Raw genomic sequence first — 138,189 nt, 5'->3', positions numbered from 1 at the left:
AATCTTTTCCATCGTTGAGTTCAGATCGTTCTAAATCTTTTTCTGTCCAAACTCCCGATGTCCCGAAATCTTTCCCGGCGATCCACCGTTCCGACACCCGTACCAATCCCCATCCCATCTCTCTGTTTTCTTTCCCCGTTTTACGTGTGTGTCGCTTCCCGCCGAAGCCGCGCAGTGCACGCGTGGCCGACCGCCGCCGCGAATCGCGGTGGCAGCTCTCTCTCTTTCCCTCTCTCTTTTCTTTTCTTTTCTTTTCCTTTTTCCTTTTTCTCTTTTCTTTTTCTCCTCCTTCCCTTTCTTCCTTCTCCCTCCTCCTCCTTTCTCCCCCTCGCGCGGCACGAGCAGAGCAGCTCGGTGCCGGCCGTCGCCCCCACCAGCGGCCCCCTCCTGCCTACCCTCCCTGTGCAGCCATGCCCGTTGCCCTCCTCGACGCGCGCGCGCCCGAGCTCTCGTGCAGCATGCCACCGCGCGGCGCCTCGCCGTTGGCCGCCGCCCCTCCACTTGCGCCGCCCCCTCCCCACTTGCTGTCCTTCCCTGCACGCCCCATCGCCTCACCGTCGCCTCGCCGTCACGTCCGCGCCGCTCCGTGATGCCGAAGCCGCCCCCACGCCATTAATGGCCGCGTAGAGCTGCCAGCCGCCGGCCGCCGCTCCCCGCCCCTCCCCTACCTCGCTTGGCCTATAAATAGGCCTCTGCGCAGCTCTCCACCTCCACGAGCTCGCCCCACCACTGCACGCCCCTCCCGAGCTACGCAGCGCCGCCGCCACAGCCGCCTCCGCCCACCGCTGTGTAGCCCCCTCCTCGCTGTGCCCCAGCCCAAACCGAGGTGGGGAATAGGTCCCCCTCGTTCCCCTCTCCCTTTTCCCCCTCCCTACGCCCGCCGTCGTGCCCAGGAACCCCGGCGCCAGGGGCGCCGGTGAGTTGCCCCCCCTCCTCTGTTCCCCTGCGTGAGGAGGAAGAAGATGGCATTTTTGTCAAAACCCCCCTCCCTTCCCTTCCCTTCTATTCCTTTAAGAACCCCCCCTCTTATGTTCTTTTCCAAATAAACCTGCCATGTTTCCTCTATTTAAGAAATAACCCATCCACTATATAAACATAATTTCAAATAGGTCCCTGCCCCTTTCCGGAGTAACACAAATACTTTAAAAAATTATAATCAAGTCCTTCCACTCTAAAAAATAATTACAATGAAGCCCTTGAACCCCGTTTAACCCCTAACCACTCCTTCAACTCATTATTTCAGGCGCCAAAAATCCTCCGTTTGCCCCGAAACTTTACCACGCCGTTCTAACATAATTCCGCCCATGCCATTAAGAAATCTCCCAAAAATATTCTTTCTACCATCGTTTCTTAAGTTATTCCTGATTCGAGCTCAACGACAAAACATTTATTTCTTTTTTATTTATTGTGTGTTTGTTTGTATGCGCCGTAGATCACGGAGTGACCGAGGCAGAACCCGTCGATGAGCAGTACCATGAGCAGGTGTGCGAGGACCAGCACCGCGAGCCCGAACCCGAAGGACAATAATTCGATCAGGACTTCCCGGAAGGCTTTGTGAACGGCAAGTTCAATCTCATCCTTTAATTGCATATTTCGACCCAGTTTTATAAACACAACCTATTGGCTTGTTTTAGAAAATTGCATATATTTTTACTACTGAAACATGGTTGGATAGCCACCCCTTGATTTGTTATAATCATTCCTTGACCACCTAGATTAACGTCTATATATGATTTATTCTTTATGGATGTTAATCGCTGCTAAAGCGCCGCTTAGGACCCGGTACTCGTTTTATTACACTCAAAAATGGTTACAACATGCTTTATAAAAGGGAAAATGCGTGAGTATTGAGAAAAGGGAAATTGGGTTATAAAGAATAAAATGTTAATATGTGATGGATGAATGGCATTCCCTGTGTGGATTGTCATATGTTGGAGGCTCGTACCGATGTGGTTGAGCAAGAAGGTTGGGAGATATCCATCTTGTCGCAGTTAAGGACCGAGTTGATGTGCCATCTTGCCTAACTCAACTATCGTGCAAACCACTCGACCGTTGTGTGTGGCAACGGCTTAGCATAAACCCTAGTCTGATAGCCATCAGGAGAGCTGAGAGCAACGGGTGATCAAGGAGAAGGGATAAGGTCATAGTGACTTATGCCCTGGTTAAACCTCAGTGATAGGTCAATGGCCCCTTGGTGGAGTCCGTGTTGGCTAGTCAGGTCTAGCTAAGGTGGGTAATGGCCTTGTTGGGATCTGCACCGACACTAAGGTGATCGTGCTGTGGTACCCCACTTGTGGGTAAAGTTGTACACCTCTGTAGAGTTAAAACCTATTCGAATAGCCGTGCCCACGGTACTGGGTGAGTTACGGTTTGGTCACATAACTAGCTTCTGGGATGGATGGTTCCATGGTGTGAGTTGTTTTTGGAAGGTGTCCGGCAGATGTGCCGTGAGCTACTACGGATGAGGAGTCTGGTAGCATTTAAAATTTGGATCCTTTGTGTAGGATCAACCCCACTGATTACTTGGTTACTAAAGAATTGCTTTGGAAAAAAAACTCTTTTCAAAAATAAACCCTTGCATGTGTAAAATCTAAGTTTACTGCAAATAAACCTCAGCCTTATCCTTGGTTTATCCTATGCATATCTGTGTTACCCCCTCCGTGGATGGGGTTGGACTTGTTGAGTACTTTTGTACTCACCCGATATATATTTGTGGTTTTCTTCAAAGGAAGATCCGGACTTCGTTGTTGAAGACGTCGAGTAGAGGTTGCGTCCGAACCCCAACTTTGCCTGTGGTGTTGGCCCTCTGCAAGATGCTTCTGCTAGCGCGTTACTCTGAGCCCGAGCTGGATCCCATGTGGGTTGTGCTTTGGTGTATCACCGTAGCTGTTTTATTACTGATTATCGTTTGTATCGAGTGTCCGCCTCCTCAGAGGTTTGTACGGTGATGTACCATCTGATGTAATAAATGTGTATCAGCCTCCTGGGACTGATATTTGTATCACATTTAAGTCACCTCTTATGAGGGGAGGACGCTTCAGGAGGGCAGAAGTCAGGAGCAATGAGAGGTCATGTCCGTTTAAGTGGTAGCAGTGAGCGCTGTGGAGCGTGCGAGTACTGAAGGCACGAGCAGTGAGAGGTCCTGTCGTTGTTTAAAGTGGAAGGAGTGAGCGGTGCGGAGCGTGCGAGAGCAGAAGTCAGGATTAGTGAGAGGTCGTGTCCGTGTTTGAAGTGCGAGCAGTGAGCGCTGTGGAGCGTGCGAGTGCAAAAGTGTGGACGACTGTGGAGAAGTGAGAGGTAATATCTGTGTTTAAAGTGTTTGGATGATGCAGCCAGCCCTGCGTGTATAAAAGGCGACCATGTGGTTGCCGAGAGCACAGACTTGCAATTCAAGTTCCACATATTTTTAGTTAGCCCAAACAAACAGCTATGAGCTCCTCATTCTCTCGGGCATCTTTCCATTGGGAAATGGAGGCTAATTTAGGACCCTCTCTAACGATCCCAATAGATGTATTACAGATTGCAAGGTATGGCCGAAAGGTGTAGAGCCACCCGATTGCTATTGCTAGATGCGTTGTGTTCCGAACATATCTCGTGATTACGAGACTTTTGGCCAGAGGTATTGGTGTTGCAAGAATATCGAGGAAGTCCAAAAAAAGGTGCAACATCACATGTATAGATTAATTTGTAAATATGTTTTGTTATTTTAAATAATTTTGAATCATTTTTTTGTTTGCGAAAGTACGTTGGTGATGACACGCATACTCATTAGTGTCATTTCCATGAGTGGATTGACATGTGGATCACTCGTCGTGATCAGCAATATATAGAGTGGTTGAAGAAGGTGGATGAAGATGTATGCAAATGCGAGCGTGCGAAAGCAGACAGGGCGGGACGTGATAAGGGTACTGCCCGTGAATGATTGATGTTGTACTGATCCGTCTGAATAAATAATGTAGCTGCCCGGCCAATATGTTGCGTGTTTATTTTCGGCAGCCTCTTCCGCCTGCCTATGTAATGTTATTTGTTGGAATTACCTAAGGCATGTTAGGTTTAGTCTTGGACCTCGTTACCGTAGCTTGCAACAGGTCTTGACATGCCATGTCATGTGTTGTGTTTGTTGAATTATGTGGACCACTACTTTATTTGTGTTCAATGTATGAAGGGTGATTGTTTTGTTTGTTTTTATTGTGTGTAGTGGCCGACATACGCTCATGGAGTTGTCATCACGTCGGTTTGAAAAGTTTACTTGTAGACCAATACTACTGAGAAGTCTAGTTGTAGCTCATATTTTATGGAACGGGTACTTGTAGTACAAAGTACACAATGCAGATTAATTAGACATTGAAATTACAAAAACAATTACACTGGCATGTACATGGAACACGCTAACGTCGTGTTCCATCTAGACCTAACATGTCTTAGGGAATATGAAATTCGGACATTAAATGATAGTGATCTACTGAGTGCACGGAGGATACTTTTCCTTCCAAATAGCCTCGGGCCCCGCCTCCTTCGCACGGCGGGCCCTCTCTCGCTTCCTCTCCCTATCAGCTTCACGCTCCTCCGCCTGCTGACGTTCCACATCTGCGAACCTCTTCTGGATCTCTTCTTTATCTTTCTTGCGCTTCTCCTCTATTTTTTCCTCTTGCAGCATTCGCTGTCACCTTTCCGCAGCCCACCTTGCTTCGCGCTCAACGTGTTCCTTAGCTTCGGTCGATTGCTCCGTGTCCAGCCACTATATGAAATCACAAAGAGGTGGTGGACTCTATTTCCAAGCCGAGTTAGATTTAACTTACTGTACTCCGAATGCACAAACTAGATAGTGCGAGGTGATACCTTCGGTTTGTCCTTGCCGTAGCGCTTTGGCGGATCGTACTCGTAGTTGTCACACATGAAGAACCTCCTGCCGAAGTCATCACCCAAAACTTTGGACTCCATCAGCTTGCACAACGAACCGCAGAAGCACATTGGAACATGCACTCCTTGAGGCACAGGTTCTCTAATCTTGTTCCACGAAATGTAGGTAGAACCAGAGGAAGACATGGTGGTAGTGCGGGGATGTCTAGTGATTTCGTATGAGATGGGGTGATGTCCCTATTTATAGATGGAGGTATTTGGTCTATAGGCATGGTTCACGCAACCTGAAAAGCGCACAGCTGTCAATTGACGTACCATCACATCCACACACAGTGAACGAGTGGGGGTACAGAAGAATCCGATGTAAGGTGACAGGACATCGAAATCATAATTGGAACTCATGAAAATATCTCATGAAAATATATTTTCACATTCTATTAGAGTTAAATCTAATTTGTAGTAGTTTACAAAAAATATTTTCAGAAGCTCTGCTTGCTCTACTATTTTTTTGAAATATATCTAAGCGTACATCGTCCGGCAATGGAAACTTATCATACTAGTACTCTGAAAAATGCATTAAATTCGGTCAACTACCTGCACAATCGATCACCATAACCAATAAAATTTTTGGACAATTTTTAGTTATAGGATCCGACCATCCGCCTGTTAAGATGTTTGGACGTTGCAATCATAATTGGAGCTCATGACAATATCAAATCTAATTTGTATTAGCTTTCAAAAAAGTATTTCCATAACCTCTGCTATCTCTATTGCTTTTTAAAATATCTCTAAGCGTAAAGAAAATAATTATAGCACAGAGAGCCTATAAAATAATTAAAAAAATAATTACAGTCCAAAGAGCATACAAAATAATTTTAAAAAATGTGGGAGGACCTACCGCCTTTTGAAACGGCGATAGGTTACTGTATAGTACAGTACGTGTCTACAGTCCGGCTACAGCGCGGCTATAGCCGGCTGTAGCTCGACGGTAGCGCCTTCCGCCAGATCATCCAGCAGTAGGTAGCTACCGTCGGATGAACCGGCAGTATGTTAGATGGGCCGTGGGCCAACGAACTTACCGCCGGTTCATCCGGCGGTACCTACCTTCCACCGGATGAACTAGCGGTAGGATGACATTTTTGCAAAAAAAAAATCGGCATATATTTTTGAAAAATCGGAAAAACAATAATATATAAATAAAAAAATTCGAAAAAATCCGCCACTTTGAGACGGGTCGTTGGGTAAGTTGTTGCCCTTGCCGGTCTGCTAAGGGCCTGTTTTAGCAGGATTTATTCTGGCATCAGCTTCACCTGTTTCACGCAAATTGAGATAATATTGGATAAAATTATTTGAAACTGTGCTAAAATGAATTAGAAGCTAGATAAAGCTAGTTTTTTTTCTTCACCGACTTTGGCTTCATTAGTGAAGCTATTTTAAGAGGAGCCCTCCTAGCTATCGCTCGTCAACAAATCTCAAGATGATCGATTTCAAACTAGGTTATTTACAGCATGGTTCCGCTGCCCGTTCAACCTTTCTTTCCTTTTTCATCTTTCACCCCACGCGCATTCGGCCTTCCATTCCTTTTGAAATTTGTGGATACAAGTTTATATAACAAAAATTAGGGAGCAAATTTTAAGAATAACATATTTTGTTTCAAAATTTTGTATGGAAAAAAACAGAGCTGAAGAATTTGCAAATTTATGTGTTAAGTCTATTTTTAGAGTGTTAGACCAATGATTCTTCTAAATTTGTATGTAATTATTGATTGTTTTATTATTCTGCTAAATGATTTAACTTCTGCTATAGCTTTCGCTAGAGCTCTTTTAGCTTTTTGGAAGGGTTTCCGCTAAATATCTTAACCCGCTATTTCTTACATTGATAATATTTTTAGAAAAATTATGATCATATTTTTTTTATAATTTTATACATCTAAGAACATAAAATCCAAAAAAATCATGTATAGAAATTTGAAAACAAAGATTTAGTAAACTACCTTTCGCAACATACTATTTTAAGCTAAACCTGTAAATAAAAAATTAGAAAAAAAATCCTTCAAACATAAATTGTGCAACAAACTCGTATAAACCGAATTTGCGTAAGAAATAATTATACATCCAAAATTCAGAAAAATGAAAATAAAAATAATGTGATCTGTTGGGCCGCCGCGTTACACCACTGCTCGTCGTCGGGTCCTGCATGGGTCAGTCGGATCCCACCGACTGCGGTACGCCGTCGCACCCTGTCGGGCCGCCATGTACTGCAGGGATTCTGTGGGTGACCTCACTCTGCCTGGATCCACCAAACGGCCACCTACCACAAGCTGCCAGTATCGCCGCTCGTTGACACCTCCAGCGGAGTAATTCCAGAGTCATGGAATCGGCTCCAGTATTCGAATATTTACTCTATTGTAATATCTGTCGATCCGGAGGAACGGGGTTCTGCACGGAGTACTAGAGTATCATCAATTATTAATGTAGGCATGAATCTAGGTTAGTCAAGTATTGCTAGATACAGTTTTATCTCACAGTTTAGATAGAGGTAGGCAACAGATGTGTCAGCTCTACCCATCCTCTGTAATCCTTCACGTGAAGGATGGAGGTGTAAATTGCTCATGGGCCCGCCAAGGAGCAACTGAGTGTTGGAGTAATGGGCTTGGCCCATTCATTCTAAAACATTAAAAGAATTTAAAGCTCACTATTAATGCTAGGGAATCAATGCTTAATTCCGTACCGGGAATTGAGGAGGATCTCAACCGACTTAAAAGGTGGACTTCGTGTACACCACTTGTGAAGCCGGTAAGAGGAGGACGGTGAACCACACGCGCGCGCGCTCGCTCGCCTCGCCGAGGCCGGGCGGCGCAGCGCGCCGCGGCGCGATGTGATGGCTATTTTGCCGTTGTCAGTAATTAAACGTGCAATTAAATCTGTAATTAATGGCCATAACCGCATCACCTAAATGACTCTGATGGTGTCCAGGTTCAACGATCCTGAGCACCTGAGTCACTATATAAAGAGTGTCATTCCCCTCATCCATTCTGCACCAGAGCACTGAGGCAACTCGGCTCCTCTCTTCTCCCTCTCCAGTTGCAACAACTGAGCACAGAAATTAGCGTGAGCAGGCCTCCGAAACCTTGCTCGCCTTGAGATCCTGCACGGGATAGGCGGGCAATCAGGTTTTTGGGTAACGCTTTAGCGTGACTGCTCAAAAATACTAAGGCTTTGCCCGATTGTACGACTACTTCCTGGTGGACGAGCCGAACGACTACGTCGACTACATTCTGGTGGACGAACGACTACGTCGACTACATCTTGGTGACCGTTCGCGGGACTGCACTACGAACTTCTTCCTGCACCAATTTAGTTCGACTACTTCGACTGAGGCCAACTGAGTAGATGTCTACTCCAGTTGGTAACAGCGCAGCCAATGCCTCCGGCAACGGCCCCGCTTCAGGGTACTCCCTGAAACTTTGGTTATTTATATTGTTTATGCTTATATGTGTGATAAGTATAAACATGTTCACATGTTTTATTTTACTCCTTAAAGTCATAGAAATATTGTTAGTTTATACATTTAATTTTGGAATTAAAATATACCGAAAATTGCCTAGATATCTAACAATCCAAAAACCTGATTGCGCTTCAGGGCTTTCGGTATCTAGCTTTGCTGCATCAATCAAACCATCACCTTTTGATGGTTCAAATTACAAACGTTGCCAAGAGCGGCTTATACTGTGGTTAACACTATCGAGAGTGATCCATGTGAAAGAGGGTAAGCCTGAACAATTCTCTCCAGAGGAAGGGAGTGCGTTCGATGAGGCTGATATCCTCTTTCGAGGCTTGATCATTAGTGTTCTCAGTGATAACCTGGTGGATTCTTATATCCGGCTGCCAACTGGCAAAGCATTGTGGGATGCTTTTGAGGCTCAATATGGAGTATCTGACGCCGGGAGTGAGTTGTATATCATGGAGCAGTTCTTTGAGTACAGGATGGTCGAAGACCGTTCTGTAGTGGAACAGGCTCATGAAATACATACTCTGGCAAAAGATCTCAAAAATTGCAGCAAAGAGTCCCCATGTGTGTTACCCAATAAGTTTGTGGCTGGAGGTATAATCTCTAAGCTGCCACCTTCTTGGAGGGACTTTGCTACTTCTCTAAAACACAAGAGACAGGAGTTCATAATAGATGGACTCATAGGGACTCTTGATGTTGAAGAGAAGGCGAGAGCAAAGGACATACGTGGGAAAGGAGTTGTTGGTGCTTCAAGTGCCAATCTTGTTCAGAAGAACAACTCCCACAAGAACAAGAAAAAGCCACCGCAGAACCAACCAAAGACTAAGAAGACAACCACTTTTAAGAAGAAGAAGAAGACGGGAGCTTGCTATGTGTGCGCTAGTACGGATCACTTTGCTGCAAAGTGTCCGAACCGCAAAGGCAACGACTCCGCCAACATGGTTATTAGCGAGCCTGGAGGAACATCGGGGTACGGTAATTTATTACCTACTGTTCTTTCAGTCTTTGGTTCACCCGAGTGGTGGGTTGACACTGGTGCTAATATTCATGTTTGTGCTGATGCTTCTTTGTTCTCTTCTTACCAGACCGGCGGGACTTCCTCCTTGCTGATGGGGAACGGATCACATGCGCGTGTTCTTGGTGTTGGTACGGTAAATCTGAAGTTTACTTCGGGGAAGACCGTGCAGCTGAAGAACGTACAGCATGTCCCCACCATCAAGAAGAATTTAGTCAGCGGCTCTCTACTGTGTAGAGATGGTTTCAAATTAGTCTTTGAGTCCAATAAATGTATCTTGTCTAAGTTTGGTACTTTTGTTGGAAAAGGTTATGAAAGCGGAGGCTTGTTCCGTCTTTCTTTGTCAGATGTTTGTAATAAAATTGCATACAATGTTATTAACGTTGATGAAACAAATGTTTGGCATTCGAGGCTTTGTCACGTTAATTTTGGTTGTATGATGCGCTTAGCTAATTTGAGCTTAATTCCAAAGTTCACTTTTGTCAAAAATTCTAAGTGTCATGTATGTGTTGAATCAAAACAAACTCGTAAGCCTCATAAGACCGCGGAGGCAAGGAGCTTGGCACCCTTAGAATTAATTCATTCCGATTTGTGCGAAATGAATGGAGTGTTGACAAAAGGTGGTAAAAAATATTTCATGACTTTGATTGATGATAGTACTAGATTTTGTTACATCTATTTGTTGAAGTCAAAAGATGAAGCTTTATACTACTTTAAAATCTATAAAGCTGAAGTAGAAAACCAACTTGAGAGAAAGATCAAAAGAGTTAGGTCAGATCGTGGTGGCGAGTATTTCTCAAATTTATTTACTTTATTCTGCGAGGAACATGGTATTATTCATGAGAGGACGCCTCCCTATTCACCTCAGTCAAATGGGGTTGCCGAAAGAAAGAACCGCACTCTAACGGATTTGGTTAACGCCATGTTAGATACAGCGGGGCTTTCCAAGGAATGGTGGGGTGAGGCTATATTGACTGCATGTCATGTCCTAAATCGTGTTCCTACAAAGAATAAAGAGATAACTCCATTCGAGGAATGGAGGAAGAAAAGGCCAACACTGTCATACTTACGTACATAGGGTTGTTTGGCAAAAGTGAGTATGCCAATAACCAAGAAACGTAAGCTTGGACCTAAAACTGTGGATTGTATCTTTCTAGGTTATGCTATTCACAGCGTTGGATATAGATTTTTAATAGTGAAATCTGGAGTACCTGACATGCATGTTGGTACTATAATAGAGTCCAGAGATGCTACATTTTTTGAAAATATTTTTCCCATGAGAGATGAAACAAGTTCATCTAGACAAGAGTTCATCGAGGATGATGGCTCTGCTGAGCCGATAGAACACAATGAACATACACTTATAGAAAATCCTGAGGAGAATAACAATGATGCTCCGAGAAAGAGCAAGAGACAAAGGACTGTAAAGTCTTTTGGTGATGATTTCATTGTATACCTCATAGATGATACACCCAGAACCATTGAAGAGGCATATTCATCTCCTGATGCTGACTATTGGAAGGAAGCAGTAAGGAGTGAGATGGATTCTATTATGTCTAATGGAACCTGGGAGGTCGTTGAACGTCCTTATGGATGTAAACCGGTTGGATGCAAGTGGGTGTTCAAGAAAAAGCTTAGGCCAGATGGTACTATTGAAAAGTACAAGGCTAGGCTTGTGACCAAGGGTTATACCCAAAAAGAAGGAGAAGATTTCTTTGACACTTATTCACCAGTTGCCCGATTGACCACAATTCGGGTGTTACTTTCCCTGGCAGCCTCTTATGGTCTTCTCGTTCATCAGATGGACGTTAAGACGGCTTTCCTCAATGGAGAGTTAGAAGAGGAGATCTATATGGATCAGTCGGATGGGTTTGTATCAAAGGGTCAAGAAGGAATGGTTTGTAAGTTGTTAAAATCTTTATATGGTCTCAAGCAAGCGCCTAAGCAGTGGCATGAAAAGTTTGATAGAACTTTGACCTCTGCCGGCTTTGTTGTGAACGAAGCTGACAGATGTGTGTACTATCGCTATGGTGGGGCTGAAGGAGTGATTTTATGCTTGTATGTGGATGACATACTGATCTTTGGCACTAGCCTTAATGTGATTAAGGAAGTCAAAGAGTTTTTATCTCAAAATTTTGAGATGAAGGATCTGGGAGAAGCTGATGTTATCCTTAATATAAAACTGGTAAAAGAGATCAATGGTGGGGTGATTCTTACACAGTCTCACTATGTGGAGAAGGTGTTAAGTCGCTTTGGTTATAGCGACTATAAACCTGTCTCAACACCATATGATGCCAGTTTAATTCTTAGAAAGAACAAAAGGATAATGCGAGATCAGCTGAGATATTCTCAGATCATTGGTTCATTAATGTATTTAGCGAGCGCTACAAGACCTGACATCTCGTTTGCTGTAAGCAAACTGAGCCGGTTTGTTTCAAACCCGGGAGATGATCATTGGAAGGCTCTTGAAAGAGTAATGCGCTATCTGAAGGGGACAATGAACTATGGAATTTACTACACCGGGTACCCAAGGGTACTAGAAGGGTATAGTGATTCAAATTGGATTTCTGATGCTGATGAGATAAAGGCCACAAGTGGATATGTGTTTACACTTGGTGGTGGAGCTGTTTACTGGAAGTCTTGCAAGCAGACCATCTTAACGAGGTCAACTATGGAAGCAGAACTCACAGCATTAGATACCGCCACTGTTGAGGCTGAGTGGCTTCGTGAGCTCCTTATGGACTTGCCGATAGTTGAAAAACCGTTACCGGCAATCCTAATGAACTGTGACAATCAAACGGTAATTGTCAAGGTGAATAGTTCTAAGGATAACATGAAGTCATCTAGACATGTGAAAAGGCGGTTGAAATCTGTCAGAAAATTAAGAAACTCCGGAGTTATAGCCCTGGACTATGTTCAGACGGCTAAAAATCTGGCAGATCAGTTTACAAAGGGTCTTTCACGAAATGTGATAGACAATGCATCTATGGAATTGGGCTTGAGACCCACGTGAGTCATTCTATAGTGGAAACCTGTCCTATGTGATCGGAGATCCCGTGAATTAGGATGGTGAAACAAACTAAAGTCTGACTGTGAGAAGAGAACCTTTGTGAAAAGGGCTCATTCCGTGTATAAGGTGCATTTCTCTTCTAATCTGTATGGTAGGTTGGTCTATACCTTAATGTGTGCCAGGTGGTTTCTTTTAAACAAATGAGTTGTTTTCTTGAAACAAAGATGTTGTCCTACAGAACATCTGAAAGGAACACACCTATATGAGTTTGACCACTGGTCATGGTCTATGAGAATTGGGTATTCTCTAGAAACTCATGAAGGGCCTGGAGTATGACTTATAATCTCCAAACCGCGGGGATGCTTATGCAGCCTAGTACCAGTGTAGGGCTCTGGTCAAACTTGTTTGCACAAAACTGGCAATTCAAGGCATAGTCCATTGCACAGTTGTGAATAAGTGTAGCCTTTGTCCTAGATGGAAGTTCAACTTAACAGTCTCTGTCGAATACTGGTATATCAATGAGGGAATGAGGGTATTTCTAGTGTGGCTTGAATTTCTTGGTGGGGATTGTTGGAGTAATGGGCTTGGCCCATTCATTCTAAAACATTAAAAGAATTTAAAGCCCACTATTAATGCTAGGGAATCAATGCTTAATTCCGTACCGGGAATTGAGGAGGATCTCAACCGACTTAAAAGGTGGACTTCGTGTACACCACTTGTGAAGCCGGTAAGAGGAGGACGGTGAACCACACGCGCGCGCGCGCTCGCTCGCCTCGCCGAGCCGGGCCGTGGCCGTGGCCGAGGCCGAGGCCGAGGCGAGGCGAGGCGCGGCGCGGCGCGGCGCGGCCGGCCGGCCGGGCGGGCGGTGCGGTGCGCGTGCGCGTGCGCGTGCGCGTGCACGTGCGCGTGCGCGGCCGGACGTGACGTGCAGGTGCGGCGCGGCGCGGCGCGGAGCGGTGCGGTGCGATGTGATGGCTATTTTGCCGTTGACAGCAATTAATCGTGCGATTAAACATGCAATTAAATCTGTAATTAATGGCCATAACCGCATCACCTAAATGACTCTGATGGTGTCCAGGTTCAACGATCCTGAGCACCTGAGTCACTATATAAGGAGTGTCATTCCCATCATCCATTCTGCACCAGAGCACTGAGGCAACTCGGCTCCTCTCTTCTCCCTCTCCAGTTGCAACAACTGAGTTCCCCAACGCTAATTTCTGCGCGCACAGAATTAGCGTGAGCAGGCCTCCGAAACCTTGCTCGCCTTGAGATTCTGCACGGGATAGGCGGGCAATCAGGTTTTTGGGTAACGCTTTAGCGTGACTGCTCAAAAATACTAAGGCTTTGCCCGATTGTACGACTACTTCCTGGTGGACGAGCCGAACGACTACGTCGACTACATTCTGGTGGACGAACGACTACGTCGACTACATCTTGGTGACCGTTCGCGGGACTGCACTACGAACTTCTTCCTGCACCAATTTAGTTCGACTACTTCGACTGAGGCCAACCGAATAGATGTCTACTCCAGTTGGTAACAGCGCAGCCAATGCCTCCGGCAACGGCCCCGCTTCAGGGTACTCCCTGAAACTTTGGTTATTTATATTGTTTATGCTTATATGTGTGATAAGTATAAACATGTTCACATGTTTTATTTTACTCCTTAAAGTCATAGAAATATTATTAGTTTATACATTTAATTTTGGAATTAAAATATACCGAAAATTGCCTAGATATCTAACACCGAGATCCATGGTTGATTTCATTGCTAGCGAGCAAACTAGAATTAGCTTCGCGTTGCCCTTGGGCCTTGGCGGTAGCTGTCGAAACTTTTCTCATTTTGCTGGGCAGGGCACGGCTGCGGATGAGCTTGGTCGTCGTCGTAGTCGTCGTCGGTGCGTCACCCCCGGTGGCTCGGGGCCCGCCCCGGCCCGGCGGTTGCAAATTGCCACGCCGCTGCAGGGAGAGACCGGACAGGGCAACCATCTATCGTTGACGCGGCGCCGCCCTGTCGCTTAGTCGAGCTCGCTTAGCGGATTAACCCTTGTGCCGCCGGCAGCTGATGAGCTTGCTCTGTCTGTTTGTCTGCCTGCCTGTCGGCGCTACATGTGTCTAACTACCCTGGAAGGGGGTGCGGCCATCAGTCGGTCGCGCGCCCATGTACGCCCGCACCTGGATTCCCGTGATAGATGCCCATTAATCGACTTGATCGTGACGGCTGGATGTTGCCACAATGCAAGCACGCATTTGTTAACCTATGTCTACAAATATATACATATATAGACAGTCTCTTGACAGATTCACGCGGAGAACGTTTAATTTGCTGGCATGTCCAACTCGTCGATGAGAGAGATGGAGGGTCGGAAGTAGGGATGGCAATGGGTATATACCCGTTGGGTAGTTCCATCACATACCCGTACCCGTGAAAAAAAATTATACCCGCTTTAATACCCATACCCGCATGCGGGTAAGAAATGTTCTCATACCCGTACCCGTCGGGTAAAATAAACCCGATGGGTAACCCGTACCCGATTAGATACCCGCTATGCAAATATTAAATAACACAAAACTAATAAATATATGATATAAATACAATCACAAATCATCAAATATAAGTAAATAAGAGGAAGACAATAATTAATAACATAACAACAAACAAATTGATCAATTTTTTTGAATATATATACCTATATGGATCTAATTTATTACGTTCTATGCATAATTTTTGCGGGTATAAATTATCCACGGGTACGCGGGTATGGGTAGTTCACACCCGTACCCGCACCCGCCTACCCGACGGGTAGAGGATTGTTCCTATTAACATACCCACGGGTGAAGAATTCATTCCATACCCGTTTTTATATCGGGTAAAACCCGTGGGATATCCGGGTATTGGGTACCCATTGCCATCTTTAGTCGAAAGCAGGTAATAAGGTAAGCTTGGATTTGGTTGTTGCACTCGCCGGCTGTACGTTTCCCCTGCTGGCTTGTCTCTGAAAAATATCCTACCCTACCGATAGCATCTCTCCTGTCCTGCGCATATACAGGCATGGCCAGTTTGGCCACCGGTTCTGCATGCATCATCAGCGCCGGCCGTATCCAGCTCGATCGTCGCGTGTGGAGACGGATGATGAAGCTAGCTCCACGTGATGTAGACTATAGCTACTGCTGATTCCTTTTTTTTTTTGAGGAGGACTACTGCTGATCGATCATCTCCTGCATACGACCACGGATGTGCCGACAAGGGAAGCGGTAGCCATCAGCTTGATCGATGGGTTTTGTCACGGGTGACTGCGTCTCGGGTTCGAATGATAGCTAGATCGAACACCGGCCGTGCGTGTCAATCTGATCCACCACCTCAACAATAGATTACGCCATGTGAATATGATACACACGCATGGCCTTGTCACCGAATGCAGGTCCTTCTTACTTACTCGGTCAAGTATATATATATATACATATATATATACATATATATGTAGCAAATCTCTGAAGCTTGCTTTAATTTCTTAGAACAAAGAAAACGATGAGCTTGACATTTGGAGGCAGGAATGAGCGCGACGTACGGCTTCGCCATGTCAATCGCGCGCGGCCAAAGTGAACCGGCCTTTTCTCAAACTTTCAGGCTGCACCTAGGTTTACCAGAGAATATCCGTCGCTGGCTTAATTGCTACTCCCCTGAGATGTTAGGCATTTTGATTTGTCCTAAGTTTGACCAAGTTTTATAGGAAAGAGCGATAATATTTTGAATGTCAAATGTGAATAATTAGATCAATTATGAAATAAGATTTTTTATAATTTACTTATTAGATGCTTATATTATTATAAATTTGATCAATCTTAGACTATTTTGACTTACAACAACATAAAATGTCTTGCTCCAGGACGGAACCGAAGGAGTACAAGCATGTACCAGCTACCATTGACACTTTTGTTTTTGTTAGGGCACACAGCGCGCCACTCTGTGTTATAAATATGGACGGTGTATGTTAGTTGAAGAAAAATACATAATAAAATTAAAAATAAAATTAGGACAGTCAGCTTTGTGTACACTCTGCTTCTTACATGGGATCTGATGTCATTAATTAGTCTCCATCCTTCTCATCAGCTACAGCAAATAAATTTGTTTCTTCTTCCAGACTTTGCTCTTACGCGGAAACCCGGTGTGGTACAATATCTAGCTAGCTGGTCCAGGTGTTTCTGGAAGAGCCCAGAATCGTCATGAAACACCACACATTAGATAATAGTAGTAAACCATGATTTTGTTTCGTTAACAAAAAGCAACTTACTTTGGTAGGATCATCATGTATGTCACTAATCCCTATTACTTTGTCATTAGCCACAAGACCGGCGTGTACTTTGCAAAACTTTGTGCATTAGCCTTTTTTAACTGCAAGACATTAGCACTCTAGAACGAAGCAGTACCCAATCATCTCGGCTTATTATTTTTAATGCTGTCTCTCCTTGTGGGATCCTAGGACTCCTAATGGCTCGGTTTCGATTTTCTCTGTGTGCCCACATTGAGATGTACATCACAAGCGTGAAATATAGTTTCATCTCTCTAGGAATTAACGAAGAAAGAGGAAGCCTGTCATTATAGATTAAGAAATTTGCATATCGTAACGATGGCATGATCGTCATGACTTCCTAGTTTCAAGTGTCATTGTCAGAAGTTTTACTGCACTGTTTATGTGCGTGGTAACTTCTATTGCTCTTTAGGAGTACGTGCAGACAGATCATACCCTTAACTAGAAACGAATAAAAAAATGAAACTAAATTATTTCTCTGAATTTCCGGAACATTCCAGACCCCACACATACCCAATGGAGCAAGCTGTAGCTTAAATCTGCAGTGAGATTTTTTTTGGGGGGGGGGGATCTGCAGAGAGATTAGAAGCTAACGAATTACCCAAGCTGAACTACTAGCCCCCAGATAAACACACTGGTTAAACCAAGCAGACAGCAGATGAAAGTGCCGGCCAAGCCTACAGGCCAATCTGAATGCAGCTCCAAGAATCACCAGGCCGATGTTTCGCAGATTCCTGCCGTGTGACTTGTTCTGAAACTGCCACTAGCTTCCAGGTTTGACCTAGTAATACCCCAGGACATGGACATTATATGGTCCACTGTCATGGCTCTCTTTGCTCCCCTTCTCTCTGCAACTTTGCAAAAGCAAAAGTTGCAAAACCCTAGCTGATCGAGCATCGATCATCTTATGAGTACAGGAAGGGGCGGCTCATCAGACATGCAGGATTCTCTAAGCTTGATGCAGTTCCATGATCCGTACCTCTACAGCGGCAGCGCTGTCAGCGCCAACCTGCCACTGTCGTCGTCGCACTCTTTCTTGCCTCATCGCCAAGATTTTGTTCATACCGGTGACCGCTGCTCTGGCAAGGACGTGCCGGAGTTCGTCGACCAGGCCGCGGCCGAGGTAAGCGGCGAGCAGGAGTTGGCAGTAAGCAAGGAGGTTCACGAGGGAGGAGGTGATGCCGCGGTGGAGGAGCAGGACGGGGCGGCGACGGCCAGGGGCGAGGAGGAGGCCCACGGCGTGCGGATGATCGCGCTGCTCATGGAGTGCGCGGTGGCCGTGTCCGTGGGCAACCTCGCCGACGCCAACGGGATGCTCCTGGAGCTTGCGCAGATGGCGTCCCCGTACGCGTCGTCGTGCGGGGAGCGGCTCGTGGCCTACTTCACCAAGGCCATGGCGGCGCGGCTGATGAGCTCGTGGGTCGGCATCTGCGCGCCGCTGGCGCCACCGTGCGCCGCCGTCCACGCCGCGTTCAGGGCCTTCTACAACGTGTCGCCGCTGGCGAGGTTCGCCTACCTGGCGTGCAACCAGGCCATCCTGGAGGCGTTCCACAGCAAGCGCCTCGTCCACATTGTGGACCTCGACGTCGTGCCCGGCGGCGCGCTCCAGTGGCTCTCGCTCCTCCCGGCCCTGGCGGCGCGGCCCGGCGGCCCGCCTTTGCTCCGCGTGACCGGGTTCGGCATGTCGGCGTCGGCGCTCCACGACACCGGCAACCAGCTCGCCGGCCTGGCGAGCAAGCTGAGCATCCCGTTCGAGTTCTACGCCGTCGCGAAGCGGCCCGGGGACGTCGACGCGGTGGCGGCCGTGCCCAGCAGGAGGCCGGGGGAGGCCCTGGCCGTGCACTGGCTGCGGCACGCCATGTACGACGCGGCCGGGGACGACGGCGCCACCATGCGGCTGGTGCGGTGGCTGGAGCCCAAGATGCTGACGCTGGTGGAGCAGGAGCGGGGCGGGGCGCCCGGGGACGGCGGCGGCGGCGGCGCGGGCCACGAGCACGGCCACTTCCTGGGCCGGTTCGTCTCCGCGCTGCACCACTACTCGGCGCTGTTCGACTCGCTGGGCGCGTCGCGGCCGGCCGACGAGGACGCGAGCAGGCACCTGGTGGAGCACGGCGTGCTCGGCAGGGAGATCGGGAACGTGCTGGCAGTGGGCGGGCCGTCGCGGAGCGGGCGGGACAAGCTGGGCTGCTGGCAGGCGGAGCTCGCCCGGCACGGGTTCCTGCGCGCCGGAGGAGCCGGGCGGGCGCAGCTGGTGGCCGGGGCGTGCCCGGCGGGGCTGGGCTCCACGGTGGCGGACGACCACGACGGCACGGTGCGGCTGGGGTGGAAGGGCACGCCGCTGTACGCGGTCTCCACGTGGACGTGGTGCCCCTCGCCCCACGCGCAGCGTTAACCGGATCAGGCCAATCGCTGCTTTGTTTAGTACCAAAATACCAGGACAGTGTGTGATACGCTAGAGTGGTCTCTTACAAGTGGGCCCATATAGGCACAGCCTGTGTCTCCGGGGCCGACTTGTCAGTGACCAATTCTAGTTAGCGGTTGCTTTTATATGGAGTATGTTTGTTTGGCTCTAATTTGGTTCTCTCAATCATAAGGATACAGAACTAGGAGAATGGACCAGATGATTGCACCTGAAATTTGCAGGTCGCAGAAATGAGGAGCTGGTGCCTTCCTTGAAGACTTGCACAATTTGGTACAAACCGGCAGAGGTGAAAAATACACTAATCATGGTTATAAAAGGTTCCACATGTAAATAAGACAACCAGATAAACCTAGGAAAAACGACAGCAGAGTTCACATGTCAATTGTATCAATGCACGTGCACCAATTGCCATTAAATCAAAAACTAACGAGACAGTATATTACAATAAGGCAGGCACAATTTATATTCTGGAAAATTGTGATTAACAATCCAAGAACCTAATCTACTGAATCTACATTCTACCACCCAAAACTCACCTAACTACAACACATCCTCAACCAAATGGTGATGTTGCGCTACAATTCAGCAACCTTGTCCAATCTAACTGTACATAAATCAGAAAATGGTAGGCAACCTATCCGCAAAAAGTCGCAGCAACTTTCCATCGCATCTCAGCAACATCTTGAGCAATCAGGATTTCTGCAGTGGAGTTCCCCTCAGGTATAAAATGGAAACTTTCCTTGCATATAAATGCATGCTCTTGCCACTTTTGCATGAATTGTCCCTTGCAAACAAGAGTTTGTGAATCCCAAAACTCAACATGTGCCATATCATGGGTTTACATTGCAATCCATCATAAATACATCATCCCTTGGCAGGTACCTCTTCCAGTATTTTCTGTACCGGTGTATCCCAAGCTCTAACCAGGGTTTCATGTTACCATTGTAGTGCAATATGGCAGCTTTCTTTATAGCACCATGAGCGAGTCCATAGTCATGGCCAAGCCCGAATTGAACCCACTGGCCTTCAATAGGATGGATCAGATTTTGAAAAGCAAGCAGGCCTGCAGGGAGTGCTGCAGATCTCCAGGAAGCTTCTGTGTCAGGTCGCAGCTAGTAAAGGCAAGACAAGCAGAGCTCTATCAGGTCAGAGTTTACAAATCCTAGTTTAACAAGCTAAGAAATGTGCGCTAAGGGAGGGAGGCAGGGAGGTGGGCAATTTATACTTCTAACGTTTAACCAAGGAAACAGGTTACCAATATAGTCACAGCATTACTTGAAAAAACATATATTTGAAACATACAGGAAAAGATAGGATATTAAATGTCATTATCAAACTAACCTTCTCTAGAATTTGGTGGTGAATTCCAGTGACATCATGTTCCCTCCATTCATCGAGATCAATAATGCTCACTCCAGACATCCATATGCATGAACTAGAATTATAGGGTAAGTCAGGGAAGTATGCTCTGAGTTGACCAAATCTAACTCGACAAAACTGGACAGCACCAATCACTTTTCCCTTTAAGTCCAGGTTCCACAGGAGCGACAACTCTCTCTGGACTATAGTATCATCTTCCAAGACAATGACCCTTTTAAGATTGGTAAATAATTCAGGAAGCAAGAAAAGGGAGTGCCCAAACATTGAAATATACTCAGTCCTCGTAAGTGTGTTTAACATTAGAGCATTGCTATTGGAGGTGATTCGGAACTCTTCAGATGGTGATAATTGATCAACTATCCCATTACCCAAATTCTTCACTTGGAAATCTTCAAAATTAAGGACTCTTATGGTAGCTCCCTTGTAAGAATTTCTGATGAACTAGTTCTTAAATGCATAAAAGTTTTGACCATCGGTCATCACATGGAAAACAATATTTGCTGATTCCTGAGACACTATCAAAAGAACTGGTAAGAGAACTGAAGCAGAAGTTCAAAATAATAACTCCAGCGCCATATAGAATGTCATACCTCAGAATTTATCACACTTGAGTTGATAGTCATGGATGATGCAAGAAGGTTGGTGGAGAAAATGACATAGTGCTGGAATGCTGGATTTCCAAACTTGTCAGGATCCGAATGCTCCATGTCAGATGATGCATTGAAGTAGTCAACAGTCAATCTCATTGAAAGGCAGTGGAGGCTCTTGGGTAATGACTGAACTCCAAGCCTGTAAAGATAAGCGCTCTGTCTTGCATGAAAAAGAGCTTCATCTTCAGTCATATCAAGCAATTGTGTCAGCTTTTTCTCAACACTAGTGCATTCTACGTCACATGATTTTGCTGCAGTGATTGTCTGATCCATCTTGGCCATATTGACTCTATGACTACAAAGATAGCAAACAAGATTCATTCTAATGACCTATTCAGCAAATGCAAAGTCAGGTTGGATAAGATCATAACAAGCAAGACCAGGGATCCCACAAAATCATTAAACCTGGCGGCTGCTCGCTCTTTGATCCTCATGCAAACACTACTGACCACTGCTTTTTTTCTCCGATGAGTACAGTTGCATTTTTGTTGAAATAGAAAGAGAATGGATGCCAACCGATAGAAACTTTAATACAACCTTTTTTGATCCAGCAGGAGGGGGAGACCCTTGGGAATGCGTACTTTTACTTTAAGCCATCAGCTGATTAGCCCATTCATTACTTTCCAACCCACAATTTAATGCCAATTTTAAGTGACAACCTATCATTCCCAAGATTGCACTTCTAGCTTATTCAACCAGACTGAGGTCCACAAAGAGCAAAGCACAGAAAACATCATAAAGTAATGTCAACTCAAAAACACAATCTCAGGTGGGCAAATAGACTATTCCAATATCAATATGACCCTCTTTTTTCTAGTTAACGCAAATGGACCAAGCTGCTAAATGTATACTCCCTCCGTTCCAGAAAGTTTGATAAACAAAATTCGATTAAATATCGGCTTTAATATTAATCTGCTTAGATATGAAGGCTGGAATAAGATATGGCTTCTACTATCTGCATATGTGCATATCACACTACTGGGGCACCACATGTCCATGAAGTTTAACTAAGCAACAACTAGGAAGACTGAAATATGACTTGCTACACATAACTAATATAACATTTTTGCAGTCAGTGCACAAGGCATGAATTCGAACACTTCTATGTGGACAAACATCTGATCTGTGAAGTTAGTTGTATTTTAGATCACGAAGGTAGTTATAATGAAAAGTGAAACTGAAGAAAGTAATATTGTAATACCAGACTTACAGTTCAGGAAGATCAGCATCAGATATGGCTTCACTAAGCATATGCCCATGTTCTTGGATATTTTGTTTCACTTCATGTGAAAGCTTTTCCATACCATCAAGTTTCACAATGCTTGGATAGTACGCTCTCGCAACAAACAGCTGATCTTTAAGTCGCTTCACTATAAAATCTTTCATGACTTCCTCATGTTCTACAGACCAAAGACAATAGCTTCCAAACTGAAGCTGACAGGATTTTCCATTCTCATCACCAGGTAAACCATGCTCAAAACTGTCCTTCAGATAAGTGCCAATAATCTGCAAAAGCTGGCTTAGAAAGATGAAATGACATGATTTTATCATTCAGAACAGTAATCTATGAAAACCTTGTATCTCCATTGTCTACTGGTAAGCTTTTATGATAATCCAACTATACTTAAAAAATGGACGGTAGCATAGTATCAGAAATCAAAACCTCTTAAGTATTGTCTCTTACATTGAGGAACGAAGAATTTTCCAATACTGTAGCTTGCTGGATAGGAGGAGCTGCATGTTAAATAAGAATTAGAGAAATGCAGTCATAGGTTATGAAAGTGACAAAAAACATAAACCCTAATTTACCTGGATGGATTGAGATATTGCCAATAACCTTATCGGATTGACTGTCATTTGTATTGGTCCACTCCTGTTAGATGAATAGTAAACTTAGCAAGAGAATAAATATAAGTGTTGGTAGGGGTGCAAGTGAATAACCCTTAGGTGCACCTCCAACCCTCTTTAGTTCAAAATATTGTACTAGTTTTCCAAAGTGATATTACATTTTGGAAAACTAGTACAATATTTTGAACTAAAGAGGGTTGGAGATGCCCCTAAGGGTCACTCACTGGCACCCCTAAGTGTTGGTATATAAACAAGATGTATGAGACCACACAGTCAACACTTTATTCAGAAAAAAAAAATCACTCTAAGTATGTAGTTTATGTGCTAAAAAAAGCTTTCTTTTCAAAAATAAATAAATGAAACAGATTCCCTTGATGGATCATCAAAATACTACTCCCTCCATTAAGCAATGTGTGTCCATAGAACACCATGCGCACTGACCAAGGAAGCATTAGTCCCAAGTGAAAGTCAATGTGAAATGAACATTCATACCCCTATTAAATACCACTTCTCTTCTTTCAATGCATTTAAATAGGGTAATAAGCAGAAACATTGCAATAGCTAAACTCTTGCTATCCTCAATGAACAAACATTGTTAGATGTTTTCTCCCGTAGCCATGGACAAGTGGAATGGAGCAAGTGTATTTAGATATATTCATGCGACTAGTTACAGGAAGTTGTCACCCAACATATAAGTTAAATTTAGGGGCATTTGTGTTTTTGCACCTACTTTGCATTGCAACTTTGATTTTGCCCTCATTTTTTTCCCAAGGTTCAAAAAACTTCGTTTAATCGATATTAAACGCTAAACGGAGGCCTAACGTCTACATTTAACATACGTTTAGTCAATAGGCTAGTGCCTGCCTATCGTCTAGCATTTTCTTATTGTTTTTTCCAACTTTGTGATTTCGCCCCTAGGAATGTCAAAAACCAAAGCTGAAAAAAACAGGGAGGGCGGGGGGGGGGGGGGGGGGGGGGGGGGTGCAAGATCACAATTGCATTGCAAAGTAGGGGCAAGAGCACCAATTTCTCTTAAATTTAACACTGTTGCCCCAGCCAGAACAAGCTATATATTCTCCATTTCAAGTTAAATGTAAGCCAACCACTGAAATTTTCCCTCTCCCTTCCTAGACTTGTGCATAAGGACTGACACCCCAACAATCCCAAAATAAAGCAGAATACTCGTTGATATCAAATACCAAATGGGAATGGGATTATAGTTCCCACTTAATCCCCACAGAAGTTGTAGCTTATATTTTCTTTCAACGAGTTCATTGGTTCATAGCACAATAAAGCCACAATAAATGACAGTACAAGCTCCAATTCAGGAAACATAATGCAGTTCAGTCATTATACATGGGCAAAAGCTTTTTCAAATAGTAGTATAGTACTATAGCAATGACTATAACATGAGTAGCTCGCTACCGCCCATAATTGGCTAAAATAGATCATCACTAAACAATAATTTACCACCCAAGATGAAGGATTTAAAAGCTCCCACAATCATCATGCCTGATTTGTCACAAAGAAAAAGAACTCAATCTTCACAGTATCTCATAATATACATGGATTCACTAAACACATGCATTTGAAAAATGAGAACCAAAATGATATGGCGTCGGAGACGGCGAGGAGAGCGCAAGGGCGATTTTAGGAGCAGGGAAGATTGTGGAAGGGAACGGAGGGGATATCGGGGACGGTGCGAGGTCAGCTCGTCGCCGGCGAGGTCAGGTTCCTCGGTGGCGACCGAAGCCAGCTCGCACCCTGAACGGGAGAGCTTTATCCTTCGATGAATCCGATTACAAGCTAGGCGGTGACCTTTATAGACCAGGTCCCGATCAAGTTAGCTGCTAACAACCTTGCCTAACAATCTGAAACAAATCCTAACCGTCTCCCGTGAAAGAAGCACCCGAAGCCGGCTCTAGCCATCTTGTTGTTGCGGCTGTTGCCGACCCCTGCGCCGTCGGTAGTGCCTGCCAACAAACGCGTCCACAACACTACCTCCCTCCCCGAGGAACAGCTCGTCCTCGAGCTGCCACTGAGGGTAGAGCTTGACGAACTCCTCCAGTGCCTCCCAAGTTGCGTCCGCAGCGAAACGCCCCACCCAGCGCACCAACAGCTGCCACACGCCACGGTTCAGCCTGGCGCAGACAACCTTCTCGGGCGAGGGCAGAACGCGGCCATGCACCAATGGTGGCAACGGCGGAACGGCCGACGGCGGCGCGCCCTCGAACTTCTTGAGAAGGCCGACGTGGAAGACATCATGTATCTTGGCGTTGTCTGGTAGCTGCAACCGATAGGCCACACTCCCCACGCGCTCCACCACCTGGAACGGCCCGTAGTAAAGCGGAGCGAGCTTCGTTGAGCGACCTGCCGTAATGCCAGACGCCGCCCTGTGGTGGAGGCGCAGCCACGCCCACTCACCCACAGCGAACTCGACGTCGCGTCGGTGCCTGTCATGCTGCGCCTTCATGACGTCCTGGGCGAGGAGAAGACGTTCCTGTATCTCCTAGAGGAACTCGTCGCGGTCCCGGAGCTGGCGGTCGACGGCCGCCACCCGGGCCGATCCCGACGAGTAGTGGACGAGGGCCGGCGGAGGACGGCTGTAGACGACTTGGAACGGCGTGGCACGCAAGGCCGTCTGGTACGACGAGTTGAAGCAGAACTCGGCCCAAGGAAGCCACCGCAGCCACGAACGCGGACGATCACCTGCCAAACACCGCAAGTACATTGCAATCGTGCGGTTAGCCACCTCGGATTGCCCATCCATTTGTGGGTGGAACGCCGAGCTCATCAGCAGCTTGACGCCGGCGAGGCAGAACAACTCGGCCCAAAAGTTGCTGGTGAAGATGGGGTCGTGGTCGCTGACGATGGACGTCAGAAAGCCGTGAAGGCGCACGATGTCAGCGAAGAATGCCCGAGCGACGGATGCGGCGGTGTAGGGGTGGCCGAGCGCGACGAAGTGAGCGAACTTGGAGAAGCGGTCCACCACCGTGAGGACCACGGACTTGCCACCCACCTTCGGAAAGCCCTCGATGAAATCCATGGAGATGTCGCTCCAGACTTCCCGTGGCACCAGCAAGGGCTGGAGAAGGCCAGCCGGGTGCAAGTGCTCGGACTTGTTCCGCTGGCACACCGCGCAGCCCCGCAAGAACTCGCGCACACGCCGAGCGAGGTGTGCGTTGTAGAAGGAGCCCCGCAGCCGAAGCGTCGTCTTCTGGACGCCCTCGTGACCCATCTCGTGTGCCTCAGCCAGGAGACGCGGCCACAAAGATGAGTCCGTCAGGAACGAAGATCTTGCCCCAGAATAGCAAGAGGCCATCGGCCACGGACCAGCCGTCAGGCGCCGAACCATCCGCAACCTTCGCAAGAAGCTCCTGGGTGGCCGCGTTGCCGCCCACTTCAGCCTGCAACTCCTCGTACGCTGAGAACGCTGACAAGGACACGGCACGGACGGCCAGGCCCTCCTCATCGCGGCGGGACAGCGCGTCTGCCGCCCCATTTTGACGGCCCGGCCTGAACTCTACAGTGATGTCGTAGCCGAACAGCTTGGACACCCAGGTGTGCTGAGGGATGGTGGTGAGGCGCTGGTCGAGGATGTACTTGAGGCTCCAATGGTCAGTGCGGACGGTGAACGGGCGGCCCCAAAGGTACGGCCTCCAGTTCCTGACAGCCTTGACCAAACCGATGAGCTCGCGCTCGTACGCCGGCAGCTTGCATGCTGCGGCGCCACAGCGCGACTGAAGAACGCAAGCGCCCCATCACCTTGGTGCAGCACCGCACCAAATCCCGCTCCGGATGCATCACAGTCGACGACGAACCGCTTGGAGAAGTCGGGTAGTTGGAGGAGCGGCGCCGACGTGAGCGCCTTCTTGAGGTCGAGGAAGGCATGCTCGGCGTCGTCGGACCAGCGGAACGCCTCACGCTTGAGGAGAGCCGTGAGCGGTTCCGCCACCGCGCCGTAGTTCGCAATGAACTTGCGGTAGTAGCCGGTCAGCCCGAGGAAGCCCGCAGCGCCCTCACGGTCCGTGGGCGCGGCCATGCCTCGACCGCCTCGACCTTGCTGGGGTCCATGGCCACACCCTAACCGTGACAATGTGGCCCAGGTAGGCCACCGACTCGGCACCGAAGGAGCACTTGGACTGCTTCGCGAACAGCTGGTGTGCTTGGAGCTGTTGGAGCACTGCCTTGACATGCTGCAAATGTTCTGCCCATGATGCACTATAAATCAATATGTCATCAAAAAACACAAGTACAAAACGGCGGAGAACAGGCTTGAGGACGTCATTCATCAGCGCTTGGAAGGTGGACGGCGCATTCGTCAGGTCGAATGCCATGACCAAGAACTCAAAGTGGCCATGGTGGGTGCGGAAGACCGTCTTCTCGACGTCGGCGGGGTGCATGCGCACTTGGTGGTAGCCACTGCGCAAGTCGATCTTGCTGAAAAACTTGGCCCCCTTGAGCTCGTCGAAGAGTTCGTCGCTGACCGGGATGGGGAACTTGTCTTTCACCGTGCGCTCGTTGAGAGCCCGGTAATCGACACAGAAACGCCATGTCGCGTCCGGCTTCTTGACAGGAGCACCGGGGAGGAGAACGGCGATGTGGACTCCCGGATGATCCCCTGGGCGAGCATGTCCTCGCACTGGCGTTCTAGCTCATCCTTGAGGAGCTGGGGGTAACGATGCGGCCTGACGGCGATCGGTGTTGTGTCCGGCAGGAGATGTATCCGGTGATCTTGGCGGCGCTGCGGTGGAAGGCCCCGTGGCGCGGCGAAGACGTCGGCGTACTGGGCGAGCAAGCTGTCGAGGACGTCGCGCGGGTTCGCCAGGGCGTCAACGCAGGGTCCCGGGCTTCCCACGCCACGCCAAACGATGCTGCGGCCATCACGCCAGATAGCCATGGTGAGCTTGTTGAGATCCCACGTGATCGGGCCGAGGGTGCGCAACCACTGAACGCCCAAGATGACGTCGAAGCCATCGAGGGAGAGTGTGTAGCAGTCGATGTCGAAGGGGATGCCGTCAATGGCCACCTGCGTCGCCCGACAGACGCCGTGGCTTGGCACACGATCGCCGTTGGCGACCATGACCGTCAATCCCGGGCGCCGAGTCACGGCGAGACCCAGGCGGCGGGCCACCTCGTCGTGGACGAAGGTGTGCGTGGAGCCGGTGTCGACGAGAGCGATCAGATCGGCGCCGTGGACGCGAACCCGGAGCTTCATGGTGAACTAGGCGTCGGACGGCGTTGCGATCCCCGTGAGAGCAGCGAGCGAGACGCCCAGGTCATCATCAGCGCTAGTAGGCGCCTCCTCGTCAGAGATCTCCAGGAGGAACACCCCTTTGGCAGCGCACTTGTGATCCTTGGAGAACTTCTCTGGGCAGAAGTAGCACTGCCCGCTCGCGCGCTTCTCGGCGATCTCCTCCGGTGAGAGGTGGCGAAACCGCGGACGTGGTTGGTCGTCGACTTTGGCCGCGCCCCCGGGCGCCGAAAGCGCCAGCTGCTGGTGGCCGGGGCCAGACGGCGCCCGCGCCCTGCTTGGCGCGCGAGCGACCCCGGTCGTTGCCGCCTCGTGAGCACGGCGCTCGTATGCGCGCGCCAGGCTCATGGCCATCTGGAGGTTGTTGGGGCGCTGCAACTCAACGTCGGAGGATAGTGGTTGACCGAGGCCTGCAGTAAACAGATCGATCTGGTGTTGCATGGTTAGATCAGTGCAGCGGCACGGGAGGGCGAGGAAACGGCGCTGGTATTCCTCGACCGAGCCGGTGCGGCGGAGGTTCGTCAGTTCGCCGAGGGAGTTGGAGCGGATGGGTGGGCCAAACTGGAGGTTGACGTACTCCACGAACCGTGCCCAGGACGGAACGCCGACATCGCGCTCCAGCTGGAAGTACCACTCGGCCGCCACGCCGTCGAGGTGCAGCGTCGCGGTCCTGACCTTCTCCTCCATGGTCCGGTAGCCCTGGAAGAAGTGCTCGCACTTGTTGATCCACGGCAGTGGTCCGACTCGCCGTCGAAGTAAGGAAAGTTGAGCTTGGGGTGGCGCGGGCGCCGCCAATCGTCATCACGGCGACCGTGACGTCCCCGGCGAAAGCCACCGCCGGCGTCCGAGTCGTTGCCGCTGCTATCACCGCCGTCGCCCCCCCCCCCCCCACCAGGACGCCGACCGCTAGGGCGTTTGGGTGAGGGAAGGCCGTCATCTTGTGCCTTCTCGTCATCTTGGCCGCCGCGCTGGAACTTCTCGGTGCGGGCGATCGCGTGTTGATGGTGGTGAGCTGCGCCGGGATCTGATCCAACTTCTCGCTGTCGTTCGCCGGGGTCGGGCCGGAGCCGGTCATGGCTGACGATGCTCCCGGTCTGGTCTCTGATACCGGATTGATACGGCGTTGGAGACGACGAAGAGAGCGCAAGGGCGATTTTAGGAGCAGGGAAGATTGTGGAAGGGAACGGAGGGGATATCGGGGATGGTGCGAGGCCAGCTCGTCGCCGGCGAGGTCAGGTTCCTCGGCGGCGGCCGAAGCCAGCTCGCACCCTGAACGGGAGAGCTTTATTCTTCGATGAATCCGATTACAAGCTAGGCAGTGACCTTTATAGACCAGGTCCCGATCAAGCTAGCTGCTAACAGCCTTGCCTAACAATCCGAAACAAATCCTAACTGTCTCCCGTGAAAGAAGCACCCGAAGCCGGCTCTAGCCATCTTGTTGTTGCGGCTGTTGCCGACCCCTGCGCCGTCGGTAGTGCCTGCCAACAAACGCGTCCACAACACTAAACTCCTGACATAATATTACTAAGAGTCTAGAATACTGTGTGTTCTTGAATACCAAACAGAAAGAAAAATTTTACTTGCAGACTGCAGTAGAATTGCAAGAGTAAATAGCAATAGGTAAAGATCGCTACAGCAGTGAAACTGAAAATTCATACCCTGAAAACACTTCTATTTCAACACTGCCATAAGATTAGAGCTGAAGCAACACAGATAGCACAGAATGATAGCAAAGCACAACAAGCATGCTGCTCTGAAAAAAGTCGTTCACTAATAAACCCACAAACAAATGGAATTGCACTTGCAAACCTTCGGAGTAGGCGGCACAAACTCGTTCATGGTGTTGTTGACCTGCAATGTGTCATTTTCCTGGGAAAAAAAGCAGCCATCAGTGTTTTTTATATTCTTCCAACAATGGTCCATCATTGACCAAATCTAATCTAACAAAGATAAAGACAGAGCTAACAACACCCCGACGTGATTGGGACATCTGTAGAATTGGAACAAAAGATAAGATAACCCAGAAATGCCAATTATTAGGAGTTGAGGACCCCTACCTCCGTCGGAATTGGCTCCCAACTACCACCTTCGCTGCCGTCATAAACCTATACATTAGGAATGCAGGGCGACATTAACAACCACCGAATTAGACCGAGGCGGACGACGAAAACACAGCTAATCAGATTCAATTGACACTTACCGACACAGCGCTCTCGTCGACCAAGTACACTGCAGAGACCAAAGAGATCAACAGAATTCGAGTCAAAATAAATGTTGGAAGCGGGGGTGCAATCTACTCAGGCACTCAGATCGTGCTCGAGCCGGAACCGGCGGGACGCCCGGATCTGGGAAGGGAGCGGCGCCGCGAGGGAGTAAGAAGAAGGTAGGGTTTTGGGGGCGGGGTGTGAGGCACGCACTTGAGGGGAAGCGCGCGTGGAGGCCGAGGAGCACGGCGAGGGGCACGACGACGGAGAAGAAGGCCAGCGCCACCGCGGCGCCCGCCGCCGCCTCTTCCCCGCCGGGGCCGCGGAGCCGGCCGCCGCTCCCGGGCCCTTCATCCCGCGCCCCCACGCCCCGCGCCGCTCCGCTTCGTCTGGCCGGCGGGCGGCGGGCGCTTCCGATAACCCGGGCTAGAAGAGCGGGGAGGCCGCGGCGGCGGTGGCCTCTAGAAGGCAGCCATGGCGGCGTCCTGGAGCAGGCGGCGGCGGCGGGGGGGCCGTCCGTACATTTGCTCCTGCGCGTCCCCTGGCCTCGGTACTCGTGCGGCGAGTCCCGGCAGGACGGAGATCGCCTGCAGTCGCAGTAGACAGCGACTGCACGCGATCTGAGCCATCCATTCCCCCCTGAACGGATCAGATGGATCGCTACAGTGATGCTACAGTGGTAAAAAGTAACGACGAACAGTGATTTTACAGTGTTCCACAGTAGTAAATAGTGATCCCCTCTGTTCCGGCGACTGCTTAAGTTGCAGTCGCTATAGCGCCATTTGGCCAGATACCCATGGGGCCCGAAGCCCGGCCCATATTAGCCCGACTCGAGCACGGCACAGGCCTGAATATTATTGGGCTCGGGCCGGCACGGGCACGGTAGACGGACCGTGCCTGGGCCTCAGTCCCGGCCCATGGCCACATCCAAACACGGCCCGAAAAAGTCGGCCCGATGGGCCGCACGGCGGCCCAGGCACGGCCCACGGCCCGCTCCCATGCCAGGCCAGAAAAAGAGCCGTTGGAGGCCTGCTGCCGGCCCAGCCCAGCGAAGCGGGTATATAAGGGGCGCCAGCCACTGCCCCCGGCCACCCCCGGCCTCCATTCGCTCGCCCCGCCTCCGACCCCTCTCCGCTCCCCTCGCCTAACCCTAACCCTAGATCGAGCCTCGACCCCTCTACAGCTCCGCTCCCCTCCCGTCTCCGTCTCGATCTGATCGTCTTCTCCAACTCCGATCGCCGGCTCGCCGCCGTTGGCCATCCACTCTACCCTCTTCTCTTTGTTTTCCTCCCTACTTTTGCATCTTCACCAGTCGACTCGTTTCCTCAACTCAAATCCGTCCCCAAACCCGGTCATCCCTCTATAAATCTCGTAGATCCGGCCGTCCTCGATCTCGCCGGCGTCCTTGGTGCTACGGATCTGTTAAGCCCCTAAACCCTAACGTGTTTTTTCAGTTTTTTTATTTCTTTCTCTTGTTCTGATCTTTTTGATCTCTCTGCGCAGTTGCTCGGACGATGCAAAGCCGTTGGGGTACCCGAGGGGGCTGGATCTGGGATCTTTGGACCCTAACCGACAGCTCGGTTCCCTCGGTTTTGCCGGCCGACGCGAAGCCGTGACGCGCCGAAGGCCTGGCCTGCCCTCCAGGCCATGGACGACGACGAGGGCCACACCATCAACGATGAGTTGCGGATGATGGGCCTGGAGGGGGACGACGAGGACGGTATGGAGGAGGAACGGGAGGAGCTTTTTGGTCGGCGTGGTAATGTGGAAGTAATCATGCTCCCTCCCCCTCCCGTTGGTGGTGCCGGTGTGGGTGCTGATGCTGGTGTAGGTGCCGGTGCTGATACTAGCGCTGGTGGTGCAGCTGACGGTGCCGCGCCGGACTCTATCAGCCACGCCGGCAAGAAGCGGGGACGGCCCTGCACCTCCAAGGTGTGGGACGAGTACGAGAAGCTCTTCAAGCAGATCAATGGTAAGACCGTCGGGTATGGAGCCAAGTGCCTTCACTGCAAATCCGTCCTTTCTGGCTTTTCTAGTAGCGGCACTGGCCATCTTAGTTGGCATCTTCTAACTTGCCGTAATAAGAAAAAGAAGTCTGGTGCTCAGTCAATCCTTAGTTTTGATGCTGACGGTAGTGTGGTTTCCTGGGAGTACAGTCCTGATGTGGCTCGTACTCAATTGTGCCGTTTGATTGCAAAATTTGATCTGGCTCTAGGGTTTGGTGAAACAAATGAGTTTAAAGAGTACATTCATATTGCTCATAACCCTAGATTTACTCATGTTAGTAGGCAGACCACTACTAGAGATATTGCCAAGTACTTTAGTGAACGCCGTGATGATCTTGTGAAGTACTTAAGCTCTAATTCTGTTAGCTCTGTTGGTCTTACCTCTGATATATGGTCTGGTAATGCTAAGGAAGATCACCTTAGTGTGGTTTGTCATTATGTTAATTCTGATTGGCAACTAGAGAAGAGAGTGTTGGGTCTCAGACTTATTGATGTCAGTCACAGTGGTGACAACATTGCTGAGTGTGTGCTGGTGGCTCTTTTACTTCTCCTGGGTCTGGTCTTGCAGTGTTGGTACTGGTGGATCTTTTACTGTTCCTCTTAGTAGAAGGACATATGCAAGTGCTTTGCTGCAAGCAGCAAGCACTAGTGGTGCATATGATATTTCTTCTGAACTTACTGCTTACCTAGATAGTGACACTATCAACCAGTTTGATGATGATTTCAACATCTTGACCTGGTGACATGAGCACAAACAGTCTTATCAGTACTTTCTATCTTAGCTAAGGATGTTTTAACTGTGCCTGTTTCTACCATCTCTTCAGAATCTACCTTTAGTCTAACTGGCAGGATCATAGAGGAGAGGAGGCGTCAGTTGAAGCTAGAGATGGTAGAAATGCTCACATGCATCAAAGACTGGGAGGCTGCAGCTGAAAGAGCTCAGCACATGGTGGATGATGGAGACCTAGAGGCAGTTTATGAAGATCAGTACATTGATGAAACTCCAGCACAAACTGTTGTGTAATAGGATAGTTTATTTGCACTGTATGACTATGAGGTGAACTTAAGACTGGAACTTGAACTTAATGAGCTGGGCTGTACTCTTTTTTCTATCTAGGGTTTTCTCACGAGGTGTGAGTTTTTACCTAGATAGGTTTTTAATGAGGCAGCCATTGCAGAAAACACATCATCCTTTGATAATCTGTTGCTTATCTCTTGCTGTGTGTGTGGATTGTGTATGTGTGTCTGTGTTGTGATCCTAAGACTTGATATTTTATTGATTTCTGTCATTTTTTGTTACTCAAGATGAATCGATCCGTTGAATGAGCCATGTTGGGATTTTAGTACTTAGCCTCATGCTTGGACACTTGGGCGGCACGAGCACGGCGGGCGGCACGACACGGTCCGAAAAGGTTTAGTGCCGTGCCTGGGCCTCAAGTCCGGCACGTTGGGTGGCACGGCACGGCACGAAAATATTTTCGTGCCTAGGCGTGTCGTGCCTAATCGTGTCGTGCCTAGTTGTGTCTGGATTGGGTCGTGCCGTGCCACCCATTTGACCATCTATACTACATCGACTTCACAGGAACTCGGTCCATCGCGGCAGTCGCCCCCGCCGCTTGCTATTGGAATTTTTTTTTGCTTCTTTGTTTATTCCCTTCTGTGCTGCGATGCGAGCGGGCAGCTTGCTGACTAGACGACACCACACGAGTGGGCCGAGGAACATGTGATGCGGCTGCGGCCCGGCATGCGTGGCGCCAGGACATTTTCCCGTCGGTCCCCATCCGGATTCCGGCCATTCCCACCAATCGAAAACAAAACAGATCCCCTTCAAAAAAAAATTAAAAACACATCCATAAAACATGGGTGCTACGAGCATTTGAATTTTATTTATTTATACAACAAGATGACATGCGCTACTATGCATATGTTTCTTACGGCGGATTCTAGATATCCATATTCGAATACTCAAATCAGTACAGGCTCATAGTTTTCGAATTCTCGACACAAGATTGAACGTATGTTGACATGTTTTCAACTATTTTTCTAGATTTTAACAAGCGGTGTTAATTTACCCGTGTGTCTAGAGACCTGTTTCCAAGCAAAAAAAAAAATAGAAAAGGAGCATAAAGAATGCAGAACTTTACAATGAGCCTCCAATTTACTTATTTTTTATGAGGGAAATATATCTAGTGCAAACCATAACTTCATGAAAACCCATGCAAACCATGCCAAAAAAGTCGTATGAATTCAAAAAAAAATCACACATCTAAATGATATGATGGTACACAACCTTGTAAAATATCATGTCCAAACTCGACTTCGTCTGTTAGATATAAAAAGAACAAATTTCAAGCCAGGAAGTTGTCCAGATGATTTGTTAGAAATTTGTTATTTTTATATCTCACAAACGAAGTCGAGTTTAGACAAGATATTTTACAAGGTTGTTTATCATCATATCATCTACATATGCGATTTTTTTAGTGAATTTAGACGACTTTTTTTGCGTGGTTTGCACGGATTTTCACGAAGTTGTGGTTTGCACTAGATATATCCCCTTTTATGAGTGCTTATATAAGTCTATAGTAGTGACCAATCACACACGCTTGGTATGTCTTAGGCTCTTGGCAAAACATTTGGTTAATATGGCTTTTAGGATTTTTATTTGAATGGTGGCTTTTAGGATTAGGAATATGGATCACCTAAATTCGGACCTTAGAGCACGTTCAGGAGCGGCAGCGAGATGTAAATCAAGAACATCAAATTGATTGGTGAGGAGACACTAAAGATAGGGAAGCGTCCGCGACTTGTAAGCTGGGTGTATAACAATGCTCTAGTGGCATTGAAATTTGTATTGGGTGAGACACTAAAGAGGCCGTTGTTGGCATGATGGCGAGCTCTAAGCATAAGAATTTGTTGACCTAGCTAATTGCTCGAAACGGGTAATAAACACCCAATCTCAAGATTAAGGATAAACACAAGAAGGAACTTAGTACAAGATGTAATCAAAGCACACGAAAATACATATAAGCAGTAGGACCCTTTTTTGTGTAGGTATAAACGGTGATATATATATATATATATAGTTTCATAACTCCCATTACAATATATATATGATTTGAGAGGGCATCTCAAGATTACAACATACTCCATTGCATGATCCCCCAGCCGGCGTTCCTTGTTCTCCCTTCCCTACGCTTCTTTTAATTAGTTTCGTCTTTAAATTTTGCTCTCTGAGTTTGGTTTTTGATGCCCCGGCTGATTCAGCCGAGGCAGGAGATCAATTTCCCTCGAGAACAACGTGCACACAGGACAGGAATGGCGATCGGTCACAAGCAAGCTAGTAGTCAAGGGGCCGGGAAAACGGGGGCGCGGGGGGGCCTTTGCTCGGTCGTCGATCGGCCGGTCTCCTAGCGCGCGGGGGCGTAGGACGGCGGCAGCGGCAGGCCGACGACCTTGCCGCAGCGGAGGGCGTTGTCGGGCATGTTGTACTCGTCGCGCAGCGACCTCGCAGGCGACATGACGCTCATGTAGAGCTGCTCCCCGAGGTAGTGGCGGTCCCAGAGGTTGGACCGGATGTTCCACATGCCCGCGTTGTCGAACGTCAGCATGATCGCCGACCACGACCGCGGGTACACCTGGATCGTGTGCCGGCTCACCGCGTCCAGCAGGTTGTACGTCTTCCTCAGCTCCGGCGACCACTTGCCCGGCCCCATCCTGCAGGCAACCATGGATGATTAATTGAATTTCTTGCTGATCTTGCCTTGCAATTTAACACGAATGTATAATTGATGATGAAGAATGCGCACCCGACGGCGAAGAAGGCGTAGCCGTCGAGGTGGAACGAGTCCATGCTCTTCTCGGGGTTCTCGAAGACGATCTCGATGAAGGTCCGGAACTCGGCGGTGATCACGTTGGGCACGACGTGGAGCGGCCCGTTCACGGCGGGCGGCGCGTCGCCCATCTGGTTGTAGCTGAACACCCCGTCGGTGGCGTTGAAGTACTCGGCGAGCTTCAGCGGCGTGTCGGCGTCCCGGTGGGAGACGCCGTTGAAGCCGTACCGGAGCTTGCCGTCGACGTAGCCGCGGGAGACCATGAGCTTGATGGTGCGGGTGATGTTGATCTGCCCGTAGTGGTAGGAGCCCTGCGGGTTGGGCCGCGCCGCGCTGGCCGTCAGGTTCCACCGGAACGACCGCCACTGGTTGAGCGACCAGGCCCACCCGGCGGGCGGCTCGGGCACGTCCGGCGACGGCGGGGCGCTGGAGCCGGCGTAGCGGATGACGGCGGAGGCGGACCGGGCGTCGTGGATGAAGCGGGTGGAGGCGACGAGGTAGTAGTCGCCGGGCTTCTGGTCGGCGTCGACGAGCACGGAGAAGCAGTGGCCGACGTGGACGTCGAGCGAGTCGTACATGTCCTGCACCGTGTGGGAGCCGTCCATCTCCACGAGCTTCATGTCGTGGCCCTGGATGCGGAAGTTGAGGGACGCCTTGATGCCGGTGTTGCAGACGCGGAAGCGGTAGGTCTTGCCGGCCTCGAAGGTGAACATGGGCGGCGCGGCCGCCAGCTGGTCCTTGCTGCCGCCGCGGCCGTTGATGAGCACGCCGTCGGGGCGGCCGATGCTGCGGCCGGCGTCCAGGTGGCGGGCCAGGACCTCGTGGTCCTTGGTGTACCAGTCGCCGGCGAGCACCACGTGGTCGCTCTCCGGCGGCGGCTGGTCGAAGGGCACCGGGATGAGGAGGCGGCTGACGACGGTGATGGCCCCGTAGCCGCCCACCGCGCGCTGCATGCCCACGGATGGGAAGTAGAAGAAGCTGCCGATCTGGTCCTTGGGCTGCCACTTGTAGGTGAAGTTGGTGTTGGGCGCAATGGGGCACTGCGTGCCCGGCAGCCCGTCCATCCACGAGTTCTTCCTGTGCTGCATCCCGTTCCTGCACAACAAAAATGCCATGCCATGTCATGCAAGCCTGAATCGATCGATCGATCGATCGAAATGCGCGCTCGATTCGGGCTACCGACCAGGTGAAGAGCAGCGGCTGGTCGAGCTGGTTGAAGACGTTGATGACGATGTTGTTGTTGGAGGAGCAGTTGATCCTGGGCCCGGGGAACTCGCCGTTGATGAGGATCACCTTCTGGGGCGCGCCCAGCAGGGTCTTGGTCCCGTACGTCACCTTCCACTCGAAGAACAGGTAGGGGTCCTCGCCCCGCGCCTGCAGGGCCAGCGCCGCCAGCGCCAGCACCACGCCGGCGGCCACGCGCGCCGTCGTCGCCATGCTCATTCTATTCCCCACTCGGCTCCCGCTCACCCGATCGATCGCGCGGTGGCGCGCCGCAGGCAGGCAGGCCGGAGACGGGGGCGCGGCAGGCAGGCACGGTGGTGGTCTCTCTCCTAGTGTATGTGTAGTGTGTGGGCGGGTACGGTGCTCTCTTGAAGGATGGTGTAATGAGGAGTTGGGGTGGAGATAGGGCCGGCGGGTAGGTCTACGAGGAGGCCATGGAAGACGTCCCGGGTTGTACTAGTGCTTAAAAGGGGGTCAGGTGGAGGGGCCGGCGGGGAACCGGGAGGCTTCGGGCTGACGAGGGGACGCCGGGGCGGGGGCTTTATAGCGCGCGCCACGCGCAGCGGCGGGCGGTTGGGGACGGGACGCGCGCTGCCGGCGGCCGGAAGTGGCAGGTCGCGCGCGCGGGGCGGGCGGGTTGCCCGCGCAGCCGCCCGTTCGCGCTCGCGGCCGCGTGCGCGCGCCCCGGTGATCTGTCCGTGGGCACGCACGCGTGCTCCCCGGCGTTGGCGGCCGAGATCCCAGCCGGGGCTGGCTTGACCTGTTCCTGATTTCCCGGCCGGACGCGTTAAGACAAAGCCCCTGCAGGATTCTGCCTCATTCCAAGCGTATGCAAATCTGATTGCATGCCCCTGCAGAACTGTACGCGATCATGGCCATTGTTTGATCTAGAACCGCGAGCAAGTTTTAACGGTGACAACAATTGTGACTTCACTAGAGGGAAAAAAAAGGGGCAAATTATCTTGCAAATGCGCATTTCTAGGCATGTACTTCAAAACAATTGTGACTCCACTAAAGAAAAAAAAAGTAAAATAAATTATCTTGCAAATGCATATTTCTAGGCATGTACAATTCGTGTCGTCTCACGGTGAGTAGCATGGTAAAAAAGAAAGAAAGAACCTGGACAAACCAATGGATATACACATCATCACGTAATTAAAAAACTACAATTTCATCCACAAGCTGCAGCAAAAAGAATGGCCGGGGGTTGCTGGGCACGAAAGAAGAAGAAGAAGCAAGAACGACACCCCTGAATGTTTATTTCTACTTGGGCTTGACCTCGAAGTAGGGCATGTAGTCGGACCCGTTGTCCCCGTACGACCCTCTCGTGATCTCGGCGTCGCCGTAGGGGTGCGCGCGCGCGCCGCCGCCCGCGCCGTCGAACTCGTTGGCGGACGAGCCCGCGGAGCTGGCCCCGTCGGCCCCGGACGCCTCGTTCTGCAGCATGGCCTCGATCTCCTTCACCACCTCGCCCATGCCCGGCCGCGCCGCCGCCGACTCGTCCACGCACCGCATCGCCAGCTGCACGAACCGCCGGAACCCGGCCGTGCGTGCCGAGTCCCGGATCGCCGGGTCCAGGAGCCGCCGCAGGCCGTAGTGGTCGCGGTCGGTGGGGTCGATGGCCAGCCGGACCTCGCGCACGATGTACTTGCCGCTCTCGATCGGCTGCCGCCCGCTCACCAGCTCCAGCATCACCACCCCAAAGCTGTACACGTCGCTCTTCTCCGACAGCTGCTGCGTCATGTAGTACTCCGGGTCCAAGTAACCCTATTCATCAAGAAGCACCAAACAATTTTATTACATGCTTTAGTTAAACGCCAAACAGTTTTATTTATTACATGCTTTAGTTAATAATAAGTTTTTTTACGATCAGAAAACTAAACATTTTAATTAGGTTTCTATATTCGATGTTTCCACTATGATCATGATCATGGTTGCTCACCAGTGTTCCTTTCACTTGAGTGGAGACGTGGCCCTTCTGCGTGTCTGCGACGAGCTTGGAGAGGCCGAAGTCGGCGACCTTGGCCTTGAGGTGGTCGTCGAGGAGGATGTTGGTGGACTTGACGTCCCGGTGGATGATCGGCGGGTCGGCGAGCTCGTGAAGGTAAGCGAGCCCCCTCGCCGACCCGAGCGCGATCCTGAGCCTTTTCTTCCAGTCCAGGTACGTCCCTCTCACTGCACACGTCCGTGAACATACGCAGGTTGAATCGACTGATGATGATTGCTTTTATAGCACAAGAGATGGCAAAACGCTGACAGTGTTGTGTGGGGGGTATATTTTTGTCGAATCTCGAATTACCTAGCAAGTTCTCTCTGAGTGTTCCGTTGGAAACGTACTCGTACACCAGCATCTGCTCCCCTTGTTCGTAGCAGAAGCCGATCAGGCTCACCAGGTTCCGGTGATGAACCCTGGAGAGCAGCTCGATCTCGTTCTTGAACTCCACCACGCCTTGCATCGATCCGCGCTCCGCTCGCTTTATCGCCACTCGCGTTCCATCCACAAGTGTTCCTTTGTACACCTTTTGAATTCACCAAATTTTTGATATTTTGTTAGTTGCCTATTTACCAATGGTATAACTGTTTGTGCAGGTCCTCTTTAAGAGACCTGAATAGTGAGTTGTTTTTGTTTGATACCTTGCCATAGCCTCCTGAGCCTATCTCATGGGTGTCTGCGAAATTGTTGGTGCAGTTCCTCAGTTCAGTAAAAGAGAAGTTCCTTGCTCCTTTCAGCTGTGGAGCCCCTCCACTGTCTTTCTGAGAGACTCCCCAGGAAGCTGCAATTTTAAAACACAATTCAGTTCAGCCTTCAGGTTTAGTACTGTTACTCTTTAGCAAGTAGTGGCGTGCACTAAGAGAAACTCAAACCACGGCAATCTTCTATGCTCATCAATTCTCCACAGGATTATTTAAATGTTTTGGTAACATAATAAGAATTGAAATGCAAATAACTTTTCAAAACCCTTACCGAAAGGGTCAGTTCGTCCTGTCACTGCTTCATTAGCCCTTCTTTTCTGTCGTAAAGCAAATAATACCATGGCAATGAGGGCAATCACGAGTAGTCCACCGGCTACCGCAATTCCAGCAATGGCACCTGTGCTGATCTTTGATTTCTTACCACCAGGAGAAGAAGCACCTGACACAGAACATCGCAGTGAATTCATAGCTCCATAGAACTTATTCTTCATCGTTTTTCCAAAAGAAAATACAGATGGGAGTTCTGGACGGTGAAACTAAAGTACCTGCCAAAGGGGCGTACGGGTCTGCGATGAAGAAATAAGGTCCAAAATTTTTTGGTGGTTTGTAAGTCTGGTTGCTCAGATCAAAGCCTATCCGTATCAGATCCGACACATTGAAGGACAGCCCTGACGATGGGAACAGCTTCACCTGAGCCTGAAGGTAGTTGTCACTGTCGAAGTGGATATTGGATAGGAACACTGAGCCATCACGCAGAGACAGCTGCGTCGTGAGGCTTGTCTCCAGCTGCTGAAAGGTGTCGCTGTTCGTCAGGTCTGTGAAGAAGGGCGCTCTGAAAACCATCTTCCCGGTGTAGGGGTAGGCGCATCCACAGTTTGCCGGGTTCAAACTCTGATCATTCGAACATGAAGCTTGCGAGGAACATTTGCTCAGGCTGGTGGTGTATGCTATCATGTTCTCCTGCTGCATGCTGCAGAAGGATTTTCTGGGGAAATCTGGGTCCACGCACACCGGGTTCCCAAATAGACTGTATGAAGGTTTGAAAACAAGAAATGAGGTGTTTCTGAATTGGTTGGATAGGAAAAAAAAAAGAAGAAGCACTTGTGGTGGCACTTAGGCTGAGTGTGCAGGTTCTTACACCAGAGTCTTGTTGTAGCTTGTGGTAATATTGCCAGCGATGATACGGTTATTCATGAGATTAATAGCCTGCAGTTGTTTGCTGATGCTGCCTGTGATCTCAAGCGTTCCGCTGAATGCGTTGTTGCTCAGCACACTGTTTGATCAGCGACAAAAAAATGGTCAACTTAAAAAGTTTTTCTTTTCCTTTTGGTTAATTAACTCATTTTTTCAGTATAAGTTGCCAGAAAAATTACACTTGCTGCAGCTGGGGCAATCTGAAGAGATCCTTAGGGACCTCACCAGTAAGTTGTCCACCAGTTATTGACCTAAAACATCAGAAGACAAAAGGATGAGTGCAAAATGTCACAACAAGGATTGTTTGAAGAGTGAATAGTCTATGATAACTCACATAGAGGTGAGGGATGTTAAAGTCGTGAACCAATCCGGGGCTACTGAAGCATTAAACGTGTTGTTGCTTAAATCTCTGGTCATGAATGAACGAATTCATCAGGAACTTGCTAGTAATTATCCAGGCAATTTATATGAACCAACAAAGTGGCAGGGTATTATAATAATAAGTTTCTTACACGACATTTAATTTGGTCATGCTGCTGAGATCTGGTAGTGATCCAGTAAGCCGGTTGCTTGCCAAGTTCCTGCAAAAGATTTTTTTTAAAAAAAAGGTACCGGGTACCACCATCTTATATAGCAGATTGTTTAAGGTCATGGCCCACTTACAGCTCATTTAGATTTACCAAACTGCTCAGGCTGGGAGGAACTGCGCCCGCAAAACCGTTCCTATCTAGTCGGCTGTCAAAGATACAAAGCAGGTCAAAGAGACAAAAAAAATGCTAAAAAGGGAAAATATGATAAAACAATGTTTGTGAAAAAAATGAATTCCACTGATTCTAAGATACTTACAGAACCTGAAGTGTTGTAATGCCCCCTAGCTCCGCTGGGATTGGACCAGTAAATTGATTACTATCAAACAATCTGACATATATGACAAGACGAGTTAGCAGGATTCACTACACGATATGATATAAACTACAAAACGAAACTCTTGTGACCCCTTACATGTGAATCAGAGTCATGTTGGAGTTGAAGAGGCCTGTAAGCGTTCCAGATAACTGGTTCTTGTTGAAATGGCTGTTTATCGATTAGAATTTATAAACATGAATAGACGGAAAGGAGGTGCAGATATTACAAGTGAAGAAAATAAGATCGGCATCACTTACAAGTGCTGTGTTTTGGTAAGAAGGTCAAGCCCTGGCGTGGTTGCTGTTGAGATCGGGATTGATCCAGTGAGCTGGTTATCAGCCAGATCGAACCAGTTGAGGTTCGTGAGTAAACCCAGTGAAGCCGGAATTTTGCCCGTAAACTTGTTCGAGTTCAGCGCTCTAAAGTGAATGCGTGACAAAAACAGTTAAATTTGTATGTCGAGTGCAAGGACCGAGAAATAAAATGGATGTTTCATCCGAATATACAAGCTAGTAGTACTCACAGGAACGTGAGTTGTTTTAGGTTGCCTAGTTCTTGTGGAATGCTTCCTGTGAAGCTGCAGCCAGCCAGGATCCTGACAAGTAAAGTCACAATTACGCATGTCAGCCTGTTTGGGGAATGCTTTACAAGGAAAGATAGGATGGAGAACAAGAGTCGGTGCAGCTCATACAGTATGCTAAGCTCAGACAGGCTCCCAATCGAAGCGGGCATCGGACCGCCTAGACCAATGTTGAAGGAAACATCCCTGCAAATGCGTGTCTTGTGAGCCAGAATGCACTTTCGCTAATGCAGATAAAACAGTTTTATTTAAGAAATTGACAGACCATTTTTGCTACAATAAACATTCATATGTATTTTTTATTAATTTTTCGATAACCTGTCCTTGCTAACAAAAGTATCCTAATCCATGCTGATTTGATTTAGAAGATTGGTCAGAGCCTACAACTCGGTATACTTGAACTGGTCAAGCCTGAAGAAAGCAGAGTTTATAAGCTAGCTAGAAGCCCGGAAGAAAATTTCATCCAACAGTTCTGACCGATTCAAAAATCAAAACCACCCTATCCTGAATCCTCTGAAACGCTGGAGCATCATCCTGGCTCAAATGTCGTAAAATGATGGTGTTTAGCAGCTAATCATGCCCAGAACTCACGGGAGGTGACTTACAGATACATGAGCTGGCTGAGCTGGCCGATGCTGTCGCTGAGCGTGCCCTGAATGTTGACACTTGACAGCCTCCTGCAAAGCAAAGAAAACAAAGGACGCATGTGGATGATGAGGACTCGTTCATTCAGAGAGGTGGTCGCGTGGCGACAGCGCGTGATCGATCATCGATGGACACAGGTAGCTAGGCGAGAGCGCGCGGGCACTCACAGCGACGTGACCCTGCCGTTGCTGCACATGACGCCGTCCCACCCCCCGTTGCAGGGGTCGCTCGCCGAGGACCAGCTCGACGGGGAGTTCGTCCATTTGCTCTTCAGCGAGTTGAGCGCAGAAGCTGCAGAACAAGGTTTTCAAAAACAGGGGGCAAGCTTGTAAGAGAAGCTAGCAAGTCTGGATCAAAATCTCCTGGGCTGGCAGTGAAAACGGGAATCAAAGGAAGGGTGAACAAGCCACAAGCCGCGCCGCGAGATGCAGGGTTGACCGGCGTACACTAACCATCCTGAGGATTGATGGCGCCCAAGCCTGACGGAACGCCCGCCGCCAGCAGCAGCAGCGACAGCAGCATCACGAGCGGCGGCGTGGCCGTGGCCGTGGCCCGCCGCCGCGTCGCCGCCTCCATCCCGCGCCCGGAGCGCCGGCGATCGGAGCACACGGCAGCACGCGACGCCTCTTCCGCCTCCCTCCCCTCTCGTCGCGAGGCCAGCAGCCAGCTAAGAAGAATCGGAGAAGAGGTGGCCGCGAGGTCGTGGATGGCAGCTTGTGAAGCCGAGGCGAGGCGAGCGCCCTCTCAAGTCCACGCGACCGAGCCGCGCTGTATCGTTTATACGCGCGTTGAATGCGGAGCCGGCGGCGGGCACCACCCGCCTTTCCTCTTCTTCTACCTCCCCCCTCCCCGGGTCCCCAGCTGCGTCCCGGGCGCACGCGGAGCGGAGGGAGAGGGAAGAGGTCAACCCAAGCAAATGGCGGACGCGAGCCCGTGCGTTCAGAGCTACTACCACTAGCTACACACGAGAAAAAAAAAACATCCGTGTCGCGCTGCGCCGCCGGTCAAAGGGGACGCAGGAAAATGTGCCGACTACTAGCGCTGATCCCAGCACGTTTCCCGCTTTTTTTTTTTTTGCCATTGGCTTAATTGTGATTAAGCGCGTCTGCATCGTCCGCTCGCTTTTTAAGCAATGATAATCCTTTGTGTCGTTGGGGCGCTCTGATGGTGCCGTCAGCTAAGCTGCAGTCCAACCAACCAGCGTCCGGTTGCGTCTTGTTTAGAGTACGCTACTAATCTAAGCGAAGGATCGGGGGTAATGCGCGGCAGCCCGGTGCGTATTATATTATGTCCTGCGGTTGAAATGGGTTTGCTGTCTGCCGGGCGGCGGAGATGAAGGCCGCGATCGGGAGGGTCAGGGTCGACGACCAGTCGGCCGGGCTGCCCTGATCGGATGATGCAAGTTCAGGTTTTGATTGGGGAGTTGTAATACTCGCAACGGCGACGACTCCCCTGATCGGACGGGGGAACTGTTCCTGTTCCTCTTAGCTTTGGGCACAGGGTTTTCTGATCGGGAAAAATGGCACTGATTGTCCGTAGGGCCGGGTGAGGTGAGGGACGCGACAGGACAGCGTAGAGGTTGAGCCCTTGCCCTCCTTCCTTGGTCAATCGGGCTGGCCATCCTATCATGGTCGCCGTCGATCCTAGGCTTCTTTCTACTCTTGCGATCAGCCAGATCTGACCGAAACATCCAAAGTCCAATCACCGGAGCATGATGCAGCTTTATTACGTACAAAAACGGCCATGGACAACACGACCGACCGACGTCTCGATCGTTAGCCCAAAAGGCCTCGGCCCTCCCCGGTTTCTCCTCGCCGACCGGATTCCCGGCCGTTTCGTGCCCGCGTGACGTGAGCTCGTTCATTCCCCAACGCATCCGCTGAAACGGCCGCAAGGCCACGGGGCTGCACGGCCGGGAAGCGGTCGCCGCAGGCGTTTTACGTTTTACCCGGCAGCGCCAGCCCCAACCCCGGGCACGAAAACTTCCCGGGGTTAGGTATTGACGCCGTCACGGCGCACTGCTTTTTTCACCACCCCCAAACAAAGAAAATCCCCGGCGGGCGTGGACGAAAAGCTCAACGACAAAACAAAACCCAATGCGCGCGCAGCATCTCGACTAGTAGGCGCGATCAAGCGCAACGCACGGCGAGTTCGTCAAAAAGGAAAGTGATATCCGGCAAAATGGTGTGGCAGTACATATTACCCGCAACGCACGGCGAGTTCGTCAAAAAGGAAAGTGATATCCGGCAAAATGGTGTGGCAGTACATATTACCTAGTCAACAGATCAGACAAACATCAGAATGCGACCTCGGCGCGAGCGCACCAGTAATCCAGGATTCTCAGCTGAATGGGTTCGAGGTCCGGTGGGAGGGGCGCGGAGATTTCGGTTCGATCTACAGACGAGTCATCGTACATGAATGATATCTTCTGATCTATATCCTGTGCTCAGTGCCGCCTCACTTTAGACTCGCTCCTCGCGAGGATCATGCCGGAGAGCTTGTCAACCTCGTAAAGGAGCCCGGCGGAGAACAAGAAGCTGCAGCAGAGTGGACGAGAAGAGTTAGTTTGCACGCTGGGTTTGTAGCATGAGGTTGCAGAAAAACCGCAGAATTGTGATTAAGGGGGAGGATTAGCACCAAAGAAAAAGGAAAATAACCAGACATTAGTGTCTATCCACTGCCCGATCGGCCGATCTTTCAGAGTAAATAACCACAGACATTACAATATAGATTCCACCAACAAACTTTTACTAGGCATTGCCAGTGCCATTCGTGCTACATGAATATAATAGAAAATGCTGATTCCTCAAATACAGAGAAATGTGAGTACTGTTGAAACTATCAAAATCACAATGCTATGTCAAAACCATGGTGGACAGAGTAAACCCTACCACAAGCCCTAAAATATAATTTGTCGATGTCAAATAGCTAGCATTCTCATAGAAGTCATGGTTGTTAGGTGATTAAGTTCTGCCAAATATTTGGTAAACCTCTGAGGGGGACTACAGAATGATCACTTATATAACATTTTGTATAAATGGATTTTACCCAGCTACTAGCCCAGTAGCCATCCATCTTAGAAATGTAAACATAGCGCTGGCCACATGAGGCGTCTATTAGGATCATGAAACTCATGAATAGCAGTGTACTGAGGCTGTAGCATTCTCAGTAGTTTTTGCAACATGCAAAAATAATACCGGTAGCATTCATAACAATATCAGACAGTTGACAACAGCAACCAAAAGGCTAGATATTGCATATAGCTCCACCGGTATGTTATGGTACAGCACTTGATTATCTGGCGGATAATCAGAGATTGTTTCTGACCAATTCACAATAGATGGGTTGTCTACGTGGAATTCAGGTCGTTTTATGATTGAACATGCAAGCCATACATTTACACTAAAACACTCCAAGGCTTAATGAAAAGTGCATTAAATAAATTTGCTGTATGCTTTAGTAACAACAGATTCTACTGTGCAAACGATTTAACTTAAACTTAAATTCCTTTACTCAGAAACCAGTGAATTGTTTTCTTTCATCAGAAATGTTATGTCTATTTCTCTCCAATGGATTTTTTAAAAAGAAAAACTCATAAGCAAACATTCCATTAGAATGTTGAGACTAGCCCCATTGACAATCTCAACACAATAAATGCTGATGGCTGGTTGGATAAAAGCAGTGAAGTGTTTTCGAGGTAACGTACCATGTTGTGATACAGACGCGGTGGACAGTGCCAGCTACAATGAGGGCAACAAGCTGTGCTACAACAACTGCACAAGAAAAGGGACATAGATGAGTTGAAGTCAAATAAAGACTACGCATATGAGAAGGAGATCATATGCCACACATACCTGCACCCCACCCAGTTCTATCTCCACTAGCTTCTTGGTAGTTCCCAATAAACTGCAACGGTTGATCCAATAATTAATTCATCATAACGCAAAATTCCAGGCAGCAAAACACACTTGTTGATGAAGAGTTGATGAGCGCAGAACTAGATAATCCTACAACATGACATAAAGCCACAAAATGGTGGCAACCAATGTATGGACCAACTAAGACCCTGTTTGGTTCATGAGACTTTTGTATAAGTCCCTAGGACTTATGGGGCTAAAGAACCAAACATGAGAGACTTTTTGGAGCTAAAAGTAGGTTAGGGGCTAAAGAATGAGAAGTCCCTCTTGAGGAGCTTTTTGGGACTTTTAGCCTACAATTCCACCCTACCCCCGTGGTCCCCCCTCCTCTAGCTCCACCATGGCTGGCTGCATGCATGCAGAATAGGGGTAGTAGGGTACTTTGTTCACTTCATTTAATGACCTTTAGTCCCTCTAATCCATGGAACCAAACAGATAGGGACTAAACGTTTTAGCCCAGGGACTAAAAGTAGCCTAGAAACTTTTTGTAACCAAACAGGGCCTAAGTGTTTCGCAAATTGCAGTAGCTTCACTATATTGTACATTGTACAAGTTTATAACACTTCAATTTGTCAAATCAGCAAGAGGAACAACGACGAGCGTCACTTGGAACGAGAAACAAAGGTAAAAAGGACAGGGACCAGGAGGGGGGAACGCACAGTGAGGAGTAGCAGGAAGAGGAGGGAGCAGACGAATCCGCCGGCGATGGTCATGAGCTCCGACGAGGCGAACTTGGCCCTGTACATCTCGAGCAGCGACAGCGTCACCGCGAAGAGCAGCAGCGAGAGCAGCATCGACCGCCCCGTGCTCGCCATCTGACAACAGGACAGCAAAATCAACAGCAGATCTCTTGAGTTTCTAGAAATCGGCAACAGATCTCTGAGAACCAAAACAATGACCCCCCGAAAGAATTTTTCAATAAACCTCGCATGAAACGCGAAAAATCAGGCTCGCGGAGGACCGTGAGAGACTGCCGCTCACCTCTCCTGGACCGGATCGCAGATCTGGGGCGACACGCACCGGCAGGACGGCAGCAGTAGGGTTTGGCGCTGCTTCGTCTTCCTCCCCTCTTCCTCACCGATCTCGCGAGATGGGTGAGATTCCCGAGTCGAGTCGTGTGAGATCCCGAGTCGAGTCGCTGGATGGGGAGGATACGCAGTCAATGGCGGCGGGCCGCGGGCCGCGGGCCGGTTGTAATTTGAGATTATGGCCATATAGGTTTTAGTTGGGCCCAAACAGTCGATCTGACAATTCAACAAACACAGTCCATACCCCTCAAAAAAAAGAAGAAGACCATCTTCGGAGTACAACCGATCGAGCTGAAAGGGAGTCGGATTACAACACGCACTCCGCCGCCTCCATAAATACAGGATCATTGCCACAACGGAGCACATTGCAGCTAGAGCAAAGGTTGAGAGCGAGCGAGGAAACGCGCGCCTACCAGGAAGCGGAAGCGAGCGAGCCAACAAGGAGTAGATGAGCCAGCACAGCACGAGTGACGACGAGAGCTGCGTTGCGGCTGCTCCCCGACGATGTCCTCGCGGACGTGCTCCGCCGCGTCGCGCCGCGTCTGCACAGCGTGGCGCGCGCTCATCGACGGTCGCGGCCTGCTGCGCGGGGACCTCCTCCCGCGCTCGCTGGCGGGTCTCTTACAACTAGAACATTAGGCGTGCGATGCGCGCCCTACCATTTAAACTATCAAATATAAGTAAATTAAAGATAATAAAATGTACAATTAAACATAAGTAAACCAAAAGTAATGAAATGACAAATGATATGCATGGTATATGATAAATTCAACACAAAATCATAGCACATAGTAATACATACATCATTAAGATGCTAACATTTGAACAATGTGGGTACACTATCTCATCATAGGTGTCTCATATCCAGTGTGTTGGCTGGAGCTCGAGCTCGACCAGGAGCATGTTGCCAACGCCGCCCTCTGGCCACCAGCCAGGACCAACCCAACGTATTGTGCCCCTGTTGCCTTGCCTGCCTGCGGCTCCAGGCTACAAGTCATAAAAAGAGAGCCAAAGAAACTCAATCTTCCAATTGAATAAAATTATAATCCTCTCCAATTTTTATTCAAGTTGCCTCTTCCTTTTCGCTAAAATTACTTCTTAATAAACTATTACATGGTACTTGTACTTTGACAACTAAAATCACATCCTTATGTGTAAGGTACGAATGTATAAATACATTTGCCTGCTACTATTAAGATTTTTTATAGGTAAATAAATAGCAGAGTTACATAGACTAAGCTGTGCAAATCCATGATTTGTACATGTCAAAGTGTTTAAATAGGAAATAAGCCAAGCAGTGAAGTGGGCAAATGCACAATATGCCCCCACTACCATGTTTTTCTATTATGTATGGCACTTTTTATTTCACCAATGTTACATACAGGAGAGCATAGCACGTTATACTATAACAAGTCAAGATATAGTGTATCAGCCAAAGACTGAATTTAAGGAAAGACGTACTCCTACATCACAACACAGTGCAAAAAAAAAAAGAGTGCACCCTCACCACATCTCAAGGAAAGCTTCCTGCTACTTTGTTCAAAAGAAGGGGCAAAAGGAGCTAGAAAAGAGGGGAGAAAAGAAAAGAAAAGATTGGTGAAAAATTAGTCTACCTTGTTGGCGTTAGGGACCAACTCCTGCAACACCTTCATCCTGTCAGCTATCCTCTCCCTCTAGAGCTGCAAGATTGGTGAAAAATTAGTCTACCTTGTTGGCGTTAGGGACCAACTCCTGCAACACCTTCATCCTGTCAGCTATCCTCTCCCTCTAGAGCTGCAACAAACGCATACCTTCATCCTCTCAGCTATCCTCTCCCTCCGGAGCTGCAACAAACACATGGCGAGAGTGAGCAAAAAGACACGCAGGAGATGCACAGCTGAAGTATGAAAGTGATCAGCAAAGACTCATACAATTCGTCCTACAGTTCATCTCTAATTCTCTGCTGTATCTCAGTATCTGACTCAAATGGGTCAGTATCAGATGAACCTGACAGGATATCCAATTTTTTTCAAAGCCAATAGAGAGATTCAAGAACCATAACAAAACAAGAATGCCAGATTGAGTCTGCATATTTTAGTCCTACCACATATGTAAAGAGATTATCCTCATAATATAGAGATTCTATAACCTAAATGGATAAGCATGTGAGCACGTGGTTGCCAGCTATATATTTTGGAGAACAGTATTTTCCAGATAAAAGTCATCCTAGAACTTATGACAGACTCTTCCATGGCATTTCAGGAAGTGGCAAAATACAATTTCAGAAAGTAGCATTCATCTACAAGTTAAAATGCATACCGACCCAACCAACAGGCTTTGCAAGCTCCACAGTTTTAATTTCCTGGAATCATTAGAAAATATATTGCAAATTATTTGTATCATGGCAATATTTTTCAGCCAGTTAGCTCATTATTCTGAGCACCATTACTTGCAATGCAGCAACTTTCTCCTGAATTGTCAGGTCATGTATCTGTATCTAACCTATAAACAAGGCATGTACACATACAGCCAAGTTACAATTACAGTTTTACCATAATTTCAGTTTTTTTAACCAAGCTAAATAACAAGACAAAGTAAGAAAAAAATATTAGTCTTTCACATGCTTTAAAACTCAAGAATGTATGTCCACACTCAGCTCTCTGCACATAAGTCGGACCAATCAATCAACATGTATAATCTTGCCTAAAATCTACTGTAACTGATAAGCTTCTGAACATTGTTAAACGATGTCGTGGCCAAAAGGAGTACCTCGAGGTTGTGGAAGCCATCCCCAGGCCAGATGGAGATCTTGCTCAGCGTGTAGCTCTAGCCGAGCTTGAAATCCAAGTAGAGCGCAACAGGCTGCCATGGAACACAAAACAAATTAACCGCGAATCCCGTGAATCAAACAAGCCAAAAGGAATAGCATGCCTACTGAAGCAAGCACCTCCAACTGCACCTTCTTCTGGAACTCGATGTTCACCAGATGCGGCTGCGCACCGTCTTTTGGAACTGGATGTTCACTAGATGCGGCTACGCACCGTCCGACCTGCGGCGGTGCTCGCGCTCAAGCGCCGCCCGCGCATCGAAGCCAGCGTCAGCCCATTGAGGAGGTGTGTGGGGGCGGCGTGGTGTAGCCGGAGGGGGTGGCGGGTGCTGTGGTGGTAGCGGCGGCACGGAGGCGGTCTTGGAGCTCGTCGTGGTCGGAGGAGCGGGACAAGTAGGGAATCGCTGACGTCGTGTGCCCAGGATGCTGCCCATGCCCCCTCCCTCCGAGCGGCGCCCTGTGCCAGATCTGGATCCCGCGGGAGCAGGCGGCGGTGGAGACCGGAGAGCAGAGGAGCGCCATCGGGGAGAGGCGACGGAGGTACGGCCGGCCGAGAGCGGCGAGCCCACCAGCTCAGCTCGGCTTCTTGTCCTTTGCCGACGGTGGAGGGCAGAGGGGAGGCCGCGCGGTGTAGGTTAGGAGGTGAGCGTGGCGCGGCCGACCGCGCCTCTGTCTCCCGCGCGCTGCCGCTACCGGCCGCGCTGCGAGCTGGTCGGCCGGTTCCACGCCGGCCCGTGGCGCGCGGAGGGGTGAGGGGCGAGGAGAGATGCCACCGGGAAAAAGGCGCCGGGAGAGAGAAAAGAGAGGAGGCGCCGCCAGAGTAGAGAGAGAGAGGAGGGTTGGGGAGATGGGCGGCGTGGATCCTGCGGGTGCGGGTGGCGGCGGAGGAGAGCAGGAGGAGCGCCGGCAGAGAGGAAGAAGGGGAGTTGGCGGCGGCGGCAACAGCGGGGAGGGAGAGAGCAGAGATGGAGAGAGAACGGAAGGGAAGAGAGAGGGGGTTAGGGTTTGTGACTTGGGGAGGGGTTTACTGCAAAAGCGCTCTGCGGGGTTTTTTTTACAAAAATGATAGGATTTTGGAATGTTTTTCTTCTTTTTGTTGAAATAAAGATTAGTTGGAGGGTCTACTTTGTAAAGATATTAACGTGGGTAGGGATGTTCTGGGCTTTTTTTGCAATTTCTAGATAATAGAAGGTCTTTTTTGCAAAATGTCCAAAACAAGGGCTGCTTGACACGCGTCACCTTTTCTCCGTGGGATGCGGCGGTGGGAGCAAACGGCAGTGGGTTTTAACCATTCTGATGAGTTGCCTTTCGCGGAGCTCTTCCGCCGCCCCTCCACGGATCTCACGGACTACTACATGCCCTGTGTTCGCGTTCGAGACCACTGCAACGGTGTCCTCCTCCTCTACAACGGCCTGCTCAACCCCGTGGCGCAATAATAGTGGGCGCCCCTGCCGGAATCCCCGCCTCCCTGCTCGGGGCTGGAGCGCCACTGTTTCAACCAAGAAATGTACCTCGTCTTTGATCCTGCCGAGTCATCGCACTGTCAGGTGCTCTTGATCCCCCGTGTTCCCCACAGACGTGTAGAGAGCGCGGCAATATTGGAATCGGAGTGGCCACCACCACCATGCGCAATGAATGTCTTCTCCACAACGACCGGACAATGGGCAGAGAGATTGTTCAGGCGTGAAGGCGAGGCTGTAGGGACGTGTAACACACGCGAATCAGGATAGGATTTCGGATACCAGATTATTGCCTGATATCAGGACGAGGACCCTTAAGGGCTCCTTGGCCGGCGATCGCCGCCGCCGCCGCCAACAAGTCCCAGTCCAATTGTTCTGTGTTCTCACGTTTTCCTTTTAAGTCATCGTTACATGCCATCGGCGACCCATTACATGGGCTAGAGAATAATTTACTTGGCCCATTCTGGCCCACTAAAACGTACACTGGGCTTCTTGGCTCGGAACACCCTCTTTGGTGAATTTGGCTTCGTGACATCCCTCCCTCCTTTAATTGCGGCTTGCCCACAAGCCGTGTCTTCAGGAAGAAGAGCACGCACCTCATCTTCATCTTCCTAGGTTGCAAGCTCCGGGGACCAGCCATGCCATTTGATCAACAACTGGACCACCACTCTATTGTTCTTCCGTTGGAGATGACGGTCCAAAACGAGTTCAGGAACCTGCACAGACATGTTGTCTGAAGGTAATGGAGTAGAGATGGTAGGCAAATTACCTCTGAACAGCTTCAACAAGGAGACATGGAAAACTGGGTGGATGGTACTAGTAGCAGGAAGCTTTAACTTGTAAGCAACAGTACCCACTTTGCTTTCAATTTCAAAGGGGCCGAAGTATCTGAATGAAAGCTTGTGGCTGGCCCTAGAAGCAACAGATGTTTGAACATAAGGTTGAAGCTTGAGCCAGACATAGTCCCCAACAGCAAATGTTCTTTCAGTTCCGTGCTTATCAGCCTGATGTTTCATTCTCTTCTGAGTCCTCAACAATTGATGATGAATCAAGTGGGTCATGTCTTGCCTTTCAGTTAACCAAGTTTGCAGATCAGGAATAGCACAATGCTCAATCCCTTCAATACCAAAATGTCTTGGTTCATGACCATACAGAACTTCAAATGGGGATTTGTGTAAAGCTGAATGGTAGTTAGTATTGTACCAATATTCAGCAAGAGAACCATTCAGACCACTTGGAAGGACAAGCCTGTATAAAGCATCTGAGAAATGCTTCAACACACTGATTAACTCTCTCAGTTTGACCATCACTTTGAGGGTGATAGGCAGAGCTCATTCTCAACTCAGTACTAGATAGGTTAAATAGTTCTTGCCACAATTGACTAGTAAAAATCTTATCACGATCTGATACTATGGCCTGAGGCATTCCATGCAACTTATAAACATGTTCCATAAACAGTTTGGCTACTTTAATTGCAGAGAATGGATGGGACAGTTTGATAAAGTGGGAATATTTAGAGAACTTATCAACTATCACCAAAATGCAGTTGTAAGAAGATGAGTATGGCAAACCTTCAATGAAATCCATTGTTGTAACACCCCGGTGTTAATTTTGACACTAATATCGCGCTTAATCACTAAAAGAGGCTAATCACCGTCATTAGCGCTAATCGAGTTCGCATAGTAATTTTCGACTTAGCTACGTTCGATCTCGTTTTTCTCCCTAATCCGAGCTTCGAATCAACTTTCGCCCAAAAGCAAAGTTGTAGGTCTTTTCTTTCTATACAACTTTTATTTTGGCCAAATTTCAAGTTGCTTTATGAAATTTTGAGTTTCAATCGGTCAAACGTGAGTCAAAATCGGTCAAACGCGTTACTGTGCTATCCTGTGCTTTCACTGTGACGCCCCGACGCCCATGCCGGCGACTGTGGCCGTCGGCGAGCTCCTCCATGCGTCGCACACACCGGCGATCCTCGCCCTCCGCACTGCGCGTCCTTATCCGCTCACAAGGCTCATCCATTTCTCCCCTCCCCTTCTCCTTCCTCGCGTTCACGTCGAGCCGAACTCGATTAAGCCGGCGGCGGCGTCCGTACTGGCCAAACCCCGCCGCCCCCTTTCGTTTTCCTCGCGCCAAAACCTTCCTCACCTCGCCCCGCACCCATGCCGCACCGCCCCGACCTCGATTAGGCCGTTCCCTGGCCGGAATCGGGCCGCCACCGCCGGCCGCCATTGACGTCCCCGTCGAAGCTCCGCCCCTCACGCCGACGACCCCTCTACGGCTGTTCTCCGCCCGATTGAACCCCTCGGTGAGCTCCCCCTAACCCCCTCATCCTCCTCGAACCCTTCCCCTTCCGATTCCGGTGCCGCCGCCGCCGCACCGCCGTGTGCGCCCTGCTCGCCGCCGGCGCACGCCGCGGGGCCGCCCTGCGCGAGCTCGCGCAACGCCGTCGCACGTCCCGAGGCTGCCTGGCTTCCTTGAGCGCCGCGCCACCCCGCCCCATGGCCGCCCTGCTCTGCCGTCACCGGAACGCCGCGTGCCGCCGCCACCCAGCCGCCGCCGCCGGGCTCCGCCCTCGCGCTGCCCCTGCGCGAGCCGCCGCTACCCTGCCCGCCGCTGCCCTGCTGGCCGGCCGGCCCCATGGCCGCCGCGCTCGCGCCGGGACGCCGCCGACGTGCGTGGCTGGGGCAGAGCAGGGGAGGCCCCTGCTCTCTCTGTTCCACTACCAAGTGGGGCCCGCAGGTCAGGGCGATTAAGTGTGGTTTTTGTTCTTTTGTTATTTTCAGCTGAAATTTCATAAATGCATAACAAATCACAGAAAATGCAAAAAATGCAAACTAAATTTTGTTAGTTTACTTAAATCAATATATTCAGAGGAAAAATACTCATGCATGTGAAATGTCACTTTTGCCCCTGCTAAAATTTTGGATTGTATTTAAGCTAGTTTATTTTATACCAGTTGTTATGTTGCTCTAAAAATTATGAAATTTATGCAGTGGCTTACACTTTGCATGTGTAGTTCACTGGAAAATTTCCATGCGTAGAAGCTTTGTGTGGGTTGCAAATCTTTTTATGCTTGACTTATTGTAGCTAGGGGCACAATAAATGTTTTCTTTTCTCAATAATGGTTAATAAAAATTTTCTTGCATGTGTGTTAATGTATTTTCATGCTGGTAAAAGTTTGTTGCTATGTTAAGTTTGCACACTATGTTTTTGCATTTATTCGTTCCTAGCTACAACTTTTTCCTTTTGTTGTTAGGTAATTCTTTTATACGGTTATGCTTTTCAGTATTTTGTGATCAGTGGTATTTGAGGCTAGTCATGTCTTTATTTTTAGTTACCTCGTCTTGCATCGTGAGTACCTTGTATTATTTTTCCTTGCACCATTTTAATTGTTGCATGGCATCTTTCCTTACATGTAGGCGTCACGAGCGAAGCCGTCTACGAGATAGTTGCCGGGCCGATCCAGGAGCCACCAGCAGGAGAGCAGCAGACCGAGGAGGCCGTTGAGCAAGCTTCGGAAGACGTCGTTAACCCAGCTGACTTGCAAGGCATGCCTCGGAGCATAACCCTTACTTTAAATTTACAAAGTGTTATTAAATTATGTACTTGTGCATTAAGTTTCTAGGAGTTGTATGGAACCCTAGATGCATAATCCCTAGATTACTCCAGTGTCTCTACTAGTATGTGCAGGACGATAGCACTGCTACGCGTAAATAAGATTCGGTAGAAGACGGGTGATTTCCTGTCACCCACGAGATATAAGGTTGTTATTTCAGAAGGTTATGGGAAAAGAGTACTGTATGATTGATAGTGGAGACCGGGTGGAGGAAAGTTGGGCATGACTATGGAATAAAGGAAAAACCGAGACTCCACCTGTGTCGATTGAGGACCGTACCGTTGTTGGCACTATTTATCGAGGATTGAACAGTACTAACCACATGCCGGGAGTAGGAGGTAGTCAAAACCGGTAAGCTAATTACCTAAATTGCGTCGAACTCTGATTCTCGACCTGCGGTGCTGGGTAGGGATGACGGATGGTGAAGTCGTCCACGGGTTCACCGGGTGTTCGCACGTGTGGGGTTCATCATCCGGGTGTTGGCGGGCTTGATTCAGGCTTCGGGGTAATCGTGGGAACGGTTGCTCGGTGTGACTCGACGGGGTCGCACTTGGCGTGTGAGTTAGGTCCACCTTGCAAGGTTAATTCGAATCGATTCGCCGTGACTCGCGGATATGAGAACCTTGATCTCTCTGTCACAGCATAGTAAAGAAGTGGAATGAGATTGGAATAGAAATGTTGAGTTGTATGTTACTAAAAGATAATATGATCAATCATGTATGCTCTAGAGAAATAGGCAAACCTAGTTTGTAGCTGTCAAATCAATTGGAGCTAAAATATTGAAAGTAAGGATTCAGTATTAGTAGCTTTTCCGCAAAACAACTCCAGAGCTAAAGAGCTTTGCATGTCTAGGTAATGGGCTAAGTATACCCATAGATGGGTAAGTCTTGCTGAGTATTAGAGTACTCAGGGTTTTAGTTGTACTCCTTCTGAGCAGGCTGTGTTCCGGAAGTCTTCGAGGAGATCTGCGCGTGTTGGATTGGTCAGCCTCTTCCTTCGGGTTGGACTGTCGAGTGGGTTCTGTCTTCTCCGTGAAGTACGGGCAGATCGGCCTCACATCAGTGGGCAAGATGTGAAGCTCGTCATTTGTCATCGATGGCAGTTATCGTATTGTATTTTGGGTCTCTATTTTAAACTCTGTTTTATTTCCGCTGTGTTTGAACTCTGATGTTTGAAATGTAACCCTGGATTGTAAAACTTTATTGTGAATTATTTCGGAAGTCTGTGTTAACCTCTGTTGTAAATTATTTTGAACTCTGCTTTTGCTTGTAATCACATGTGCTCATCTTTTGGCGAGAGTTCCCGTGTAATCGATCCTGGTTACAGCAGGCAGTCTGGGTGTACTAGTTGAGTGCAATAACTGAGGATTAAGCTTAAATGGTTGATTAGTGCACTTGATCGGTATTATTTGGACTGTTCTGTGACAGCTGGCATCAGAGCTAATTGCACTAGGGGGTGATTACTTGAGTGCTTAACTGCAAAACTTTTGGGTTTTTCGAAAAGTTGACGCTAGATGCGCTAAGGAATAGGATAGATAGTTCATATGCCCTAATTATGAGTTATAAGTTCGAAGGCATCTAAGTATCTATTTCATTCCAGCACTTCCAGCATTTACTTCTCGTTAAACCTTACTTTTGTGCACAACTCTTATTCTGTAACGACGCACCTACGCTGAGGTAAGCAAGGTGAGTATTCTGATAGTCCTTAGAATAGCCCACGTATTTCATACGTGCGCGGGTCCCGTATGTTGAGCATACGATAAGGTGATAAGGCTCAATTCAAACGAGCCTGTCGCTATCTGCCGCCTGATATGGAGTGCGGATTTCTTACCGTGTGATTGTGATCACGGCCATCTCGTAAGGCAATGTTACGAGGTAAAGACTCGTTATGCAGTTGGTCATAACCGTGTACCTTGGGTCACGTGTACCCTTGGGTGTCCCGTAAGGCGATTTGTACGGGAAGTGAATACGTTGCTTCTGTAACGTATGCAGCGCTGCCCATTCAGCGTCGAACGTTTGGGTGCCGTCTCTATAGTGGACGGTAATGTATGGGTGAATATGTGAGAAACAGCATATGCGTTACCCGTGTGGCGTAGGACACATGGGGGCCGTCTGTGTGTGCTAGCACGAAGGGTCCAGAAATGGATATTTATATCTCTTGTCCTGGTTTGTCTGCAGGAACACTAACTACGTTAAGCGCGTTATGAATCCTTGACCGTAGGAACGACTAATATATATATTTATATATATATTTATATATATAGGGAGAGTACGTAATTGTTGCCACTAGCCGTTTTCGTATATCATATTTGGTACTTGCTTGGGAGAGAAATGATAGAACGTGCATGCATCTGGCATATTTGAGTCGGTTGATCGCCTTGTTGTTAATTGGTGCGCTTCATAAAAATTTATTTGTGTTGTGTTACTAAAAATTTATTCTGTTTCTAGTCAAAACTAGAGACTTACGTCAGCGCTATGTTTTCTTACAGATGGCTAACTTCACGCACGTGATCATGGATACCGAGGGTTGGGCGCACTCCAATGCCCTCCACACCAGCCACTTTCCTCGTCTGCTGTGGTAGATGCTCAGAGCGTTTGACGACACTGAGCCCCCACAGTACTCAGGACACGAGTCTAGCTTACTGGGCACCGAGCGCTGTTAGATGATAGTGAAGATTCCTGCTTGCCCCGCTCGCTTGGAATGGGACTCGTGGCAACTCACTGTCTACGGTAGGAAGCTGGCAGACTCCTGGGAGATCGCTGCTAGGAAGGCCATTGAGGAGTTCTCTGAGAAGCATAATGCCGAGGTTATGGATACTCCCTACAGTGTGATTCCTTTGAAGGATGAGACCACTTAGGCTTATGCCGATCGAGTGAACCGCAACCTGAACTACATGATGCCCGACTACAACGTCAGGACAGCCCTCTCTTTCAGCTACTCCTCTGCGTTGATCAACATGTATGAGCAACTTCGTGAGGAGAATGTGATATGTAGGAGCAAGGCTCGAGTGGCCCATATTCATGAGCAAAACATGATGGGCGCTCAGGACAAGGTCAAGACCCTGAAGGCCAAGTCCAGAGCTAGAAAGATAAGGATTCAGGAGTTGCATGGGGAGCTGGAGAACAGGACTCAGATGGTGCGGCACCTGGAGGGGCAGCTTCAGCAGGCCCATGAGTTGATTGAGGATGTCCAGGCTCAGGTGCAGGCAGTGGCAGATATGGAGGCGATGGAGGCCGAGGAAGACGAGGAGGAGGATGCAGAAGAAGAAGAAGAAGACCCGGAGGAGATTGAGGGAGTGTCTGGAGTCGAGTCGGGACCTGGGACTCCGTGAAGACGTAGCTGGATAGCGTCGATTCTCCCCTTGTAGTGTAGCCTAACTGTAGGATAGTTGGGTAGAATGACCAACATAGCTAACCTTGGGTTGAGAATTCTTTTGTGGCTCGGTAGTTCGAGTCATGTAGGATAACCCTTCGCTAGTGTCGCGTGTAGCCGGGTCGTGTAAGACCCCTTTTTTCATAGTGGTGTGTTGTTCGGGTCGTTTATGAACCCTTCTATAATATTAGTTTGTTGTTCGCAACAGGGCTTTGGTAATGTAACGAACTGTTTCAGCTCAAGCAGCGTGGCTGCTTCATGTAAAGTTACTCTTGTAATGATCTTCCTGTTAATGGGTAGAACTTTGGTTATGAGCGAGGCTTTGGATGTCTGTGAACCTGCACTTCTGTTAAGCCATGTTCGGTATCACCTACTTTAGAGCTACTTCGGACCGGGTCTGAAAAAAATTTATAACCTCAAGGTTGTAGCCAGCGGAGTGCTCAATTTACTATTTAAATTGAATATATGTGGTTGCAATGGAAACTAGTCATTTTATTCTCTTGGTGAACCATATCGTGAGGGGAATAGTTCATGCTGTGTGTTCATAATTGTTATGCACATTCTTTATTTTGCATGGATTAATCCTAATAGCAAAATGGCTAACCAAGGGATGCTGCTTTTACAGATGGGCGATAATAACACTGATAATTGAATCGGGGGTCAAGGAGTACAGCCACCGCCACCTCCCTCCTTGGCTCAGGCTATTGCGGCCCTTATCGCTGACCGCAATGAGCAGACCGAGTTGATGAGGCAATTGGTGCAAAACAATGCCGACAGAGGTCGACAAGCACCACCAGCAGAAACTGACTATGTCAGTTTTCTGGCCACGCAACCACCTCTGTTCCACAAGGCAGATGATCCCCTTGAGGCAGATGCTTGGATTCGCACCATTGAGGACAAGTTCAGTATCCTCAACTGCATAGAAGTAAACAAGGCTGCCTTTGCATCGCAACAGCTAAGAGGCCCAGCGAAGATATGGTGGGTTAATCATAAAGCATTGCTCCCTCCCAGTACACAAATCACTTGGAATGAGTTTGTGGCAGCATTCAAGGCCCATCATATTCCTACTAGTCTGATGAGAAGGAAGATGGCAGAGTTCCTAGCATTGAAGCAAGGAAACAATACTGTTCTGCAGTATGCTCGAACCTTTAATCAGTTGTCTCAGTATGGCGGTTTTCATGTGGATAGTGATGAAAAGAGGCAGGATTGCTTCAGGAGGGGACTTAACACCAAACTGCAGGACAAACTGGCTCTAACTACTTGTGCCAATTTTACCGATGTAGTTAATAAGGCCATCACTCAAGAAGATGCTACATTAGCTCACAAGGCCGACAAAAAGAGGAAGGCACCTGTTGGATCTACCAGTAGTGCACCCCAGAGGTATAGGCTGGTACAGACATGGGCTCAACAAGCTCCACGACGCCCTATGCAGCCAGGCCGTTGGGTCGCTAGGCCGCCACAGCAGTAGCCTTGGGTACCACGTCTCCCAGCACCACAGCAAGGTCAGAGACCTCCAATGCAGCAAGTGACCCGCACTAATAACTATCCCTGTTTCAACTATGGACTTCCTGGGAATTTGGCTCGTGATTGTCGTCTACCACGCAAGCAGTTTAACTACAAGCCTCTCGCACCTGTTCCAACTGCCAGTACACAAGATCACAAGAAGAAAGCTGCACCTATCAAAACTGGTCATGTGAACTACACTACACTGGAAGATGTTACTGACGGTACTCAAGTGATGACGGGTATGTTTTCCGTTAACCAGCGCCTTGTTGTTGTGTTATTTGATTCCGGAGCATCTCATACATTTATCAACGAAGCATGTGTAGCACGGCTCAACTTACAAGTAACATACATGAAAAGACCCTATATTATTCATGCACCGGGTGCACAGTTAAACGCTAGCCAATGTGTTTCGGGCGTATCCCTTGACCTAGGTGGAAATTTTTTTCGAACCACTCCTATTATTCTTCCAAACCAAGGAATAGATATCATTCTCGGAATGAATTGGATGGAAGAACATCATGTTACCCTTGATACTTCATCTCGCATTGTCCGAATCAATTCTTCCACATATGGTATTTTGGATATTCATCTCTCTAAGCATGAACTACCCATCAATGCAATCTATCACCTTAAAGGAAAAACTTAGCGGAAATTCCGGTGGTCAGTGAGTATCCTGATGTGTTTCCAGAAGAATTACCAGGTATGCCTCCCGATTGAGATGTGGAGTTCGTGATTGAACTACAGCCTGGTACATCACCTATATCTCGACGACCATATAGAATGACTCCTAGTGAGTTGGCTGAATTGAAAATCCAGTTGCAAGAATTACTAGATAAGGGTTTCATCCGACCAAGTACTTCACCGTGGGGTTGTCCAGCCTTGTTCGTGAAAAAGAAAGATCATGCATTAAGATTATGTGTAGACTATCGACCCTTGAATGCGGTCACCATTAAAAACAAGTATCCTCTCCCTCGCATTGATTTTCTTTTTGATCAATTATCCGGTTCCAAGTTCTTCTCAAAAATAGATCTTCGATCTGGTTATCATCAAATCAAAATCCGGCCATCAGATATACCAAAAACAACATTTTCCACTCGTTATGTTTTTTATGAGTACTTGGTTATGTCCTTTGGATTAACTAATGCTCCGGCTTACTTCATGTATCTCATGAATTCAGTATTCATTCCAGAGTTGGATAAATTCGTCGTGGTATTCATTTATGATATCCTAATCTATTCCAAGACGGAGGAAGAACATGCTCAGCATCTTCATATAGTACTCCAGCGTCTCAGGGAACATCAGCTATATGCTAAACTCAGCAAGTGTGAATTTAGGCTAAAGGAAGTTCCATTTCTAGGTCATGTTATCACTACTGAGGGTATCTCTGTTGACCCTAGTAAAGTACAGGATGTATTGAACTGGAAAGCTCCAACCTCAGTGACTGAAATCCGGAGTTTATTAGGTTTAGCAGGTTATTATCATCGATTCATACTAGAATTCTCTCGGATTGCTAAACCTATGACTGAACTTCTCAAGAAAGGTACCAAATTTCATTGGAGTGACCAATGTGAGGAAGCTTTCCGGAAGTTAAGGACTCTACTTACTTCAGCACCAATCCTAGCCCAACCAGATACAACAAAACCATTCGATGTCTATTATGATGCTTCAGGCACTGGACCTGGTTGTGTTCTGATGCAAGAGAATCGAGTGATAGCTTATGCTTCTCGATCACTCAAGCGTCATGAAGAGAACTATCCTACACATGATCTTGAACTAGCAGCCGTAGTCCATGCCTTAAAGATCTGGCGACATTATCTTATGGGTACAAGGTGTAACATCTATACAGATCATAAGAGTCTCAAGTATCTCTTCACTCAAGCTGATATGAATATGCGTCAAAGATGATGGCTCGAGTTGATTAAAGATTATGAACTCGAAGTACACTACCACCCAGGAAAAGCAAATGTGGTTGCTGATGCGTTAAGTCGCAAGGCTCACTGTCATTGCCTCTCTGCTATACCCTTAAGTGAGTCTCTTTGCTTTGAGATGGAAAAATTGAACTTGAGCATTGTACCACATGACACATTGGCCCATATAGAACTCACTCCTACTCTTCGTGAGTTAATCATTGAAGCACAAAAGAAAGACAAAGGAGTAAAAGAAATTCAGAGAAGATTATCAGAAGGATATCCACAAGTAAGTTGTTTCCACCAAGATAATCAGAATGTGTTATGGTTTAATAATCGAATAGTGGTACCTAAGGATTTTGAGCTCCAAAAGTAAATTCTTGATGAAGCTCATACTTCCCGACTATCCCTCCATCCTGGTAGCAACAAGATGTACCAAGACCTGAAACAACGATTTTGGTGGACTAGGATGAAAAGAGAGATTGCCAAGTATGTGTCTGAATGTGACATCTATCGAAGGGTTAAAGCTAGTCATCTCAGACCGGTGGGAACTATTCAGCCCTTGAGTATTCCTGAATGAAAATGGGAAGACATCAGCATGGATTTCATTGTCGGTTTACCTCGAACTAAAAAGGGTTATGATTCTATCTGGGTTATTGTAGACCGCCTTACCAAATCAGCACATTTTCTTCCAGTTAAAACTATCTATCGGGCAAAGAAGTATGCCAAGTTGTACATAGATCGCATGCTGTGTTTGCATGGGGAGCCAAAGACCATCATATCCGATCGTGGGACCCAATTCGTTGCTCACTTTTGGGAACAATTACATGCTTGTTTGGGGACCCATCTTATTCGCAGCTCTGCATATCATCCTCAAACAGATGGCCAAATGGAGAGAGTAAATCAGATTGTAGAGGATATGCTCTGTGCCTGTGTCTTAGCTTATCCACAAAAAATGGGATGAATGTTTGCCATTAGCAGAATTTTCTTATAACAATAGCTACCAAGAAAGCATCAGAATGGCACCATTCGAAGCATTATACGGTCCTCGATGTTGAACACCTCTGAATTGGTCAGAGGCAGGGGAAAGAACTATATTTGGACCCGATATGGTTCAAGAAGCTGAAGAGCAAGTCCGTCTTAGTCAAGAAAATTTGAGAATTGCGCAGTCTCGGCAGAAGAGTTACGCTGATAAAAGAAGTAGTCCACTTGCCTTTGAAGTCGGCGATCACGTCTATCTGAAAGTATCACCTTAGAAAGGCGTGCAAAGATTTGGGGTAAAAGGAAAGTTAGCTCCCCGATACATTGGTCCATACCCAATTGTGGAGAGATGTGGTCCTGTAGCTTACCGGTTGAATCTTGCAGCAAAATTTTCGGCAATTCATAACATTTTCCATGTATCGCAACTGAAGAAATGTTTGAGAATTCCAACTGAAGCTATTGATAGTGACTCAATTCAATTAGAGTCTGATCTCACTTATCCTGAGCATCCTATCAAGATTATTTATCGCAAGGATCGAGTTACTCGTCGCACAACCAACCGATTCTACAAAGTTCAATGGAGTAATCACTCCGAAGATGAAGCTACTTGGGAGCAAGGGGAATTTCTAAGATCCAAGTATCCGGACTTTTTAAACGCTCATCCAGGTACTTCACCTTTCAACCTTCTCGCCTTATACATTCTATCGTGCGTGAATCTCGGGACGAGATTCCTTTAAGGGGGGAAGGCTGTAACACCCCGGTGTTAATTTTGACACTAATATCATGCTTAATCACTAATCGAGGCTAATCACCATCATCAGCGCTAATCGAGTTCGCATAGTAACTTTCGACTTAGCTACGTTCGATCTCATTTTTCTCCCTAATCCGAGCTTCGAATCAACTTTCTCCCAAAAGCAAAGTTGTAGGTCTTTTCTTCCTCTACAACTTTTATTTTGGCAAAATTTCAAGTTGCTTTATGAAATTTTGAGTTTCAATCGGTCAAACATGAGTCAAAATCGGTCAAACGCGTTACTGTGCTATCCTGTGCTTTCACTGTGACGCCCCGACGCCCATGCCGGCGACTGTGGCCGTCGGCGAGCTCCTCCACGCATCGCACACGTCGGCAATCCTCGCCCTCCATGCTGCGCGTCCTTATCCACTCGCAAGGCTCATCCATTTCTCCCTTCCCCTTCTCCTTCCTCGCATTCACGTCGAGCCGAACTCGAGCAAACCACAGCCGGCGTCCGTGCTGGCCAAACCCCGCCACCCCCTTTCGTTTTCCTCACACCAAAACCTTCCTCGCCTCGCCCCGCACCCACGCCGCACCACCCCGACCTCGATTAGGCCTTTCCCCGGCCGAAATCGGGCCGCCACCGCAGGCCGCCATTGTCGTCCCCGTCGAAGCACCGCCCCTCACGCCAACGACCCCTCTCCAGCCATTCTTCGCCCGATTGAACCCCTCGGTGAGCTCCCCCACAACCCCCTCATCCTTCTCGAACCCTTCCCCTTCCGATTCTGGCGCCACCGCCGCCGTGTGCGCCCTACTCGCCGCCGGCGCACGCCGCGGGGTGCAGCGCCGCCACACGTCCCGAGGCCGCCTGGCTTCCTTGAGCGCCGCGCCGCCCCACCCCGTGGCCGCCCTGCTCTGCCATCGCAGTAATGCCGTGTGCCGCCACCGCCAGACTCCGCCCGCGCGCTGCCCCTGCGCGGGCCGCAGGCGCACCGACCTCCCTACGCGCGGGCCGCCGCTGCCTTGTTGGCCGGCCGGCCCCATGGCCGCCGCGCTAGGGCCGGGGCGCCGCTGACGTGTGTGGCCGGGACAGAGCAGGGGGAGGCCCCTGCTCTCTCTGTTCCACTGCCAAGTGGGGCCCACGGGTCAGGGGGATTAAGGGTGGTTTTGTTCTTTTGTTATTTTCAGCTGAAATTTCATAAATGCATAACAAATCACAGAAAAATGCAAAAAATTCAAACTAAATTTTGTTAGTTTATTTAAATCAAGATCTTCAGAGGAAAAATAACCATGCATGTGAAATGTCACGTTTACCCCTGCTAAAATTTTGGTTTGTATTTAAGCTAGTTTATTTTATACCGGTTGTTATGTTGCTCTAAAAATTATGAAATTTACGCAGTGGCTTACTCTTTGCATGTGTAGTTCACTGAAAAATTTCCATGTGCAGAAGCTTTGTGTGGGTTGCAAATCTTTTTATGCTTGATTTATTGTAGCTAGGGGCAAAATAAATGTTTTCTTTTCTCAATAATGGTTAATAAAATTTTTCTTGCATGTGTTAATGTATTTTCATGCTGGTAAAAGTTTGTTGCTATGTTAAGTCTGCACGCTATGTTTTTGTATTTATTCATTCCTAGCTACAACTTTTTTTCTTTTGTTGTTAGGTAATTCTTTTATACGGTTATGCTTTTCAGTATTTTGTGATCAATGGTATTTGAGGCTAGTCATGTCTTTATTTTTAGTTACCTCGCCTTGCATCGTGAGTACCTTGTATTATTTTTCCTTGCACTATTTTAATTGTTGCATGGCATCTTTCCTTACGTGTAGACGTCACGAGCGAAGCCGTCTACGAGATAGTTGCCGGGCCGATCCAGGAGCCACCAGCAGGAGAGCAGCAGACCGAGGAGGCCATTGAGCAAGCTCCGGAAGACGTCGTTAACCCAGCTGACTTGCAAGGCAAGCCCCGAAGCATAACCCTTACTTTAAATTTACAAAGTGTTATTAAATTATGTACTTGTGCATTAAGTTTCTAGGAGTTGTATGGAACCCTAGATGCATAATCCCTAGATTACTCCAGTGTCTCTACTAGTATGTGCAGGACGATAGCACTGCTACGCGTAAATAAGATTCGGTAGAAGACGGGTGATTTCCTGTCACCCGCGAGATATAGGGTTGTTATTTCAAAAGGTTATGGGAAAAGAGTACTGTATGATTGATAGTGGAGACCGGGTGGAGGAAAGTTGGACATGGTTTCTTCAGATTTTCGCCAATCCCTGCTGGGTTGGCCCAACAGCACCTCTTCCTGCAAAATGGCCAGAGAAGCAGCAGTATCCAAATCTTTGGGTCTATGAACTAGGACTACTGCTTTAATTTTTTATTGTAAGCCATCAACAAACTTGCTAGTAATAGCAACAGGAGAGAAATAAGGGTCATGAGCCAAAAGCTGGTGAACTAGTTCATCAAATTGTTCGACATACTCAGCTACTATACTAGTTTGCTTAAGATGGAAAAATTGCCTAACAACATGATTATACTGATCCCTCTCAAATCTATCAACTACTGCCTGACAAAGATCTTCCCAACTCAGAGTTTTAACATCCATTTCGATTGACTGAATCCAAAAGGCAGCAGAATTGGTGAAGTTCATAATAGCCAGCTTCACACGATAGTAGTCAGGGACTTCATAAATGTCAAAGTAAGTTTCACAGCGTTTAACCCATATCTTAGGGTTAGTGCCATCGAATTTGGGAAAGTCTAGCGGTGGTACAACATGACCAAAAGCAGCATGAAAAGGAACAACTGGTGTGTAAGCGGGACTGAATCCAGAAAAAGAAACAGGGGTAGGATTTTGGGAAAACCGCGCACCTGTGACCGGAGGTAGCACCAGGGTCGTCACGACCCCGGCACCAACACTCCGGTGTTGAGGATCTTCACCGTGGCCAAATTGCCCAGATGTCCCTGCATCGGCAGTAGCTCCCAGATGGACAGGAGCGGACATCTCATGCGCGTGCTTCCCATCCCCGGACGATGATGTCTTGGGGAGTTGATGGATGAAGAGATCCACCTTCTGCTTCAGATCGTAGACCGAGTTCTGAAGATCCAGGACTCTGTTCTCAACCGTAGGTCGCCACACCTTCACCTCGCTCTGTTCTTCGGAAAGAAGCTGGATGGAGGTCTGCATATCCTCGATCTTGCGGTGTGTATCGTCGGTCTTCGAAATCATCTCATCCGCCTTCTTGCCCAACACCGTCGACAAATCGGCTGGCGGAGCCATGGCGCCGATCCGCACCTGAAAGCGAGTAAGATGCGAGTGCGTGGAATCCAGAGTAAAATCGAATACGGAACCACGTGATCCCGATCTCTAGACCTAAGCGGTGTATGAGCGGTTGGCCGACGGCGCCGGAAGGCTAACCGTCGCGTGGCAGGGGACGCCGGAATCGGAAGGATCTCCGGCGGAGCAGATCGTAGTTCGACCAGAACGGGATCAAGGCACAGAAATGCGAAGGAAATGCCGAGGATCGTGAATCTGATACCAAATGTAACACACGCGAACCAGGATAGGATTTCGAATACCAGATTATCGCCCTTTCAAAAAAAAGATACCAGATTATCGCCTGATACCAGGACGAGGACCCTTGAGGGCTCCTTGGCCGGCGATCGCCGCCGGTGCGCCAACAAGTCCCAGTCCAAGTGTTCTGTGTTCTCACGTTTACCTTTTAAGTCATCATTACACGCCGGTGGCGCTTTTTTCTTTTTTATATTTTTAAAAAATAAAAATTTCAAAAATATATGTCTGTTTTGAAATATTTCAAAAATACTCCTGGTCGCCCCCCATAGGGCGACAGGCCCTAAGTGTTTTTTTCTTCAAATTCGCAACGAGGTCCCTGGCAAAAAAAAGGGGGCATGTCGCCCCCCCCAACGGGCGACAGGGGCCTATCGCCCCCAGGGGCGACAGGGGCCTGTCGCCCGTTGGGGGGGCGACAGGGTCCCCTCCCCCTATATAAGCCCTGGCCGCCATATGCCGCCATTCCCTTTGTCATTTGAGCCTAAAAATTCAGGAAAAAAGATAGGGGTGAGGAGAAAAAAAGCGGCGAAGCTCTACCGAATTGCGTACTTATGATCTACCGGTAACTTCCGTATGAATCCATTGATATTGTATAACAATTTAATTTAATTAGCGGATTAGCTGAATTAGATTTGGTGCTTTAGAACACTTGTTTAGTATTACAATTTCAGTACTATTACAGACTTGTTTTTAAATTAATTATGAATTAGAATAGAATTATGAAAGTACCTTATTGATATTGCAGCATAAGGCAATGACCGCCTTCAATTGTGGAGGATTTTCATGGACCGAAGAAAAATCTAGTATAATACTTGATATCATGACCCATCTTGTTATCAGTAAGAAGTTGGATCCGTTAGCGGATGGTACGATAGAGATGGTGTTGTCCAAAGTAGTAGAGTTTAAAGATTTCACATTATTTCGAGGTATTACGATGCAAGATGTAAAGGGACACCTGCTAGAACGTCGGAAGATATACATGAGAGTATGTGAACTAGCGAATCATCCTAATATCATTGGATTCTTACAAAGTTCTTGTAAGATATGGATGCGGCCAGAGGTGTATGAGATGCACATTAAGGTAACTCTCATTCAGTTGTAATCCCGTCCGTCATTTCGAATCCATATTTATGAAACAGTAACATTGTTTTTTAATCATATGCTAGGATTACCCCGAGGACACGGAGTTGATTAACAAAACGATACCAAATTTCCGTAAATTGGTATGTATCTTCGGTGGACTTATGCCGCAAACTAGACGAAGGAAGTGGATAAGATCTTCGGGTGATAGTACTTGGCCTGCGCAAGAACAGATGCCCGGAGGTTCGTCGAGTCATGCTTCAGCACCTCAACCACCAACTTGTGTTAACTGGGATGACGACATGGATGACTTCATGCCCCCCAAACCATGGCCTCCAACACATGATATTCCTCCCCCTTTACATGAACCTAGAATCAGAAAAGAGACAAAGAGAAAGGCAAGAGGTTCGTCAAGTCATGTTGCACCACCTGCAGCACAAATTTGTGTTAACTGGGATGACGACATGGATGACTTCATGCCCCCCAAACCATGGCCTCCAACACATGATGTTCCTCCCCCTGTACATGAACGTAGATCCAGAAAAGAGAGAAAGGGAAAGCCAAGAGGTTCGTCGAGCCATACTACACTACCTGCAGCACCACCATCTGTCAACTGGGATGACGACCTAGATGATTTCATGCCATGATCTATAACATATGATGTTCATCGGTTTAAGATGTATTCGCATTTAGTATTGTTAATGTTGTATTATGCCTGTATGTATGTCTCGTACCTAACTTGCATTCACTGGACATGTACATAATGTCGAGTTTGAATCGTACTTAGTCGTAATGGAGCATCGAAGTATAAACATACCATCTATTGTATGTAATGGAAAATACGAGAGTGATCAGAGGCAAACGTTGAAGTGTATAAATAAGCGGTCCACAGCTATCTCATTATAAATAAACATCAGAGATTCAAACATCAGATATATCTAACCACCCCTAGGGCGTCGGACCCTCTTAGCCCTCTGCTGGGCACGGACATGGCCCTCGGAGCTTTTCATGTCACTAGAATACTAAAAAGCACACATTTAATTAAGGGTCAGTTGGATCCATGCCACTCCAATTTCTTGAAATTGGATCTCATGTTGAAAATCATGCCATTGAGTGGCATGATTTTCAACATGACACCCAATTTCACGGAGTTGTGGTGGCATGAATCGAATTTTCCCTTTAATTAATATAACGATAAGAAATAAGAACTAAGAAATGCATTACATAATGTGAATCATCAAATTTTACATCATAATACAACAATAATGAAACACACATCACACATGCAGTGGCATGGCAGAACCCGTTGCAAACTACGGTAAACAGATTCCGGACTAACCTAACATGCCTTAGGTAATTTAAAAAAAACAGAACAAACACAACGATGCAGCATGTCACTAGCACTAGGGTAGTCCTAGTAGCCGTACCCCCACGTAGCAAACTGCGTTGAGCCTTCTCCGCAGTATCCACCCATTGTAGGTTGTGCAGGCGGTGGTGCCGGAGGCGCAGGGCCCTCCTTCATGTGACAAGGGCAGTTGCAGTAAGGAATAGTGCATGGTTCATCCTGTGATCCGGCAGCATTGCTGGTATCATCAACTTCGTCGTCTTTGTTACCCTCGCTCACTTCCTCATAATGGTTCACCTTGCATTCCAGATCAAAGATCTTTATCTAGAGGTACTCGATGAACTCCTGAATAGAATCAATTGGTGCAGGATCGACCCACCTAGTAAAACCACAGTTTTCTGGAGCATCGGAAGACTGCAAAACAAATTTCATGTAAGGTGTCTCATTGAAGATAAAGAAATGAAACAACCGAGTATTAATCATGCGTGTGGACATTTAAAGAAACGCCGACCGCCATCCATCCCGTCGGTGCACATCTGCACTAAGCAGTCCTCACCATGTCTGCATTTTGGCCACGGTTCTCTACGGTTATCGTATTATCGAAGAGGAGTTTCATTGGTAAATTCACTTTTGTGCTGTGGCGGAAACTCAAACACTGGTTCCGGAAAGGAATCAGGTCCAAGAGGCCCCTCCCATATTATGGGGTCTCCCTTTCTTCCCCCTTTTCCTTTCCCAAAACCGTAGTAATTCTTCCCGCTAGACCCACCTCCAGACATTGGGTATACAATGAGCTTTGGTGTTTAAGTGCTGCTGGGAGTTCACAAACTTCGGAGTATTTATAGGCGCACAAAGGTCTGATACCCGGAGTGTGGAGTGTAAATGCACCTAAAAAGTCTACATGACAACACAGTGAAGAGGCTAGCTGACCTAACACTGAAAAGGCTAGATTCGATTCTCGAAATGACTACTCGATGTATCTCTGTGCATGCAGACTCACAGCGATGCATTGCTGCCGCTCGGTCGATCGCGCCTAGATGCCGCCTTCCCCACTACACGCCACAGACCTGCGCTGTAGAATGACAGGTCCGTCGTCCTCGCCAGAGAGACTGCTTTGAAGGTGAGCTGGAGTGGTTGCCGTGTTGTCACATCTTTTTGAAATGGTGGAAGGGCACTGCTATTGGGTCACGTATGTCTGGGCAAAGAATGCGACATTTGGGAAACCCGTGATCGCCGTGCTGAGCAGTGGCAACCTGTGATCTCGTACTCGCAGCTAGATATACTATGGTTCCTATTTTGAGCTATTCGAGCGTGTAGTCGTCATCATCGTCGGCAGGATCTCGGCCGCTAACTCCTACCGCACCTAACTTGTCCTTCATTAAATCACGGAAAAAATTCGCAAGAACTTCCCTTATTTCACGAGCATTATGGAACCCACAAACATAACAAGTTCACATCAATAGTATCTATAGAAACAAATGACAAGTAAACTAGCACAATCATAAACATCAGATATAAATAAGCGGTCTACAGCTATCTCATTACAAATAAACATCAGATATATCTAACCACCCCTAGGGCGTCGGACCCTCTTAGCCCTCTGCTGGGCACGGACATGGCCCTCGGAGTAGGTGAGAACATCTGGAGACCTCACCTATCGCTCAGGACGCGCAAGGGGCTGCGGTGTCTGCTGCAGAGAGATCCCAAGTGGTGCTCCTCCTAGCTGTGAATACCCCAAGACATCGGGGTCACCTTGCGCGGCAGGCTCTTCTGGAGTCAAGCTGTCGAGGTCGTCTAAGGTGAAGGCCTCGTTATCTGGTCGAAAGGAGGAAGAAGAAGGTCCGGCGCCCGCATCGGGGGAGAATCCTACGCATAAAATGTGGATGTTAGCGTACGCTTATGTATTTCGTCATGACATGTAGAAACCGAAATACGAAACATAAACTAACCTGTGTAGACCGGTATCTGTGGCCCCGGTACCATCCCTGGATACGGTCCGCCAACTGGTGCTGTCCCTCTAAACATTCCAGTATGGCCGAACGCAGTAGCTGGATCGTATCCTGTATCTGATATTAGTAAATATGTAGGAACACTTGATCTAATTTTAAAGAGATATGTACGTTACCTGCACTTGGGAAGAACTGCGACGTCGGCCCGTGCACGGTCGACGGACACGGGAACGACGACGAGGCCTGGGACGAGCCGTGGCTGTCTTCGTACTGCACACGGCTTCCTAAGTTGTGCACTACCTGACGCAACTGATCACGCTGCCTCGACCATGCCTCTGTCTGCTCAAACTGCGTCATTGGGGATCCGGCACGTACCCTCGTCAGGTAAGTCGAGCAGTCCGTCTCCATCATGTTGCAAAGGCGAAACTGCATCCATTCAGTAAAGGTACAGTTAGAAACAAATGAATTATCTTATGAATATGAATATATATATATATGCAAATATGATCAAGAGACTCACCGCGCCAGCTAGTGCCTCCATGTGGTGCCGGGCATAGCCATCCTGAGGCCTCGCCTGGTGTGGCTGCGGGTGAGTGTCAACATAAACCAGACGAGCCCGAGTCCGGGGTAAGTACCAGGTGAGGTAAGCCCTAAAGGAGCCGTCTGTGTGTGATCCTGTTGGATGGACTAAGTGCTCGTCTGCCTGTTGCCATTGGTCCACCCACGGCTGCATCTTGGTGAGCCAATCATCAGAGCACGACAAGTCACTCCTTGACAACCTACAAAAGTGGACCACGAAGAATCATTAGATTCGACACGAATGTATGAGCCAAGTTCATTCATAATTACTTGGGGTCCTGGCGACTGACACGCTCCAACGCGGTGGGCACCGGAAACTCCTGGCGCTGCCCAAACTGTCTCCTGACTCTCCAGGGGCAATATGCCTCAACCGCGATGTCATAAACCAGGACGGCGGTAGTAAGCCACAGGCTCGCATTCGCGGAGCAGTGTGAAGACAGGCCTGCTGGTGCACGGGTAGCCACAGCCTCTGGGCTGTTAGGCTCCCAGACAACATCCTCGGGCGTCAGCATGTCGAGCTCCGAAACAAACTCAGGATATGCGCGTCTAACCTGCGCATGCGCCTAGGACCTCTGCATTCCGAATAAGTAAAATTAAAAGTGCGCTAATGCATCATGTAACAATGAATAACAAAATTAGATTTGTTGCGAATGTACCTGACGCCAGATCCAGTTAGTTCCCATAGTGGGCCTCTCGTCCTCCTCCTCGTCGTACATGCCCCCGTGGTAAGGCTCGTGGCTGACCATGGGCCGACCAATGGCTAGCCTCTCGTACGACCAAATCTGTAGCAGTAGTGGGCACCCTGCCAGGATAGCGTTCCCATGTGTCTTCATGCAGCCATCGCAGAGTCCACGGTAAGTGGCTGCAAGTACCGCCTCACCCCAGCTGTAGGGCGGTACGTCCTCGTCCCCATCCGCAATCTCCCGTGCATACGGAAGGAGAATCCTATCGACCGAGTTGCCATGAGTGTTGTTGAATATGATGTAACCAAACAACCAAAGTAGGTACGCCTCCAACGATCTGGTCACACTGTACTCGTCGGTATCCGCAGCCAACAGGGCAGGCTGCATAAACAATTAAGATTAATGGTTTCAACTCACAATGGAACATGTGAATTGTAACAATTAAATTTATATATGGAATGAATACGTACTGTAAACTGTAGGAACCAGGTCTTCGAAGGACCTGCTGCTCGCGGGTGCGGGTTGATCGGACCTGCTTCTTCCACGCGGTCAACCAGGGCAAAACGGGCCTCCAGGTCATCCTTCCACGAGGCCGCCACCACACACAGACCTACAGCCTCCCCGACGATAGGGAGGCCGAGGAGGTAGGCCACGTCCTGCAACGTAGGAATCATCTTCCCACACGGGAGGTGGAACGTGTGTGTCTCCGGCCTCCATCTGTCAACGAGCGCCGTCAGGAGGGATCGGTCGAGCTGAATAGGCCCAACCTCGACAAGACGGCTCAGAGTTAGTAGACCGGCCTCACGTAACCTGCAATAAACAAAATTGTCAAAACAAAGGAATACTGACAATACATAAGTGATAAATAATAATATTTCATTACATACCGGTCACACCAATCGTGGTGTATAGAGATCGCCTCCCCGGGTGGATGAGGACGTAGCACCTCTAGGGCTCGGTGCTCAACAGCTGCAAAGTAAGACCTGTGGCTCGAGTCGATAACTGGGTCTAACAAGGAGTCCATCTCCATACCTGCATTCAAAAATATATGAGAACACATAGGTACAATAATATTTCATTATATACCTGCAATATTTCATTACTACATATTACAAATAATGAAATACAATTGTGGATCATGACACCGAATGCCTTCCACGAGCAATTCTCGCCGATGCTCGTCTGAACGTAGGAGGTGCTCCATCTCTGGGATTTCCGGAAGGACTGACGTCAGCAGCATCGTGAAGTGCATTCTGAGGACACTTCTTGTAGTTGTGACCCAATGCTCCACATTGGGTGCAACGCTTTTGTGCCTTGCTTGCTTCGGACTCGTCCATACCATTCCGAATACGACGTGTCTGACGGCGGCCTTTGTCTTTCTTAGTGGCTGGATCAGGAATAAACATCTTATTCTCATTATCCTGAATGAAAGGCCCCACTATTCCAATCCCGTATACCTCATGTCCCCAGGTGGATACAGCTGTTTCCTTGCTGAAGTAAGGTGAAACAAATACTCCTGGCTGCAACCTAGACTCTGCACATGCCGCAATGAGATGGGAGCATGGCAAATGCAATAACTTAGGCTTCATGCAGGAGCAGAAGGCTTTGCCATCTACTGTAATCAAACTCTCCTGTACCACCCTATCTCTACGGATACCACGACCAGTTCTATCCTTGCATAGAACCTCAAATCTATGCTCCATTGTACCTGTTGATATGACGCGGTGCAGTTTGGCCTTTTCAATATTCTCTTGCATATATTGTGTCACTCTTGTGCAAAACTGAATTTGGGGGTTGCTGATGTTTATTCTTGTAGCCGTATAACGCTCTCTGAAATACTTCATGCACCCATACATGATGAACTCAACAATTCCCACAAGAGGAAAGGCACGATAAGAACGCATAACCATATTGAAACACTCTGCATGGTTCATTGTCTGAATACCATACCGTATTCCGTTGGTATCATAAAGGAATGACCATTTCTCCTTAGGTGCACCTCGAATCCAGTGTGAAAATGGCTTCTCAATTGAATCCCTAGCCTCTGCAGCCTGACTCGTGCCTACTCCTGATGCCCTTACCTTCACTAGTTCTGCAGTCAACTGATCAAGCATCTGCCATAATACATTGAATTTTCTCTGTTGATTTTGGGTGCACAACCTCTTAAACAGGTTCTTAAGATCCTTGTTCTTGAAGTGGTCATAGAAGTTTGCACCCATATGCCTAATGCACCACCTGTTTTGGACATCGGGCCACAATGGAGGCGTTGTCGCAGTTCCACGTTGCAATTTCAGTATTTATTGCAGCAGACCTGCATGCCAATCACTAATAAGGCACACATCTGGACGTGCAGTAACAACATGAACCTTCACTCGTTCAAGGAACCAATACCAACTGTCTAAGTTCTCATTCTCAACAAATGCAAATACGAGCGGAACTATTTGGTTGTTGCAATCTACCCCGATTGCGGTGAGTATCTGATATTTATACCTTCCAGTCAGAAATGTGCCATCAATGCAGATCACCGGAAGACAACACTGAAATGCTCTAACACAAGCACCTATGCAAAAGAAGGCTCGTTGCATAATTCTTTGCCCCCTAGTCACGGCTGGTACGAGGTATGAGTCATAAAAGCTTCCAGGATTTCTAGCAGCAACCTGGGATAACATACGAGGTAGGTTATCATATGATGCCTCGTATGTGCCGAACCGCATCTCGAACACCCTTTGTTTAGCCCGCCATGCCTTCAAATAACTGATGGTGTACTGGTAAGTCTGCTCAATGTGTCGAACAATCATTTTTGGCTCATAATTTAGGTTGTCCATAATAAACCCATACATTTGCTTTGCAACAAAGTCGCATGATATATTGCGATGCGAGGGAAGAACTTCTGATAGCAAACAAGTGTGCTCTGTCACAATGGAACATTTCCAGTTCGACTTCCATTTTCCCTTGAATGCATGTACTCGCCATGGACATCCATCATTCACACACTTCACCTCATATTCTTTACAGCCAGACTTTACGACTCTGAATTCTCATTTCAATGATATTGCTCATAGTCTCACAGTATCTTTTAAGGCTTCAATATTTGGATATGTTGCACCTTGCACTACCTCATTCCCTCTGTACTCCCACTCCTGATTTCGTACGTCTTCTGCGACATGACTGCCAAAACCATACTCCTTCCACTCTTTTGGCAATGAGTACTGCTCGTCATCAGATGAGCCCTCATATTCTTCCATCTCTATTGCGGTTTGGTCTTCTGCCTCCATCTCGTCCACAATGCTATGTATCCTCTCTCCCTCATCAGTAAGGCCCTGTGGTCCCATGTTTTGGTTCTCTGTCTCTTCTGACTCATCTTGCTCAACATAATTGGTCTCTCTTCGAATACTCGGAGTTCCTTGATCTGCACAATGTTGGATTTCATTTTGTGTCTTCTTTCGGATTTGAACAAGAATGGCCAGATGCCACCCACGCTCTAGAGCTGCTTGCATGTACTTCTGCCAGTCATCAGTGCTGTGTATCATCATCAATTCCCATAAATCACTTTCTACCTCCCAATTAACAAGAGACTGGACGGTGATCACATGTGTCAACGGATCAACACGGAACCCACGCTGCAGCCACTTACATATGGAACCAAAACTCCTTTCCAGAGGTTTATCTATGGCGCTAGATGTGCACTTAAAGGCAGAAAGATCTACTCCATTTGGTCCATACAAAATATTGTAGTCACCATAAAATACTTGAAACTGCATCTTACTCGACATATCTGTATATCACATAATACTTATCGAGTTATACTCTTTACTTCACTACCTTATTCAATAATCCGTAAAAACTAAGTATGAAATTCAACTACAACGTATAAGTATTCATAACTACGTGATGACACTCCAATTCTATACTGCATATGCCAAATTCTATTCTAAATCATAATTAATTTATAAACACGTCTCTAATAGTACTGCAATTGTAATAATAAATGCATAGTACTAATTTTCTAAACTAATTTATTACTACATAACTACAAACTAAAGTATCATTAAACTCCTACTTAAATGGTTCTACTATAGCACTAATTAAATTAAATTACTCACCCCTACTTAAATTACTCCTACTTAAATGCGTAGTACTTAAATGGAAAAATATATAAACTAAATGTACTAACCTGTAGATCACAAGTGCTGAATCCGGCAGGGCTTCGCCGCTTCCCTTCTCCTCACCCCTCTCTTTTTTCTGGATTTTTGGTGGAATTTTCGGGGTCAAATGAGGAGGGAATGGGGAGTCGGATCCTTATATAAGGGGGTACCCCGGTCGCCCGAGGGAGGGGCGACAGGGGGCCTGCCGGGCCCGTGGGCGGGGCCCAGTGGTCGCCCGAGGGGGGGCGACAGGCCCCCCCTGTCGCCTGTTGGCGAGGCGACAGGCCCCCTGTCGCCCGTTGGGGAGGCGACAGGCCCCCTTTTTTTTCAGGGACCTCGTTGCAAATTTGAAGAAAAAAATACACTTAGGGCATGTCGCCCTATGGGGGCGACCGGGGGTATTTTTGAAATATTTCAAAACGGACATATATTTTTGAAATTTTTATTTTTTTTTAAATATAAAAAAGAAAAAAACGCATCGGCTACCCGTTACATGGGCTAGAGAATAATTTACTTGGCCCACTCTGGCCCACTAAAACGTACGCTGGGCTTCTTGGCTAGGAACAGTGAATTTGGCTTCGTGACAGGACGGTCGCCGACATGCAGAAAGACAAGCGATGGCTTCAGCGTCGCCATGCTGTATATTGGCGTGGAGCACTCTACGTACATTGCGAAAAGGATTTTGTTATGAGGTAGAGGTACCCACAGGCCACAGTACTGGCTACCGAGTACCTCTTTATTAAGAGTCACTTCTCTTTTCTTCGCAAAAAAATAAAAATAAAAATAAATACTAAACTAAGAGGTTTATTTGATTGATAATATAGTAAATTCTTTTGTTAAATGCTCGCTGTCCTTTGTTGCAGGATATCACTGTCAAAAGATACATACCGAATAATTCATCCACCACATGGTATTGAAATATTCGAGTACTCGGAGCTCCTTCTAGGAAAGTCTGAAAAGGGAGTTTACTGTGCCCTAATTGGTGATGAATGCCAGCTTCTGGTTTGGATCCTTGACGAATCGCGCAGCCGAACCGAACGGAGTGGGTGCTAAAGCATGACAGCGGTTGTGGGCTTGCAGCTGCACAACCAAGCCTAAACTATGTTGCACAGCAAGTTAACGGACCCTGGATCTTGGAAAACACTAACCGTCGCGAAGGCGACAACATCGAAGCACCAGCTGAACAGGAGTCTGAATGGAACTCAGATGACGAAGATGTTCTCAACAACCAAGATAGTAGGGTTGAAAATCACCAGTACAAAAGTTTTGACATCCTTGGGTTCCATCCTTACAAAGAAATTATCTTCTTGCATATGTCGCTGAGCATAGGATTGGCTTATCACCTGAATACCTCGAAACTGGAAAGCTTGGGTAATATATGCCCAATACATTACTATAATAGAGCCATACATTGCTTTATACAATCATGTTTTCCATACACACCTTGTACAATGGGAGGGTTCCCAGGCAGCTGTAGCTCCTAGGTATAATGAGTGATCGTATGACAACATTCTTTTCCTAATGGCATTATATATGAAAACATGTTCGTTTTGTTGAGAACGGCTCTTAAATGATTGATCATCCATATGGAAATTTTGTAGCGTGGTACTCACAAAGACTAATAAGTTGCATGCATGGATGCTGTTAGTCACAGAAAATCGATGTAAGAAATGAATAGATGGTCTTATTGGATGGTGACGTGGCGTCTGATATAGTGGATTCTTATATGACGTGGATAGCTTGCATGTTGGGAGAAATAGAATTAATGATTCTTATAGGAGTGTATCTTTACAGAACAGCTAGGGGTGGTAATGGGCCATGGCCCTAGTGGCCTCTTCACAGCCCAACAAGGCCCTTAAATTTTTTAGCTCAAAATTGCATAAAATTAGAGCCCAGCTCTTTTAGAGTCCGATCCTTAGATTTTCTAGTTCAAAATGTTGGATCATTTACCACCCCTAAGAACAGGGCAAATATTAAGAATCGCTCGGGCTACTGACAATCAAACCATCGCACAAAGACCAATAACTACTTTTTATTCCGGAACAAAATTTTTTTTTGTTTCCGAACAAATTTTTTGTATTGCTAGAACAATTAAAAAATTATTCTGGAACAAAATAAATTTATTGTAGAACAAATTTAACTATAAACCAATTTATCGAGCTAATTTAGACCAACAACATAAAATTTGTAGTGGGTGACAGGTCTGCTGGGTCACCCGCATGACCCCATCAGCACCCTAAGAACAGCGCTCCCCAGGCCCTATTTTGTTTTCTCGTATCACATATTGATTTCTAAAGAGAAATAACTTTTATTGGAACTGTCCACATAATGTTCTTTCTTCAGCCCAAGGCCCAAAAGTTTTTTTTTGAGTGGAGTGGGCTCAAGGCCCCTCCGATCCGATCTGGGCTGTCGGAGTCGACGTGTCCGGGCCGCGTTGGATGCCACCCACGCACAGTCCCATCCCATCCGGCCATCCTCCATTAGCCCGGGCCCGGCCGCTGCCTGCCTCACCACTCCCCTCCCTCACCCCACCGCTTCACCATCTCTGTTCCCCGTCGCCGCCGTCGTCGTCTCCCTCTCGCCGGTCCTCCACGTCGAGAGATCCGCTCCCGCAGGCCGCACGGCCGCGCTCCACGTCGGTCAGTCCATAAGCTATCAGCTGGCCCTTCTTCGTGCTCTCTCGGCGCTGACGCCGGTCGTAGGACTGTCTCGTAGGGCAATGGGCAGCCGCCCCGCCCATGCGCGGGCTCGCCGGCTGATCTGTGTCTCTCCAGCACGCGTCTATGAAGGGATCCCTGGGGGGTAGAGGGAGCGGCTTCCAACCGCGCGTCGGGTCGGGCTGGGTTGGGTTTAGCTTAGATTCAATTTGGCGGTCGTTTTTCACAATTTGGGGGTGTCGATTGGTTTGGGATACTGGCGGGATGGGGGTCTGGACTCGTGCTTCGGACGATTTGCCTATCTCAGCCTCAGATCGAGGGTTCACGTACGATGGGGAGCACCGCAGCTGTCAGTGGCTGAATTCTGTAATTCAGTGTTGGAGTGCGTACCTTTGTGACTGGTCACAGAACCTCCAGTTTGTAGGGGAGTAGAGAACTGGGAAGATCATGTAGACCTTGCAGTTTTATTTGTTGGTGAGTTAGATTCTGACTCTTGAGTTAGAGACACGAGAGGTTATAAATCTCGAATTGGATAATTGTGTAAACTTGACCTTCTATAGGGAGACTACATGGGCAACAAAACCAGCCGAACAATGTATTTGTTCACTCTGTTCTGCTGTTAATCAGCAACAGTGTTTTTCTCTCATACCAAATTAGCACCAGCCACCAGCCAGCAGTACTTTTCTCTCACAGCAAATCAGCACCAGCCACAGCCAGCCGAACAGAGTGAACTGTTTACCTACACGAACTTGATGCCTGTGGAGATGAAAAAACTATAGGATAAGCAATCATGGATGCGTCAGTCATTTTCCTTTATTTGTTGTTGCTTTCGCTAAGTATTTTCTTGTTTCTGTAAGTTCTCGAAGCCTTTAGTTTGCCTTCTAAAAATCAGCTAGTCTTCAGGCTGCAGTAAACTGTGAGATAATCAGATCTAAGATTTGTGTCATTTTTTGCTTGAAAATTATAGGCTTCAGAGTTCTAGCTGCTGCAACAACAACAACAACAACATAGCATTTTTTCCCAAGCAAGTTGGGGTAGGCTAGAGATGAAACCCGAAAGAAATAAGTTCAAGGTTCAGGCACATTGATAGCTAGTCTCCAAGTGCTCCTATCCAAAGCTATCTCTTTAGAGATATTCCAATCCTTAAGGTCTCTCTTAACCAACTCATCCCACGTCAGTTTAGGTCTACCTCTACCCCTCTTTACATTATTGACCCGCTCAAGAACCCCATTACGCACCGGCGCCTCAGGAGGCCTTCGTTGGACATGTCCAAACCATCTCAACCGATGCTGGGTAAGTTTCTCCTCAATTGGTGCCACCCCGACCCTATCCCGAATAACTTCGTTCCGGACTCTATCCCTCCTTGTGTGCCCGCAAAACCACCGCAACATCCGCATCTCTGCTACACTCAGTTGCTAGACATGTCGCCTTTTGTAGGCCAACATTCAGCACCGTATAACATCGCCGGATGAATTGCTGTCCTATAGAATTTGCCTTCAGAGTTCTAGCTGCATTTCTCAAAATGTCAATTTGAACGTAAAGGTCGCACATGCCTTCATTATCCTAGATCGGGTTGAATACTTTTGTTCCTAAACTTCATAGCTTGGTAGTGTATGGAGCTATGCAATATTTTGTTCTGCATGTGTATGTTTCACGATATAACATATTTTGGGTATCTATATGCGGATAATAGTATCAAACTTCCGTAGGTGCCTGGCTTCTTGCTTCAAGCAGTAAACTAGTATTATACTGAAGTTCCATATAGAACCTTCATCTCTTATTATCATTCAATGTTTTAAATTAGAAATTAGCTTTTAGTCCTACTTTGCCTTTTTATAAGCAATCTGCCCATGTTAACTGATTAAACATGCTAAAATGATGTGCTTGTTTAGCTTTCCTTTTTCTTTATTTAAAGTAAAATGCATTTTGTTGAAAGAATATGTCTGTATAAATAACTTGCACGTGTATTATCTCTTTTTGGTCTTCAGATTGGATAAACAATATAATGCCATTTGGTGGATAATATTTGAGGTGCTCCAGGCTTGTTCATTTTTGGGAATCATCAAAATGTCAGGACCACTGAATGTACGTCCTCACTCTTCACCCTCACTAAATTAATATAGTTTTGTCTTTCTTTCTTTTTTTAATCAGTTAACCGTTGTAGCCCAGTTTCTTAGACCACTTGGATGTTATCAATTATCAGTGGCTCCTATAGCTTGTCCTTTTTTAGTTTGATCTCTGTTTAGTTCTCCTTCTCATAACCATGATATAAAAAATATTGCTAAGTAGGAAGCAAACATGTCTCGTTTTCGCTTGTTTCGTAGATACTTGCTGCTTGATTTGTGTAACAGTGTTGTTCTAGCTATTCTACTTTTTGTATCCTCATAACTACAGACCCATCTTAAAATCTCCTAGTTATATACTCTGACATCTTAAAATCTCCTAGTTATATACTCTGACGGATGAACACATTTTCATCACTTTTGCAGTCAAACATTAGTGGGGCTGCCTCAAACCTTCGCGATTCAACAGGAAGGTCATTTGCATCATCATTTTCCGGACAATCTGGATCACTTCCAGGTTTTCATCACTCAGGTTTTTGAAGATTACAGTATTTTGTTAGTCCATTTATGCATGTTGCATTATCCTGCTTTTATTGTTAATTTGTTTGAATTTGCTTGCAAGGCTCACACAACATTCATGGAAATCTCAATCTCACAAATATCTCTGGATCATTAGCACCAAGAAATAATTCAATGGCAGGTATCCCGTCACCAGGGGTTCAACAGCCTGGTGGTAGTATTTCCAGTGGCCGTTTCCCCTCAAATAATCTTCAAGCTTCCATGTCTCAGGTTTTTTCCCCCAGCATCTACAGCATGTTCCTGTCTAAAGTGGGGTCTTTCTCGCTCTAGTTCTCATATTGTTTGTCCCCTTTGTAGATTCCCCATGGTCATTCTGGCATCAGCAACAGAGGAGGTATGAATGTTGGGGGAAATCCTGGATTTAGTAGTAGCATGAATGCTATTGGTGCTTCAATACAAGGTTTATCCTCAAACTTGGCTAATGTGGGTAGCCGAAATTCTGCTCCTGGGTTGGCAGCTTCTCCAGTTTTGGGGAATTTAGGCCCACGAATAACAAATTCGGGGAATATTGTGGGTGGGGGCAATATTGGGATAAGTATAAGCTCTGCAGGGCTGTCTATGCCTGGTATAGTGTCTCGCATGAATTTAAGTGGCAACTCTGGAAGTGGGGCTATCAATATTCAAGGATCCAACCGGATGAGTAGTATGCTTCAACAAGGTATGTAGTTGACATTGCGGAATATGGCCGCTTTGGTTGAACTTCCCATGCTTGTTTGATGAATCTGTGTATGTATATTCCTGTTATATCTTTCATGCTGGCTGGATAGTGAAATGATCTAGTACTAATGATAATTGTTTGGCTAGAATTCAATAGGTATACTTCTGTCATATGAAAATGCTATGCTTAGTAAGAAGGCTGAAGGGAAACACTTTGCTTTTTAAGTTTCAATGAGCAAGCTTTTAACTTGACCCACTTTGACTCAAATCTGACAAGGGATAATGAAGTGGTAACCCAGGTCATTATATATTAGAAAACTATGTGTTGAATTTATGGGTTTAATGTTACATAGAACGGGTTTTACGAATAGTTTAAAACTTGTAATAATTCATGTTCCACTTGGTTTATTTGTTCATTTGCCAGCATCTCCTCAATTCATGAACTTGCTTGGAAGTTCTTACCCGACACCTGGAGCGTCATTGTCTCAGAATCAAGTACAGGCAGGAAACAGTTCTTTAGGATCTTCTGGAATGCTACATGATGGAAGCTCGGGTGACAATGCCCCATTTGATATAAATGACTTCCCTCAGCTAACTGGACGGCCTAATTCTGCTGGAGGTGGTCAAGGCCAATATGGTAACACTGCAATGCTAGCAAATCTTCTGATGATATTAAAATATATAACTTCTGACTTCTGTAATTTGAAGGGTCACTGCGAAAGCATGGAGTAAGTGTCAACACCATCGTGCAACAAAATCAAGAATTCAGCATTCAGAATGAAGATTTTCCAGCTTTACCAGGATATAAAGGTGCACATTTACAAAGAACCATTGCTGATCTCACTATGCGCGTAGTAGAAAACTGTTACCAGTCCTTTTAAAAAAAAAAAACTTTGTGCACTTGCATTTCATCTGTTATTATTTATATTTTCAATTTGTACCATTACATTCACAACATATGCGATAATTCAGCACAACATGACAATCTGTGATTCATATTTATTCATTTTCTGTGGTCCTCTTCTCAATTTTCCGCCAATCATATGCTAATGTCAATTGATTTTTTTTTGGGGGGTATACTGATTATATTTTCTGTCATACTTTCTTTCTTTTTTGGAGTATTATCTAATTATATGTTTCTTTGGAATATAAGGTAGTTCCTCAGATTATGCTATGGATATGCATCACAAGGACCACCTTCATGAGAATGTAAATATTATGCAAGCACAACATTATCCTGTGAGTTTTTTTAAAACCTTTTGCTTTGCTGAACACATATGTAATTATTCTTATATTTTGACACACATGGTTCTATAGATGGCTAGATCATCTGGTTTTAACTTGGGAAGCAGCTATCCGCCCCGCCAACATCAGCAGAGTGCTAGTTCAGTAAGCATTAATACTGTTTTCTTTTACATCATCTCAAGATCGAATGCAACACTTTTATGAAACAACTCGATTTGTTATTTTTCTAGTCAACCGGAACAGCAGGAGAGATCCCTACTAACACTTTAACATTTAGTGCCTGCTAAGCCTTCCAATGTGGATTATTAACCATAATGATCCTTTACTAGGTTCAAAATGCTGGGCTGGAAAATATTGGATTAAGGCCTGCAAATTCTCCAAGTCCGTCACCAAATTCGGGAGTTTATGAACAATTTATGCAGCAGTACCATCAACCGCAGACTCAAAATTCACTTAGGTTGCAGGCAACTTCAGGCCCACAACCATTCAAGGATCAGAGCCAAAAATCTGTTCAGGGAACACAAACCACACCAGATCCATATAGTTTACTTGGATTGTTGAGTTTAATAAGATTGAAAGAGCCTGGACCAACAGCCCTTGCTTTAGGAATTGATTTGACATCATTAGGGTTGAATTTGAACTCCCAGGATAATCTTTATAAGACATTTGGCTCTCCATGGTCAAATGAGCCAGCTAAAGGAGAACCCGATTATCAGATCCCGGCTTGTTTCTCTGCTGAGCCACCACCACCGCTACAAGTAAGCTTCTTGACATTTTTATTACTGTTAGTCTCCTGCTTCCAAACACTGCATATTTATATTTTTTTTCCCATCATGTGCAGCCATTACATTTTCAGAAGTTTCACCCCTTGACATTGTTCTACATCTTCTACAGGTATTTTTTGAGTTCATTTAACTGATTATTTAATGTAACTAGTCTGGGCATCATTGACTTTGTTCTTTGTGCAGCATGCCTAAGGATGTGGCTCAGTTGTATGCTGCTAATGAACTGTAAGCATTGAAACTGCACAGTTCTTTTTACCACTCTTTGTATTCTTGATATATAGCTTACACCCTACCTTGTTGTATGAGTGAGCAAATTAGTGACCCATTGTTTTCATCAGATACAATAAAGGGTGGTTTTACCACAAAGACTACCGTGTCTGGCTCACAAGAGCTCCTAATGCCGCGCCTCTGGTGAAAACTCCACTTCATGAACGAGGGTCCTACATTTGTTTTGATCCAAACATCTGGGATACTGTCCATAAGGTTTTGCTATCTGAATCACACCTCATTCATTTTCTAGCCTTATTTATATCTATGTTAGCAGGGATGGTGAACGTTCTTTTGCTTGCAGGACAACTTCGTTCTCCATTATGAGGCAGTGGAGAAGAGACCCGTCCTTCCTTCCGCCGCCCAAAATCTTAGATGGGAACTATAAGGTAGCATTCTTCTATTATGTGTCAAAAGAAAGTATATTATCTGTGTTTGACTTGCATCCCTGATGCACTGATTTGCACTGCAGTTTCCCTAGGTTCTCCTGAACTTGAAGTTAGTTTGTTTTGGTTAGTCTTCAGTAGCTGGTGTCATAGATCGGATGAGTTCATAGAAATTCATTCTGTAAGCACTTCAGGCCTCAGCGAACTGATGAATTTATTCAGATTAAGTCCATTTTGCAAAAATAAATTTCATCTTCCTCTATGGGCAGGACATGCATGCTGTTCTGGAAAATGGAGCTCCTTCGTTAGCCGGCAAGCCCTGCCAGGTGGCAGCAGTAGACATGTAGCTGAGATCTAGTATGCTTCATAATTCATTGGCTTTAATCAGTAGGGCTATATTGTAACTATGTTTTGAGTTTCCCTGCTTTTTTGGTGATGCAGTCTCCATGACGACTGTAAATGTTTTGGTCATTTGAGTTGCATAAAAGAAAATTCGGACTTTGGATTCAAGAAGTGCGCTTCGTTCTTCTTTTGACGGTTGGGGTATAGTTGCGTTGGAGTGTCTTAGTAGTGAAATTCTAGCCCTGTTGTGGTTCAAAGAAGTCAGGCGGTGCAGTACGGAGAACGGTTTTCGGGCTTTAACCTATAGCGTTGTACAGATCATGCGAGCTGATACCGCTCATTTTGGTTGCACATTGAAGCCTCAAATTCACAGTAGATCATTAGTTGTCTCTACATGGGAAGGGAAGGATGGAGTGTGATTAGTGCTGCGCCTGCTCCTGCGACGATGCTGATCGACGCGATGCACCGATCAGTATACACATTGACAACGTCCAGCCTTCGGTCGCCTTCTGCAGAACAAAATGGTAGCGAGATCGGCAGATCGCCAAAAACTCTCCCCTACTCGCGCGCACATTTACGACGCGAAGCCATCCTTCTCTTCACGTTCAGCGGTCCAGGATGTCCGCGTCGTACGCCGCGACGGCGTCCAGCACCCTCAAGTGGCTGATCACCCGCGCCCCCGCGGCCGCGTGCTTCCTCGCCTCCACCTCCTCCTTACGCAGCGTGCTCCTGAAAAATTCTCCGGGCGCGTCGCCGTCGAAGACAAAGTACGGCCCCACCGACGAGCCGTCGGAGTATCCGAGCAGCAGGTCCAGGAACCCTCCCCTCAGGACCTGCCCTCCCGCGGCCGCGATGAGGTTGCGCACGCGGTGTCTGCCGTCTGGGTCCATGTAGGCGCTGAGGCAGAAGCACAGTCCCGCGAACAGCTTCAGCTTCGGTGCCTGAGAGCGCGAGGTGAACAATCGAATGGCCGCGGTCAGGTTTTGCCCAGGAATGTATGCAACTCCTTTGTTCAGTTGACTGCCTGTGCCAAATAACATACTCCATTCTTCCACATTTATAAGATGCACAAGCTTATCAAAATTCAAACTTTTCTATCTTTGACCAATAATTTGACTATTAATTTTTTTATTTTTAGAAGGAAAAAGTCTAAATTACTCCCCTCAATTATAGCCAAAGTCTGGATAACCCCCCTAAACTATTGTTTAGTTCATTTTACCCCACAAATTATTCCATTTGGTTCAAATTACCCCCTACTGTAATTTGTCTTTTTCATTTCTCCATGCATAGGTGGAGTTTTAAGTTGAAATTTTACAACATAGTACACACCATAACACATGTTATAAAAATAAATCATATTTTTTATCATTATTTTGATAGGTTAGGATATTTAATAATAAATTAATCGTTAGAGTTCAAAATTATATGAAAAACAAATGGGAAAAATCATAAAACTTTTTTAAAATATGCATTGTGATGTCCACTACTACCCTGCAAAATTTGAAATTAAAATTCAACTTATGTATGAAGAAACAAAAAAGATAAATTGTGTTATGGGGTAAAATAAACTAAATGACATAGTTTAGGGGGTAAATTGAACTAAGTTATAGTTTAGGGGATTATCCAGACTTTGGCTATAGTTGAGGGGAGTAAATTGAACTTTCTCCTTTTTAGAATGTAAACTTTATATGATTGGATTCGTAATCAAATATACTTTACCATGATTATAAATTTATAATCATAAATAATATAATATATGATAAATGAATGGTCAAAGTGTTATTTGAAAGACCGTGTCGTGTCATGTTGTAGTATGCCTTATAAACTTTGAAGGAGGGAGTAGTAACATACCCCTTTGGTTGCTTGGATTCTTCCCTTCTTCGGTCCGTCGATTGTTCGGAGCGAATCCATGCTGAGTGCTACCTCATAAGAGGATTCTGGACGCCGAGTCATCTCCGAGGAGCAGTCCGCAATCCCTTAAAGAGCAAGGTCAAAAAGCATCAGACCGGGTAAAACTGCTCTGATGATCTATGACGCCCCCAATTGACATGTAAATGTACATGTACGAACGAGATGAGAGTAAGATTCGGCAACTTCTCCGAACATATAAACATAGAACTCAAAACATACAAAAGAAGGCTCACGTATGGAACTGCAGCAGAAAGATTCACTACTAACATTCAAAATGGACAACCCATTTCCCAAGCAGTATTGCCATGAGGGCTTCAAATGATCTGCTCCATGAGGTGCCAGCACCTTTGCCCACGATGACATGAGTCACATTTTCACCCCACTCTTTCGTTAGCCTCGCCTTGGTCCAACATGCAAACTCCTGCAAGGAATCCTGTCCAACACGCATGAAGCAAATTGGTCACAAGCTGCTTCAAAAAAAAAAATGGTAACAATCTGGAATGGGACAGAAATCATTTGTAATGCACGTAGTAACAAATAATTTCTTGCGCCAAATTTCCATAAAGATAGATTCAAGTGGAACACAGGAAACATGTGATCCATCCATGCTGCGTTCTCACAAGAAGTTGCTTATTTTTGCTACTTTATTATATGATACCTTCTCTGGTGCACTTAAAGACAATCCAAGCAAAACCAACTGATCAGAAGGGAAGCTTGATGTGCCGGGCTGATATGCTTTTATTTCTTCCCCTTTGTAAACACTGGAAATTCCTTCTTCATCTGGATGACAGCTGGAATGACGGGATCCAGGAGAAGATAATTATAATTAGTAATTAATGACTGTTCAATGACCAAGAATATCTACATTACCTCCCAAGAAGGGCCAAGCTCTACGGACAATCATGTACCTCTTAGGCAAGGAGGGCAAATTTGAGGTGTTGTACTTATGTGCTCGTTGATCATCCCTTTCACAATTCATACAAATTTCTTCATCATCTGAATGTTTCCTAGAGTCACGAAATACGTGGAATTACAGAAACAAAGTATTGGTCAATAGTTAAGTAACCAGGAAACTTAAGAAACATGACATACCCCAGTGGCAAGGAAGAAAAACTTGAGGTATCAAGCTGATCAATTAGCTTCCCATCTCTTGAGCTATTGGTGGAAATCCCTTCTCTTAGAGAACATTGGCAAGGAAAAATACAACACGGACACTATATATTAATAAGATGAACTCTAATATGTAAATATCACAAAACAAAGATGAAGAAATCACATACCTTTGACTTGAGTACGGAGGATTCAAAATGTTAAACTGATGCTGATTTTCCCTTTGATGATTGTCAAAAATTACTTCCTTTTGTATATATGGGCTGAAACCACCAAATCCAGATTAAAAATGGGTGATTAATAAAATCACTATAAACATTTCTCTAAAAGAAAGTTGAAGAAATATCATGTACCCCCCAGGCAAGAAATCACATGGATTCTAATATCTATATTTTCACGAAATCGCATACCTCTGAGGAAATGATGCAGCATTAGAAGTGCTGAGGTGATCTGTTTGTTGATTTTCCCTATGATGATTGTCAAGTTTTCCTTCCTTGTCTGTACATGGGCTGAATCCACAAAATTATAGAATGAAATATGGCTGATTACATAAAATTACCATGAGCCTTCACATTATCTCTAAAGGTGAAGAAATATCGTGTACTTCACAGGCAAGAAAGACCTTGTGGTTTTAAGCTGGTCAGATTTTTGGCCTTCCTCTTCTAAATCGGTGAAAGAATCTTTTTGGCTAGAAATAAAAAACAAAACATAGATTACATTGACTGGAGAGTTTACATATACCTTGCAAGAAGGGCAAAGAAAGATTTCAAACCTTTGATGCAAGGAAGAAGAATTGTCATTTCCCGTTGTATGTGTACACGGCTTATCACAGGGTAGTGTCTTTGAAACATGTTTAGGGCACAGCACAAGACGTTCATCCTACCACGTAAAAAATAAGCATGGCAGAACATCACAGAAGTTATAGAAAATACAAACCATTGGATCAACAGCAACAGAGCTTACAACATCCCAGCGGCAACCAATCTGAAGTGCACACGGAACATGAAAACTCCTTTTGCAATCGTTGTCATAACAACCGAGGGCTGCTCCCAGGAGTCCACATCTTCTGCATCTCAGTCTTGAAGCACGTCTGATTTCTGACTCCAAGTTCATAACAACGTCACCCTTAAACCACACTCTAGGAGCCCTTAACAGAAAAAACAGTGGGAATGGAAAATGAAAGGTCACATGACCGTAAAAAAAACTGCAGTGCTTGAGATTAACACCGAAGTGAACATATTAGAAAAAACGAAAACATTATTGCATCTTAAATTGGAAGTAGTTCCTCTGCAGTACTGCAGAGGGACTCATCCCTTAAATCTGCACTGAAATGGCATGCCAATAAACCTAAATTATGTAGATTAGTATAGAGAGTTGAGCACTGTCTACACAGAAGGCAGAACCCTACCACTCCAGGCAGTTTTTATGGACATAGATGGCATTTGATGAGTTGCCCTCTTCAATGGACACAACTCTTCCCTTTAGATAACATACCATCGATCTATGAAACTGAAATTGGGGGATAACATCAGTTCCGAGACAATAGATGTTAAATATTATAAACTGTATTACCTGGCTTGTTCTAAATGAATGGCAGAAAATGCATTCGTCTTCGAATAAGTTAATTGGAGTTAGCAGTCTCTTCAATTCAGTAGTACCTCCAATGTCTTCGGACTGGACATGTTTTGCAGATACATTGCTTTCTTTATATGAAAGCTGATTTGGTCCAGTCTTATTCCGCTTAACACGAGGGGATGGAATTTTTGCATCTTCTACCACATTTTTCTCATTTTGACCCTTCAACAGCGATGCCTTTATAAATATGCAGCAGAAAATATGTCAGCAAAAGAACAAAGATATCCTGGCATCTAGTTTGGAAACCGAAGTAAAAAAGAGAGGATAAATGTAAGAACCTTTGTAGCCCCAGCAAGGCTGGGCTTAGTTGGAGAGTTAAATTGTCTGGTCAATTGATCGCTCTGCATTTGATGTTGCTTAAGGACATCGCCCTGCATTTTACCTCGTTTAAGGACTTGGCTCTGCATTTGACCTTGCTTAAGGACATCAACAATATCATTATCCATTTCTCCAAATGCCTTGACCATTATGCTGGCATGAGTAGCAGACATGGTATCAATGAGTGCGAGTCAGACTGTTAGAAACAAGTCGTGACTACAGTAAGCTTAGCTAGAACAATCAGGGGACCAGACCTGGCATGCTAGATGAAATCAGATGTGAAGGACGTAAGAACGATAAAAAAATACATAATTAGAACAGCAATTCTCAGTCATGCCTTTATTCTCACTCCGTTCTTGGAGATAAAATAAAGGTGAATCTGCACTGCTTCCGAGTTTACTAATTACTACAACCTACACACGATGGGAACAATGATCAGCTTTTCCTTCGTAAAGGCCTGTGGCGAGATACATTTCGGGCAGATGATTTGGCCGGCAGTTTTGGCTCCATTTGGACACGAGACTAGTACTACTTTCTGTGCCCGAGTTTTCAAAGACCAAGCAGGTGGGAAATCCCCCCTCAGAACGGGCAGGAACCGGCGACCCTCCCTGCTCGCAAATTCTGCAGTTGCGACCTGCACTCTAGACGCCTCCCGTGCCATCCCTCCCCGGTCCGCCGCCGCGGTCCGGCATCCCCCCACATCGATTTCGCCCCCGCATTGCTGGACTAGCACACCAGCGCTGCTCCACATCCGCATGGGGGCGCGAGAGGCAACCGGCGCCGCGCCGCGACACAGGCCAATGCAGCACGCACGTACGGGGAAGGAGGCGAGGCGACGTGGAGTGGAGTGGAGTGGAGGAGGGGAGCCGGGAGCGCGACCGGAGGAACCGCCACTGGCCGGGGCGGTCGGCGCAGGGACGCGTTACGGAGGAGGAGACGAAGCGGCATGGAGGAAGGGGAAGGAACGGAAGCGCGCCGCGGCGGCGGCGGCGGCGCGGCGCGAGCGGACGGACGAAGAAACTCACCTGGACGTGACGGGCCCGACGATCGCGCTGGCGCGTTCCGCGAGACGACGGTGCTCGACGCGGCCAGCCGTCGAAGGTTTGAAAACCTCGCCGGCCGGCTTCGCTTCGTCCCGCTCCCGCTCCCGCGGCGCGCCGCGCTGCTGCTCTCCTCCTACCACGCCAGTAGCAGCAGTAGCGCTGCCATGCCAGTGAGGCCCTGATGAGTGGACGCGAGCGTAGGCGCGTGCCGTGGGCGAGGCACGCAGCGGCAATAAATGGCAGGGGACAGGGAGGGAGAAAAGGAGCGAGAGCGGGGAGCCCAGGAGGCGGCGGCAGTGGCAGCGTTGCCGGCGTCGCGTCGGGCGCGAGGCGCGATTTGATAGCGGCGCACGCGTGGCCAACGGGCACTGGACTCGGGAGAACCCGTTGCGTGCTAGTAGCACTCTAGCAGTCGGGGCGTTTAGTTCCAAAAATTTTCACTTCGAAATTTGTGTCTTTCTTTTTAAACACATGCATAGAACACTAAATATAGTTAAACAATAAAATTAATTGTACAGTTTGGATGTACACGGCGAGACGAATCTTTTGAACCTAATTAATGCATGATTAATCATAAGTGTTACAGTAACCCACATGTACTAATGATGCAGTCAAAGATCTCAAAAGATTCGTCTCGTGGTTTCCAGATGAGTTCTGAAATTAGTTTTTTAATTAGTGTTCGAAAAATCCTCCCAACATCTGATTAAACTGTTGATGTGACACCCAAAAATTTTTAGTTTGGAAACTAAACGGCCCCAGTGTCGACCAGCTAGTGCCCGGTCAAGCCAACTAGCCAAGCCAGGCCACCAGCTCCGGCATCCGTACTCAGGGCAAGTACATTGGTGTCGACTTAAGACGTTAAGGCGGTCTCATGCAGTTATGGGTGGGCATTCGGGTAACCCGAAAATTTCGAGTCGGTTTTTCAAAATTATTACCCAAAATTTGTTCAAATAATGAAAATCCGACATTTCGGGTACCTGAAAATTCGGGTTCGGGTAACTCCGAACTACCCGATTTCAATAAAATGCCTGCAGATTCAAAGCATGAAGATTTTCAAAATAAACCAAAGCTCTAATGCACAAGCACACATAAGAAAGCCAACAAGACATACATCGGAGCAGATTATTGGCATTAAAAAGACTTGCAGACCTGCTGCTGTTCTTCACTCGAGTACATACAACGAGTAATACTTTATCACTGCCAACCACCAAGGGGACGACATGCCGCGTGAATTAACTGGTGCCGGGAACGCGAGCGACGGCGAGGCGCGGAGGCCTGGCAGGGATCCGGCAATGGTGGGTTCAGAGCCAGATCCGGGGGCGGGAGGCGGCCATGGATGGGATCTCGTGGGGAGGGGAAAGAGGCAGGGAAGCCAGCTGCTGGAGACGAGGCGAGGAGAGGAGAGGTGCCGCGGTGGCCGCGGTGGCGCTCGACGCAGGGATGAGATGCGTTGGCCGCCGTCACACATCACGGACCGGAACGCAGGACACTCAGGGGTTGTTTGGTTCCGGGGATTTTTTTTAAGTCTCTGGAACTTTCTAGTATTTAGAAGTATTAAATAAATATTAATTATAAAAATAACTGTAGAACTCTGGGGCTAAACTGCGAGACGAATCTAATGAAGTATCTTAATCTATGATTAGCGAATGGTTACTGTAGCATAACTGTAGCAAATTATGAATTAATTAGGCTCATTAGATTCGTCTCGCGAAAAAGCACTCAGCTGTCGAAAAACATTTATAAACAGATTTTATTTAATACTATAAAATAGTAAGATTCCTTTTGATGTGATAGAGACTTCTGAAAAAAGATTGGTTCCAAACAGGGCCTCAGGGGCTGGGGCGGCGGCGGGGGTTTGGTCTGCGGGGGGGGGGGGCGGCGCGGCGCGGCGCGGGGGTCTAGTGCCTAGGGTTAGGGGCTTGGTGTTAGTGGTTGGCTGGGCTTCAACAAATACAATAACCTAACATACTTAGGCTAATGGGCTGGCCTATTTTTCGGGTATTTCGGGTATCGGGGCTCAAAACCCGAAATACCCGTATTAATTTCGGGTATCGTGGGCTGGAACCCGGATTAGGGTTCGGGTTTTTCAGGCTCGGGTTTTTCGGATTCTGGCTCGAGTTTTTCGGATTCGGCTTTGGGTTTCGGGTTTTTTGCCCAGCCATAATGCAGTGACACGTAATTTTGAGACGGTCTACTAGACAAACTTCTACAATAACTTGTCTTTGTAATTGTCCCGTAGTTATACCACATTTCTTAATTTGTGGATGAAATAAAGAAATATTTTGAGTTGCATGGCAACAACAACTCATACAATGGTGGAAAGTAGTCTCATGCTCCTAAATTTTAGCCTATGAGGTAGTTATTTTGCGAGACAACCACCTCTTTCTCTCATCTTGCTCTCTCCTTCACATCACCAAAAATCCTATATGACATTGCCTGCCCTTAAGACTGATCACGCATAAACATGGACGCCGTTTTCGCCATAACCGCGGGTCCGTTTCTCGGCACGCGTCTGTAGGCAGCATAAACACGCTTGCTCCACAAAGCTGTATGGTTCAACGGAAAATGCCATCCACTACCACTTACTAAAGATGCTGCACTATTACATGCCATGCTACCAGAAATGATAAGGCACGACAACAGCTAGGGAAACAATGGCCAAGTCTCATGCAAACCAAAGAAGGCCAACTCAACAGAAACAGACAATAAGCATAAGGACGGCAACCATTTTCCCAGATAATAACGAATCCATTCGTTCGTCGTCATGGCAACAACGCTGAAACAGAGCAAGTCTTGCTAATTTAACCGAGGTTTTACAAAAAGAGGCTTTTGTGCGACAGGTAAAGCTCAAGACGGAGCGAGCGGACTAGTAGTAGTAGTAGGGCAACACCCCTTCAGCGCTTGCCGCCACCGCCGCCCAGCTTGGGGCCCTTGGAACCCTTCTGGACTGCGCCCTTCGTCTGCGATTTCTGGGACTTCGCCACCTCAGCCTTCTTCGCCTTCTTCTCGTCCTTGGTCTTCTTGATACGCTCCTTGATCTCACTGCAAGAGTCATGGCAGTTTGAAATGAGTCGAGAGGTATTATGCATCAGTATAGGTAAACCACAGCTTCAGATAACATATTAAGACGGGTTGTATTTGCAACAACAAAACAATGGTTATCATTATCACCAAGTATAAATGATGGCTCAATACAAGTGGTAGAAAACATACCGGAGGGCAGCCTCCCTAGCAGCATCACGGACCTCAGGCTTCTCAGCTCTCTTCTTCTGGATCACTTCCAACGAAGCACCCACAATTGACCTGGAGTATGGCTTCTTGGTGGTGCGGCGCCTCTTCTTGACCGCTTCAGCATGGATATCCTACAGAAAAAATGACAAAAGTATATGCGAAATTCTAGCATCAACAGGAGCATGGACTTAACTGTAGTTCCACACAGAAGAAACAAGCTGCTAGACACATAAAAGAAATTAAGCTCAAGTCTACACAGAACACAATCCCATATTTCAGAAGATGCGAGCTAAATAAAGTAGCTTAACCATTTGAGAAATTGGCAATGCATCTAAATAAAGTAGTATAACCATTTATGTACAGGCACACAATTATGAGAAATCATCAATGCATCTAAATAAAGTAGTATAACCATTTGATCATGAATGGCAACAAGTGATATGAGCCTGAAGAACCAACAGCACTTTGAAATCCACATCAAAACCGAACAGACCAAGCACCATACTTAAGGTGGTCAGTACAATACCTTCTTGTGTTGCTTCCTGTACATTGCTGTCCAGGTAAGCTTCGCAGGCTTCAGGCGGTTGTGGAAGTAGCGCTTGCATTTTGAGTTTGCGAAAAGGAACACCTGTAAAACAGATACAGATACTCTGTATAACCACCTTCTAAGCTTATAGATAATCCTGCCAGTAAATGTATCAACAAATTACCTGAGAGTCAGCACGAATGAACCGGATACCCTTCCCTGGATAAATCTTCTGACCACTGAAACGGCAAAGCTCCGTCCTGCAAGGAGATCATACCATACTTAGCATAATTTTTAGATCGGTAACTCTTACTGCTATAGATTAGTTTAACAGTCTTATCAGACGAAGCATGTAAAATGCAAAGGGCATTGACTAACTAGACCTACGAACTTATTGCAATTGCAATAACAGAAGTAGAAACTTACTTCAGCACCATCTTCTCAGCTTCAAGAAACCTTCACAAGCTTCTGCATATTTTCCACAAAGACAAAAAAAAAATTAAGATCCATGACATGAGCACATGACAGCGCGACTATGCAAGCACAAGACCTGACAAATCTATAACAATGCATTGAGCAACCAATCCATTTTGCTGCCACACAATTATTGGGTTTTGACAGGCAGCAGAAACACAACCAAAGTAAGCACCTGCCGCAAGGGTGCTAACCCTGGTCCATCTCGCACATCCATGAAATAGGCAACTATGCAACGCCAAAGGCCATAGTACCTGAGTGCGTGTGCTTTCAATTCCAATCCGAAAGGGCCTCGCAAAGACCTAGGGAATGAATATGATTCAGAGCTCAAAAGATTAACTGTCGGGCGGCTACTGGCAGCAGAAACACGGAACAAATCTCTGCTGCAAAGCGGGTTCCCTGGTCCGTATAGCACACAAACAAAATAGGCAACCGCGCCATTGAAACAGCCGCAGCGCCTCAGTACCTGTGCCCCGAATCCGTCGCTGGGAAGGCAAACCTAAATCTGCGACGCACACAGCCCAACTCTAAACCCAACTGGATTACCATACCACCCGATGCGTCTCCACGATGCACGCTATGAGCACACCCAACCAAACTACAAGAGCAGCGAATCTAGTGGACAAAACCAGATCACGGAATGGAAACGAGAACCGATTCAGGGACGGTTCGAGCCAGAACAACACGAGGCGAGGCGAGCGCAAGGGCCAGCAAGCACCAGAGGATGGGAGCGGCGGTTGCCCGTACCTTGAGCGGGAGCCGCAGGCGGCAGCGAGGCGATGGGGCGGCGGCGGCGGCGGCGAGGGGGAGGGGGAGGGGAGGGGGGCGAGCAGTGGGGGCTCGTGGCTCCGCGAGGGTTTCTTATGAGCTCGCGAGAGTGGGCTGGCAGGCTGGGCTCGGGTAAGTCGCGAAGTCCAGCCGCTCGCTGGCCCAACAGCCGCTTCGTAGGCTTTAGGCCCAATATTCGTTTTACTCACCTTAGGCCCAGTAATAACACTGTAGGCTTTATATAGGCCTGAATCGCAGTAATATGGGCCGTGGCCATATCTTGTTGATTTATGAGCTTTTTTTTCTATTTCGGATCGTAAAACCACTCCCGCCCGTCTCTTTCCAACTGCAAAATTCCTCGAGTTGAAAAGGCCGGGATATGTCAAAGTCACAGCGGGAAATGACACTTATGGCGGCGTTGTTTAGTTCTCCTAGGTAAAGTATTTAGAATGGAATCTTTTCACATTTAAAACATTAAATATAAACTAATAACAACTATGAGACAAATTTATTAAGATTGATTAATCCATCATTGTCACATATTTACTATAGCAATTTATAATCTAATCGCGGACTAATTAGACTCAAGTGATTTGTCTCGCAATTTATAGATAATTTGTGAAAACTGATTTTTTTAATCTATATTTAATACGTCAAGCATGTGTCCAAATATTAATGTTATTGATGTGTAAAATTTTTAAAGGGACTTATCCGTTTCCAAAGTTTTTAATTTAACGCGTATGGGGGTGTTTAGATTGAGGGACTTCAAAAAAGTCCTAGGGACTTTTTAGTATTTAGAAGTATTAAATAAATATTAATTATAAAACTAACTGCAGAACCCTGGGGCTAAACTGCGAGACGAATCTAATGATGTATCTTAATCTATGATTAGCGAATGGTTACTGTAGCATCACTGTAGCCAATCATCGATTAATTAGGCTCATTAGATTCGTCTTGCGAAAAAGCACTCAGCTGTCAAAAAACATTTATAAACAGATTTTATTTAATAATATAAAATAGTAAGATTCCTTTTGATGTGATAGGGACTTTTGGAAAAAATCCTGGAGCCAAACAGGCCCTAAGTCTTGCCCCGTGCTGATGGTACTAGCTCGAGCGTTGGTTGCCACACAAGTCTATTTTCTGACCTGACCCGTGCTGGTGGTAGGGCGTCGGATGGCACAGCACGCTGAGCCCCCGTCACATCCTGAGTATCTGTCCACCGCGACATTCTGCCCGAGACCGTGTGGCACTATGGTCTATAGGACGACGGACACGCGATCCATTGACCACTGGGCTCGCGACGATCGGTGGAGCCTTGCCGTCACGGCCACGCACGCCGGTCACCCGCAGTCATCTAGTTCCCGAGTGCACCGGTGGATTTTGCGGTTCACCGGGCGCCCAGGCCCGGGGCCACCACCACCCTGAACCCACCGCGAATCTGCGATGCTGCTGGCTGCTGCACCGTCGTTGTCGCCGCCGGCCAACCGCACCGCGAGCGTCCGGCGCCGGTGTTCTCGCCGCCGGAGACGGACGGACGGGTCTCCACAAGAATTTCCACGGATCCCATTCCCAGCGGGATGAGATGAGCTAGGCCACCCGTCAGCCTGAGAAGTGAGAACCCTGCATTTTCGAATGCGCCTCCCCAACAATACGCCGAGTCGTGGGTGCACTTCCCTTTCCGGCCGCAGCAAGAGGGCGGGCGGGCAGCTCGTCGTCGTCGGTCGAGGGCCAGCCGGCTGCCAGTGGGATCGGCGAGACGTCGAGGTCGAGATCTTCGAGCCCGATCCGGCACATGGCGCTGGCCTTCACCCAGACTGACGACCACGCTAGCAGCGGTGGACGCGCGCGCCTTCCTTCTCCGCGCTCGATCGACCGGCAGTCGGCGCCGCACTAATTTTTCCCTTTTTCCCGTCGTGCACGCCGAATACACTCCCCACCGGCGCCGCTCCGCCGGCGGATCCGATCCAACAGGACCGGCCGTGGATTCACACGTGCGCGCGACGGCAATGCAACTCGTCGTCGGAGCCATGGGTGCCAAGTGATCGTCGAAGAAGAAGCTTCCGGTGGCACGCCTAGTCAGCCGGCCACTCCGGCCACCACTTGCATTGGTGCGCCGTGCGCGTTGCTCTCGGCTGGTCCCCCGGCGCGGGCCGCGGAGAACTGCTCGGTGCAGCAGCCAGCAGCCATCGTGTCTCAGCTCGGTCACAGTGCAAGTCATGCAGCGGGCCGGCGGGCCGGGGTAAACCAACGAGCTGCAGCCCGCATGAGGTTTAAAGAGGCACCAAAAACACACGCGCACGCGCGCCCACACAATGCTGGTGTTGTATAAGTGCAAGATCTCTCAAAGTGCCTAGGTCACCACTTGCGGAAAATGAAGTTGTTCAGAGTTTGACTTGGAAGGCGGCCATAGTTCGTTTCAAGCCACCACCGGAGCCAACGTCAAAACGTTGCTCGATGGGCTACAAGAGTTCTGAGACGCTTTCCATCTCGAAATGCAGCGTACGTTTGGTGCGAGTAGTGCCGCCCAGGTCACGCTGCACTAGCTACTGCTGCTGTAGGAGTACACCATGGAGGTTGGCATCCATCGCCAGAGCTTCCAGAGGAACGTACGTGCACGGAGCGGCATGAATTGAACCTGGGGTGAGCCGCTGGGGAAAATATCTATCTAGATGAGGCGCCGCAGCCAGATTAGTGCGAGACCATTTAGGGTGTTAAGAAAGACTTGCGCATGTCACCCTGTGAATGGGTTGGAAACCAAACTCTACCCACACCACCTTATTTTTATGAGAGAAATTATATGAACCCATTCCACCCCAAACCACCACCACACACCAATCCAACCCAAATATTTGAGCTCATAATGTAATAATTATTAGCTAAACTATAGTTACAACACAATAAGAACCCGTTTCTCAAAAAAAATATAGATCTTGTCACACTATTTTGCACAGAGTAGCTGTCAATTATACTGAGTCATCTCAAAAAATTTCGGTCAATTTCGATTAAATTTTATAGTGTGAACACGAGGTTTTAATTCCAGGGTTCGACTCTTGACATGGGGTTCACGTATAGGTCTAGCCACACTGCTTTGCACAGAGTAGCTGCCAGTCATACTGAGTCATCTACAACAAATTTCGGTCAATTTTAATAAAATTTTATAGTGTGAATGCGAGATTTTAATTTCAGGGTCCGGCTCTATACAAAAAATTCATTTCAACCCAACTCAACCCAACTCAAACCCGCATTTACATTCCACCCCACCCTATTAACTAATATAACTCATTTCAACCCACTCAAATACACTCCACGTCAAAACCCAAGCCATTAAACTCATTTCAACTCACACCGTTTGCAGGGTGATGCGCATGCATATCCTAGTGCTGCCTTGCCAACTTCCACTGCTCCGCATGTGGCGTGTCAAACTGAAAGCTCTCTCAACGCAGCAGCAGGAGGAAGGCAAGGATGCATCGTGGTTCACGTAACGTCGGATCGGACACCACTCCCCCAAACTCGTGGCGTCTGTCAGCCACCAACACACGGATCTGACCGTGTGCCTCACTACATGAACGACTGAACTTCAGCATTGGCCTGTTAGCAGTGGCTGCTGCTCGTATGGAATTTTGTATCTAGATGGGATAAGCGTAGCGCGGGATCCGGAACATTTTCATATTTCATCATTTTCATATTTCATCAGAACAATATGTTGACTTATATTTTTTTTGAAAAACCAGCAGGAGCGCTGCCAAATCATTTAAGAAAGAAAAACAAAGTTAAATAGTATATTAGAGAGAAATTACATAAAAATGAAAACACTCAAACTCCACAAGAAAGAAGGATAACATAGCAAACTAAGCCACGCTGGGCACTCTCAATGCTGGGCACTCTCAATGCCACCTGCCTAAATCTGATCTCCTCCATAATGCAATTGAAAACCAAAGGTGCTGTCATTGTTTTGCCTTAAAAAAACTCTCCGGATTCTTTCCTTCAAAATGTTCCACATTGTGTACATGAGCAAGGCCGCAACGTGTCGCCGCTGGTCTTTTGGGATTGGCTGCAATGACAAAGTCCACCAAAGCCCTAACTCCACCCCTCTCTCCGACTTCCTGACAAGATTATTCGACCAGACTTGCATCAAGTGTCAAACTTCCTGTGCAAAGACACAATCGAGATAGAAATGGGCTGCAGCTTCTGCGGCCTCCTAATCGCAAAGGGAACAATTTGGATCACATGGCCAAAGCTCGCTTGATAAGTTTGTCTGGAGTGAGTATTTTGCTTTGCACTAAAAGCCATGCAAAAAATTTGTGCTTGCCCTCAGCACGCTGACTTCTTTGAGTGTTTTATATATGTGAGTAGTCACCTTGTTTAAATTTTTCTCAAGTATCCATTAAGTTTTCTTAGTCTAATTGGGACATTTTTGAAGATTTATTTACTATTTCATAAAAAGATACTAAGTGACTGATGGTTTTTTTGGGGATTATTAATTGCTAATTTATTTCCCGCATCCGGTATTGTCCAAAATAAACTACAAAATCCTAGGCCGCTGGGGAAAAAATATGAAAAAGAACAATAACCATCACCTACTTTAGAAATATACTCCAAAATATTAGGGTGCGTTTAGCAGAACTCCCGGAGTTAATTCTCTACTAAATCTAGCAGGAGCTCTGCCAAATAGTTTTTCAGAAAAAAATGATTCTCTGTTAATTATGTGAAGGGATTCTATAAAATAAACTAAGAGCTTGTTTGGTAGACCTTCATCTGATTCTGATTTTTTGTAGGAGTTGATTCTCTAAAGAGAAGTGATTCTGTGGCTAAAATTGATTCTCATTGATTCTCTAGCATAAAACTCATAAAATTAGGACGGAGAATCACTTCACAGAATAAGGTGAAACTACTTTTTTTTCCAACTTTAAAACCGTCGGACCAAAAAAGACCGGACTCTTATCCTATACCATTTTAATCTAAAAGTATATAAGGATTATATTGGATTGTGAATAGATTACTAGAGCTATGATCGGTTAACACCCTGCTCATTCAATGGTGATGTCATGATTTGAACATGCGAGTCCCCTGCACACACGCCATGTACATGTTCGTAGGGAGTCGTCGAGTTACGGGTCAGCATCACGCCATCATCGAGATGAGGCATGAAGGACAAGCAAGTAACAAAAAGTTAAAGAGTGAATTGCATCACGATCCGTCTGTGCTGGGATGCCCTCACAAATATCTGTCAGCAATGATTTGCTCACGAATTAAGCACGGACGACAGGCTGCAAAATACAAGCTACCAGTTCTGTATCTAGATTTAACTTTTCTGGTTCGTTTTTTCTAAAAAAAGGAAGTCTAAAGATATTATTTTAGATAAAAGAATATGAATATCACAGCTTATATCCAGCCATTATTACAAGTCAAACAGTTCACAAGTGAATGAGAAACCAATCGATACGGCGCCAATAGATTTTTAAACCAATCCATATTTCGCATTTCCATGATCTTATTATAATCAATGTACTTAGTCACCCGTGACTTTGTGTGCTGTCTGTTACCATATCATACTTTTTTACTGACATGTGACTAAATGAGTTCTCTAGCATGCTGCCTGTTGGATATTGAGGTGGCCCTAATACCCACTAAGTTAAGGATCTATCCCTATGACACACCAACTCACTCCAGAGTCGGTCAGCTTCTAGTTACTTAGCATACCGGGTCCTTTTGACGGCAGAGCCGCCTTTTGCTTCCGGGAGGCAGAGCCCACCAACAGATGAAACTGGCTTCCGGGTGACAGCCAACCTTCGATGAAGCCCAGACCCTTTTGTGATCCCGGGTGACAGAGCCAACCTTCGACGGATCACAACTTATACACTAAGTACTTAAGCTTAACCGGGAGACTAACACTTATAAAGACACTTACTTTATTGGAGCAACAAAGTTACAAAGGAACACACACCTTTAAGTGGCTAGCCTAGCACTCACCCTTCTAGCCATACCACAACTCATCTACCTTGCTCATAGATGGATGCCATGGCAAGGAGGAGGGCTCTATTTATAGGTCAATAGGAACCATAGTATTAGGACAAGTGTCCCCCTTCTAGAGAATTCCAAAAATATTCTAACATTTTCAAAATTTTACTTATTACTAATTCTATAGTACTCCATGGAAAATATCTCATTCTTACTTAGTGGAGAATGTTCTAGAGGGTTGCCTTGCATTCCTTTCAATACTCCCCCTCAAGGCAAGCTTCTATCTAGAGATGTCTTGCAGACCACACCAAGTGACTCTCGAAACTTCTCGAACTTTGCTTTGGGAAGACCCTTGGTGAGGATATCCGCAATCTGTTCTTCTGTCTTAGTAGGCACCATCTCAATTTTCCCTTCAAGTACCTTTTCTCTTATGTAGTGATAATGAACTTCTATGTGCTTGGTCCTTGCATGGAATACCGGATTTTCCGCCAATCGAATAGAAGATAGATTATCACAGAAAATCTTTACTTGGTATTCTGTCGGCTGGTGAAGATCCTCCGTTAACTGCTTGAACCAGGTGCTTTCTTGTGCTGCCATTGCCGCCGATCGATACTCTGCTTCAGTACTAGACAATGCCACAGTTGGTTGTCTCTTACTGCAACATAATATAGCTCCAGATCCAAGACTAAAGAAGTATCCCGTAGTTGATCGCCGTGTGCAACTATCCCCAGCATAGTCGGCATCGCAATATCTCATAACCTGGCAGTCTATTGTCTTCTTATACATAATACCAAAGTTGATGGTGCCCTTGACATACCTGAGGATACGCTTGACTGCATCAAGATGAGGCTTATTTGGTTTGCTCATGTATCGACTAACTACTCTAACTAGATAGGAAATATCTGGCCGGGTTAGCGTAAGGTAGATTAGACTTCCGACCAGCTGTCGATACATAGTCATGTCCTCCAAGTCATTTCCTTCATCTTCCTGCAGCCTCACATTGGGATCCATAGGAGTAGATATAGGCTTGCAGTCAAGCATTCCATACATTTGTAGGAGATCCTTGGCATATTTCTGTTGTCCCAGAAATAGCCCTTCCTTTGTGCGCTCCACCTCAAGTCCGAGGAAATGTTTCAACTCTCCAAGATCCTTCATTTGAAAGCGGACTGAGAGATTTTCTCTAGTCCTTTGTATTTCCTCGGAGTAATCTCCCGTGATAATCAAATCATCAACATAGACTAGGACTATTGCTAGTCTTCCTTCCTTCGCCTTCACAAATAAGCTAGAGTCTGATGGAGCGACTTTGAAACCACTCTGTACGAGAAACTCACCGATCTTCCCGTACCATGCTCGTGGAGCTTGCTTTAAGCCATAAAGTGCCTTCTTTAATTTGCATACATAGTCGGGGTGGATCTTGCTCTCAATGGTCAAATGGTTGCTCTATATAGATATTCTTATCAAGCTCACCATGTAGGAATGCATTCTTGACATCCATCTGCCACAAGCTCCAAGACTTGCAAGCAGCCAATGCTAGCAAGACTCGAATAGTTGTGATTTTTTGCCACCGGGCTAAATGTTTCTTCATAGTCTAGCCCATACTGTTGAGAGAAACCCCGAGCAATAAGTCGAGCCTTATACCTTTCAATTGAGCCATCCGAACGGGTCTTTACCTTGTAGACCCATTTGCAAGATATATGCTTTACTTTATTTGGCCTTGGCACTAAATCCCATGTTTGATTATCATTTAGTGCCTTAATTTCTTCCTCCATCGCCTTACGCCACTGAGGACCTTTTGATGCTTCTTCATATGAAGATGGCTCAACAAGTATAGGCTCATCAACAAAGGCAGCATTTGCATACCTTGGATTAGGTTTGATCTTCCTTGTTGTCCTCCGTAGTTTTTGAATAGGCTCTTCAAACTCCATTTGTGGCAATTGAGGGTCTTCTAGTGTCATATGATGTACACCGGTCTTCCATGGGCTCTTGGCTTTCACTGATGAACCCTCTTTATTTTCACTTGGAGTTTGTGCCTCCTCCTCGTCTTCTATGATTTCTTCTGGAACCTCCTCCAATCCTTTAGAATCAGGTAACTCAACCTTTTCAGATGACCACCAAGCAGAAGCTTCATCAAACACCACATTTCTTGAGGTGTGGCACTTTCCTGTGGTTGGATCGCAGCATCTCCAACCTTTTCGTGTATCATCATATCCGACAAAGATGCACCGAATTGCCTTCTTCTAAAACTTGTTCCTTAAATGATCAGGCACAAACACGTAGCAGACACAACCAAACACTTTGAGATGGCTTACCACTGGCTTCAGCTTCCATAGCAACTCATGGGGAGATTTGAAACCCAGCTTTGGTTGAGGTAGCCTATTAATGATATAGGCTGCCGTCCTCATACACTCAGCCCAAAATCTTCCAGGCACATTCTTGGCATGGAGCATACTTCGGCAAGTTTCAACAAGGTGACGATTCTTGCGCTCTGCTACTCCATTCTGTTGTGGAGTATTTGGGCATGTCAATTGCCTTCTTATCTTGTGCTCCTTGAGATAGATAGTGAACTCATTTGACAGATACTCCCTTCCATTATCAGGGCGGAGGCATAGAATTTTCGTGTTGATTTCACCTTCTATCTTCTCCTTGAACTCCTTAAACTTTGTAAAAGTTTCAGACTTCTCTTTCATAAAGTAAACCCAGACGTACCTTGATAAGTCATCAATAAACGTCACCATGTATCTCATTCCTCCAATAGATATTTGCTTTACTGGGCCAAAGACATCTGAGTGTATGAGCTCCAAAGGTGCCTTCGATCGATGCTCTGATTCCTTGTATGGCAATTGATGAGCCTTGCCATACTGACAACCGGCACACACTATATCTGTCCGGATGTCTATTTGAGGAAACCCTTTCACCACTTGTTTCTGCATCATCTCCTTCAATTTATTATAGTTAACATGTCCAAGACGCGCATGCCACAGATCACCGGTCTCATTTCTTCGAGTCTTGTCCACATAAGCAGATTCAGCTGAGAGGACATAGACCGATTGTCTCCTCCTTCCTTTCATGATGGGTGTGCCAATCACCTTTAATTTTTTGAAAATCGCCACACCTTCTTGCCCAAAGAGCACATATTTTCTTTCTGCTATCAATTGAGGGATTGACAATAGATTTTTCTTTAAACCAGGAACATGATAAACCTTCTCAAGTTGGAGTTGCTGAGGACCATACCTTGGAATGACCGCCTTCCCAACATGAGAGATAGATAATCTCGAGTTGTCTGCCATCAACACTACTCTTCTTCCCTTGTAGTCGGTCATATCTTCTAACTTCTTGTCATCATTGGTCATGTGATTAGAGCACCCAGAGTAAATGATCCAGTCCTCCTTATAATTTACTACCGGATCAGTTATTGCTGCAAAAGCAGCTGCCTCCATGTCCTCCTCCAACTTATCTGCTTCAATTTCTTGAGAAAACCCAGTTTCAACATCCCACTCTTCTTCGCTGATGTATGCTTCTTTTTTCTCTTGTGTGGTAGTGGCCATATTCCCTTCAAAGCGCCTCACATTTCCTTCAAAGCGCCTCACATTCCCTTCAAAGCGCCTCCTTGGCAATCGACATTCTCGAGCAAAATGACCTTGCTTACCGCAATTGTAGAATCTATCATTCTTTCTTCTTGGCTGTTGTTGCTGCTGGTCTTCTCGTCCATGGGTTCCCCCTGAAGAACCACTTCTTTCCTTTGGGTTATGCTTGCCACCATCTGACCACCTTGGTTTCGGCTTCCATTGACTCCGATGTGGACCCTTCTTCTTACTTGTGAAGGGCGCCTCCTCCTGCTCCTTTATAGTAATGGTGCCCATCTTCTTGGCTAACTACTTCTGATTAGCCAATAAATTTTCTAGCTCCACCAATGAAGGTTGAGTAGGCCACCCTCTTATTGCGGCTATAAACCCATGATATTCGGGTCTAAGGCCATTGATGATAATTCTCCTCATACGAGCCTCACCAACTTTCTCATCTGGTGCAAACTCGGATATCTCTCGACAGATAGATTTTACTTTTGTGAAATATTGACCAATAGTCAGAGTCTCTTGAAAGATACCTGATAACTCCTTCTCTAAGAGTTGGAGGCGTGCTTCATTCTTCTTGGAGAATAATTTTTCCAGAGTCTCCCAAGCTTCCTTCGGGGTCTCCGTATCTCGTATGTGCTCTAATAGATCATCTTCAATGGTCGTTTTTAGCACAAACATAGCCTTTCCAGCCTTGATGCGCCATTTCCGCAAAGTTTCGGCTCCATCCTTCTTTCCAGAACTATCACCACTCTCTTTTGGTGGAGGCACAATTTCGGTTCCTGCAACAACCTCCCATAGGTCCTGACCTTGTAGGTAGGACTCCATACAGGTCTTCCAATAGCCATAGTTATGACTATTGAGCTTCTTGATCCCATTGCTTGCGCCAGCAAGATCTGCCATGGTGAATGACGCCCAGCGTCAAGTAAGCTTCTTGGTCCCAGACCAATTAGCTTCACAGTCCCTGACTGTGCTCCGGCAGAGTCTCCCCTTAGCGCTTTGATGTAGCACCAAACACAGCAAGCACCCTGTGCTCACTAAAGCCTCCTTTGGACGGTCCCGGACCGCACCGCTCTGATACCAATTGTTGGATATTGAGGTGATCCTAATACCCACTAAGTTGAGGATCTACCCCTATGACACACCAACTCACTCCAGAGTAGGTCAGCTTCTAGTTACTTAGAGTACCGGGTCCTTTTGACGGCAGAGCCGCCTTTTGCTTCTGGGAGGCAGAGCCTACCAACAGATGAAGCTGGCTTCCGGGTGACAGAGCCAATCTTCGATAAAGACCAGACCCTTTTGTGATCCCGGGTGACAGAGCCAACCTTCGATGGATCACAAATTATACACTAAGTACTTAGGCTTAACCGGGAGACTAACACTTATTTCACACTTATTTTATTGGAGCAACAAAGTTACAAAGAAATACACACCTTTAAGTGACTAGTCTAGCACTCACCATTCTAGCCCTACCACAACTCATCTACCTTGCTCATAGATGGATGTCATGGCAAGGAGGAGGGCTCTATTTATAGGTCAAGGGGAACCATGATATTAGGACAAGTGTCCCCTTCTAGAGAATTCCAAAAATATTCTAACATTTTCAAAATTTTACTTATTACTAATTTTAGAGTACTTAATGAAAAATATCTCATTCTTATTTAGTGGAGAATGTTCCAGAGGGTTGCCTTACACTCCTTTCACTGCTAATTGTCAAAGTTGCTCACTCGTCGTGGCAGTCCAAGAAAGGGTGCTGTAAAAAAGCTGCGTCTTGCGGCTCTTGCCTAGTGCCGTGCGGGCCACAGAACATTCCTTCTAAAAAAAGCAGGCCGCACAGATAGAGTTGACCGAGAGGATGCCATGGCCAGCGATCCTGCCGAGTGCCAGCGGCGGTGGTCCAACTATAAAGCCCGGGGGCAGCGCCACCAGCTCAGTCCACCACACCACCCAGCGTCATCTCATCCCCGTTTGCCCGCTGCGAGAATTCCTTTCACCTCACCTCACTCTGAGTCTGAGCGCGCGGCCGCACTCAAGCGAGCGAGCACGGGCGAAATGGCGCGCCACGCCGGGAAGCCCCTCCTCGCGCTCCTCGTGCTGTCCGGCCTCCTCCTCCTCCCGCTCGTCGCCTCCGTCCCCTTGCCAAGTGAGTCTCGGCCGATCGCCACCGAGTTCGGCGCCCATGGCCGGCGCCGGCCTTCGCTCCCTCGTTTCTTTCATTTCTCGGTTGCTGATTTTATCTGTGCCTTCGTGTGATTGCAGGAAGCCTGCGCCTGGGGAACCCGCAGCAACACCCGCCGGCTCTGAAGCTTGCTTCTTCTCAGGTACCGTACCATAGCCGAGAGTTGATTCTTGATTCCTCTTCTCTGGTCTCCTGCCTAGCTCGCTCTCTGTTCTTCTTCCTGATTTTTCACAACTGCTAGCAAAAAAGAACGAATAAAAGATCATGCGTGCTAATCCACCACGTAGAACGGAGCGAGCTGCGATCCTGGTTTGCTGAATGATGACTCTGTGTTTGAGAAAGCAGGAGGCGGCGATGGCGGCGTGGAACCTCGGCAGCAGGCCGGCGGCGAGGATGGCCGTGGAGGTGGACGACTACCAACCGCCCGGCCACAACAGCCGCCATGACCCGCCCAAGGGTCCCGGGAGAGCGTGAACAGTGGGGGGGGGGGGGTGGACCCAAATAATCCTCCATCTTCTTCGCCACTAGTACGAAGTGCTTGCTTGCTTGCTAGTAGTTTGCTCCTGTATTCTAAAATGGTAGCAGAAACGAAATCACCTAGTAGTTACAGAAGGGATCCGGGGGCCGATCGGTGTCTGTCTATATGCCGCCCGTGTGTGTCAGGCGGCGCACCGATCGCCTGGCTGTTCTTGGGTTTGTTTGTTCGTCAGAACTGCTGCGCACATCGGTTTCTCGTGCTGTGCTGGTGTCGAATACACTGCCCCGAAATTATTCAGCCTCCCCGTTCCTTTCCTCCGATCTTGTCATGGATTACAGTATTATTTTAGAGCACTAGTAATTTGAGCGAGTTGCATCATCGACTTAGCGGTGGGGCATGCGGCGGCATCATTGCTCCCTCGGCTCGGCCGCCTCGCGAGTCGCGAGTCCTCTCTTCTTTCTTGTTGCGTCACAGCTGCTCCCGCCGGCCGGCCGCGGCAACAGGGGCGGCACGACGACGTCGAGCTGCGCGCACTGCCCCCCGCCCCCTGTGGATTCTCCTCTCCGTGACCGATGATGACTCGTGAACAGCCTCGGCCGAGCTCCTAGAAAAGAGCTCCGGCCACGGACACGGCCACGGCCACGGCCACGGGCGCTGCCTCCGTGCCGTGCGCTCCGCTCCGATCCGTGACGTGAGGGGCGGTGGCCAGATGCGGTTGCGACTTTGGGAGCTGGGACCTACTAGGGGAAAGAGAGAGAAAGAGAGAGCGACGCCTCGTGTCGTGTCCTCCTCGTCCGATCACGCGCGGCACCCCCCCTCCGGCGCACTGTGGGCTGACAGAGAAACCACAGGGGCTTTGACGCGAGCGCCGCCGCTACGCGCCGCCCGGGGGTTTTGACTTCCAGGGCGCCTACGCGCCCGTGAGGCCGTGATCGCGAGCTGTGCTGCGCAGAAGATGCGCCGGGACACAACGGGTCGCTAGCCGAGAGCGGCGGGGGGCGACAGCGACGCCGCGGTGGCACGCTGGCATGTGGAGGGGGGAGCGCCCGGGCGAGGCGAGCTATGTTGTCGCCCGGCCCATGGCCAACTCGCGCGCGCCCCTCCCTTTACGCCGTACGTGTTGGTCCTTTTCCTTGGAGATAATCGAAGATCCGATGGGCATGGGAATGGCATCCGATGCTAGAGGCACCGTGCTGGATGGTACTGCCACATCTGTTCATGCCAATCGAGAAGGGTGCGCACTTGTGCTGCTAGATGCGCCCACTTGTGTGTTGGCATTTTACCTGGATAAGTCCATGTTCATTAGGGGATCCATAGATTTTCTCTGGGCGGAGTGTCATGAGTCAATATTGAGAGTGAGCTGAACAAGTGTCTTCCTACGACAAATTATTGCACATTAGACGTCTTGGATGGATAATGGATTTACTCCACGTAAGGAGGATGACGAGAGGAGGGAGAACTCATCGGAGCTGAACAAGAACATGCAAACACTACAAGAATCAAAACAATACCAAGAGGTATTGTTGGGCCATTCGCTGTGAGTGGAAATGAATTCCCTACCAACTATCACAGACTAGGAAACGCAGACTAGTGCCCAAATAAACAAGCAAACCCCGTTAGCCACCTGCTGGCAATCGATAAGAAAACGTTGCAAATCTAGTAGTGGTAGGACTTTTGATATAAGCAAAGTAGAAAAAAAAATAGCCAAGACTTGCAAGTCGAAAAAAAAGGAGCACGTGGAATAGAAATCGGGCACCTATGCTAGTAACACAGTCGCATGTACGTGTAGTTGAGGCGGACATACTGACTTAGGAGGTGTTTAGATTCAAGTGCTGATGTTTTAAAGTTTTTTTTAAAGTACCCAGTAGCACTGGGAGTAATGTAAGATTTCAGGCGCCCACGACGATCCTTAGCAGAGTTATTTCATCTTGCTCTTAGTTTCACCTCACTTTGAAGCCTTTGACTTTGAGATTGTTGGGATCTTTGCTTGGTAGATGTCCAAACAGGGAGCATAAACGGAATGTAAATGGCAATAAAAATGGACAATAAATTCTCTAGCAAATAACTAGAAAATTCAACCCTTTATATGGTGGAGGGGAGGGCTATTTATACCCCCAGCCTCGGCTAAGCTATCCCCAAATTGCCCCTCCCCAACTCACTTACAGCCGGTTTCATAGTAAAATTATAAGGTGAGAGGTGCACAAATCCGATCTTCTCACGTGTAGCCGGTTTCATAGTAAAATTATAAGGTGAGAGGTGCACAAATCCGATCTTCTCACGTGTTCACGTTTTACACGAACGCATGTCCCCTTCGAAGGTGTTATCGCCATAAATTAACAGGGTTAATTAATGGGCCGCGAGTGAGTTGGGCTTAATGAAGAAATTAAAGGAGGCTTGCAAATCGGCTCCTGCGTGAGCATTTGGGCCATATGGGCCATGTATCCTTAGATTTAGTTCAGATTAAGTTAGAGATAGAGTCCGATATGGACACGTAAGTTTAGATTGTTTTTCAAGTCTCCGGACTATAAATATATACCCTATGATATTTGTAAAAAGGGAGAACGTCATCACATTTGCAAACAACAACTCTCGGCGCACCGCCACCCCCTAATTCTAGGGTTTCATCCAAGTAAGCGCCATGCTGCCCTGATCGCTTCTTGCGATCAGGGCAGCGTTGTTCTTGCTTTTACCTTGGTATTACTCGTACTGAAGCGTTTTTTATGGCGAGTAGTACTAGTTATCCTGATTTTCGTAGCACGATCTTTAGTAGATTCATCGTGCTTTTATTGCTTATCATCTACGAACATCATGTCATTTTTGCGCGATCATGTTTTAATCTTATACTAATTCTTGTTGTATGGAATTAGTCGTGTAGAGATGACACCATGCTTCTTTTCCATCTAGTAGATCTAATCTGTTATGGTTTGTTCTTATATTTAAGAATCGGCGTAATATCTGCTAGGTTAGGCCTTGCAAACGGGTTGGATGATCCGGTGATGTATTAGATACTTTGCCTTAGTCTTAACAGGGAATTGATCCGGGAATCGGCTTTTGCTTGTTCTTAGGCCTCTATTCTGGTTAAGGTTTAGTTATTTATTATGCTCATTAGGCCCAATTACGTGTAGGATGTTCCGATTTAGCAGTGAACATTTTACCGTCGTGGATTAGATTAGCTATATTCAATTGAAGCAGCTTTACAGTTATTTGCTTTATTCATTACCATCTGGATATGCAGATCCAATCTGACACCGGGACTCGATCGGCTCTTTAACTCCGATGCAAGAGTCGTCCCGGGGAGCCGACCACGGCTCGGACTAATGTTTACACGTGTCTGTGCTTGTAGGCAAATCGTCGCAAGCGCGTTCGCACCTTCCTGATCGGGTATAGGTCAGGTGGCACGCCCTGCGTCTTAGCCAGCCGCGGCGTGTGCCAGGATTGCTGGCCGTTGACGAGGGAGCAGTGCCTGCCAGCGCCCCGGCGACCTCCCGGCTCTTCGTGTTGCCTGTCGCTACTCGCCGGTGGGTTTTGACCGACAACAGAAGGTCTCGGCGTCTTCCGTTTGGGTTTGGCCTGGCGTCCGAAAACCTTCGATCTTTGTGATCCTTCGCGGGTCTTGATCTCCACGCCTGCGCCCCTGAGCGGTCGATCGTCACCTTCAGATTCGAAGGTGAGCACCTTGTCTGCCAGCAGTTCGGCAGATGCTCTTGAACCTTCGGGCTTGTTTGTTGCCTCGCATCAGAGCCATGCACACAGGTTAAGAGGTGTTTTTTGAAGGCCTGGGGCCACCTACGGGTGCGACCCCCGAAGGTCCAATCCCCAAGAGATCCTTAGAGTGCAATAGTAATGTATACAACAATTTATTGGAAGAGCTATTCCGTATACAAGATCTTTTTAAACAGTGATGAATATATAAGGGTTTTAGGGGCGTTCATGTTTTTTTTTCGTCCGAGTGGACCAGCTGAGTATAATGTTCATCTTTTTTTTTGCGTATTGCCAATTATATTATAGGTTGATAATCCGTCAAAAGAATTATAGGTCGATAAGATGTCTAGAGGAAGAACCGGATGTTGTATGTAGCTTTCATCTTCTCTCTCAAAAATTCTGAAGTGTCCCCAATCTGACGATCTGTGGCTGCGTGGACGAAGCTTTTGCACCTGGAATTATTGGAATCCTGTCTATCGTTAGCGCAAGCTACGCTGCCGGTGCACGGGGTAGCGGGGGCCCTCCTCCCGTCCCGGGGAGAGAAGCGTACAGAGGCGGCGCTGTCGTTGGGCGGCGTGACGCTGCCCCGCCCGACCGGGACAGCCAGATTCCCCTACCCTACCCGACCCGATCCGCTCATCCATTCCATCGACGACGGACGAGCAGCGCGTAGGAGCGTAGCTTTGCTCGGACGCTGACGCACGGACACGACGGCCTCACCCTCCCCCTCTATCCTTTGACTTGAGCTCGCAACACGGATTCGCATGCCAGGGCAGCCGTGATCTCCCTGCTGCAAGATTCTACTCCGTCGGTGCTTAGCTCCACGTGTTGGCGGTGCGCGCGGCGAGGGGCCGAGGGCTATCCGCGCCGCGCGCTTATCCATCCGAGGCGGCCGGCCGGCCTACCCACTCGCACCGGTCGCGCGCGCCGCCGACCGCCATGCGCCATGGTCGTGGATGGATGCGCAGATCGGCCTTGGCTCCTGACCTAACAACCGCATCTCAGCAAGGAGGGGGGATCGAAGGCCGCGTCTGCAGATGCGTCGCTCCTATCAACAATCTCCTCGATCGACCAGCATATATTCCAGATTCTAACATATCCGCCGCCGTTACGTAGAGACAGAAGTTTTCTGCTTCAACATACACTAGCATATCGTCTTGAAGTTGAAGCTTAGCTTCCCGAGAGACCAACAGGTGCGCAGCGGGCCAGCGGCATCGATGCCTAGCTGCTTGATGAGATGGCCGTGGGTTCTGTGGTGCTTTGGCCTTTGCTTTCCAGGTCGACGCATCCGCCGCCGGGCGCCGGCGAGTGGGGTGGCGACACGCGGGGCGAGGTGGTGGCGTGGCGGTGGATACGGGCGGTAAAGCGGTCGCGCTTTTCGCCTCTCCTCCCCCTATCCGAGAGTCCGCCGTTTCTGACTCCGAGGCAAAGGTGCCCCGCCGGAGACGGGGTCGTCGGTCGATCTCGTTCTCGTCGACTCGAGGATGCCGCAGGAGGAGGAGGAGTCGGAAGAGAATCATCGATCGATCGAGGTTCGCCAAGCCGCCAACAGCTAAGATACGTAGCCAGGGAAAAGAAAAAGGACAAAACCCGAAGGGCGACGGAAAAAAAGTGTGGGCCAGTTCGTGTGAACGTCTCTGTTCGGCCTCGTGTTTTGCTCTGCCGTGTTTGGCCCAGTAGCACACACATTCGTCTACTGGTGAGCCCATACACTTAAAGGGGCCCATTTTCCGGTTGACGGATTGATCACTTTGGGGGCCATCCATGTCTTAATTTCATGACTTTGACTACTCTTCCTCCTCCTCCTTGTGGGCCTAAACTCGCTGGGCTGGCTGGCTGGGCTGGATGCTGCACCAGCTGCTGTGCCGTCCGTCCCCACCGCCTCCGTTCGTACCTGATGCCGTTTGGCTGAGCCCCCATGTGAAACTCCTAGGTCTATATGTCAGTGGGCGTTCACAGACTAAACTGACATGTGCATCGGTGAGAGAGCAATTTATCCACCAGCCCAGCCGGTTCCGCCAGCCGAACGATGGGGTATAAGCCACTCAGGCATTGTGGGTGATTGCATCAGGCAAATATGAACCAACTAGAAACGTGAGCGGCCGCGACCTCGCAGTCGCAGACAGGCGATGCACTGAGATGTCACATTGGAGATCATTGTATGGTTACCTGAGATTTAACTTAATGTCAAAAAAAGCTGAGGTTTAACTTTATAGCAGCATCAGCTGTTGGAAAATGTTAACGATTTTGTCATAGCTTCAAGATCGCAATCGCCTGCGACGACGCGCGGCACCGCGCTGACGCGAGCACCGGTCGGGCTCGGATCGCGCGCCCGGGACGGCTCGGCTCCCACCGCCCCACGCGGCCCCGCACCCAGCCCCAGATCGCGATCCCAAAATCCCCATCCATTTCGGCACCACCCTGCCGTGCCCGTCGCCGAACCACCGCCACCGCCACCGCCACCGCCCGCGCCATGGCGGACTGCCGCAGCCTCATCGAGTTCCTCCGCGCCTTCGACCAGCACCGCCGCTGCGGCGCCCCCTCCTCGGATCCTTCCTCCCCGCGGCCACGCCGCGCCTCGCTCTCCTCGTCCCCCGCGCGGTCGCGGGGCCGGGGCCGGCTCTTCCCCGCCCTCTGCGACCACGCCCCGCTGGCCGTGGTCGACGCGCTCGCGCTCCTCGCGTCGCTCGCCGCGCTCGCCTTCCTCGCCGCGCCCTACGCGCGGATGATCGCCGCCGAGGCGCGGGACGCCGTCGCCACGGTGGCCACGCGCCACCCGGCCGCGCCGTGCGTCCCGCTGGCCGCGGGCGTCGCCGCGGGGGCCGCCGTGCTGGCGTGGGACGCCGCCGCGCACCGCGCGCGGAGGTGCGGCAGGCCGCGGTGCCGCGGCCTGCGCAAGGCCGTCGAGTACGACATCCAGCTCGAGACGGAGGAGTGCGTGCGCGGCCTGCTCCCGACACCGCCGCCGCCGCACGCCGGGGGAGGCGGGGCCGCGCCCGCGCGCCCGGCGTCCGAGATCGGGGACGACCACCGGGAGCTCGAGGCGGTGCTCAGGAAGATGGCGCCGCCCAACGGCCGGACCGTGCTCATCTTCCGCGCGCCGTGCGGGTGCCCAAAGGAGAGGATGGAGGTCTGGGGCGCCAAGAAGGTGCGCCGGATCAAGAAGTAGGGAGGCTAACCAACAGCCAATGGCTCTCCTCTCCTCCCATGGCGACAAATAATGAGCGAATCATTACCGTGGCTGCTCCATCGCAAATAATTACAGTTTCTGCATACATAATAGCATTACAATTCCCTGCTCTTGTAGCAAGTATAATGCGCTTAAGGAGAGGAATAAAGGGAGAGGTAGATACAATGTCATCGACGACCATTCCTTGGATTATGCAATAAGTGGCTGTTGCCTGTTCGTTATATAAATAAGCGCAGCAGAGATAAATCCTTTTTGGTTCCTTGGAAACTCGTTTATGCCATCTGAATGGGCACATCTTGTTACTTAATATACTGGTTTTACTCTGTGTTACTAGGCAATGACTGCTAATGATGATGGCTATTTGGAGAAATTGCTTTCATGCCTATTGTACTTTTATATGCCCATCTAAATTATTACCCTGCAATGGTAGCAGTACTCGCTCAGTACCAACATATGATTTTTCCCTGTTTGTTTCTTCAAGCTTTATTAAGCTGAGAGTTTGGAATGTTAGGTTAGGTCTGTAACAGCACACATAGTTTGTGTTACTAGATTTATTTAACAATGCTGTTTGAGATGGCATTTTTTTTCCTTCTGTTTCTGTTTTTCTTACTGCTTGACCTTGGATAATGCTGTTGTCTCTATGCTATGATAATGAATACTCCCTCAATTTGTTTCTTGTGGTTTCTCATAATGCCGGCATTCACTTTGTTGCTATTATGTACTTATTACTTAATATTCTGTATCCTTAGGAGTCTAATTTCATTAATTTTATTGTCTGGTTTCTTACATAGACTGTTCACGTATTGTTATTTCACTTTTGATTAAACTGCTGATGGCCCAAAGCGAATACTATTGCTGTAACCTATCCTAAAAGCCCAAATATATAAGTGACACCTCTTACATATGATGTTTAATCATGTGTCAATCGTGACATCCATGTTGGAAGAGATTATTTGTAACTTCATTTCTTCACTTTGATCATCTTACATATTATTATCAGCTCCAGCTGAACCCATTCAAGTCAAAATGTCTGTAAGCTTGATCGGCATCATCAACATTGTGGGTGTTCAGGTCGAGTTTCTTCCCCGGACATGAGTGCTCAAAGTCTATTAGCTTGCTTTCTCTGGGATATTCAACTGACTGTCTTGTGCAGTTTGGTTCTTCGAGGTATGTCTTCTCTGCGTCCCCTTTGCTTCCTGATGCCGAACTGGTGGTGCTACCTCCGCCATTCTTTTGAGGTGTAATATACTCAGGTGCCATCTCTGTATCACTTTCATACCCAAATTCTGCTCTATTGTACCCTTTCTCGTTCTGCAAATGAACCATCCTACGCTCACTTAGGCTTCTGTTAAGGGCAATCTGGTTTTCATGTTCATGAGATCCTTTTCTGCAAAATAATGAACTTTCATCATATGCTTTTAGTACTCCATGATGTTGTAGTCTGTGTTCCTTGATGAATCCTTCAGCTGCAGTCAAATAATTACTTGTTGAACTTTCAACAAACTGGATTTGTTTGGGCTCTAATCTATGCACACTTGAACTTTCTTTTATATCTGTAATTGCATTGCTGAAGCATTCATTTGATACTTGTGATACCAGCTCTGATATTTTTATTTTTGCATCTTCAAGGTTTGCAGGACCCAAATTCTGTTTCCCAAGTGTCTCTTGTGCCTGCTCTAAAACTGCCTGTAGGTACTTGCCTTGGGCTTCTATTCGTAGTTGTAGATGCCTTTGCACCTGTTGCCAGTTCACTTGAGATCAGAATCACTGCAGCAGTAGCCCATTTTGTAGACACTAAATGTGACGTGACTTTGCTGGAAGATGAAATGTCTAGTTCTAAATTAGAAATAATCTAGACTGTGAACCATTTGTCATCTTGCGAGTTAAAGTGCAGATTAAGGGAGGTAATTTGGAATTCATAGTCTTTCTATAAGTCTCTTTTGGAAGTTTGGGACTGCTAGCCAAAATGCTTGAGTTCTATGTTACTTCGATCTACCTTATCCAGCAAGTGAAAATCCAGGATAAGAGTGTGTTATCTTGCTGATGCCAATAACTCACCTCAAGTTGTTCATTTAGCTGCCTCTGAACCTCAATTTGCATCTGAAGTGCTTCACCAATTTGAATAGTCCTTGCACCCAGGAAAAGAGACTATTACTTCAGTTTTCCTATTACATACAATTACAGTGTTAGCATGGAGTCCTTACTTCTCTGCCTGTGGAATGACATTTGTACTGCTCATTGTTGGTGCACTTGTTCCAGGCATCCTATCAGCAATGGTTGCACATCCTATGGCTGCAAATCAGTAACAAGTTGCTAACTCTTATGCCGTTCCTATAATGATAAAGATGGGAGTTACAACTTGTTCTTACCATTCTTTGATGTACTGACATTTGCTTGAGCTTGAAGGTTCTTGCTAAGCCTGTATTTCTGTAACATCCGAAAAATAGTTTTTCCTCCCACAGTTACATATATCATCTTTACCAGGAGGATTTTGGATTCTCAAGTACCTGGAGATGGCTTTTCAGATGGTACAAGGTGAGTCCTGGAATGCCCATGAGTCTCATGACTGTTTTTGGAGTAGCTTCTGGGTGATGAAGAGATATTAGAATTCAGCTGGTCTCCGTGCCTTGAGAAAATAAGAATATTATACTTACTCTCAGCTCCACCTAATTGATTGACTGCATCTACAAATCTCTGATGTAACTCAGGTGTCCATTTCAGCCTTGGTTTAGCATCAGTTGAGAGAACCAGCCCAGAATCTCCTTGGGCATTTCCTCCACGCAGAAACAGATGCTGCTCCATAGGAAAGGATGTCCTTGTAGTGAAGAGGTCACTCGGGCCCTGATGTTGGTGATACATCTGCTGTACCTGTAGAATGAATGCAAATTTTTAGAAGTTATATCAATGAAACAGGGGAGACTGAAAATTTCCAGAACCTTTCTTGCCTGTGTTTTCCAGTGGTCTCTTTTCTCTGTTCGCAAATGTTCAGTTTGTTCCTGTTGACTAGCTCAAACACACTCTTGTCCTACCTTAAGCCTGTTGATACCCTTTTGGCCTTCTCAGGTTGATAAGGAGGGCCTTGTGAGGTGCTTCTTATATGGGAAAACATAGAATCTGGCATCTTGGAACAAACACCAAAAGAATAATCTTTAAGCCTACTAACAGAAGATGCTATCTTTAGTTATCCTGGAATCAATAACCCAAATAGAAATTTTCATTTTGATTTTCAACCTGTGACTGCAATGTACGCCTTACTTTTCTCTCAGTGTGTTCTACTGGTTTAATTCAGTTGAAGTGTGTGCGTGCTGCGTTTATAGAGGTAAACATGAACATTCATCGACGAAGCAAGCTGTACCTTTATCATATATGTAGCTTTCTGGCATATGATTCTGCTATCTGATATGTTCAGTTTGTGAAAGATGCCGTTATGAATTTGTGCCTTATGAATCACCAGAGAAAAAATGTTTTGAGTAGCTTCTCTATCCTGCCTGCTGGAGGTATTTTGTTTGTATTTACGAATGGTTCAGTCTTGCTGCACTACGTTACATGATTTAGTTAACTATTTTTTATAGTGGAATCTGATGCAGTTTGGGCTAATTTTGTTTAAGTGACACGATGACACTTGCTGTTATACTTTTGGGAGGAGCTATTCTACTTGCAGAAATGAAGTTTTTTTTGTCAATTTTATTCTGTCCGTTGTACTACTTTAAAGTGCATGGAATATGAACAAGAATAAGTTCCATCAGTGTCCTTTCCTAAGATTGGTACATATTCACATTGCAGTCCAGAAAAGTTTGGGCCATGCGATTTATGCTCTTTACATGGGATAAGCTCCTTTTGAACAAGACCACTTTTATTGTAATCATCGCCAGTCAAAGCAAGAGTACTTATGTACTATGTTTCTGTATATGTTACACAACCATGACTATTTCAGACTTTGCCGCCTACCATAGGTAATGGGTTCATTGTGGTGATGTTTTTTAGCTAACCAAGTTTTAAGGGAAACTCCACTAAAAAAAAAGTTTTAAGGGAAACTCTTGTAAGCCAATGTTGGCTACTCTAGTCCCTCTTTTAAAATCAAAGCAAACTCAATCAATTCATATTCTGCCCACAAGAGAACTGCTTTGTAGCTTTTCTACTCTTAGTTTTGTTATTAACCTGGAATCAAAATCCAAGAATGTCAGGGTTTTTCGTTTTCTTTTTTGAATAAATAACATCAGGGGTTTTCCACATTTAATTATGATGTTTGTTCCTATTGATACATTCTTGATACATGTAGGAATAAGGGTAAGTGTTTTCCTTATATATCATGGTATGCTCGAACTCAGGACATCGTGTTTCAAGTGTGCAATTTAACTATGGTGATTCACTGTGCCTCAACTCTAGATCTCTATAATATTTGGTTGGTTGAAGAAGTGCCTCATTAGAACCATATATACCAATAACATATGTTGACGTTCAAGACAACTAATAAGATTTTTAGTCTGACATAATTCAAGTTCTTCACTTGAGGACAAAATATCTCTCTTTAGCCTGACATAATTCAAGTTCTTCACTTGAGGACAAAATATCTCTCTTTCTGCTTCACTGTATGTTGATATTGCTCTATGTCCTGTCCTCCCATTTAGAGCTTTCTCTGAAAGTCATGGGGAATAGCAACCATAACTTCTCCTATCCCAATTAATTTTTCAATAGGTTAGAAATCTCATGAACTTTTGGAAGAATGGAGTGATTAGATAGGTCTTCTAATCTTCTCATGGTGATTGAGACACTAAGACCTACTAATAGGTTATACCATTTGTGACATTGTATTTAGTTCGTGTTGATAACTTTGAACAGGAAACATATGCTTATATTTCCTTCTCTGCAATTTAGTTCTTACTCATTTGATAATCTGTACCTATTCTTCGACATACTATGTACTTTATCAGAGAGTGCATGCTGTTTGGATTGGAGGGTGGGCTGTCTAGCTATCAGCATATAAAGAAGTCTTCAATAGAAGAATCCAAAGCATCATCCTGTACCATTCATCTTTTGCAAAGCAGCACCGCTTGTGGGAGCATATTCAGCTGTAAAGATAAGTCCGGATAGCAGTTCTAGATTTGTAAGTTACATATAACCTAAGCTTTCTTCTCTAGTTTCTACAGACTTCTTTTACGCGAGTTGCCTCTGCCGTATCAGTTCAGTAGCTGGCTAGCTGACTGAATTGCTTGAACTAAGGATCGGACCAGCATAGTTTGTTTGTTAATTGTTGTTAAATGACTGTTTACATAGAAAATAAGAAATCTTGTAGATTTGGTCAATAGGAAGAAAGGGGATAAGAGTATTCAGTTTGTGCTTGGAAACTCTATTCTCTCTTTCCTTTGTAATACAGAAGTTAAAGCACATCACGTCGTAGGAAATATTTCCAATGAAAAATCACAGTACATCTACCAATTGTTATTCAATGGCTATTTTCTTAGAATAACAATAGATCCTGTTTATCTGTTCAACAGAAAGAAAGGGCATAAGAGTGTTTGCCTGGTCACTGAAAATTCAATGTTTTTTATGAAAAAAATATGAGAAAGTTAAACCTGTTAGATTACAGGAAATATTATAGTCTATCTTGCATGCACTGTTATTCCTTCCTGTAGGAACCATGTAGCACAATCCAGCGAGGGGGCTAAAAAAATATGCAAACATTAGATCTTTATGTACTTTAGCATTTTATCATTGAACTGATTTAATGCTTCCAACGAAAATGATCTGTACTTGTAGATGAGTTGGCACTCGTCATCATTGTATCTCCAAAACCTGCATAAGATAGATAATTATCACCAAAACTCAACAGCAAGAAGTGATGTTATCTGATTGGTGCAGGCAGAGCAGCCAACTAGATACACTGTATGGATGTACAAGTTATACACCTGGTTACGTATTCGTAAAGGAAGTTTCCTAGGTGATACCTGGGCACCTGATTTCCGTATATCCTGCCTACGTGCCAGCTTAGCATGGTTATTATGCATTAGGGACCGCCTTGCCATTAACCTAGCACCCACTACTTCCAGAACAAAACTAGTTTAAATGATTGATATCATATGAGTTGGGGTGAAGTGTGTGCCTACATATGTAGCTAACTAGCTCCTTTTATTAACCTGCAAAGTAGTGTTCAAGAAGCCAAACCCAGACTGCTAGATTTCTGATGACCCTAGTTTGGCCATCTATAGTTTAGTAGCTTTGCAAATGACTCCACAGAACAATGTTTACTGGGAGCTGGCTATGACAATGGCTGCTGACTAAACTGGTCTGATGCAACTGTACCAAGATCGAACAATTTGGGTCTATCAACCTTACCCATTGTCTGGAGTACACCAGTGCACGATTAGTTTTCCATCCAGTCTTTTCGATTATCTTTTATAAATTGGCCTACAGATCAGAGTACCAGCCAATTAAAATCATTTATGGATTGCGCAACCAATTGCACAAGCTACTCATTATTGGATAGTCTTTGTCCAGACACCATGAGCTCCATGAACACATAGATTCTTGAGCTCAAACTATCTCTTAGGCATCAATTCTTTCTTCAGTGTCTTTGGCATGTATTCATCCTCAAGTTGCCTACACATTTCCGGTGAGCTATGCTTTTCATCAATATGGATTTCTCATCAATCCACCTAAATCTTTTTTTCTTATTCGCCTTGCCGGCATCCTAATCTCAATATTCCTTGTGCGGCAAAGAAGCTTGCTGTGGCTTTCATGGAACATATGCTGCCTGAGAATGCAAATAAACTATCACGGCGGCGACTATCTTACACTTAGTGATAGTTACTGTTTAGGGATGCTCTTTGAGCAACTAGTCTGGTCTAGTGGTTATGTGATGCTCTTGCAGTTCACAGGCAGCGTGGAATCACCTGAAGGATTCATTCCCGATATGGTATCTAATGCCAAATATGCACTCTATATTTCCTTGCCTTGTTTATAGCTGTACATGTATGATATGCACTGATGCTGTGTGCTAATGGTTGAATTTGTTTGAAGGAAATCTATGGTTAAAGTAAATCAAATGGAGGTGATGATGCGAACATCTTTGATATTCTTTCATTGGGAGCATCGCTGGAGCATAAGGCATTTCTAGTCCTGGTCAGTGCTTTTGGTTTGCCCCTCTTTCGATATTCCAATGATCATATTGACATCAGTTGCTGTCACTAGCAATATTCCTTTTGGGAATGTGGGTAGTTCTTGCATATTTCGCTTCCTGGTTTATTGCAGGTGCTTTCTCCATGTACCTACTGAACTCATGCTTACGTCGAACACGTACAGTTGTCCTTTTGCTCTAACTTTCCAACTCGTTACAAATCTGGCAATTGAAAACTTCCTTTTGTTTTCTATACTATTATCACTCACATATCAGTAATGTTTCTGAAACGGAACTTGTCTAGAGGGGATTTCAGTCCATGTTCCTCTTTTTGGTTCCACAAGCAGATGGGAAGGCTTTTGCTTTGGGTTGGGAAAAGAGAGGCCGTGTGACCATCTAGCGTTGCCTATGGCTATGGCATTATTGGAGATTTGGAAGCGCTAACTCCCTTCGACCTTGCTTTCTCCCTCCCTTGGGGAATGTGTCCATTCTTATAAAAACATCTAATATCGGCTGGTGCCAAATTTTCTGTTTTGGCACCGTTTATGTTTTGCTTTATATACCTTTACTGGGTGATAAAAACTCCCCACTTTAATGCCAATTTTCGCTTTGTAGACACTTGGAGCAACATTTCGGTTGGTTCGATCAGATTCTGGCTACAAAGTGGAAAAATAAGCTGCTGTGTTCAGACTTCAGAATCCACGTGTTTATATCTAGGCCGATGTGTGTACTGTCAATGCAAACAGATCATTCATTCTCTTTTGAAATTAGTGTTGTTTTTAATACATTATAATGACGATAATGCCATCCTTTTGTGATCCTGCGCGTGTGGGGGGTTGGTTCGTGTACCGCGCGAGCTTGCAATTGCAATCGCGCGTCGCGCTCCGGCGGTTGGGCAGCGGCGCCCGGCGGAAGTCAGCTGCTTCCCGTCCGTCCGCGGCGGCGCGGCCGAATCGAAGAAGGTGCCGTGCCGAAAGCCAGGGCGGGACGGACGGCATCCAGATTTCACGTCGCGCGTTCGGCGAGGCCAGGTCTGGACAGCGACCCAAGTAGGTGAGCCGTGAGCATATAAAAGCAGAGAGGTGGAAACCAAACGCATGGCTAGGTCACTTGCCCACTCTGTTTATGCATCGACCATGCACCTAAAAATTTTAAGCTGACGACAAAAGGTGCAGACCTCTGGGTTCAAACTGAAAGCTTGAATTTTCAGAAAAGGTTGAGCAATTCACTTGTACAAATGTTACTAGCTTGGAAGCTCACTGAAAAAGCCGGTTTTCCTTGGACCCGTCAACAGCTCTTGGAACCCTGGAACAGTTCGAGAATCTTGGGGAGATCGGATTGTCACTGGTTTTCAGATTGTGCGGCTATGCTCAGGCTGTCAGGCACCTCGTACATTCCTGACGAATAATGGCAAGATGAGCGATGCAAAGGGGCCAAGCATAGATCCTATCCCGAAGCCACTAAGCAAGCTTTTGATCACATCCAAGGGCCGCTTAATCAACGCGAAGATTGTTGCCTGGTTAAAAAAAAAAAGAAAGTGCCGATGTGGGTGCGTTCGATTTGGACATGATGCCATTTTCCTTTCTGGAGAAAGGAGAGGTTAGCAATCATCTGAGAGCCATGGTTGCCGATGAGCAGACAGGTGGAAGTTGTTCTCATGGCCACTGAAGAATGTATCTCGGACCTGCACCAAGAGAAGGGCGTGCGACACAGCACGAGGAAACATATTTAGGAACGTAAGAGCAGGATGGTCCATTGTAAGTCCAAACTGCAAAGTTCCAGGCTTGTGGCATAACAAGTAAAGCATCACTTGAACCGAATTTGGTGATGGCATTCTCATAATGTTTAGAAAATTCCACTTCAGTGAATTCGCTTAAAAGAGCAGCTGGTACACAAAATAGTTCAACCGGTAAGCACAAGAAAAAGGCCAACCGAAAACCAAATAAATCCTAGGCATAGATTATAAGATTCCAGAAAAATAGCCCAAATGCGTTCCATCAAAGCAACAGACACCACCAGAAATTCTTGAATCTACAATCAGATGTTCAAATTTGCTTCACAATATTTGAACAGGTTGCCTTGCTCGATATTGATATCTGCACTTCCCAACCCATTGATTTCTGATGAGAACTGAAGACACGAGGTTTATCTCTACTTCATGTTCACAAGCAACTAAAAATTGCCGTGAGCTCAAGGCAGTGGACATGAAAGAAAATGATTGCATTGCACAGGACGCAGATTGACTCAGCAGCAATGAACTCAACAAAGGTTAAATGATCGCTAAACATATGGCAAAACAGAGCAGCCACAAACTTTGTACCTTGTGATTCATCCTAGAAGGATTATCACTAGAGAAAAAGAAGTGTTCTACCAACATGGTTCATTGCTATCCTCAGATGTATAAGCATTATTCACAAAGGAAGATGAAATCAGCTTTCCCCAGCATTCGGGTTGGTTCCAGTAGCTGAAGGTGGTTGTTGATCAGTCAAAGCGCCTCTGGCAGTTTGCGGTTCAGGTGCCGAGAATAGCCCATTGAACCAAGGAGCTAGGGCCCAAGCTCTGTTACTGCTCTCATTGTCATTCCCAGGGCCATCAGCTCTGATTTCGTCATGGATGCTCTCTGTTCTAACGACATTGCTAGGCTCGTTCAAGTCTTTCGTCTCTTCAGATGGTAGCTCAAACCGGCACACAGGGCATGAACTATGGAGTTCAAGCCATGGCATGATACATGGAGAGTGGAACTTATGCTCACAAGGCATCTGCTTTGCCTGGGAGCCCAGCCCAAGATCATCAAGGCAGACTGAACAGCTGACGACCTCTTCAATTTTAACAGTGGGCAAAGCTTCAACCGCCTCTTTCCTAGCAGGAGGGGTACCATATCGGTATGGGTCACTCTCAGCCAAATGTTGAAGCAGCAAGCTCAGCCCAGCCCCCAGCACATACTCCTCCAGCAAACCATCATCATTGCTAGAGCTGCCTTGGTCATCCCGGACCTCATCAGGATCGAGCACTGAGCCATGCAGAGCAAGGGCCTGGTTGAAGGCATTGATCAGAATGGAGTTGTCCCTTTCCCTGTCAGCTCTGAGGTCATCTTGGATGCTGTCAAGTACACGACGAAGAGCTGATGCCCGTCGATGCCTCCTGATGAAACCCTCAAACTCACGGCCCATATCATCATCGTCATCATCTTCTTCTTCATCATCCTCGCTGTCCGCTGTCGCTCCTGGATGCTCAAAAGGATGGTCAGACGTTCCCCATTGTGATAAATCCTGCTCTGAGTGTTGGCTGGTCAATCTCTCAAATTCCTCGCCAATCATCTCCTCAATGAATCCACCATCGCAGGCTGGGCACTTGATCTCCTCAGCCATGGCCTCGACCATGGCCCCCTCAAAGTCAACGGCGTGCTCACATTCATGGCACCAATACCTTGTAATTGCAGCTTCTGTCATCCTCCAAATCCTTCACCTGATGAAGTATTGCACACAATCAAAATACGTCAACAAGGCACTGTGATTGAAGGGTAACTTATATAAGGCACTGTGATTGAAGGGTAATTTATATAAGGCACTGTAGTCCAAGCAAACAACCGAAGGATCAACTCATCAGCCATAGGAGTAAGTGCAGCACCTAAACAACAATTTTATCAAGAAGAGATGAAACAAGATGATGACTACAGTGCCCATTTGCGAATAAACTTCGATCGGCAATGGCAGGCATGGACATCCTACAATAATTGGCATCAAGAATAAGAACAAAGATAAGTTTTGCATCTAATGCAAAGATTAAGACTTTCTCTGGTATTTTAGGAACACGAGTAGCAAAGCTGTCGTGAAGAGAAGACCCACTTGGAGACAAGGGCGCACTGGCAGATCTTGGAGACGGGGAAGGCAGAGATGAGGAGTCGAGATTCTTAGTTCAAGAATCGGGTCCCAGTTCCATACTTTCTATTTGAAGAACAAGATTCTATTCCAAAAGAAGGAATTGAAAACCCATCAGAAGTCATTGGGTGGCACGAACACGAAACTAATTCCCTGTCTGCTCGAGATTCACTCACATTGCACTATTCGCAAACTCATCTTCCCGAACAATTCCCACAACAAATCCCCAATCTATCTAAGCACAAGCAGCAAAGGCGATCCCTTTTCTCAGACAACACAAGATATTATCCCAAGAGAGGGAAAAGAAAGTAAAACCAATCGCCATCCAGGTTCTTGATTTCGGGCACCGCAACCAATCGCCCCCATCAAAAACATCGTCTTTCTTAGAGAGAGAAAAAAAAAGAGTAGGGGGGACGAGACGACTGACCTTTCCGCGGGCTGTTCCCTCTACCCCTTAGCGGATTGGGCTGCGGCGGCGGTCCTCCGCCCCCGCCTCTCGTCCTTGGTTGCTTCGTCGGGAGTAGGAGGAGGATGATGACGAAGAGGAACCAGAAGAAGTTACGGGGCAGGTGGCTGGCATGCTGGATTCTTTACTCACTACCAGTCCCTACAGGGTACAGGCCACATCGTCGCCGCCCGGCTCTAAACGGAGAAAAGGATATTTAATTTCATCGCCGCAAATCTCCAACCAATAAAAGATCGTTATGACTTGCAAGCGTAGAATTCGCGCTGGCCTGTTTTGCCTTTGAGGGAGTTCATTTAGCACCCGTAATCCGCAGCTCGGCTGATAAAACCTCCCTTTCAGCCAAAGGTGCCTACCAGCCCTGCCCCTGGCTTCTTCCTTCCTACCAGTTCTCCTTTTTTATAAAAATGGTATTCGTACATTCACACTCTTTGTCATCATTGAATAAACAAATAGAGAAAACCAAAGTTGCAGCTATTAACGGATTGATGAGTGGATACTTTGGAGATTCCGTAATCTCTGAAGAAAATCCCGGCACCACGCAACGCTATTTGTAGCGGTATTTGCAGTAAGCATTGCATTGACCCCGCGCAGGGCCACCCTGTCCAGGCAAACCATCGCTTGCAAGGTGCAGCTCACCTCACCTGCCGGCTGCTGGGGTTTACTTGATCCGTGTAAAACGGAACAGAGAAAGGGGGATTCGACCTCGTTTCAGTTCAGACTTCGGTTTGCCTACCTCGCAAATAAATAAAAAGGGCTTCAGCTTGCCTCCCTCGCCAAAAAAAAAGGCTTCGCTTTGCCTGCCGGATAGGTCAAGATCGGCAGGCATGGCGTGGGGCACAACAAACAGCTGGTCGGCTCGCTCTGGAGGACTTCACGACGAAGGTAGCATGCATACCACGCTGCCCACGGCCCCGGCTGATTTGGACTCTCGCGACCCCAAGATACTGGAGGGTAGATACGAGTATACGACCGGCCGGCCGGTGCTTACCCGGATACTGCGAATGCCTTTGGGAGAGGGCTGGGGCTCCGTCCGTGTTCTCCAATGGGGGGAGGTCGGGAGATGGTCTCATGGTCACATGGTGCGACCGGCGACGAGCCGGCGACGTCCTCGCCGCCGAGACGTCAGCTGCGGCGTGGGCTCGTATCCCACGGGCCACGGCCAGCCCGGTGGGCGTCATATGGGCCGTCTCGGTCGACGCGGTTGCACGGTCCAACCAACGCTCTCACTGGTCGGGCCAGCCAGGGCCCATATGGCAACTACGCGATGCGGAGGAACGCGAGCACGTGGACCGCGCGCTCTCCGGTCGTCGAGCACCGCCCGTCCGATCAGGAAGGGACGGCGGCGGCGAGGTCAGGCGCCGCGAGCCAGACCAACCCCCCCGAGCTCCAACCAAACCCGACCTGCGCACCTACCCCGTCGCCGATCGGCCCTCGTCGAATCTCTCCAAAATCTCACTCGCACCTGACTGACCACACCAAACGGCCGAACCAAACCCCGCCCGCGAACGGCGAATCTCTCCCCGCCGAGCCGCGAATCCACGCCACCCACGGGAGGGGAAGGGCGCGCGGCGACGGGGGCATGGAGTTCATGCAGGGGCAGAGGCTGGAGACCACGGTGGCCGTCGCGGTCGCCGTCGTCGCCGTGGCCGCCGGCGCCGCCTACCTCGTCCGCAGCAGGAAGCCCAGGGGTAAGCCGCGCCTCGGCCGCCGCCAACAACCCGCGTGTCAGCCGAGAACTCGTAGCCCTACCCACTGTCCAGCAGCCACTCGCCAGAGAACTGCCAGGGGGATGTTTGGCGCCGCCGCCTTGTCCCTTGATTCGTATTTCGGGGTTGTCGATTGGATTTAGCTGCTGATGCCTCCAAACACCTAGTGTCAGAAACTTTTTTTTACTTGTTCATCGTAGTTATTTCACATATAAGGTTTATTGGTATCACTTGGCCATCTAGTTGCCATGCTTCTTAAGATTCTGAAGCGTTTCGGAACTGATCTTAGGACTGGCGACTGTGATTATTTTCTTACTTCTTAGTACTTAATTAATGAATGCATAGTTCATTCTACTTTTTAAAGTGAGCTTACTGCTTTCCAAGCTTGCGACTCATCCTTCTAAGAACCAAAAGGCTCACTGCCTGGTCCTAATTTCGCTTGTAGTTGTACCTCATTTGTAATTGGCTGGCTATGGTTTGCTCTCCTGCAGGTTGCTTGGACCCCGAAAACTTCAGGGAGTTTAAACTTGTAGAGAAGAGGCAACTCAGTCATAATGTCGCTAAGTTCAAGTTTGCGCTCCCAACACCTACTTCTGTATTGGGTCTTCCAATCGGACAACATATAAGCTGCAGGTTTGGGTTATGTCTTTTTACCACCTCAGAAGGCAGAGCCTTTTGTTTGAATTTCTGTAATTCTCAATTCCCCTCGTGTTTGGTCCTGTTGTTCCAGGGGACAGGACGCTGCCGGCGAGGAAGTAATCAAGCCTTATACTCCCACTACACTGGACTCTGACCTTGGACGTTTTGAGCTTGTTATTAAGGTAATATTTCATTAACTCGTGCCCTTTTCATTTCCTAATATTATCTTCAGTTATGTTGGTAGCATGGTATGTACATTGTGGTCAATACGCATCTTATTTGGTCTTTATTTATGTCATGAAGATGTACCCCCAAGGAAGAATGTCTCATCATTTTCGTGAGATGAAAGTCGGCGACTATATGTCTGTAAAGGGACCTAAGGTTTGTCTTTACTCCATTGTAACTTGTTTGTAGCTTTTGCTTGTTCCACGTCCAAATGTATACATGCTGAATTTGGCACATTCTCATGATACATGTCTGTTTTTTTTTTCTATTGTCTATGCATTTTCTTGAGTTTTAATAGTTGACAGATCTAGGGTAAGTCCAAAAGGGATGCATGGTCTCTTGTAATTAGGCTAACTTCACATTTTAAGTGCCAAATTTGTAATAACTTACAGACTAACAGGCTAAATTTACATAAACTTTCATGGGCTAACAGAACTCCTAGCACCTCTTATTATTCGCCATATACACATGGTATTCATTTTGGCCTGTGTATTGAAATTAAATGGATGCTTTTCTGTGCTAGGGCCGTTTCAAGTACCGACCTGGACAAGTGAGAGCATTTGGAATGATAGCTGGAGGATCAGGCATTACCCCAATGTTCCAAGTAATAACACATAGCCCAAAGTTCCATTTGATATTAAATATTGGACCATTTTTGTTGTACTGAACTACTGATCATTGTATTTTCCCTCCCTTATCATAGGTTACGAGGGCAATTCTTGAGAACCCAGAAGACAATACAAAAGTTTACCTAATCTATGCAAATGTCACATATGATGATATTCTTCTTAAGGTACTTTCACTTTATTGACAGACATGTTATAGATGAAATAGTTCTTCACTGGCTCTTGAGCTGATTGTTCTCAGGTGCATAACCTATATGTAAAAGGGTTCAGTTCAATTGGTATGGCCTGTGTGGTGAAACTTAGGTGTTGTTTCTCCATTTGCTCAGCTTACATTATTTAATAGGAAATTAGTAGAACTGGTTTCTGAAGGCATTGAAAGAATCCTGTCCACTTGTAGTTTGACTAGAATTCCTTATAATTTTCGCGAGAATTGTTCCATAAAAATATAAAAGCAGTCTTCTTTTATACTGAGTTACTGACAAAATGATTATAGTTCATCCACAGTAGAATTATGAAGTCCAGTCTACAGTTCTCGTAGGCTGTTCTGTACTGTTATATTTTTATAGGCATTTCTTTACTCGATAGACCTTCAGAAGAAAATTGTCTAGTAGGACTAATGCTTTACATATGCCTTTGTGCCACTTGTTGAGCTTATGCCTGACCTTTACTACTAGAAGTAATTAGCTTGTTTTAAATATCATATATTTAAAAATGGCAGGGGTAGTATGTTACTGTATTTGTGTGCTCACATTCTTTTTCTTATCGTATCATCCAGGAAGAACTGGACAGTATGGCCAAAAACTATCCTGATCGTTTCAAGATCTACTATGTCCTGAATCAGGTTTATTTCTGTTCTTAGAATGAGTACTTTGCCCAGTCACTTATCATAAGTTGATACACTATGCTTTTCTCATCTGCGCCCTACTTAATATGAATTGTTTCCATGTGCAGCCTCCTGAAATCTGGGATGGCGGTGTTGGGTTCGTGTCGAAGGAAATGATCCAAGCGCATTGCCCAGCACCTGCTACCGACATTCAGGTAAAATCCTTAGTCCTTACTGTTCAAGTACTGAAAAGTACTTCCCGGAACTTGGAAGCCATCATTTTTGCTCAGTGGAACTGTGGAAGAGCCAACACGGTGCCGTTTCTCCTTCCAGGTGTTGAGATGCGGGCCTCCCCCCATGAACAAAGCCATGGCTGCGCACCTGGACGAGCTTGGCTACACGAAGGAGATGCAGTTCCAGTTCTAATCAAGCCCCGCCTCTGCCGAAGGATACCAAAAATAATACAGCGACGGGACATGTTTTCGCTCCCCGTTGAGTTGAGTCACGTAGCACCAACAGACGTAGTTCACAAAGCAATGCATCGTATCTCTCGATGACATCACGAGTACCTAATCTGTATCGGTGTTGCGACATCGAACCATTGCCATTCTTGTGACATCGCTACTCCAACCTCCAAACCAGACATCGAGAGACATCCACTGCCTTGCATTATTAGGCCCTGTTTGGATCACTCTAGCATCCTAGCGCGCACATTTTGAATTTCATATGCATGGAGTACTAAATGAAGTTTATTTGCAAAACCTTTTTAGAGATGGGCGTAATTTTTCGCGATGAATCTAATGATGGTAATTAATTGATAATTGGCTACAATGGTGCTACAGTAATCATTCTCTAATCATGTGATCAAAGATCTCATTAGATTCTTCAAAGTTTTTAGCGCAGTGGTTTTAGAGTTAGTTTTGCAAACTATCTTTATTTAATACTTTTAATTAATGGTCAAAGTGTCTAACATGAACCAAACAAAGTCTAATGTCTCCAAAATTTTCAGTACTTGCCACAGCGCTGCTCGTGTGCTGGAGACCGAACACCTGACCGGCGGTTGGACCCAGCACGCCGGACAAAGCTAGGGTTCCTGCTGCTCACTCTGCAGATCTCTGAAACGCGCCCTGATCCAACTTAGGCTGTGTTTAGTTGCGAAAAGATGTGAAAAGTGTTTGTGAAAAATAATGTAGCACTTTTCGTTTGTATGTGATAAATATTGTCCTACCATAGGCTAACTAGGCTCAAAAGATTCGTCTCGCAACGTACATCAAAACTATGCAATTAATTTTTTTATTTACCTACATTTAGTACTCTATGCATGAGTTATTTGCTATATTTAATGTTTTGATGTGATTTAAAATTTGGAGGAGTTCGGAACAAACTAAACACAGCCTCAATCGTTCTCGATTCCCGAAAACGGCCAACTTGTATTATTATTCTGACGCGTCACAAAGAAACACGGAGCGCGCTATCTCTGTCCGTGCGGAGTCGTGGACGCACGCCGCCGGCCCATGATGACACCGAGCCAGGCGGGCGAGCAGCGAGTGTTCGCTGCAGAGCTCCCCTGCCCTATCCGGCCGAAACAGCACAGCGAATTCCAGCCGCTTGTTCTGGGCGCCAGGTGGTGCAGGCCAGCAACAAGGGCCTTCGTCGTCTTCTCCCGAGCTCCTGGCGCATGGGCTCATGGCGTGTCCGTACACGTGCTCGTGCTCGGGGGACAGCATCCTGGAGCCCAGGATCAGGATGAACCAGTAGTAGGGGAATGCAACGAACGCGTGGTCGCCTAAAGAAATAAAAAAAAGGATTCTTATTGTCTTGCTAAAATGGCCTTGCCTTTTTATTTTCCCTCTTGTCGCAAGAAAGAGAGCTCTGGCCCATATGGTGGTAAGTTGCTGATTACTGAGCGTGGGCCATACAAATCAATTAATCAACCATGCAAGCTTAGCGGCTAAGCTTCCCTAGACATCATCACAAATTCACATGCCCACAAATTTTACCACCCACCGCACTCGCGCGTGTAAAATCTTTGGTACCAAAATTTAAAAATTCTGATGGGAGAAACCGTACTCCAATAGCCCAATGGCGTAACAATATATTTTTCTTCTTCAACTAGGTTCATACTCATGCGTTGCTATACAGGTAGAAGACGGAGCTAGAACTTTGCCATGAACCGTGCAAGTTTAAGCAAACTGGTTCCAAAAGATCATTGGCCCCTCCCTCTCAATCCGATGGAGAAGTATGCCAAGCTTTCCCCTAAAAGGCCAAAGATTTTTCGTCGGCTCGTAAAGAAGCACGGTTGGGCGACGACGATCGCCGTTGCCAATTGCCACTGCCACTGCCTGCATCGTGTGGATCGTCCCCCTGCGTGGAAGAAAAAGGAGGAGGAGGAGGAGGAGAGTTCGCTGTCACTGCCGTTTTTAAATGGCCATCACGCATGGTCCACCACTAATCCCCCCCCCCCCCCCCCCCCCCAGTGGTCTCGCCTCTAATGATGGGAACGATGATGGCATCCTTTCAGCGAGCCCGCCGTAGCCTCCTGCCCGAATCGCATCTTCTCTCTCGCGCGACGCTTGGACCATGCATTCGCTGCGCTTCACACACAGATCTACACTAACCTACTAAATGCGCTGCGACACCATCCTGCACCCATTCATCCAGTTCAATCATCATCGAGTAAAACACCAGCAAAGGGAGATGGGAGGAGAAAAAAAAATAGCAGAAACTTCAGTAATCTTTACGTGATCTGACCACTTTAGTCAGTTGGGACTCCAAGTTTGCATATATGTGCAAAGAAGAAACGCACTCGTCGAGTACTGTTCGTTCAAAAAAAAATATGTGCAAAGAATTCCAGTGGTAAAACATGTGACACGTGTTCTCTGCCTCTAGCTAGCGTCACCGACCCTAGGATGAAAGAGTCGTTCTTGACGCTGAAGCGTCCCCTCATAAGAGAAAACTTAAATGTGATACAAACATCAGTCTTAGGAGGCTGATGCCACATTTATTACATTAGATGGTTCATTACCGTACAAACCTCCGAGGAGGACACTCGATACAGATGATAATAACAAGTAACCAAGCTACGACATAACACCAGAACGCAACCCACATGGGATCTAGCTCGGGCTCAGAGTACTGCGTCAGCGAAAACATCTCGAGCAGGGCCGGTTCCACAGGCAAGGTTGGGTGTAGGACGATAACCCTACTCGGCGTCGTCTGGTACGAAGTCTGGGTCTTCTTCTGTAAAAAGTAAGAATGGGGTGAGTACAAACGTACTCAGCAAGTCCAACCACACCCACGGAGGGGGTTATATCAGAATAACATGCACGGGTAAAACAAGGATAAGGTTACGGTTTAATTTGCAGAAAGGTCAATTTTATGCAGGGGTTCATTTAGCGGAAAACATTTCTGAAACCAGTTTTTGTATTGACAATCACGGAGTTTAGGTTTTAAACTGCTACCGGACTCCTCGTCCGTCGTAGCACATGGCACAACTGCCGGACACAATTCCAAAACAACTCACGCTAGCCCAACCCGAGGAAACACTAGTTATGTGACCACACCGTAACTCGCCCAATACCGTGGGCACGGCTATTCGAATAGCTTTTGACTCTGCATGGGTGTGCAACTTTACCCACAAGCGGGTACCACAACACGAGCACCGTAGTGTCGGTGTAGATCCCGACATAGCCATTACCCACCTTAGCTAGACCTGATTCGCCATCACGGGATTTACCAAGGGGTCATCGACCCAACTCTGAGGTATAACTGGGGTATAAGTCACACTGAGCCTATCCCTTCTCCTTGGTCACCCGTTGCTCTCAGCCCTCCTGATGGCTATCACATCAACTAGTGGGGTTTATGCTAAACCGTTGCCCATTCAACGGTCGAGTGGTTTGCACGATAGTGGAGTTAGGTGAGATGACACACCAACTCGGTCCTTAGTTGCGACAAGATGGATATCTCCCTTCCTTGCCCTGCCACACAGGCACGAGCACACCAAATGGCAAATCACGCAGAAATGCCATCCATCCCGTCTAAACTCACTTTTCAAAAACACCACTTTTATCCCTTCCCACATACTTACGCATTTTCTTTATAAAACAAATAGCATTATGTGTAGAGTCCTAAGCGTTCTAATAGCGATTAACATCCAAGCAAAATCAGACATTAATCTAGGTGGTCAAGGAATGGTTATAACAAATTAAGGGGTGGCTATCCAACTGTGTTTTCATGCAAGCAAAACATATGCAATTTTATAAAGCAGGCCATTGGGTTGTGTTTATAAAAACTAGGACAGAAACATGCATCAAAGGATGAGATTGAACTTGCCGTCTTCAAAGCCTTCTGGGATGTCCTGTCCTTCAGGCTCGGGGTCGCGGAATGGGTCCTCGTTCACCTGCTCACAGTACTGCTCGTTGACGGGCTCTCCTTCGTTCACTCCGTGGTCTACAGCGCACACAAACAAGCACACAATCAATACACAGAAAATAAAGATCTATCATTGAGCTCGAATCGGGAACACATAAGATATGGAGCATGGAGTAATATTTTCGAGCGGTTTCCCAATGGCATGGTCGAAACTAGGTTATGAGAGGCGTGGTAGAGTTTCAGGTTGATCAGAGTTCATTTGGTGCATGAAATGATAGGTTACATAAAGGGTTAGGGGTTAAATCAAGGTCCAGGGGCCTATTTGTAACTAAATTTAAGAAGGCAGAGGCTTGGTTTGTATTTTAGAAATTATTTGGGTTATTCTAAAAGAGTCAGGGGTTTATTTGTAATTATGTTTATCTGGGAGGAGGGTTTATTTCGAAATATATTAAAGAGAAGGGTTTTATTTGCAAACATGTTAAAAGGTGGAAGGGTTTTTGAGTAAATAGAGGAAGGGCCAGGGGGTTATGGGCAAAATGCCCTATCCTCTTCCTCCCCCGCGCTGGGAAACAGGGGAGGGGCCCGGCGCTCGTCGGCGGCGCCAAATCCGGCAGCCAGGGCCTCAGGGGCGGCTCCGGGGTGAGGGGAAAGAGAGAGGGAGCCCTGCGGGGTCGATCCCCGGCCGCGGCTCGGGCAGAGGCGGCCCAGGATGGCCTGGCCTCGACGGCCGGCGGCAGCGGGCGACGGTGGCCCCGGACCGGTGTCCCAGAGGGGCGGTGGTGGTCGAAGAGAGGGGGAGGAGCACCAGTGGGCCTCGGGGGTGCCAATCCCTACCTCTAATCGGGCCGAGGAGCAGTGGGAAAGGGGAGCTCCGCGGTGGCCAGCGGCGGCAATGGCGAGCGGTGGCGCTGTCGTGCAGTGGAGGGGGTGGGCAGTGGCTGAGGTGGCTGGAGGAGCGGTGCGGGGGCCCTTTTATAGGGCGGGTAAGGCGGTGGAGGTTTGGCGAGGTGCGGTCGGAGGCCGGCGAGAGGCGGGGCCAAGTTAAGGGCGTCGCGACGCGGCGGCG

At 47.3% G+C, this 138,189-nt stretch overlaps 12 protein-coding genes, 3 long non-coding RNA genes and 1 other non-coding gene across 28 annotated transcripts; 7 read left to right on the top strand and 9 right to left on the bottom strand.

Annotated features, from left to right (window-relative positions):
• The first annotated feature begins 17,381 nt into the window (after window positions 1–17,381).
• Window positions 17,382–19,226, top strand: LOC120701317 (protein SCARECROW-like). Its single transcript, XM_039985420.1, has one exon. It carries the CDS (start codon window positions 17,610–17,612, stop codon window positions 19,092–19,094), a length of 1,485 nt encoding a protein of 494 aa, XP_039841354.1. The 5' UTR covers window positions 17,382–17,609; the 3' UTR covers window positions 19,095–19,226.
• Window positions 19,227–35,505: 16,279 nt separating this feature from the next.
• Window positions 35,506–38,014, bottom strand: LOC120698327 (L-ascorbate oxidase homolog). The gene is made up of 3 exons (XM_039981877.1): window positions 37,480–38,014; window positions 36,273–37,391; window positions 35,506–36,180 (listed from the first exon to the last, which is right to left on the bottom strand). The coding sequence occupies exons 1-3, from the start codon at window positions 37,737–37,739 to the stop codon at window positions 35,874–35,876; spliced, it is 1,686 nt and encodes a 561-aa protein (XP_039837811.1). The 5' UTR covers window positions 37,740–38,014; the 3' UTR covers window positions 35,506–35,873.
• A 496-nt stretch (window positions 38,015–38,510) lies between these two features.
• Window positions 38,511–44,459, bottom strand: LOC120698326 (leucine-rich repeat receptor protein kinase HPCA1-like). Its single transcript, XM_039981876.1, has 19 exons — window positions 43,992–44,459; window positions 43,707–43,830; window positions 43,500–43,571; window positions 43,006–43,080; window positions 42,838–42,909; window positions 42,572–42,733; window positions 42,411–42,482; window positions 42,255–42,326; window positions 42,072–42,143; window positions 41,921–41,989; window positions 41,743–41,817; window positions 41,588–41,659; window positions 41,353–41,487; window positions 40,760–41,241; window positions 40,486–40,653; window positions 40,155–40,294; window positions 39,820–40,039; window positions 39,463–39,695; window positions 38,511–39,287 (listed from the first exon to the last, which is right to left on the bottom strand). Exons 1-19 carry the CDS (start codon window positions 44,113–44,115, stop codon window positions 38,784–38,786), a joined length of 2,943 nt encoding a protein of 980 aa, XP_039837810.1. The 5' UTR covers window positions 44,116–44,459; the 3' UTR covers window positions 38,511–38,783.
• A 1,230-nt stretch (window positions 44,460–45,689) lies between these two features.
• On the bottom strand, window positions 45,690–48,673 carry LOC120698324 (protein KRTCAP2 homolog). 2 transcript variants are annotated; one of them, XM_039981874.1, is made up of 5 exons: window positions 48,438–48,673; window positions 48,116–48,271; window positions 47,394–47,445; window positions 47,246–47,312; window positions 45,690–46,076 (listed from the first exon to the last, which is right to left on the bottom strand). In XM_039981874.1, the coding sequence occupies exons 2-5, from the start codon at window positions 48,269–48,271 to the stop codon at window positions 45,986–45,988; spliced, it is 366 nt and encodes a 121-aa protein (XP_039837808.1). In that variant the 5' UTR covers window positions 48,438–48,673; the 3' UTR covers window positions 45,690–45,985. The 2 variants fall into 2 exon arrangements, with proteins under 2 accessions (XP_039837808.1, XP_039837809.1); XM_039981875.1 differs by having other exon boundaries at window positions 48,381–48,640.
• Window positions 48,674–49,184: 511 nt separating this feature from the next.
• Window positions 49,185–52,349, bottom strand: LOC120698325. 2 transcript variants are annotated; one of them, XR_005684815.1, is made up of 5 exons: window positions 51,411–52,345; window positions 51,233–51,325; window positions 50,275–50,307; window positions 50,098–50,163; window positions 49,185–49,471 (listed from the first exon to the last, which is right to left on the bottom strand). It is a non-coding gene; the product is annotated as an uncharacterized LOC120698325 (long non-coding RNA). The 2 variants fall into 2 exon arrangements; XR_005684816.1 differs by having other exon boundaries at window positions 50,098–50,307; window positions 51,423–52,349.
• A 26,425-nt stretch (window positions 52,350–78,774) lies between these two features.
• On the top strand, window positions 78,775–79,803 carry LOC120701316. The gene is made up of 2 exons (XR_005686044.1): window positions 78,775–78,894; window positions 79,066–79,803. It is a non-coding gene; the product is annotated as an uncharacterized LOC120701316 (long non-coding RNA).
• An 874-nt stretch (window positions 79,804–80,677) lies between these two features.
• LOC120698323 (probable NOT transcription complex subunit VIP2) lies at window positions 80,678–87,376 on the top strand. Of its 2 annotated transcripts, XM_039981873.1 has the most exons (17): window positions 80,678–80,841; window positions 82,848–82,944; window positions 83,349–83,454; window positions 83,545–83,711; window positions 83,799–84,159; window positions 84,583–84,795; window positions 84,867–84,968; window positions 85,312–85,397; window positions 85,476–85,547; window positions 85,733–86,161; window positions 86,245–86,297; window positions 86,372–86,413; window positions 86,527–86,671; window positions 86,760–86,844; window positions 86,928–87,022; window positions 87,111–87,198; window positions 87,283–87,376. In XM_039981873.1, exons 2-14 carry the CDS (start codon window positions 82,927–82,929, stop codon window positions 86,841–86,843), a joined length of 1,878 nt encoding a protein of 625 aa, XP_039837807.1. In that variant the 5' UTR covers window positions 80,678–80,841; window positions 82,848–82,926; the 3' UTR covers window position 86,844; window positions 86,928–87,022; window positions 87,111–87,198; window positions 87,283–87,376. The 2 variants fall into 2 exon arrangements, with proteins under 2 accessions (XP_039837807.1, XP_039837806.1); XM_039981872.1 differs by having other exon boundaries at window positions 87,111–87,354.
• Window positions 83,377–83,454, bottom strand: LOC120701682. Its single transcript, XR_005686242.1, has one exon. It is a non-coding gene; the product is annotated as a small nucleolar RNA snoR35 (small nucleolar RNA).
• A 116-nt stretch (window positions 87,377–87,492) lies between the features above and the next one.
• Window positions 87,493–93,494, bottom strand: LOC120698321 (BRCA1-associated RING domain protein 1-like). 7 transcript variants are annotated; one of them, XM_039981867.1, is made up of 15 exons: window positions 93,183–93,494; window positions 92,118–92,310; window positions 91,777–92,016; window positions 91,613–91,713; window positions 91,168–91,351; window positions 90,977–91,083; window positions 90,827–90,892; window positions 90,615–90,713; window positions 90,375–90,467; window positions 90,187–90,285; window positions 90,003–90,101; window positions 89,753–89,885; window positions 89,362–89,527; window positions 89,035–89,159; window positions 87,493–88,124 (listed from the first exon to the last, which is right to left on the bottom strand). In XM_039981867.1, exons 2-15 carry the CDS (start codon window positions 92,304–92,306, stop codon window positions 87,789–87,791), a joined length of 2,037 nt encoding a protein of 678 aa, XP_039837801.1. In that variant the 5' UTR covers window positions 92,307–92,310; window positions 93,183–93,494; the 3' UTR covers window positions 87,493–87,788. The 7 variants fall into 7 exon arrangements, with proteins under 7 accessions (XP_039837801.1, XP_039837802.1, XP_039837803.1 ...); XM_039981868.1 differs by having other exon boundaries at window positions 90,187–90,270; XM_039981869.1 differs by having other exon boundaries at window positions 89,440–89,527; window positions 92,118–92,411; window positions 93,183–93,492.
• Window positions 93,495–95,906: 2,412 nt separating this feature from the next.
• On the bottom strand, window positions 95,907–98,288 carry LOC120698320 (60S ribosomal protein L24). The gene is made up of 6 exons (XM_039981863.1): window positions 98,179–98,288; window positions 97,384–97,425; window positions 97,142–97,217; window positions 96,958–97,059; window positions 96,414–96,562; window positions 95,907–96,242 (listed from the first exon to the last, which is right to left on the bottom strand). Exons 2-6 carry the CDS (start codon window positions 97,392–97,394, stop codon window positions 96,095–96,097), a joined length of 486 nt encoding a protein of 161 aa, XP_039837797.1. The 5' UTR covers window positions 97,395–97,425; window positions 98,179–98,288; the 3' UTR covers window positions 95,907–96,094.
• An 11,261-nt stretch (window positions 98,289–109,549) lies between these two features.
• LOC120698318 lies at window positions 109,550–110,701 on the top strand. Its single transcript, XM_039981862.1, has 3 exons — window positions 109,550–109,869; window positions 109,986–110,047; window positions 110,251–110,701. Exons 1-3 carry the CDS (start codon window positions 109,587–109,589, stop codon window positions 110,377–110,379), a joined length of 474 nt encoding a protein of 157 aa, XP_039837796.1. The 5' UTR covers window positions 109,550–109,586; the 3' UTR covers window positions 110,380–110,701.
• Window positions 110,702–116,376: 5,675 nt separating this feature from the next.
• Window positions 116,377–117,652, top strand: LOC120698317 (uncharacterized protein At5g19025-like). The gene has a single exon (XM_039981861.1). The coding sequence runs from the start codon at window positions 116,559–116,561 to the stop codon at window positions 117,252–117,254; it is 696 nt and encodes a 231-aa protein (XP_039837795.1). The 5' UTR covers window positions 116,377–116,558; the 3' UTR covers window positions 117,255–117,652.
• A 507-nt stretch (window positions 117,653–118,159) lies between these two features.
• On the bottom strand, window positions 118,160–120,358 carry LOC120698316 (myb-related protein 2-like). The gene is made up of 7 exons (XM_039981860.1): window positions 120,221–120,358; window positions 119,930–120,143; window positions 119,783–119,859; window positions 119,645–119,702; window positions 119,480–119,567; window positions 119,334–119,403; window positions 118,160–119,012 (listed from the first exon to the last, which is right to left on the bottom strand). The coding sequence occupies exons 2-7, from the start codon at window positions 120,132–120,134 to the stop codon at window positions 118,272–118,274; spliced, it is 1,239 nt and encodes a 412-aa protein (XP_039837794.1). The 5' UTR covers window positions 120,135–120,143; window positions 120,221–120,358; the 3' UTR covers window positions 118,160–118,271.
• LOC120698319 lies at window positions 119,559–120,221 on the top strand. The gene is made up of 2 exons (XR_005684814.1): window positions 119,559–119,810; window positions 119,984–120,221. It is a non-coding gene; the product is annotated as an uncharacterized LOC120698319 (long non-coding RNA).
• A 5,875-nt stretch (window positions 120,359–126,233) lies between the features above and the next one.
• LOC120698314 (E3 ubiquitin-protein ligase SIRP1-like) lies at window positions 126,234–129,069 on the bottom strand. Of its 4 annotated transcripts, none has more exons than XM_039981856.1 (3): window positions 128,695–129,062; window positions 128,235–128,352; window positions 126,234–127,854 (listed from the first exon to the last, which is right to left on the bottom strand). In XM_039981856.1, the coding sequence occupies exon 3, from the start codon at window positions 127,836–127,838 to the stop codon at window positions 126,819–126,821; it is 1,020 nt and encodes a 339-aa protein (XP_039837790.1). In that variant the 5' UTR covers window positions 127,839–127,854; window positions 128,235–128,352; window positions 128,695–129,062; the 3' UTR covers window positions 126,234–126,818. The 4 variants fall into 4 exon arrangements, with proteins under 4 accessions (XP_039837790.1, XP_039837791.1, XP_039837793.1 ...); XM_039981857.1 differs by lacking the exon at window positions 128,695–129,062 and adding an exon at window positions 128,444–128,632; XM_039981859.1 differs by lacking the exon at window positions 128,235–128,352 and having other exon boundaries at window positions 128,695–129,069.
• A 1,051-nt stretch (window positions 129,070–130,120) lies between these two features.
• On the top strand, window positions 130,121–133,521 carry LOC120698313 (NADH--cytochrome b5 reductase 1-like). Its single transcript, XM_039981855.1, has 9 exons — window positions 130,121–130,421; window positions 130,931–131,072; window positions 131,170–131,260; window positions 131,382–131,459; window positions 131,827–131,907; window positions 132,007–132,096; window positions 132,705–132,770; window positions 132,881–132,967; window positions 133,086–133,521. The coding sequence occupies exons 1-9, from the start codon at window positions 130,313–130,315 to the stop codon at window positions 133,176–133,178; spliced, it is 837 nt and encodes a 278-aa protein (XP_039837789.1). The 5' UTR covers window positions 130,121–130,312; the 3' UTR covers window positions 133,179–133,521.
• The last annotated feature ends 4,668 nt before the right edge of the window (window positions 133,522–138,189 follow it).

The sequence above is a fragment of the Panicum virgatum genome, chromosome 3K (genome assembly GCF_016808335.1).
Source record: "Panicum virgatum strain AP13 chromosome 3K, P.virgatum_v5, whole genome shotgun sequence".
NCBI lineage: Eukaryota > Viridiplantae > Streptophyta > Magnoliopsida > Poales > Poaceae > Panicum > Panicum virgatum.
The sequence above is the reverse complement of the archived record's forward strand: the minus strand, read 5'-3'. Positions and strand labels throughout refer to the sequence as shown.

What these genes read in the sequence shown, in the direction of transcription:
- LOC120698320 (XM_039981863.1), bottom strand. An exon ending in ACAGGAAGCAACACAAGAAG is followed by an intron (nt 96,563 to 96,957) that starts GTATTGTACTGA and finishes TTTTTTCTGTAG; the next exon opens with GATATCCATGCTGAAGCGGT. An exon ending in GCTAGGGAGGCTGCCCTCCG is followed by an intron (nt 96,243 to 96,413) that starts GTATGTTTTCTA and finishes TGACTCTTGCAG; the next exon opens with TGAGATCAAGGAGCGTATCA.
- LOC120698313 (XM_039981855.1), top strand. Translation starts at nt 130,313, where the DNA reads ATGGAGTTCATGCAGGGGCAGAGGCTGGAGACCACGGTGGCCGTCGCG. An exon ending in GGACAACATATAAGCTGCAG is followed by an intron (nt 131,073 to 131,169) that starts GTTTGGGTTATG and finishes CTGTTGTTCCAG; the next exon opens with GGGACAGGACGCTGCCGGCG. An exon ending in TCTACTATGTCCTGAATCAG is followed by an intron (nt 132,771 to 132,880) that starts GTTTATTTCTGT and finishes TTCCATGTGCAG; the next exon opens with CCTCCTGAAATCTGGGATGG.
- LOC120698321 (XM_039981864.1), bottom strand. Translation starts at nt 92,330, where the DNA reads ATGTCTGCTACTCATGCCAGCATAATGGTCAAGGCATTTGGAGAAATG. An exon ending in ATTCATTTAGAACAAGCCAG is followed by an intron (nt 91,714 to 91,776) that starts GTAATACAGTTT and finishes CCCCAATTTCAG; the next exon opens with TTTCATAGATCGATGGTATG. An exon ending in TTGCCCTCCTTGCCTAAGAG is followed by an intron (nt 89,886 to 90,002) that starts GTACATGATTGT and finishes CCGTCATTCCAG; the next exon opens with CTGTCATCCAGATGAAGAAG.
- LOC120698314 (XM_039981859.1), bottom strand. Translation starts at nt 127,838, where the DNA reads ATGACAGAAGCTGCAATTACAAGGTATTGGTGCCATGAATGTGAGCAC.
- LOC120698317 (XM_039981861.1), top strand. Translation starts at nt 116,559, where the DNA reads ATGGCGGACTGCCGCAGCCTCATCGAGTTCCTCCGCGCCTTCGACCAG.
- LOC120698326 (XM_039981876.1), bottom strand. Translation starts at nt 44,115, where the DNA reads ATGGAGGCGGCGACGCGGCGGCGGGCCACGGCCACGGCCACGCCGCCG. An exon ending in ATTACAACACTTCAGGTTCT is followed by an intron (nt 42,144 to 42,254) that starts GTAAGTATCTTA and finishes TATCTTTGACAG; the next exon opens with CCGACTAGATAGGAACGGTT. An exon ending in AGGACGAACTGACCCTTTCG is followed by an intron (nt 40,295 to 40,485) that starts GTAAGGGTTTTG and finishes TTAAAATTGCAG; the next exon opens with CTTCCTGGGGAGTCTCTCAG.
- LOC120698323 (XM_039981873.1), top strand. An exon ending in AGGTGGTCAAGGCCAATATG is followed by an intron (nt 84,796 to 84,866) that starts GTAACACTGCAA and finishes TGTAATTTGAAG; the next exon opens with GGTCACTGCGAAAGCATGGA. An exon ending in TTGTATGCTGCTAATGAACT is followed by an intron (nt 86,414 to 86,526) that starts GTAAGCATTGAA and finishes TGTTTTCATCAG; the next exon opens with ATACAATAAAGGGTGGTTTT.
- LOC120698318 (XM_039981862.1), top strand. Translation starts at nt 109,587, where the DNA reads ATGGCCAGCGATCCTGCCGAGTGCCAGCGGCGGTGGTCCAACTATAAA. An exon ending in CGCCTCCGTCCCCTTGCCAA is followed by an intron (nt 109,870 to 109,985) that starts GTGAGTCTCGGC and finishes GTGTGATTGCAG; the next exon opens with GAAGCCTGCGCCTGGGGAAC. An exon ending in TGAAGCTTGCTTCTTCTCAG is followed by an intron (nt 110,048 to 110,250) that starts GTACCGTACCAT and finishes TTGAGAAAGCAG; the next exon opens with GAGGCGGCGATGGCGGCGTG.
- LOC120698316 (XM_039981860.1), bottom strand. Translation starts at nt 120,134, where the DNA reads ATGTATCACCAACATCAGGGCCCGAGTGACCTCTTCACTACAAGGACA. An exon ending in TCAATTAGGTGGAGCTGAGA is followed by an intron (nt 119,860 to 119,929) that starts GTAAGTATAATA and finishes TTCATCACCCAG; the next exon opens with AAGCTACTCCAAAAACAGTC. An exon ending in TGTCAGTACATCAAAGAATG is followed by an intron (nt 119,568 to 119,644) that starts GTAAGAACAAGT and finishes ACTGATTTGCAG; the next exon opens with CCATAGGATGTGCAACCATT.
- LOC120701317 (XM_039985420.1), top strand. Translation starts at nt 17,610, where the DNA reads ATGAGTACAGGAAGGGGCGGCTCATCAGACATGCAGGATTCTCTAAGC.
- LOC120698324 (XM_039981874.1), bottom strand. Translation starts at nt 48,271, where the DNA reads ATGGCGAGCACGGGGCGGTCGATGCTGCTCTCGCTGCTGCTCTTCGCG. An exon ending in TAGAACTGGGTGGGGTGCAG is followed by an intron (nt 47,313 to 47,393) that starts GTATGTGTGGCA and finishes TTTCTTGTGCAG; the next exon opens with TTGTTGTAGCACAGCTTGTT. An exon ending in CGCGTCTGTATCACAACATG is followed by an intron (nt 46,077 to 47,245) that starts GTACGTTACCTC and finishes ACTCTGCTGCAG; the next exon opens with CTTCTTGTTCTCCGCCGGGC.
- LOC120698327 (XM_039981877.1), bottom strand. Translation starts at nt 37,739, where the DNA reads ATGAGCATGGCGACGACGGCGCGCGTGGCCGCCGGCGTGGTGCTGGCG. An exon ending in CAGCCGCTGCTCTTCACCTG is followed by an intron (nt 37,392 to 37,479) that starts GTCGGTAGCCCG and finishes TTTGTTGTGCAG; the next exon opens with GAACGGGATGCAGCACAGGA. An exon ending in TACGCCTTCTTCGCCGTCGG is followed by an intron (nt 36,181 to 36,272) that starts GTGCGCATTCTT and finishes GGTTGCCTGCAG; the next exon opens with GATGGGGCCGGGCAAGTGGT.